The sequence below is a fragment of the Budorcas taxicolor genome, chromosome 18 (genome assembly GCF_023091745.1).
Source record: "Budorcas taxicolor isolate Tak-1 chromosome 18, Takin1.1, whole genome shotgun sequence".
Taxonomy (NCBI): domain Eukaryota; kingdom Metazoa; phylum Chordata; class Mammalia; order Artiodactyla; family Bovidae; genus Budorcas; species Budorcas taxicolor.
This window is the reverse complement of record NC_068927.1, coordinates 53,080,578-53,201,240: the sequence shown is the minus strand read 5'-3', so window position 1 is coordinate 53,201,240 and position 120,663 is coordinate 53,080,578. Positions and strand designations below refer to the sequence as shown.

Below are 120,663 nucleotides of genomic sequence, written 5' to 3'. Positions count from 1 at the left end.
TGTGGATGTGTGCCAATGGGATTTTCTGCATCCCGGTGTCAGGTGGTGTGAGTGCGTCTGTGTGCATCTGTGTGAGCTCGCGCCTGCGCACATACAAGTAATTGCAATTTCTGGGAGCTTGATGGTAGGGAGAGGGGATACTTGGGAACACATAAGATCAGGAAGGGTATTAGGGACCCAGAGAGGGCAAAGAGGGTAGAGTCTCAGGAAGTCAGTGTTCAAAGCACCTGGCTGGGTGGTAGGAGTCACACGGCCGCATTCAGGCTTGGTGATGAGATGAAATCCAGATGCTTCCGGGCCCAGAGTGGTGTTCGCTTGCAGGTGGCAGATCTCTGGTGTAGCACAGCCTTTCAGGGTTTGGGGGGTCCCTGTAGAAACAAGGTAAACTGGCAGGGGAGGCTCAGAGCTTGAGTCTTCTCAACTTGATGTCTGTCTTTCTCTGTGTGAAAGTTTCCAGCTCTCTTGATTGTTCTGTATGATTCATTATCAAATCTATCTGGTCATTTCTTACAACCTCTTGTTGCCCACTCATTTGAAGGATTCTAACTTTATTCCTTCATATGTGTCACGTATAACTACACCATGTTCTGTGGCTGCTAATTATAATAGCTGAGTTCCTTGTGGACCTATATCCGCTATTCGTTGCCACTGCTATCATTTATGGTGGCTTGTTTCCTTGTGCGTTTCATGGGCTCTGGATTGGGAGTTCACATGGGGTTGATGTCATCTGTGGGAGTCCTGGGGGCTTTTCCCTGGAGAGGATTTGTCTTTGCTTATACTGAGATCAACTGGCCTATGCTTTGTCAGATAAGTCAGATCAGCTGACTCACTGGAAAAGACCCTGATGCTAGGAAAGATCGAGGGCAAGAGGAGAAGAGGAAGATGTGATGAGATGGTTGGATGGCATCATCAACTCAATGGTCATGAGTCTGTGCAAACTCTGGGAAACAGTGAAGGACAGGGAAGCCGGGCGTGCTGCAGTCCATGGGGTCACAAAGAGTCAGATAGGACTTAGCAACTGAACAACAAAATACTGAGAGCCAGGGGTTCTACCAACCTGGGATCATTTCAGCTTCCTTCCAAGATCCCTGACTTACATAGGGGTTAAACAGTCAGTTCTCCAACCATGCTGTGGACCCAAGATCTAGTCACTTAAAGCAGGCTTTTTTTTTTTTTTTTGCCCACACTGAGAAGCATGTGGGATCTTAGTTCCCTGACCAGGGATCGAACCCACACCTCCTGCACTGGAAGGAGAGGTCTTAAACATAGGACCACCAAGGAAGTCCCTTAAAGCAGGTTGTTAGAAGTATTTGCTCTCAGGACCACTGTGCATTACACGTTCACTCACCGATCTTCTGATTTCTGCTCACATTTTAGTTTTCTTTGGGGACCCTTGGAAATCTCCCTCAAGCTCCCAAAATCATGGCAAAACTTTTGTACAGCATCTAGTTCATCTGTGAACAGTGGAACCAAGGGGGATGGGTGGTGGGAGCAATCCATCCTGGAAGCAGGCTAAAAGATTAGAGTGTATTGCCTGCGGAGCAGTTAAAAACAATGAAACCAACCGAAAGTCAGTCTGCTTTTTATTATCATCATATACCAGCATTTCTAAACAGTGGTGGTGATAAATACCTCTCTCCACCGGAGCAGACCACTCCTACCTTTCTCGTTCCTCTCACGCCCACCCTCCGAGCATGCCACTGTTAACAGAAAGACCCTGCAGCGCATCCAGTCCACCAGACTGCTAGCAGCAGAAGCCCAGACCACTTCTCTCTCTGACTCTTCACAGGTAATCTAGTCTCTGATCACTGTGGTTGTGTTCCAAGCCTTTTGTTCAAAAAGCCTCTGCTCCAGCCCTGTGCAAACACGTGATGATTTAAAAATCCACCTGCAGGGATTTCCCTGGCGGTCCGGTGGTTAAGACTCCACCTTTCAACACAGAGGATGCCGTTTCAGTCTCCGATGGAGGAGCTAAGATTCCACATGCCTCATTGCCCAAAGACCAAAACATAAAACAGAAGAAATATTGTAACAAATTCAATAAAGACTTTTTAAAAAATGGTCCACATTAAAAAAAAAAAAATCTTCCCTGGGGTAGGAAATGGCAACCCACTCCAGTATTCATGCTTGGAGAAGCCCGTGGACAGAGGAGCCTGGCAGGCTACACAGTCCATAGGGTCGCAAAGAGTCAAACACAACTAAAGCGACTTAGCATGCATATCTAAGGCTTAATAATAATAAACTTATTTTTTGTACCTTAAAAAATAAAACGTGTGCAAATTCTTTAAGACCAATAGGTGAGGGTCTATACCTCCTCTCCAATGAAACCAGATGGACTTTTGTGATGATTTCAATCAAGAAAACACAGAAGCCACGACAGGGTGTGAATTCCAAGGCTAGGTCATAAAAGACCATGCAGCTGCCACTAGTTTGCTGGGATACTTGCTCTTGAACTCTTCGGCTGCCGTGTAAAGATGGCGGCGGCCATGATGTGAGGAAGCCCAGTGAAGAGAAACCACACAGAGAAGCTTTGAGATGACATGGAGAGAGAGGTGGGCCAACCAGCCCCAGCTGCTGCCTCGTTTGCTGCATTAGTCAATCTATGGGAGCTCCAGCCACTGTACAAAAAGCCCCAAGGCAGCCACGACATAAGGAACGCCAGTGTAACCAGTGTGGAGAGAACGCATGGAAAAGCCCAGATTCTGCTCGTACGAGATGCTCACTAAGCCCCTAGCTGCCCCTCGGTGTCAGCTCCAGCAGCCCTCTAGCCGTATCTATATGAGAGAACAGAACTTTCCAGATGAGCTTTCCCTGAATTCCCAACCTACAGAAACCGTAAGATGAAACCGTAACATAAAATGATTGTTTTAAGACACTACAGCTAAGAGACGTTTACGTAGCAATAAATAACCGGAACACATGTGCAAATGACCCTCCACACTGATTTGTGCAGATAGCATGGAGGCCGGCCAGGCAGCTGGCCTCCTGAGGGGAACCGTTACCTCCATGCCATGTCCCACTGAGGGTGAAGCACACCGTCTGGTTTCCAGTGCAGTTCATGACCGAAAGGGAGTCACACAGGGCCAGCTTATTCCTGGGACAGTAGTGGCACTGCACCCCGTTGGGCTGGGCTTTGGATCTTGCTTCTGGTGGGAGTGGTTATAATAAGAGTGAGATGGGGCTGAGGGAGACCCCCCCGTTCACCCCCCTTTCCCCACCTTCTGTTCTTGCTGCTTCCACCCACCACAATCTTCCTCCAAAGGGAGACCAGTCTGGTCTGAGACACCTCCTTCTGGTCCTTGAAGACTGATTCCAAGGAGCAGTGAACAGAATCAAAGGTGGAGTTGGCCCCATGCTTTCCATTTGTCCTAAGGGAACCTTCATGCTGAAGTCCAAGGGTTCTTTCATTCATCCCACAAACATTTCTTGAGCACCTACCCTGTGCCAGGCCCTGTTTTCAAGACATTGGCCACACAGACAAAAGCCCTCCCGCTAAGACCCCAAATTCCCAATGTGATGAAAAGGTGATGCTGTTATTTTAGATTTTAAAATATTGTGGTGTTTTACAAAAGAGTAGTTCACCACCATCTGGTTAATTCCAGGTTCTTCACCATCTGATTAGTGTTCAGAGCTTTCTTAGAGATCTGAAACATTGAAGAGGAAGCTATTTAAGCATATTTTTTTTCCTTAGTCAAAACAGCCACAGATTGTTTCAACATGGGTTTATAGTGAAACATTGGCAGATACAGAAAAGTAGAGGACTGTGCTGATTAATAGATGGCTTCTCTCTACACGTGGTTATTAAATACTTAAACTGTGGGTGGTTCCCTTTGGGATGTGCTCTGAGTATAAAACACACCCCCTAACCCTAGAGGGTGTGTTTTCAGAGGTTTCATTTGGGAAAAGAAAGTAAAAATATCTCATTAATAATTATATATTGATTATCACCATGTTGAAATAATAGCTTGGATATGGTACCTGAAGATCTATTCTTAAAATTAATTTCACCTGCTTCTTCCTACTTTTGAATGTGGCTACTAGAAAAGCTTTCATTCTCGGTATGGCTCACAGTTTATTTCTACAGACAGCTATGGGCATCTCGCATGTGTGTATGCTAAATCACTTCAAAGGCCAGTCGTATCTGGCCCTTTGAGACCCCATGGACTGTAGCCCACTTCTCTGTCCATGGAGATTCTCCAGGCAAGAATACTGGAGTGGGTATCCATGTCCTCCTCCAGGGGGTCTTCCCAACCCAGGAACTGAACCCAGATCTCCCGAATTGCAGGCGAATTCTTTACCATCTGAACCACCAGGGAAGCCCTACCAAGGACAATTACTCCAGTACACCTGAAACTAACACAACATTGTAAATTAACTATACTGCAATATAAAATGAAATATAAAAATATAAAAAAATCTTAAAGAGCAATAAAGTAAAAATACGGACTTCTCAGGTGGTCCGCTGGTTAAGACTCCATGCTACCAATGCAGAGGGCGTGGGTTCGATCCCTGGTCAGGGAATTAAGATTCCACGTGTCATGTAGCGTGGCCAAAAGATAAAAATTAAATGAAGATTACCAGTAGAAGAATCTGAAAAAGAACAGGTATATGTGTACGTATGACTGAATCACTTTGTTACTCATCTGAGATTAACACAACGTTGTAAATCCAACATAAAATTTAAACCTTTTAAAGGAACAAAAAAATAAGATAAAAATGATCAGTAGAAGAATCTGGAAAGGAATGGATATGTGTATACGCTTATTTTGAAATTTAAAAGAATGAAAAAAATGAGACAGATGCTCCAAGTATTCTAAAGTAGTCTCTGCAACCTTTCTTTACACATAGGAGTTTTGTCTGATGCAGTGATACTCCTAACTGACAATTTATATGCTGACTAGCACACCCCGCTCTCAGCTCAGACCTGGATGTTGTATTTGGCTGACGTGCACAGTTTAGGAGGAGGGAAGTCCCAGGGGTCTGGACGGATGGCTAGTAGCCCCAAGTGTGGAGCTGTCTAGAGTCTCCTCACTGATACGCCTGCCAAATTCAAAACTCCTTCTCTGGGAAAAACAGCCAAGCAACAAAAAGTGATCTTTATCACCGTTCAGAGCCAAGTTTGGAAAAAGCCAGTGAGGAGATGCTCACTGTCAAGGTTGAGCAGGTGCAAAGTCAGCACCAGAAAATGAGCATTTCCTCTTACCCTAGACCAGAGCCCATCACCAATCATGACATATCTTGTTCTGTTTGACTAGCCTTCAGGCAACCCCTCTCCCAAGGAGAAAGAAGAGTCTGGGGCTTCTGTTAGGCGCCAACCCCCGCCCCCCCCCCCCCCAATAACTCCATAAGTATAGCTACAATTTATAGAGTGTCTACTCTGTGTCAGCTTTGCACTGTCTGCCACTCTGGCACAAATTATTGCACACCCATTTTCCAGATGAGAAAACTGAGGTTCTTCTTGTCCCAATCAGCCAGGCAGAGCCAGAGACTAGGGCCAAGTTCCCATGACACCCCAGCAGGATGTGTGGCCCCCAGGGCCTGGCCAACAGACCTTGTGGGGTAACACTGCTGCAGGTGTCTTCACAACAGGCTGTGTGGATCCAGAGACTCAAGCCAGGACCGTAGGTCAAGGAGTAGACATCTTCTCGACAGTCCCCAGGGGCCACACAGGACCCATTCTTGATGATAGTCCCATTTGCTGGTGACAGAAATTGAGGATGGGAAGTTAGAGACCTCCCTGCCCCAAAGTCCTCCGGGACCTCTGCCCCCTCTGCAGCAATCCCCACAGATCAGTCTGGGGCTTCAGATGGTGTTGAGACCACCCCCCCAGCCCCCACCTCCCCACTGCCATCCCAGCAGCCCTGAGCTAGCTGAGCTACGAGGTATGACCAGAGGGGGCTGGTCCAGGCCCCTCTCCTCCAACCTCTGCCCACCCACTTTGTCCATCCTCCCTACCCACCCCCGACCCGGGCTGGCCCATCCCCCACCCAGCTGCAACTGGCTAAGCAAGCAGGAGTCCTGGGCCGGAGGACAGGTTTTCTCCATGCAGTTTCCCAGCAAAGGGCAGACTGGACACGTCTTGGCAGTCCCTGTGGGGAGAGAGGGGTGATTATACCCTGAGATTTGAGAAGGAGGAAGGAAGAACACACACACTTACTCACACGCAGACACCCAAGTCAAGAGTAGAGCTAAGAGGGACTTCCCTGGCGGTCCAGTGACTAAGATTCTGTGCTTCCAGTAGAGCTAATGGTGGTGGGAGGGCTGCTGGGAGAAGATCAACGAACATTATCCTGGTGGTGGGTGAATGGCATTCCAGGTAGGTGAAACATTGCAGGCAACAGTTGGGAGCTGAAATCAGCATCTCCAAGCTGGAGCTTAGGACAGTCTGCATGTAACCTACCAATTCTCACCACGGAACTCTTTCTCCAAACATCTCCCCCCTCCCCCACCAAGTCCAGAACTGAGCAGATAAGAGAGTCCTTTCCTGAACTTCCCGTGTGGTCCAGTGGTTAAGAATCCTCCTCCATCCATGGGATTCTCCAGGCAAGAGTACTAGAGTGGGGTGCCATTGCCTTCTCCAGGGAATCTTCCCAACCCAGGGATCAAACCCTGGTCTCCCACATTGCAGGCCGATTCTTTACCCTCTGAATCACCAGGGCAGATCTATCCTGAACCAAAGGTCGCAGAATCATAAGCAGAGGGAAGATAGTCAGGTGAGGTAAAGGAATAATAAATTATTATTAATAACTCACCTTCAGGCAAGGCCACTTATGGCCTGATATTGTTCTAAATTCTTAAAAATCTCTTCAAACAAAAATTTTTGTAAGTTTAGAATTATGTTTTATTTGGGGCATTTCTGAGGTCTTAAGCCCAAGATACAGTCTCTTAGATAGCTCTGAGGGACTGTTCCAAAAATGAGAGGGAGGAGTTTTCTGGAATATAGTACAGTATAGGAGGTTTTGCGAAAACAAAAAAAACAGATAGTTGAACACCAAAACGTTACTATTAAAGAAAACCCAGAAGTATCAAGTTATTTACTTTTGCACTTTTCTATCCCCTCTAACACATTAGTTCAGTGAATGCCCTGCCCCCAAGAGCCCCCCGAGACAGAGTCACTATCATCCTCATTTCACAGATAGGGAAACCAAGGCATAGAGAGGTTAAGTGGCTTGCTCAAGGTCACACAGCTAAGAAGTGGCAGTGCCAGGATTTGAGCCCAGGCAGCCTGGCTCCAGAACCACGCTCTCAAACACCCCATCCAGCTGCCTCTGCCGAACAAAAAGCCAAGATACAAGAAGCTGGCACTGGGACTCCCGTCACCCCCTCCCTCTCCGAGGAACCACACACAGTGCAACTTACCTTCTGGGACCGCCAGCGCTCCCAGGAGCACTAGAAGGGGGAGGAGCGAAAACATGATCCTGGCTGGAGAGGAGGAAGAAGGACCAAGGTGCCCTGGCCCTTTTATTCAAGGGCCTTGTCTAGGGTGTCAGCCCCGGAAGAGAGAGAGCAAATAGGCTGGGCAGATAGAGTCCCACCTGCCAAGCTGGCCAATGGGAGCCAGGGAGGGGCCTAGAGAGCTTGGAGATGGGGAAACTGAGTCCTGAGGGGCCTGGGGGACAAGCCAGAGGCTATTCAGTGAAGCCAAAGAAGGACAGTTGGCCTGTTTTTGTTGTTTTTTGTTTTCTTTCCTTTTTTGTCCTTTTTTTCTCCCCCGACCTTTTTTTGTTTGTTTTTTGGGCATGTTACTGCTATTAATATTATTACTAATAGGTTTGCTGGTCATTTTATGGGAGACGTTAACTCACTGGATCCTTCTAATAATCCTACAAGCCATTATCATTAACCCTAGGAGGCATATTTCAAAATATTTGACCAGGGACTTCCCTGGTAGTCCAGCAGTTAAGAATCTACCTGGCTGTGCAGGGGACACAGGTTCAATCCCTGGTCAGGGAACTAAGATCCCACGTGCTGAGGAGCCACTGAGCCCACATGCCTCAGCTAAGACCCAACACAGCCAAATAAAAAATAAATAAATATCTTTTTAAAATATTTGACTGTCAGTCCAGGGCAGGCTCTGCAGCAGTAACAATTCAGCCCCATTACTAGAGTGCTATCCTGGTCCCCTTCACCAACCTGGTGATTCCGTTTTAGTTAGTAGAACTTGGGGGTGTCTGGGAAGACCCAGACACGTCACGAGTTGGGGAGCAGTCAGGGTCTTGGAAGAGCAGATTTCTACCAACCAAATCTGGTTAAAGTCTCAATATTTTAACAGTTGGTACGGTTGCAATCAGCCCTGAGTTTCCCCATTTTACAGAGAAGGAAACTAAAGCTCAGAACAGTCCAGGCCCTTGTCCGAGGCCACAACGTGAGGATTCTGGCACAACCAGGATTTGAACCCAGGCCCCACTGACTTGACTGTTGGGCTCCACCAAGAGGGGAGAGGGAAGACAGCACGCCCCTCCTGACGAGGCCCACAATGCTCTCTTGCCCTCACCTCTGCAGAAAGGCTTGATTTGCATATCTGCTCAATGGAGATAAGATCCATCTCAACCACCCACAAAGGGCCTTTCAGTCCCAATGCTTGGAATGTCTCTTCACCAGCTTTGAGTCCCACCTGCCTCTCCTTTGAGAAGTAACTCTGGGGCTGCCCCGTCCCTCTCGTTTGGGGCCTCGGTGTGTTGAACCCTGAGGTCCATTTCTTTCACCTCTGAAATCCTTATGATTTGAAATCAGAATTGATCATCTTCAACGGGCAGTTCCATCGTCCTGCAAGCTCTGGCTCTGACCCCTGCCCTACCCCCAGGATCTATATCAGGTGTTAGGAGACCACAGCTTGGCTGACACTTCCCAGGAAGGATTAGACCCTCAGGGCTCCACCAGTCCCTAAGCAGATAAGAAGAGAGATATATCACTGCCCTGGTGACACTAAACTGGGATCAACCCAGGGCCCTCAGGAAAGGCTCTGTTGGCTACATTCCTGTACAGGTGATGTACACTAGTGATGCTCAGGCTTCAAGGAAACCACATGCCAAGGGGGGTGAGCACTGAGGAATCAGAAGGCCAGGATTCAGGTTCCAGTTCTGCCTCCTCAAGTGGGGTAATCTTGGACATTTCACACCCCTGAGTCTCAGTATCCTCATTTGTCAAAGAGCGCACGTAGGAGGGCTTATGTCATAGGGCTGCCGTGAGGATAAAACGAGCTGATGCATCAGAGAAGAACGCTGAGAGCAACAGATGCTCGACGGCATCATCACCTCATCATCTTCTCCCCGTTGTAATCGTCATCTTCTGGCAGTGGGCCTGGCAAGGCTGGCGTTGGGCTCCCCTCTTGGCTCAGAGCAGAGATCCCAGCAGAGAGAAAGGACCAGTCCAAGGTCACTCCACAGGCCTTGCTGGGCTTTCCAGACTCCAGGGCGGGGCCCTCAATCAGGGTGTAGAGTCAAGGAGCCCATTTGGGAAGGTACCAGTCCTAAAGAGAAAGGCAGGAGGCTGGGGTGGGGTGGTGTCTCTTCTCTCCATGGGATGGGATGCTGTGGCAGAGACGAGTCTAGGGAGGAGGCCACTTCCTTCCCAGGTGGATCCCCAGCCTCTTGGTTCAGGAGAGGTGGGAAGAAGGGAGAACAGTCCCCAGGGAGCCTGGGGTTCTTGGAGGAGGGAGCAGCTCCTGGAGCTTTGTGAGTAGCAGCCAGTCTCCTCAAAGGTGAGCTGATAACTGAGGCTGAGTAAACAGGTCAAGGTTTTCTGAGTAAAGATTGTGAAGGGCAGGGAAATGTCCCTTCCATGCCTCCCTGCCCTTAATTTAAAACCTGGAGGTGGGGGACCCCAGGGCAATTCTCTAATGCATGTCCAAGCAAATATTCCCAGGGAGCTGAGTGATAAATAATCCTCCTGCCAAAGCAGGAGATGCAGGTTCAATCCCCGGGTTGGGAAGATGCCCTGGAGGAGGAAATGGCAACCCATTCCAGTATTCTTGCCTGGAAAGCACCACAGAGAAGCCTGGCAGGCTATAGTCCAGGGGGTCATAAAGAATTGGACACAAATGAGCGCACACCCACCCCCCCTTTTATAGACAAACAACAGTATATGATACACACAATTCTGCCCCTAGATTTTTCCACCTGACAATCAGGTAACCTGAATTACATAATTTCCTCTTTTCTTTTTCCTATTGGATAAGCATACCTCTTGTACTGCTGCTGCTGCTGCTGCTAAGTCGCTTCAGTCGTGTCCGACTCTGTGCGACCCCATAGACGGCAGCCCACCAGGCTCCCCCGTCCCTGGGACTCTCCAGGCAAGAACACTGGAGTGGGTTGCCCTTTCCTTCTCCATACCTCTTGTACAGTTTGGTACAAACCTCTTGTACAGTTCCCTGTAATTACAAACGGCTGCGGTGAAGAACGTAGGTACAGAGTTCCACGTTCCCAGAAGCGGTGAAGTGGTTTTGCAACATCAGGAGCGTTTTCTACATTGTAAATTTGAGAGCGATTGCCAAACGCCCGTCTGTTTACACTCCTGTCAGTAGTGTGGGGAGTGCCCATTTCCCCATAGACTCCCTAGCTTTGTGCATCATCCAGGTGTTTTATTTTTGCTGACCTTAGGAGAAAGGGGTGTGGCAGGACACCATCCTGTGTGTGCTCAGCTGCATCCGACTCTTTTGCAGCCCCATGGACTGTATGCAGCCCGCCAGGCCCCTCTGTCCGTGCGACTCTCCAGGCAAGAATACTGGAGTGGGTGACCATTTCCTCCTCCAGAGGATCTTCCCTACCTGGGGATTGAACCTGCATCTCCTGCATTGGCAGGCAGATTCTTAACCACTGGATTACCAGAGGAGTTTTGCCATTGTGTGTCTTCTTCCATCCTTTCCTAATTTTTTGTCAATTCACAGGAGCTATATCCATGTCCTGTGGCTGCCACAGCAAAGTACCACAAACTGTGTGACTCGAAAGAGCAGAAATGTATTATCTTGCCATCTAGAGGCTGGAAGTCCAGAACGGAGGTGTTGACAGGACAGTGCTCTCTCCGCAACCAGTCAAGGAATCCTTTCTTGCCTCTTGGCAGCTTCTAGTGATTTGCTAGAAGTCTTTGGCTGGCAATTTATAACTCCAATCTCTGCTTTCAGCATCACATGGGTCTTCTCCCTGAGTCTCTGTTGTCACATGACCACCTTCTTATAAAGACATCATTCACATTGGACTGGGGGACCACCCTACTCTACTACGGGTCTTCTCTGGTGGCTCAGACAGTAAGGAATCTGCCTACAATGCCGGAGACCCAGGTTCAACACCTGAGTCAAGAAGATCCCATGGAGAAGGGAATGGCTACCCACTCCAGTATCTCTTGCCTGGAGAAATCCATGCCTGGACAGAAGAGCCTGGTGGGCGACAGTCCATGAGGTCGAAAGGAGTCGGACACGACCGAGTGACTGACACTTTTGTTTTTCCTCTCCACTCTGACCTCATCTTAACTCATTACGTCAGCAACAACATCCTTGTTTCCAAATAAGGTCACATTCTGAGTACAGGGAGTTAGGACTTCAGCATATCTTTTTCCTTGTTTGCTTCTTCTTTTTTCTTTAAATAGGCACACCCTTCAGGCCCTGATTGGAGCTTTTAATCTATTAGCAATATTAACTCTCAGATCACAATGATTATTTCTGCTGCTGTTACCTAAGTGGGGAAACATAAGCTGCTAAGAGCTAGAGGAAACTAGCTAAAGGAAAATCTTTCATTGCACAAACGCAGCAAATGTTTTTCCTCTGGCTCCCATCCTCTCTCCAGGCCACTGTAATGTCATGAAATCAGGGGGAGGCGTGGCAAAGAGGACTAATGGAGGATGGTCTGGAAAGAGGCTGGGGGCTCCCCGCCCCTGGTTCTTTCCCACCAGGACAGCACAGTAGTTACCCAAACCCAGTATGGTAGTTATAAGGGTGAGCCGCAGAGCCTTGGGTCCAAATCCTGACTCTGTACTTACAGGTCATCACAGGCAGGTAACTTAACCTCTCACATGTGCCCAGTCCCTAAGCCGTGCCCCACTCTTTGCAACCCCGCAGACTGTAGCTCACCAGGCGCCTTTGTCCATGGGATTCTCCAGGCAAGAATACTGGAGTGGGTTGCTATTTCCTCTTCCAGGGGATCTTCTAGACCTCCAGGAGCTCTAATCCACGTCTCTGTCTCCTGCATTGCGGGTGGATTTTTTTTACCACTGAGCCACCTGGGAAGTCCAATAACCTCTGGTATTCATTTGCTATTGTTGCCATAATAAATTACCACCAACTTACTGCTTTAAAGCAAAAGGAATATATTCTCTTACAGCACAGGAGGTTGAAAGTCTGAAATGAGTTTTTTTACATGTAATTACACATTTATATATTCATTTATATTCATTTATACTTTATATCTTTTATTTATGGACTGCGCTGGGTCTTAGTTGCAGCATGCAGGATCTTTAGTTGCAGCATACAGGATCTAGTTCCCTGACCAGGGTTGGAAACAGTAGCCACTGGACCACAAGAGAAACCCTTGAAATGAGTCCTAAGGGGTCCAGACCAAGGGGTTAGCAGGATGGCACTCCCTCCAGAAACTGTAGGGGCTCAGTGATCTCTTTGCCTTTTTTTTAGTAGTGAGAGCTGCCCCTCTTCGATTCCTTGGTTTGTGGCCCCTTCCTCCATCTTCAAAGCCAGAAGCAAAACGTCTTCTTTCTCTGACCCCAGTTTCCTTCACTCTGTAGTCGCCTGCCTCCCCTGCCTCCCCTCTATATTGACACTTGTGGTTACACGTAGGGCCCACTCAGATCTTCAGGATAAGGGATGTCCCCACCTTAAGCTCCCTGACTTAGTCGCATCTGCAGAGACTCTTTGTTCACATGAGGTAACATCACAGGTTACAGAGCTTAGGACCTGTATCTCTTGGGAGGTCATTGCTCAGCCTAAGGCAAGAGATAGATGCGTGCCTCCCTCCTGCCCAGGGTAAAGTGATTGAAGATTCATCCCCTGTGGGCTGAAACTCCAAGAGGAGAATAGCAGGACAATTAAGAGAGGAGGTCAGGCCCTGCCTAGACCACACATTTCTTTTTCTCAAAGTCAGGAGATTGCTCCTTGGAGGCCAAAGGGGAGTTACGACAACAGATATTCTCTACTCATACACATTTTTGGTAGAATTCATCTTGGCTAAGAGATGCGTGTGCACACATGGGAAGATCCTAAGACGCATCACCTACGGACTGTGAACCAGTCCAGTCAAAATGATCGGCCAAAGGAAACCCAGAAGAAGTGCCCCATGAAAGTAATTCAACCTGCACGAAGGTGCAACTCAAGAACTCTCTCTTTGAGTCCCCCCGCGTGTCTCTCCACACATACTGTACTCTTTTTCCTCTTAATAAATACTTGATCTGCGACACGACTTTCTGTCTTGGTGGAAATAATTTTCTGCAGAGCCAAAGGGCCAGGACCCTTGTCACTGACCACCGGTCTAGTGGCTAGGATCTGGTGCTCTCACCGCCGCGACCTGGCCTCAGTGTCTGGCTGGGAACCCAAGCCCCGCTCCAGGCCGTCTTGGCCCAAGGCCACCTGATCAAGGCTACTACACCTCTCGGAACCTCAGTTTCCTCAACTGTGAAACAGGGGATTGTGAGGATTCACCAGGTTATATAGATAAAGCACTCAGACCACTCCCCTGCATGGCTACAGAGCCTCATCAAACCGAGAGGCGGAGGTCCTCATTCACAGTGTCCCGCTTTGGGCCTCAGTTTGTCTATCTGGAAAAGGGGGGAAAAGGGGTGTGGACTTCAGGGTCTCCCAGCTCTGCCACTGCCGAGGATAGGTCCTCTTTTGTCCCTCATTTTTGGAGAGGGAAAGGCGAGGGCCTGAGAGATGTCCCCCATCTGGGAGGTAGCCAGGCCAGGATGGGAAAGCCCAAGAGTATTGCCTGTCAGGCCTCCTGGAGTTGGGAAGGTAATAGCTACAGCCCCACCTCCACCATCAGCCCAGGCCAGAGGGGGTCACTTCCTCAGTCAGATGGCAAGAGGCGGAGGGGATTACACACAGGCAGTGTCTGTCAATCTGCCTCCACTTTTCTCTCTTTGAAGGCAGCAGAGGGTCCTTCTAGCAAACTCTGTTAATCTCTCTCTGCCTCTGTCCTGGGCTCTCAGCTTCGGTCTTCTTTTGCAATGAAAAAATGTTTAATTTTGATAAAATGCATATAACATAAAATTTGTCATGTTAAGGGTGCTATTTAGTAGCCTTAAATACATTCACATTGTTGTGCAGCCAATCTTCAGAATCTGGGCGTTTAAAAAAAATTTTATTTTATATTGGACTATAGTTGATTTATAATGTTGTACTAATTTTAGTGGTACAGCAACGTGATTCACTTATACCTATACACACATCTGGTCCCATCACGTCATGGTAAATAGATGGGGAAACAGTGACAGACTTTATTTGGGGGGGCTCCAAAATCACTGCAGATGGTGACTGCAGCTATGAAATTAAAAGACGCTTACTCCTTGGAAGGAAAGTTATGACCAACCTAGACAGCATATTAAAAAGCAGAGACATTACTTTGCCAACAAAGGTCCGTCTAGTCAAGGCTATGGTTTTTCCAGTTGTCATGTATGGATGTGAGAGTTGGACTGTGAAGAAAGCTGAGTGCCGAAGAATTGATGCTTTTGACCTGTGGTGTTGGAGAAGACTCTTGAGAGTCCCTTGGACTGCAAGGGCATACAACCAGTCCATCATAAAGGAAATCAGTCCTGAATATTCTTTGGAAGGACTGATGTTGAAGCTGAAGCTTCAATACTCTGGCCGCCTGATGCGAAGAGCTGACTCATTTGAAAAGACCTTGATGCTAGGAATGACAGAAGGCAGGAGGAAAAGGGGACAACAGAGGATGAGTTGGTTGGATGGCATCACCCACTCAATGGACATGAGTTTGAGTAAACTCCGGGAGTTGGTGATGGACAGGGAGGTCTGGTGTGCTGCAGTCCATGGGGTCGCAAAGAGTTGGACATGACTGAGCGACTGAACTGAACTGCACTGAACTGATACCTACATCTCTTCTTTTTCAGTTTCTTTTCCCATTCAGATTATTACAGAGTACTGAACAGAGTTCCCTGTGCTATCAGTAAGTCCTGGCTGGTTATCTATTTTAAATATTGTTGTTGTTTAGTCACTAAGTTGTGTCTGACTCCTTTGAGAGCCCATGGACTGTATAGCCCGCCAGGCACCTCTGTCCATGGAATTTCTCAGGCAAGAATACTGGGAGTGGGTTGCTATTTCCTTCTCCAGGGGATCTTCCCGACCCAGGGACTGAACCGACATCTCCTGCATTGGCAGGAGGATTCTTTACCACTGAGCCACCAGAGAAGCCGTATTTTAAAGTGTGTGTTGAGTCTCTGCGTCCCTCTCCGATTTCCCCTGAGTCTGGCTGTGTTTGGCCCCTGGCGCTCTCACTGTCTCTCCTTTTCCGTCTGCCTCTATCTCTCGATCCCTCTCCCTCTGTATTTCTGCAGGAGATTTTCCTCTCCCCAGCCCTGGGGAACCCCCGAAACCCTCTGGACCTCACCCAGGACCCCACAGGCAGGTAGGAGCTGGGTGAGGCCCACGTGAGTCAGAGGAGGAAGGAGCTGGCATTCCTGCTTTTTTTTTTTTTCCTGGAACTGTCCAGGTTCCAGCCTCCTGCCCTTCTCCTCCCATAACACGTCACTCGACCTCACAGTGTGTGTCACTTAGAACAAGTCAGAGACAGAGACAGCGAGGGAGAAAGAGCCAGAGACACAGAAGTGGATGACAGAGTCGGAGAGACAGGGAGAGACAGAGAAAAGGAGTGGGACTTCCCCGGTGATCCAGTGGCTAAGACTCCATGCTCCTAACACAGGGGGCCCGGGTTCAGTCCATGATCGGGAACTGGATCCCACATGCTACAATTAAGAGTTCTCCTGCTGCAACTAAGACCTGGTGTAGCCAGATAAATAAATATTTAAAAGAAAGAAAGAAAGAAAGGAGCAAAACGGACATATTGAAAAAGACAAAGAGGGACTTGCCCCTGGCCATCCAGTGGTTAAGACTGTGCTTCCACTGTGGGGGTGAGGTCCAGGAACTGTGGTACCATATGCTTCACAGCCAAACAAAAAAAAGACAAAGACACAGAAAGGGAGAGACAGATGGACAGCTTTCAGAACACTAGAGCAGTCTGGGGTGGGAGGATGGGAGGGCTCCGAGTTATTTCTCTGTCTTCAAATAAAAGAGGAACTCATAGTCCACAGTGATGAGGTCATCCGGCCAGGAAGTGGTAGCGCCAGAACACACAGCTCCCTGAACTGACAAACCTGAAGCTACTCTTCACCGAGAGATGCTTCCACCCGCCCCAGACCCATTTCACAGCTGGGAAAAGCAAGGATCCATGGAGTGAAGCCACCTGCCCAGGGTCCCCCAGGAGCAAGGGGCTGAACTGGGTCTCAAGGCCACCTGGGCCAACACCCCGACTTTCTCTCTCCGCACCTCATCTGCATCAGTATCTCATTCAGTCTTCAAGCCAACCCCCAGAGGGCCTGAATTTTCCACATGAGGAGACTGACGCTTGGCGATGAGGGTATCGGTTGAGCTGTACTATCCTGCTGTCGTCAGCACGACGACTGCTGTCCTCGTGAGTCAACATGAAAGTCCTACTTCCTGCCCTATCCTACCCACAGAGAGGAAACGCAGGACCAGAGTCTAGAATCTGGATCCAACAGGGATAACAATGGCAGTGACTTTCTTATTGAGCACTTGCTATTATTATTATTACTGAGCACTAGCACAGCGCCAGGCACTGTGCAAGAATGTACACTTTTCTGTCTCCAGCTCACCAGCTGTGGGAGGGAGGCAATTAGCTTCCCTTTCCAGACGGGGGACTTGAGGCCCAGAGAGGTTAAGTAACCTGCCCACGGCCACACAGCTAGTGAGTAGCTGAAACTGGACCCCCCCGCAGCCTGATCTCAGCCCCGACACTCTGAATCACTAGGTATACTGCCTCTTAGAAAAGAGAATTTCTTTGAGATTTTTCTTACCTTATCTTTTTTATTAATTCATTCATCTATTTTTGTCTGAACTGGGTGTTCGCGGCTGCACGTGGGCTTTCTCCAGTTGCAGAGATCCAGGGCTACTGTCTAGTTGCAGCCCTCGAGCTCAGTAGTTGCAGGGCTTGGGCTTAGTTGCCCCAAAGCATGTGGAATCTTCCTGGACCAGGGAATGAAGTCATGTTCCCTCCATTAGCAATCAGATTCTTAACCACTGGACCACAAGGGAAGTCCTTTTCTTATATTAAAATGATTACCTTAAGGCTTTGATACATTAGTAAGAATAACAATAGTTTAATCATTATTGCAGTGGTAAAGATAGCTACTGCTTACTTACAGCCTACTACTGTGTCCCTCTTGATTCTGTTCCAGTTACACTGGCCTCTCTGCTGTTCCTAGGTCTCATCAGGTCCGCTCCCACCCCAGGGCCTTTGTACTAACTGTTTCCTTGCCCTGGAACTCTTCCTGGACCATCTGTCTGAACATCTATTCTCACTACATTCAGCCTCTGTTCAAATGTCACCTCCTCAGGAAAGCCCTCCAGGATTACCTGGCCTAAAACCAACCTCACCTCACTTGTACCCTGGCACCTCCTTCAGCCCGATTTGTTTTTCTGCATTTTACTTATCACAGTCTGACAGCGATAGACCAGGTAATACATAGTTACTCCCTGCTGTCACAAGGGCAGGGACATTTCTGCTGGGTCCACAGCTTCTGGACCAGTGCCTGGCAGAGAGCAGGTCCTTGGTAAATGTTGACAGAGGTTGTTGAGGCACTCCATGTGGGCCAGTGACCATTTCAGGCATTTAATTCTACCGCATTAAATTGCTCTGACTGGGAGGGAGAGGCTATTTCATGTTTTGCATTTTATTCTTCTCTTTTAAACGCTTATTATGGGGACTTCCCTGGTGTTCCAGTGGCTAAAACTCCAGGCTCCCAAATTCAGGGAGCCTGGGTTAAATCCTTGGTCAGGGAATTAGATCCCACATGCTACAACTCAAAATCTCAGAGGTTTAGTGATATACACAAGGGCGCACAGCTAATGACTGGCTGAAACTGGAACCCCCACAGTCTGGTCTCAGAGAAGACTGGAGATCCTGCATGCCAGAACTAAGACCCAGTGCAGCCAAATAAACATTAAAATGAAGAAATAACTGTGACTCAGTGGTAAAGAATCTGCCTTCCAGTGCAGAGATTCGGGTTCAATCCCTGGGTTGGGAAGATCCCCTGGAGGAGGAAATGGCACCCCACTCCAGTATTCTTCCCTGGGAAATCCCATGGATAGAGGAGCCTGGTGGGCTACAGTCTGTGGGACTGCAGCAAGTCAGACACGACTCAGCAACTAAACAATGATATTTTGCCTTTCTTTTTTTCCTAAAGTATTTTAAGGCAAATGCAACAATGACATTCAGCCTCTAAATATTTCAGCATCTGTAGAATACAAGAACAAGTTTTCTGCATAACCACAAAACCATTGTCATAACAGCAATATCTGCTTCTTGGCTGAAATGTTTTAAAGTAAATTGGAGACACTGTATTATTTCACCCCCAAATATGTCAGCCGGCAGCTCTAAATGAGAAAGACACTTTCCCATATAACCACGATCCTTCCTAACAAGACGAAGGAAAGCCCTGTAATATCTAATAGTCACAAAATTCCCGAAGGGATAAGTTTTCATTTAAAGAGTGAGGTCCCTTCCTCTCCGTGATGTGGCATTGAGAGAAAAGTGGAATTCACACCCAGGCAATCCGGGGATAGCTGTGACTACCGCCAACGTGAGTCAGAGCAGGGTCAGCCCCCGTACCCCCAGCTAGCCACACCCTGGTAAAGGAAGTTTTTGAGGAAGGTCCGGGAGGGGTGGGGAGGGGAGGCGGGGGACGCATCTGGGGCTGACTCGCTCTTTCGCAAACTTCTGGGAGGAGCCCCCAGGGCCACAAAACTGTCTCCTTCCGGGGGCCAGACTGAGAGGTGCAGGGAGATCGCGAGCAGGAGCCACCGTCGGACATGGACCAAAAATCGCTGCTGCTACTGCTGTTGGTTCACACCTACATTCCAGGTAGGGGCAAGGTGCCCGGACCTCTAAGCTGGGGACTGGGGTCTGACGGCGGGAAAGGGAGAGGGGAAGAGAGCTCAGAATCTGATGACTTGGAGAAGGAGGGCTCAATCCCCAGCCCCCACCCCACAATCAAATAATTCTCCGGTTCTCGGCGCCCCGCCCCCCGCGGTACAGAACCGGGCACACAGTAGCCGCTCAGGAAATCTTTCTTGAGCAAAGGAGCTTAACGACAGCCATCATCTGGTGAATACGCTCTTTATGCCAGACTCTCTTCTAAGATTCTTCCTTGCAACTTCCGACTGGGTGGGCAGAACTATTTTAACCCCTTTTTACGGAGAAACAGGCAAAGAGAGGTTAACTAACCGGTCCGAGGTCCCATAGCCCGCCTTTGTAGGTGGGATTCTGAGTCGCAGTGGCTCCCACAGCCCCCTGCTCTCTATCAGATCCCTCGCCTCCGACCCCCGCCCCGCCGCACACACGCTCATAAGACGGGGAGGACAGCGCCTCATTGTACACAAGGTCTAAGGAGAGTCAGGCTGAGTCGGGCAGAGCCAGGGGCTAGGGAAGCAGGGCTTGTACCGAGGCTCCTCCCCTTTCACTATACCCTAGCCGACGGGACCTCTTACCTCCTTTCTTTGGAAAATGGAAAACGGGTCGAAAAATGAAAGGAAGTTGAGTTGGAACTGTGAGGGCGGGGGGGGGGGGGGGGGGGTAGGAGTTGAGAGTTGGTTAGGTAATGAATAACTCAGAAAGTTTTCTGGACCGCGGGAGAATGAGTAATAACTCGGTAGGGGACTCCGAATTTGGAGCGGGCAAGGATCCTGGCGCAGAGCAATAACACCTCTTCTTTCGTCCCCTCCCTCTGCCCCCCAGCCTCTTGGGGCCTGCGATGCGTCCAGTGTAAGAACGCAACGAGCTGCAGTGTTGAAGAGTGTGCTCCTGGTCAGGACCTCTGCAGGACCACGGTCCTGAGTGTGTGGGAAGGTGAGCCGGGGAAGGGAAAGCGAGGGACCGAGAAACCTTATCTCACGAGTTATCAGGGAAATACGCAAGAAAAAAAAAACAAAAACACGTGTTACTGAGACCCGTAACACGCCCACCAGATGGACAGCGTTTAAGAATCTGACAGTACTGAGATCGATGAGGTTGTGGAACTGCGGGCTCTGCTGTTAGGGAGGTAAATTTGTTCATCCACGGAACAGAGCCACGTGGCAATATCTGATACAAATAAAGATTAACATAACCTACCAGCAGCAGTTAAACTTCAAGGAATGTAGAGACCCCAAAGAACCTTAGCCACACTTGCCTTGAGACACATGTAAAAGGATGTTCCTAGTCCTCATATTTGTGACCCAGAAAACTGGAGACTGAACTTACGGTCAGCAGAGGAGAAACCTGTAAGTATAATCACACATTATACCCCACAGCAGCTGAAATGAAGGAACTGGGGCTGTCGGGGACTTCCCTGGTGGCTCAGATGATAAGGAATCTGCCTGACATGTGGAAGACCCAGGTTCATTCCCTGGGTTGGGAAGATCCCCTGGAGAAGGGAATGGCAACCCACTCCAGTATTCTTGCCCGGAGAATTCCATGGACAGAGGAGCCTGGAGGGCTACAGTCCATGGGGGTCACAGAGTCGGGCACGACTGAGCGACTAACACACACACACACACACACACACACACACAAGGCTGTAAGTATTAACCTGGATACATCTCAAAAATGTAAGATTGAAAGAGGAAAAAAAAAGGCATGTTGCAGAGTTGGACACTTTACTAGAAATAGTATTTAACAGTAAAAATAAGCAATAACATATATTCTGCATACACAGCGGTGAGAATTACTTATATCAGTGGTTGCCTTCAGACAGGGAATAAGAGAAATGGGATTTGGAGGAGGGCAGTAAGCAGGAGGCTTTAACTATCTTTTAAACTCGGTTTCTCTTTTTTTAAAAAAAAAAATCTGAAACAAATATAACAAAATACTAATATTTTATAAAGTTTTGTGACTAGTGCACAGTATTTATTATATCATTCTCTTGTACTTTTTGGTAAGCTCAAAGCATTTTCCTTTAATGATTCCTACTAGAGGCCTCTCTCTGTTAAGATCTCCAAGCTGGGAGGGAGGAGTTGATGGATCCAGAATGGTACAGTGTTGTCATTAAGAGAGAGTAGGCTTCTGGTATAGAGGTTGATGGGGAGGATGGGTAAGTCTAGAAAAGACAGAGTTGGACTCAATTAAGAGAAGAGGCCTGGCAGGGGTCGGTGCTGGGAGCAGGTGACTTTATAACCAGGAGTGTCAGAGGGTGGTTGGGTCCAGGGGAGTTTCTGGGGGTGACAAAGAGACATTCCTCATAGGCAGCAACAAGATGAATGTGATGAGAAAAGGCTGTACCCATCCGGACAAGACCAACAGGTCCATGAGCTATCGGGCTGGAAATCAGATCATCACCCTTTCAGAGGCCGTGTGCAGGTCAGACTTGTGCAACAAGCCCAACCCTGGTGAGTAGGGCAGCCTTTGCCATCCCCAACCCGAAAACATCCCCATCCCAGTCTTAACATCACCCTGGTCTTATCCCCAATCTGGGGCCACCCCAACCCCAGCTCCATGCCTTACCCCAGGACTGATTCCCCCAGCTAAAACCTTTCCTTATCCTAAACAAATCTCCAACCTGACTCCATTTCCATCCCCAACCCCAATCCCTTCCCCAACTTTATTTTATCCCCAACACTCTCCAACTCAAACCCATCCTCCTCCTGAACACATCTCTAATCCCATCCCCCAATCAATCTCAGCTCATCTCAGACTGTCACTGGCCCCACTCCCAACTACAAACTCATCTCATCCTATCCCATCCCGCACTGCTTGTGTGTCTCTGTGTGTGTGGTTGTCATTTATAAGATATATCACCGGCCTTTAAGAAGCTGTGTATACATACACCCATTTCAGTGGTGGGTGAGTTATCTCACTGACATTTTGCCATCTCATTTTTCTCTTGGGACAGGAGATGGTTCAGGCAACAGATGCTTCGTATCTTAGCAAGGGACCAAGATACAAAGACCAGTGATGCCAGTGACTCAAAGTCCTTAAAGGAAGTCAAAAGAGGAGGGAGCCAGACAGGCTGCCATGGGCTGGTAAAGTTCCCTAGACTCAATTCTTGAGTTGGGCGATGAAAAAAGAATGTGAAGAAACTTTTGCAAGGCTTTTTGTAGAGTTTCATGACTTTAGGCGCTGGTCCGTCAGTGTAAGAAAAAGACTTAGAAAGGCTCAAATTCCTCCGAATACTCACAGGAGAGGAAGGATAGGAAGGAGGAGCCCACGGTGCAGGGTCGAGCAGAGATTCCTCTTTCTGGCCCTGGGGAGAAAGGAAATGTGTTAAGACCAGTCCAGTCACAGTGATATCAGTCAACAGAGCGCCTGCGTCTGCACTCAGTTTTGCCCTTGTTTTTCATCTGCCCTGATTCTGCTAGCTTTTCACTGATCCCGACCTCAAACTTTCATCCCTTGGTGGGAATTGAATCAGATGTTTATTTTCAAGGAAGTGACAAGAGAGAGGATGTTGGCTTCCTTTCTGTTAGATGTGCCAAAGGACAGCAGTAACAGTTGAGTCTCAGGAACACTTGTAATCAGTGATAACAACCAAAATAGTTAACAGCACTGGTCAGTGCAGAGGACATTGACCAGTCGGGACCTATTTCCCTCAAGGCCTCCTACTGGGCCTGGTGTTTCCTCTTTAGGGGATCTTGGGGACATAGGGATTTTAATGGGCTTCCCAGGTGGCGATAGTGGTAAAGAACCCACCTGTCAATGAGGAGATGTAACAGACGTGGGTTCAATCCCTGGATCGGGATGATTCCCCAGAGGAGGAAATGGCAACCCATTTTTCTTGCCTGAAGAATCCCATGGACACAGGAGCCTGGTGGGTTACAGTCCATGGGGTCACAAAGAATCAGACACAACTGTTCTTCTGTGATGCTGGGGACATAGCAATGGCCAAGGCAGCCTTGAGCCCTGCCCCGCTGGGGCTCATAGTCCTGTAATGTGTGTATATATGGCAGGGGTGGGAGGCGGGGAGGGGGCAGGATAGACCATCACCAAACAGTGACTGCCCTGCCCCCAGTCAGAGCTGGGATCAGGGAAGCACAGAGAAAGGTGTCAGGACCCTGACAGAGGAAACAGACCAGAGAGGTCAGAGCTGTAATAGGGAAGCACAGTCCAGAATCATCAGGGCTGAGATGGGGCAAACAGAGACCAGGGAGTGATCAGAGCTGGGATAACTATGAGGAGGGGCTGTAGGACCCTAGAGGAGATAAATGACTCAGGCCAGAGGAGGTTTCCTCTAGGAAGTGACAGCTAAGCTGGGTCTTGAGGGAGGAGGGGTCAGGCTGTTAAAAAGACGGTGGAAAGGGTTTTTCCAGACAGAAGGGGCAACAGATACAAAAGCAACAGAGGACAGTGAAACTAGCATGGCTGGAGGAAGGACAAGATGGGGCAAGAGGAACTGATGAAATTGGCAAGGTCACATTATACAAGGCCTTCTAGACTGTAGTGGGGAATATGGACTTCATCTGAGGAGCACTGGGAGGTCCTGAAAGGCTGCAGGGTCACCATCAGATCTGTGTTTATGCACAAGTTGTTCTGACCTCCGGCTTCCCAGGTGGCACTATTGGTAAAGAGCCCAGCTGCCAGTGCAGGACATGTAAGAGATGTGGGTTCAATCCCCGGGTCGGGAAGATCCCTTGAAGGAGAGTGTGGCAGCCCACTCCAGTATTCTTGTCTGGAGAATCCCACGGACAGAGGAGCCTGGCGGGCTACAGTCCATTAGGTCTCAGAGAGTCGGACAAGAGTGAAGCAACTTAGCAGGCATGCATTCTGACCTCAGAGTGGAAAACAGATTGGCAGGAAGAAATGATAGAGGGAAGGTAGATTGCTGCTGCTGCTAAGTCGCTTCAGTCGTGTCCGACTCTGTGCAACCCCATAGACGGCAGCCCACCAGGCTCCCCCGTCCCTGAGATTAGGGGAGACCAACCTGGAGGTGTGTGAGGTTGTCCAGATAAAGAAGGGAGTGTACGACTTCCTTGGCAATCCAGTGGTTAAGACCTCATGCTTCCACTGCTGGGGATATGGGCTCAGTCCTTGGTCAAGGAACTAAGATTCCACATGCCACGTGGCGTGTCTAAAAACAAAAAAAGAAGAAGACAGTGTCTGTCTGATCAGCAGATGGAGAAAAGTGGATGGATTTAAGAGCTATTTAGCAGGCAGATAAGCATAACTTAATGATGGGTTAGATGGTGAGGGCAGGTATGCAGTTCTGGTCATGTGGAGTTACTTGTCTCAGACCAACTCCACCCACCCCCCCCACCCCGACTATCTACCACCAATGATAGTTACAAAAGCTGGATAAATTATAAACAATCATTGAAGTCACTCAAGAGCAGCAAATGGAGAGAGGAAGTAGAGGTGCTCCAATCCTTAAAATAAGGGAAGCACAGAAGTTGAATTCCAGAGACAAGCTGGCTTTTACCTTGAGTGCACCTGCCAATTCACTGCTCTGGAAGGGAAGTGGAACGCAGATAGAAAGAGATTGTCGCTAGACTGAGAAGGCAGAGGTTGAAACCCGGGGCTGCCAGAGTGTCTGGAAAACGAGAAGTAAAATCGTGGAATGCATGGAACCACAGGAAAGGGAGTCCCCAAATCTGCACATTTCCTTCAAGTCATTGGCGAGCCGTATGTGCATAGCGTTAGGCTCCAAGAAACTCTACAGAAATTAGTATCTGGGAAACTACAGAACTGAGCAGGAATTCCAGCGAGCATGTGATGCTGGGAGACTGAAGCTGCCAAATTGGAAAGAGAAGTCTCAGGCTTTCCTCTGAGACCACACCCCAAGAATAAGGGCAAAACCAGAAATTGACCAGCCCTGGTCAGTAAAGAATCTGCCTGCAATGCAGGAGACCTGGGTTCGATCCCTGGGTTGGGAAGACCCCCTGGAAGAGGACATGGCCCTCCAGCCTGAAGAATCCCTGTGGACAGAGGAGCCTGGTGGGCTGCAGTACGTGGGATTCGCAAAGAGTCGGACATGACTGAATGACCTAAGCACCGCACGAAAATGCCTACATCCAGTTCCTACGGGAAGAAAATCTAATCTCTCTTTGGCAGAAGATAAAATCATTTAAAGCTTTACAACTTGTTATCTATGTCTGGCATCTAATCAAAACATACAAGGTATCCTGAAGAAAATAAACAGGACAAATCGACTGGGGAAACCAAGAGAAAAATCCCACAACAGAAACAGACTTGTCGTGAATCCGATATTGGAGTTATTAGACAGGGGAGGTCTAAAATAGCTATGATCAATATCTTCAAGAAAATAGAGGAAAGGATAATTTTTAGCAGAAATCTGGAATCCATTTTAAAATGAGTCCAACAGGAAATAGAGAACAGGGTCTAACATTAAGAACTCAATAGAATATGCTTAATGGAGATCAGAAGCAATATGGCAAAAGGATTACAGAAGATAGGGAAGTTGGGGTGTTTAGATTGATGCCTAGATATGGAAGAGCAAGGAGTCTGCCAAGTGTCTACCCTGGGAGACCAGATGGGTCCACCTCAGAGACATGGAATTCAGGAGAAGCAGCAGTTTGGAGAAAAATGGAGAGTCGTGTTGGGGCCAGGCAGAGATTCAGGTGTTTGACAGATAGCCAGGGGACCGCCAGGAGACCCGTGGGCGTACAGGTGTGGAGTGCAGAGGAAAGTCTTGCCTGGAGAGAGGTTCGTGATTTCTCCGCAGATAGGTGGAGATGAAGCAATGTCAATGATCACATCCAATGGGAGAGAGTATATACCATGAGAAATGAAAAAAGGACCTCAGACAGAGCCTGGGTATCATCCACATTCAGAAGAGCAACATAAGAAGGAGAGCTCACGAAGGAGACCCATGGGTGACGTGAGACAGCTATGTTGGCAATGATGGCAATTTGTATTTTCATTTTCATGGTGGTTCATATGAGAAGACGTGGGCTGTTGGAGAAGATGTGGGTTGTTGGCCTTTTAAGTTATTTTTCTTTGGGGAGGGGGTGGGGAAGGTTTGGCGTTGAAGGTAAGTGCTTCACCTAATTACAGCTGCTGGCCTGCCAGTTAAGTGTCTTGGCTGAGAGAGCCCTCTAATTTCTCTAAGACTTGGCTCAAACTCAAACTTGGATATCTGGGGTCAGCAAGGAGAGGGCATGCCAGGCTTGGGGATGGTGTGAGCCAAGGTCTGGGCAGAGGAATGACTCTGGTGTTTCCAGGAAAAACTAATTGATCCACTTGGCCTGGACGGGAAGGTCCATGCGAGAGGCAAAGTGATCGCAGATCAGTCAAGTGAGACTTCGACCTATGACACGAGTGGGGAGCCCTGTTGCTGCAGGACCTCCTTGACGGTTCAGTGGTTAAGACTCCGTGCTTGCAGTGCTCAGAGGGTGGGTTTCATCTTTGTTCAGGGAACTAAGATCTCCTATGCTGATAGCACAGCCAAAAAATAATAGTAATAATTAATTAATATTTATTGACTATTTTATCTGGCCCTGGCCCTGTGCTGGGTCATGTTGGCACACAAGATAGCCCAGGCTCTACCTGGAACTTAGTACAAACAGAGATGATCCAAAATAGACAGAGCTGGGACTGGAGAGCCCAGAGGGGCACCTAATCCAGCCTGGGAGGTCAAGGAGGGCTTCTTGGAGGAGGTAAAAATTAGGGAAGACGACTCCTGAAGAACGAGTAGGAGATAGGGAAATTAGGGAGCAGGGTAAAGTGTTGTGCAGAAGCAAAGGCTGGGTGGGAGTCAGCACTTACACTTGGGGACTGAGGGAAGCTGCTATAGGGTCTGAGCAGATGGGGGAGAGAAAGGAGGCAGGAAGGGTGGCCAGGAGCCAGTCTTTGATGGGCCTTGAATGCCACCCTGAGTTTCTTGGATTTTATTCTGAGGGCACTGGAGACCCATGCAAGAGTTGAGCAGAGGAGAGACTGGGTTCAATTTGAGTATTAGAAGCATCGTTCTAGGGCCATGTGGGAGGCACTGGAGTGGAAAGGGCAAGAATGGAAACCAGGAGGCCAGGGAGGAAGCTGGTATTGAAGGAGGTCTGACCTGGTCATGGAGCTGGAAAGGAAGGGATGGATCCTAAGAAGATTTAGGAGATAGGATGGGCAGAACTTGTTGACTGGCTGAAGAGTGGGATAAGGAAGAACTGATGTGCAGGTGAGTCCTCTAGCAAGACAGGTCTCTAGGACTCCTCCCGTGGGGGTCTCACCCTCCTGCTCCTCCCCAAACAGGTCCAGATGCTACTGTTTCCAGAAACCGCTACCTTGAATGTGCTTCCTGTGCCTCGACAGACCTCACCTGTGAGAGGGGCTGGGACCAGAGCATGCAATGCCTCAAATCTAGAGATCAGTGCGTGGATGTGATAACCCACCGGAGCCTGAAAGGTGAGCCCCAACATGCCAGCAACTCCCCTTCCCAGCTTTGTTCTTCCCAAAGGCTGCACTTAACAACAACCCCCTAAATAACAGGGAGATAAGCAAGGTATAAAGTTAGTACTCACACAGGAAGCCCAGTGATGGGAAGTCTAGGGCCACTGAGACAGTTCTACAGTCACCAGATGCCTTCTCGTGTCTTACATGTTGCTTCCGTTTGCAAGACTGCCTCATGGTCCAAGATGGTTGCCTGAGCACCAGACCTCGTGCCCCAAAGAAGGGGCCAAAGGGGGGTGGCCCTGCTTTAGTAAAGCTTCTCCTTTCTGCAAGTCCCATAAGCCTTTTTACTTAGATCATATTGACAAGAACTTAGCCACATGACTATGCCCATGTGTGCATGCTAAGTCACTTCAGTCATGTCTAACTCTTGGCTACCCTACGGACCGTAGCCCACCAGGCTCCTCTGTCCTTGGGAGTCTCTAGGCATGAATACTGGAGTGGGTTGCTGTGCCCTCCTTCAGGGGACTTTCCCAACCCAGGAATCGAACCCGCATCTCTTATGTCCCTTGCATTGCCAGGAGGGTTCTTTACCACTAGTGCCACTTGAGGAGCCCTGACTATACCCATGGAGGCTGGAATCTGTGTCTCTTGGATGTATGGCTGCCCCTCATACAGTGAGAGTCCTATAGTGAAGGATGAAGCAGAAGATGGGCAGGTGACCAATTCAGGCCCAGCTCCTCAGCAACAGTCTGACCTCCTCTGTCCCCACAGAGAATCCAGAGGATGAGCGCCACATGAAAGGCTGCGGCATCCTTCCTGGCTGCCCAGGCCCCACCGGCTTCCACAACAACCACACCTTCCACTTCCTGCGGTGCTGCAACACCACCAAATGCAATGCGGGCCCAGGTGAGGGGGCAGGGGACCTGGCACAAGACCTAGGACTGGGGGCAGAGAGGTGCATTCAGGCTGGTTGTTCACAGGCAAACCCCTCCACTCTGCTTTCTCCTCTGGAAAAAAAAAATGGACCTATTAAGCCCTTTCTCAAGAAAGATTTTGTGGGAATTCAAGGAGACCATCAAAGCCTCACCAAGACCTGTGCTTTATGCTTCTACATCTTCTTGAATCCTTCCACTGCTCACCACGCTGGTCCCAGCCATCATGGCCTCTCACCTAGATTGTTGCAATGACCTTGCTGCCCCTCCTGCTACCTTACAGCCTACATTCAACACAGCAGCAAGAGTGATTTTTTTTTAAATGTAAATCAAAGCATGTCCCTCTTCCTCAAACATTTCAGTGCCTTCCACTTGCTTTTAAAATGCTGTCCGAAGCTTCTATTATGCTGTCTGTAACCCAGCATGTGTCTGCCTCATTGCCTTTGCACATACAGTACCCTCCACCGGGAACACATCTCCCCTAGGAGTTTACCTGGCTGGCTATTTCTCCTTCATCAGGTCTCAGCTTTAAAGCATCATCCTCAGGAAAGATGTCCCTAACTCTGCCCTCCCAAGTATAATCTAGATCCTTTGTGTTACTCTGTCTCTGCAAACAATTATTGGCCAACAGGACTTTCGATGGTGATGGAAATTTCCGCATCAGTATTGCCCAATAGAGTAGCCTCTACTACGTATGGCTATTGAGCAGCTGAACTGAATTTTGGATTTCATTCCATATTCAGTTTAGTGTCAGTGGAAACAACCACAGGTGGCTAGTGCCTATCAAATGGGACAGTGTAGCTCTATTATTTATTTGTTATTTCTTTTTATGGCCGCACTGGATCTTTGTTGCTACCCATGGGCTCTCTCTAGCTGCAGAGAGAGGGCTACTTTCTAGTTGCAGTGTGTGGGCTTCACATTGCAGTGGCTTCTGTTGCAGGGCACGGGCCCTAGGGCACGCGGGGTTCAGTAGTCAGTGGTTCTCCAGCTCTAGAGCCCAGACTCCAAAGCTGTGGCCCCCACGCTTAGTTGCTCCGCCGCATGTGGGATCTTCCTGGACCAGGGATCGAACCCAGGTACCCTGCTTTGGCAGGTGGATTCTTAACCACTGGACCACTAGGGAAGTCCAGGGACAGTGTAGCTCTAAATCGTAAGTTCTCTGAAGGCAGGGACTGTTTCGCCTTATCCAGAGTCTAGGCAGGTGAGGGTTCGTGGGGAGATTTCTGTCACAAGCCTCAAAGAACCACCCCCGCAACCCTCACCCCCGCCCAAAGAGGGTGCTGTTCCAAGGTCTGACCACAAGGGAGCGCCATGACATCTCTGGCTGAGAGCGGGGAGTCCTGGAGACCTAACGGTGGGAAACCCTTCGGGCTAATTTCCTTGGTTTCTCTGTCACTGATCTTCTCCCAAGTCCTGGAGATTCAAAACCTGCCACCAAACGGCTTGCAGTGTTACAGCTGTGAGGGGAACAGCGCCCACAGGTGTTCCTCTGAAGAAACTTTCCTCATTGACTGCCGCGGCCCTATGAATCAATGTCTGGAAGCGACAGGCACTAAAGGTGAGGATACTTGGATGCTTGAGGGGGGTGGGGAGTTGTGTGTGTGTTGGGGGGGGGGGGTTCTGCAAGAGGTAACCTCCTATGAAACTGGACTTAATTGAGATGGATCGTCTTGTTGGAAAAGGTAGGACTTCCTTCAGGAGGGTGCAAAGTGTAGCAAGGACTTAGGACTCCTCCATTAGGAAGTGGGTATTTGCCCTACAGACAAGTGGATTTATTTGTGGGGGAGTGGAGCTTCCGTGGGTGGGTGGGACTTCTGTGGACCTCATGAGATTCCATCCTGAGGTGTCCAGGGCCGGGTTCCTCTATTCCAGAGCTTTTCAAACTTTGGGGTCTCAAAATTCCTTGATGCTCTTAAAACTTACTGTTTATGTCAGTTACGTCTGTAGCTATTTACTGCATTAGAAATGAAAACCAAGAGACTTGAAAATGTACTTATTCATTTTAAAAGAACAATTGAAAACTCATGACATGTGAACATATTTTTATGGGGGAAAAAAAAAGGAGATATTTTCCAAAAGGAAAAAAAAGTGAGCGAGAAGATGGACATTGTTCTTTGCAATCTCTTTAATGTCTGGCTTAATAGAAGACAGCTGGACCCTCATATTTGCCTCTGCATTCAGTCTGTTGCAAGATCACATGCCCTTGGGTTTCTAGGAAACCCCTTGTGAGAGAAAAAAAGAAAAAAGGCAAGTGAGGTTGTAGCATTATTATGAGAATAATTTTGACTTCACAGAGCCCCTGGAAGGGTCTGAGGGAAAGCCCAGGCATCCCTGCACCCGGCTTAGACCGGCTGCTTTTCCAGGTGGCACCCACCACGAGGTGGCGCGTCATGCAGTGAGAATTCCAGTTTCCAGTCCCCAGAACTCGGAGTCTCACGTGGTCCTTCTCTCTCTTCAGGACTGAGGAACCCAAGCTACACCATCAGAGGCTGCGCAGCCCCCTCGTGGTGCCAAAGCCTCCACGTGGCTGAAGCCTTTGACCTCACCCACGTCAACGTCTCTTGCTGTACTGGAAATGGCTGTAACCACCCAGCCAGGGACGCCCAGCCCCGCAAGGGGGGTGCCCCCCAGACCAGCCCTGCCCACCTCAGCTTCTTTGTCAGCCTGCTGTTGACTGCCAGACTTTGGGGAGCCACTCTCCTCTGCACTTGAACCCCACATTCCCACCACACTGGCTGGATCCAGGGGACCCCTTTGCCCTTCCCTCAGTTCCCAGCCCTACCAACTTACTGTGTGACCTCAGGCCAGTGGACTGCCCTCTCTGGGCTTCAGTTTTCCCAGCTGCCCAGAGAGAGAGCTGTGAGAACCAGAGGAAAAAAGCTAGCAAAAGGCTGCCGGCCAGCAGGAGAGAGCTCATGTGATTATTGATAGTGTTGTGGCTATTGTTATTATTAATTAATATTTGTTTTATTTAATATTTTATACCGAAATATAAGTTCAGTATTAAAGTATGAAAAATAAGATTTTTGAACCAGTGAACAAGGCCGCATCTGCCCTTCTCCAGAGAGGATGAATGAGGGGGCGCGCCACCTTTTCACAGGCCCCTGAAATTAGGGGGTCATATTGTAGGACCCAGGCATTAGAGACCCTGGCCTTGGGAGCTGTCCCACGCAGCCTTCCACCCAAAGCCACCTCCACATCTATTTCTGGCCTCCAAATGCAACTTTCCAACTCACTGACCCAAGCATTAACCTTCCAGTCTCTTCTCCCACATCCAAAGGTCAAGACTATTTTGTTGCTCTAAAGGGACATGTCTGCGTTTCCTAGGGGGCTCTGAGACAGGAGATGAATAGGAGATGACTCCTGGGAGCCCTGCCATGAGGACTAAGGACAGGACTTCATACCCCTGCTGCTCTGTGGGCAGGAGATAAAGGCTGGGCTATATTTCCTAGGATGCTCTCAGGCCAACTGAGAAAAGGCCAGAACTACCATTTCTTTTGTTTCTTTTTTAATTTATTTTTTGTGAGAACTACCATTTCAATGGTACTCTTTGACCACAACATAGCAGAATTCATGTTTTCCATGGTTTGCTGAGGCAAGCCTGCAGAGACAAAATTGTTTCCCTGGAATGCTATGAAGAAAAAGAACATTTTCCATGGTATCTGGGGGCAGGTGGAGGACAGGGTTTCTTTTCTCTTCTCAATTTTTATTTTATATTGGAATATACTTGATGAACAATGTTGTGTCAGTTTCAGGAGTACAGCAGTGTAATTCAGTTATACATATACATGAAAGTGAAAGTGTTAGCCGCGCAGTCATGTCTGAGTCTTTTGTGTCCCCATGAACTGTGGCCCACCAGGTTCCTCTGTCCGTGGGATTCTCCAGGCAAGAAAACTGGAATGGGGAGCCATTCTCCAGGGGATCTTCCTGACCAAGGGATCAAACCCAGGTCCCCAGCATCACAGGCAGATTCTTTACCACCTGAGCCACTAGAGAAGCCCCATTTTAAATCTAGTGGTGTTATATGTCAATCCCAAACTCCCAACCTGTCCCCTCCTGCCCACTCTCAGAGAAAGGATTTCTTTTTCAGATCTTCTCAAATCATATATCCAGGCTTCCCAGATGTCTCAGCAGTAAAGAAGCCACCTGCCAATACAAGAGATGCAAGAGACGAGGGTTCGATCCCTGCATCAGGAAGATCTCCTGCAGTAGGAAATGGCAGCCTTCTCCAGTATTCTTGCCTGGGAAATCCCATGGGCAGAGAAGCCTGGTGGGCTACAGTCCATGGGGTTGCAAAGAGTTGGACATGACTGAGCACATTCACACACAAATCATATATCACCAACTGTCATTGTGGTGGCCTAAAAGGATGGGGTCAGTATCACCTCTTGGACTTCCCTGGTGATCCAGTGGTTAAGACTACATGCTCCCAAAGCAGGGGACCCGGGTTCGATCCCAGCTCGGGTAACTAGATCTCACATGCTGCAACTAAGAGTTCGAATGTCACGACTAAGACCCAGCACGGTCAAATAATAATAAATTTTACAAACCTAGAATATGGTGGAAGTAGCACCGTGGGAGGCTGATTGCCATGTCAAAGTCCTCCTGCACCAAGACTGCCATGCTCTGAGGACACCCAAGCTACTCATGCATGGATGCCACATGTAGAGAGAGCCCCAGAGGTTCCAGCCATCTCAGCCAGGCACCAGGCAAGAGAACCAAGGAGCTACCCTGGAAGTGGCAACCCAGCAGATGCGAAGTGCAGGAGACCTGAGAGGCCCAGATGATTTCATTTCCCAGGACTGCCACGATAAGTGACGAAACTTACCAACGAGGTGGCTTCAAACAACAGACATTCTGGATGTTAGAAACAAAAAAATTAAGGTGCTAGCAGAATCGTACTCCTTCTAAAGCTCTGGGGAAGAATCCTTCGTGGCCTCTTCCTTGCTTCTGGGTTGTTATTGTTCAGTCGCTCAATCGTGTCTGACTCTTTGAAACCCCATGGACTGCAGCACACCAGGCTTCCCTGTCCTTCACTATCTCTGGAGTTTGCTCAAACTCGTGTCCATTGAGTCGATGATGCCATCCAACCATCTTATCTTCTGTCCCTCCCTTCTCCTCCTGCCCTCAATCTTTCCCAGCATCAGGGTCTTTTCCAATTTTGGCTGTATTAGGCAGCCAAAATGTTGGAGCTTCAGCTTTAGCATCAGTCTTTGGGGCTTTCCTGGTAGCTCAGACCGTAAATCTTCTGCCTACAATGCAGGAGACCTGGGTTCGATCCCTGGGTTGGGAAGATCCCCTGGAGAAGGAAATGGCAACCCACTCCAGTATTCTTGCCTGGAAAATCCCATGGACTGAGGAGCCTGGTAGGCTACAGTCCATGGGGTTGCAAAGAGTCGGACACAACTGAGCGACTTCACTTTCACTTTCCAATGAATAGTCAGGGTTGATTCCTTTAGGATTGACAGGTTTGATCTCCTTGCTGTCCAAAGGGCTCTCAAGAGTCTTCTCCAGCACCATAGTTCGAAAGCATCAATTTTTCGGCACTCAGCCTTCTTTGCCAGCAATCCTCAACAGTCCTTGGGTTGTGGCTGCATCCATCACTCCAGTCTCTGCCTGTTATCACATGACTTTCTTTCCTGTCAATATGGCGGTGAGTCTCCAAATCTCCCTCTTTGTATGAGGACACCCATCATTGGATTTAGGGGCCCACCCTAATCCAGTTTGACCTCATCTTAATATACCAATCTACCTTTCTTTCCTTTTTTTTTTTTTTTTTTTACTTTTTGGCTGTACCCCTCAGCATGTGGGATATTAGATCCCCAACCAGGGATCAAACATGCACCCTCTGCCTGGAAGCCCCCCTATTTCCATATAAGGTCACATTCATAGAACCTGGGAGTTAGGATTTCAACATATTTTGGGGGGACACAATTCAACCCACACAGAACCAAAGTTTCCAATATATGGCCCCAGATGAAGAAACTCATCCATCTCCAGCTGTTGGCTCCTGTCCATTGATGAGTCAATCCACACTGACCTCACTGTGCCTTGCTGAAATTCTTGACCCACAGAATCATAAAGAGGCTGTGGTTTTACATGGCTGAGTTTTGGGGTATTTTGTTATGCTGCAATGGTTGGCTAGAATAATCAATTGTTTGTCTGGTTTTTGCTAACTCTCCCCACAAGACTCTCCATAAAGAGTAAATCCTTTTATTTGCTCACTACTTTATTCCCAGTTTCTAGATTAGAGCCCAGGACATGAACAAAGGAGGAAGGGAGGGAAGGAAAGAGGACATCTTGGGTGGTATCTTACAACAAAACCTGGCCTAAGGCTATATTTCCCATGATACCCTTAAGCAGAGATGAGGCTAAGATGACATTTTCTGAGATGCTTCATAATTAAAATTGAGGCTACTTTCACCATTCTGCTGTGATTCTCTACAGCAGCAGAAACTTACTGAAAAGCAGCCCTCACTTCCCTCTCTGCCCCACCCTTCCGCGCCAGTGGGTCCAGAAGTTTGTTGCAAGGCAGATTTTTATTCAGTGGTCCAGGAATGGAGAAGGGATCAGTTCAGTTCAGTCGCTCAGTCATGTCCGACTCTTGGGGACCCAATGGACTGCAGCCCGCCAGGCTTCCCTGTCCATCACCAATTCCCAGAGCTTGCTTAAACTCATGTCCATCCAGTGATGCCATCCAACCATCTCATTCTCTGTCGTCCCCTTCTCCTCCTGCCTTCAATCTTTCCCAGTATCAGGGTCTTTTCTAATAAGTCAGTTCTTCACATCAGGTGGCCAAAGTGTTGGAGTTTCAGCTTCAACATCAGTCCTACCAATGAATATTCAGGACTGACTTCCTTTAGGATTGACGGGTTGGACCTCCCATGCTCTAAAGATACCTTCTTCCAGATTACAAGTGGGGGACAAGCTTTTTATAGAAAAGGGTGAAGAAGAGTTATTAGGGGCGGGGGTCTCATGTCACCCTGATTTGTGGAAATAGGTACTGATTTCCTGTAATGAACTCTTTTCTGCCCTTGAATGACCCTTTGGTGGCTGGACAGGAATTGGATTGTACCAATATGACGCCGGGAGCGGAGATCTTAATATTACAATAAGATGGTAATAAGCTGCAGAGCAACCCTTGTCCCAGTTTTGAAGTCCCGTCAGCTTATACCGGTGTCATGTGGTTAAGGCTCTCTTGTTCCTGTCCTGTAAAAAAGAAAAGAAAAAGCAGCTAGAAGGGATAGTCAATTGTTTTTTTTGTGTTTTTTTTTGCAAGTTTGCCCAGAGTGAGGTTTTTCTTAGAAATGAGGGGGAGGATGGCTTCCTTACCTTTTTGTCTAAGGGAAGTGTACTTGTTTTATTAAGACAGTTGAGGTGTGGGTTAGGGACCCTCAGGTTGCTCCCCTGGGTGATAACTGGAGACTAGGATTGCATTCATCATGATACCCCCATAGCAGAGACTGGAGGCTAGGAATACATTTCCCACAATGATTTACAGCTGAAATTGAGGCTAGGACTGCATTTCCCATGAGACCCTATGGCAGAGACTGGAGGGTAGGATTGCGTCTCCCATGATGCCCTACAGTGGGGATCAAAGGATGGAAATACATGTCCCGTGGTGCAGCTATGAGGCTAGAGATAAATTTCTCATAATGTTCTACACCAGACCTTGTGATCAGGACCTCATCATTAATGGCTCTCAAGTTTTTGTTCAGGGATCTCAGTTGCAAGAAAGAAAATCTGTTTGAGCTGACTCAAGCAAAAAACGACAGCATTATTGGAAGTTTAGAATCCAGGCAAGAGCTAGGTCTCTGGGCTGCACCAGGGACAAGAAACAGAATTGAAAAGCTGGGCAAAATCAGTATTGTCTCCCTTTTGCAAAATCTGCCTCTCTGTGTCACTCTCTCTTACTCTGAGTGTGTGGCTTCCTTCATGGACTGGGCTTTCACCTTATTTTTGTCTCCTCAGACTACCTCCAGCCTCAAACACAGTAGCCGAACATGCCCTTGAAATGTCAAGTACCAAGAACTACTTGTGTCTGGTTATAATATTTTAATGAACAGGCTCTTCTCACTCTTCTCTGGTGGAGTCCAGTTTGGGTCAGGACTCTGCCAACAACCTCCTCTGCTATGGGCAGGGAAGTTTATATCAGAGCCATGATACATTTGTGCACAGTGTAAACAAGCATCTGCCACTCAGGCAATTCTCCTGGTAGGCAACCCACTCAGGCGAAGCTGAGAAAACCACCTCTATGAGAGAGAGCTTATCACAAGGATGGGGGAGCAACTGACAAAGAAAACTACCACTTAAAATGTTTTAACCTGTAAGCAGGGATGCCTCCCTGGATTCTATCTGAATTGCAGGCAATATGGTGGTCAGGGCTGTATTTAAAAGGACACCCAACTCAAAATGGTTGAAACAAAGAGGAAATTAATGATCTCACAGAAGAGATCATGAGTTAGGGCAGTTCCTGGGTTGACTTATTCAATGTTTCCATTATGTCCCAAAGGATCCATTCAAGTATATCTGCCTCATGGCCTCAAGAAGGCCACTGCAGTTCCAGGCATCACACCCACATTCAGACGCAATAACAAAGGGCCATCTCTTCTCTTCTTTTTCAAAACAAAGAAAGCTTATCCCAAAACTTCCAGGGTGACTTGCCTTTCCCGCGTTTTATTTGCCTGATTTGTTTCATGCCTCGTCCCTTGCACTAGAAGGAGGCATGGAACTACAATATTTAACAAAGTATATTCAGACCCTGCTCCTAGGACTTCCCACACATCAGCTGACTATTAAAGAAAAGTTGATGCCTGAACAAAATCAGGATTCTCTTAGGAAAGAACAAAGGAGGAGGGAATGTGTATTGGGGGAAAATGCCCACCCAGTCTTCTTTCTGTAGAGGGAACAACTCAGTTTTTCCCTACTGTGTCTTTCTCCTGTGAGTCTCCTCTACTCTCACACTAGGATCACACTCACAACACTTCAGGTCATCAAATGTGGGGAGTGCTTCCCCACACCAGGCAATTTTCTGTGACCCTGGCTGGCTGTTCTGTGACTTAATTCTGACACTATCTACCCGGAAATAGCCTCAGATCCCACAGAGTAAGCACTCAGTCCCCTACTTTCCACATCCAATGACGACCAGAAGTCCAGATTGTGCTTCTGACCAATCGGCTACAAACCAGAGGTTCCCATGATCCCATCTTCAGGTCTGATTAACCCACTAGAGCGGCTCACAGAATTCAGGGAAACAGTGACTTCCTTTTACTTTAAAAGAATATGATAGAGAATACAGATGAACAGTCAGATGGAAGAGACACACAGGGCAAGGTCTGTGCCCAGGGGCACACAACTTCCATTCTCTTTTCAGGCATGTCACTCTCCCAGCCCCTGAGTGTGTTCATCAACCCACAAGCTCCCTGAACCCCATACTATCGGGATTTTTACAGAGGCTTCATCACAAAGGCATCATGGATCCTTCATTCCAATTTCAGCCCTTCTCCCTTCTCAAGAGAATGGGGAGTGGGGCTGAAAATCTCAAGTGTGTTATCATAGTTGGGTCTTTTGGGGGACCAGACCTCATCCAGGAGGCCACCATAAGTCACCTATTAGAACAAAAGACACTCTTATCACCCAAGAAGTGACAAGGATTTCCGGAGACCTGAGTTAGGAGCTAGGGTCAAAGACTAAATATTAGAACAAAGCTGTTCCTGGTGTTCTTATCACTTAGGTAATTACAAGGGTTTCAGGAGCTCTGTGTCAGGAACCAGGGGCAGAGACCAATATATTTTCTATTATCTTGCAGAACGATGCTGAGAAAACAAATAACAAACTCTGAACCATCCCAAGACCAAAAACCCAAGAATGGTTAAGCCCACAGTGCATAGCCCACCCTGCCACTCAAAATAGCAGGGACAGCAACTGTCTCCCTAATATCTACTTCTGTTTGTGAAATCTAATTTCACCTCTGACCTGGGGGTAGAGGGAGCTTGTGGCTCATATCTAATTTAATCAGTTTCATCTCATCTCCTGGCCATTGATGTTGGTTCAGTGATAGGCAGGTGGCATTATCTGGACCAAGGAGACCCAATGGAAGGTTTCAAGGAGGGTTCTAAGGAAAAAAAAATATTTCCTCATTGTGCTGAAGGAGCCTCTTCAAGTCTCTTATCTCTGCTCAGGCTCCCATAGCCTGGCTTTCCCAGCCTGTCTGTCTTTTTCTCTCTCTGTGCTGTGTGCTATGCTAAGTCGCTTCAGTCGTGTCCAACTCTTTGCGACCCTATGACCCATAGTCTGCCAGGCTCCTCTGTCCACGGGATTCTCCAGGCAAGAATACTGAAGAATACTGCCATTTCCTACTCCAGGGGATCTTCACAACCCAGGGATTGAACCCACATCGCTTGCTTCTCCTGCATTGGCAGGCAGATTATTTACCACCAGCGCCACCCGGGAAGCTCAGGTATATACCTATGTGAGTGTGTGCTAAGTGGTTTCATTTGTGTCTGACTATGTGACCCCATGGACTGTAGCCTGCCAGGCTCAGAGGTCCATGAGATTCTCCAGGCATAAATACTGCAGTGGGTTGCCATGCCCTCCTCCAGGGGATCTTCTTGGCCCAGGGATCAAACATGCATCTCTTGTACTGGCAGGCACTAGTGCCACCTGGGAAGCCCTTTTCTCTCTCTACCCCTCTGCAAAGATGAAGCCCCAAATATGTGGTCCCAGGGGTATTGACCAGTCACCCTACTACATAAGGGGACCATTTATCCTTAGGACAGATAATGCTGGAGTCAGTCATACCCAAGACTTTTTCATATGTGAAACAATCCTCTTTTTCTTAAGCCAGTTGGGTTGGATTTTCCGTCACTTGCATGAAAATCCCAATGGATACAATAACTTGGAGTAGGACTGGAACAGGAATCAACCTCATGTGGAGGAAAAGGTGGGGCCCAAAAAAGATAGATGAGAGCCAAACCAACATCCTCCAGGGTGCCCTGGAGCTGGAGTAGGGGACATTGGTTAAAGCCATGAGTGGGGGACCTATAGATTCTCGAAAGGAAAGACAACCCTTAGCTACTCCCTAACCCAGTGTTCCAAATCCAGGTTGGACACCTCTCTCCCATCTATCTCAACACATAGACTGTGAGCTCTGGGAGGACTGGAGATTATCCAACCCCACACCTTTCTCTAGTTTACAGAAAGGTAAACTGAGAATTGAAAAGGAAAGAAGTCACTTGGAGCTGTGGTCCTGGGTACATAGAGACTGATGAGAGCTTGGGTCCCAAGGACAGAGAGGATGCTGGGAACTGAGAACAGAAAGGGTACCAGGAGCTGAAGTCCGATGGAGGACCTGAATGGAGGAGTTTTGGGTAGTGATGAAGATAAAGGATTTTCATAGTTGGCATATCCCAGTTTCCCTGATTGTCAAATGATGGTAGAAGAGGTTGAAGTCTCCTGCCTTTCAGGGTTTCTTGCTCTTCCTGGCTCATAAGGGTGATAACCCTGCACCAGGTCTACAAAGTCCCACAGAAGGGGGCTCGGGGAGACTCACCTCCCAGGAGGGAAAAGGGACCCAAGTCTGGAGGAGTGAGTCAGCACCAACGATGGGAGAGAAGTGGGGAGAGCGCAAAGGCAGTCAGGGACGAAAAGAGAGGCTGGGGCCGGAAGAGTAGGGACGCAGGGTGGGGAGGGTAGACGCTTGGGTGTCCACCAGAGCCTCTCCCACCCCAGGAATGATGCAGAAACACGGAGTTTCCGGGTGAGGACCGGGGGAAGGGTGAGACCTGACCCCAGCCCAGCCTAGCCCTGCCCTGGGAGGTCCTGGACCTGCCCAGATACCAGGCTGTTGCCTTCCCTCTCAAAGTGGCTCAGGTCACAGCCTGTCACATGACACTCTCAACCTCACACTCACCTGTCCACAGACTACCTCTCACTGTCACCTTTCCTATTACCCACTCCATGCTCACACCTTCACCTTCACTCCCCGTCTAGAATACGTTCACTTCCCCTCTGGAATATGTGCACCCCGCTTCACCTTCACCCACGGAATACCTCCACCTGTCCGGGGAACACTTCTCCCACTCACTTTCCCCACCAAACTCCCTCTCCCTGGACGCTCACAGCCTCACACACATCCTGACTCCACTCCCTCCCCTCCGCACCCACCCGCACCTTGGCGCATCCTTGCAACAGCACGCTCGCCTTTCCTACGACACGCTGCCCCTCACAGCACCTGCCCGCGCTCCCCTCCGCATCATCGCCCACCACTTCTGCCCTCACCCAGCGCCCGCACTCTCTGGCCGCGGGACCCCCGGCACACGCCCCCTTCTTGCCCCCGCCCCCGGGCCCCCGAGCTCTCGGGCTCATCCCCTCTTCCGACTCCCCGCATCCTCTGGAGGTGCCCTCTCCCGCGTTGCCCGGGGCCTCTCCGCGTCTCCCCGCCCCCGCCCCCGCGCCGGCCCCGCCCCGGCCTCGGAGCCCCGCCCCCGGGCGGGCAGGGGGCGGGGCGCGGGGGGCGGGGCGGGCGGCGCGGGCGGTGCAGGTGCCGGGCCGGGAGCGAGCGGCGGCGGCGGCGGCGGCGGCACCATGGGCCGGGCCCGGCGCTTCCAGTGGCCGCTGCTGCTGCTGTGGGCGGCCGCGGCGGGGCCAGGTAGGGTCGGGGGCCGGGGTCGGCCGGCTGGCCGGGGCGGGGCGGGGGGCGCGCCGCGGTGACAGCCGGGCGGTCGCCGGGCCGCAGAGGCCGAACAATGCGCGCGGGGCCGGGCCGGGCCCCCCTCCCCGGGACAAAGCGCAGCGCGGGCCGGGAGCCGCGAGCCGGGAGCCGCGAGCGGGGGAGGGGGCGCAGGCCCGGCCACCGTGCCGCAGCCCCCCCAACCCCGCACAGGCCCTGATCGCGGCAGGGACAAAGGGCCCGAGACCCCCCTCCAGCCACGAGCCGGCCTTCTCGAGGCGGCCCCCCTGTCCTGTCCGGTCCCTGCGGCCCTCTGTCCGCCCGCCTCTGAGTCCCTCAGTCTCTCTCCTTGTTGCCCCTACCCTCGTCCTCTGTCCCTCTGTCTCCAAGACTGCCCGTCCCTCTGCCTGTCCCCCTTTCTCCTTGCCTCCCTGTCCCCCGGCTCTCTAGCCGGTCTTTGTCCCCCACCTCTGTCCCTTGGTCTCCGTCCCTTTTCACTGGGCCACTTTGCCCGCCCCCCAGCAGCCTTTCCATTCCCTCCTCTGTGCGCCTGTATTTCTGCCTCGTCTCTTGTCACCTCTGCTTCTCTGTCCCCCATCTGCCCCGTTCCCTTGTCCTTTCTCTTCTGTCATTCCTGGTTCTCTAGCCCTCCCTGTCATCTGTCTCCCCCCATTCCCCACTCTCTCCTGTCTGTCTGTCCCCCTGTGTCCCTGTCCCCTGTCCCTTTGCCTCCCCTATCTACTGTCACATCCTCCATCCTGGGCTTCCCCATCACCATCCTTCATTTCTGCATGTCTCTGTCCCTCTGTGCCCCTGGAGAGGAACTGAGTCAGGCAGGGCATCCTGAAGGGCCCTGGAGGGAAATGTGTGCGTGTGTGTGTGTGTGTGTGTGTGTGTGTGTGAAGTGTGTGGGGAACCTTGGCATGTGGGCACACACGTGGATCCAACAGATGCCTTCCAAACGCTGCCCCTCCCCACCCATTCACACACCCAGACCACTATCTACAGAGAAGCCCCCTCCAGGACATCCAGGGAGCCCTCCACGTACCCTTACCACACACTGTGAAAAGCTGGAGTCCTTCAAGACAGGGTGACCCTGAGACACAGGACAAGGTCAGGAAATGTCACCCCCACACTCAGACTTTCACATTGTGTGTGCCGGGTACCTGCTATCGGTCACCCCCTCCCCGGTGGGAAAAGCCACTTGGGGTCGGGGGGGGGGGGAACGGATAACAGGGAGGTAGCTGAGCCGGAGTGGGAGGGCTGGATGTCCTGTAGAAATTTGGGAGCTGTGACCAGATGGCACAGGGTTGGGAGCCTGCCTGGGTTTAAATTCTGGCTCGTGCCATTTGCCAGCGTAGCCAATGGCAAGCACCCTTCTCTCTCGGGGCCTCAGTTTCCCTTTCTGTAAAGTGAGGGCGTTGAACTCGGTGACCTGAAAGGAAAGGAACTCCAGCTTGGACACCCGAAGGGGTTTCTGGCAAGCTGGGTGCAGTGACATCTTCCCCACTCCAGAGCTGAGCCAAAGTGTGCTTGCCCTCTCCTCAGGGCAGAGTGATGGGCTGAGAGTGGGCCTGTCACCCTCCAGCTTGCTGTCTTCTGCAGGCTTCTGTCATTGCTTCAGAACTTTCACCATTACGTCCTTTCGTTGTGGCAGACAAGCCACAATTTCCCTGATGAGCACTTTAGTACTTAAGCTACGTCTCCATCCACTTTTGCTTCTCTTTCTTTCTTTGTTAAGCCAGCTCATGGACTCCTAGAACCAATAAATCCAGTGAACAGAAAACCTGAGGGTGTTTTAGAACCACTGGCTTCCAGAAGCTCAAAATCTTTAGACTCTTGACACCTTTAAAATTCTAGAACCTCGCTGGCGTTTGCATTCTAGCCTCCTGACACCTTCAAAATTCTGAAACCTTTACCTCTCTGAGATCCCGAATCTTGACACCTCTGAGGTCTAGAATCGTGGGAGTTTGGGTTCTCAGAATCAGAATACTGCCTAAGAGGACCAACTCCCCAGTTTGAGAATCTTTTCGCCAGCACTTCTGGGAAGGAGCTCTCCAGGCTTGTCCCTCCTGTGGTTTTAAAGTCTCTGCTTCCTGGTGCCTTAATCCCTTCTGTAAACTTTCTCTAGATGAAATGACGGGGGACTTTACCAGTTGGGAGAGAGCTAGGTGTCATGGGAAGCACTCTGGAACCGGGGCTCACAGGTGTAGTTCTGGGTCAGCCCCTTCCCCATCCCCCTCTGAGCCTCACTTCCCCTTCTGTAAAGTGTGGGCTAGGCAGCTGAAATATCTGATCCCAGGGGGCCCTCCCTGCTTTCCTTTTCATTGGCTATTTCTGAATGGCTTTGGCCACCGGATTCTTGGAGGTGTCCATGGTCCCCACCTTCCCCTCTTGGTCACTCCCCGTCCCCTCTCACCCTGCCCAGCCAGCAGAAGTGGGGACAGCAGCTGGGGTTCATTTACACGCTTTCAAAAATGTATTCTTTTCTCCCTGGCTCCCTCATCTACCGGGAATATCAGAAAACGATGATGAGATGTATGCCAACAGAAAGAAGGGTCCAGGGTGGGCGGGCGAGAGGGATTGAGAGAGGGATGGGTTGCCTGCCCAGAGATGCAGGAAGGCAGAAACAGACCCACAGGCCAGGCACTGGATGGCCCAGAAGGGAGCACGGGAAACAGACCTCCAGATCCAAAGAAAAGATGGAGAGGCTATTAAGAGTGGGGTGGGGGGTGGGGGGGTGCCTGATGGAGGGAGAGTTTGTTAATCCCGAATAATGTTTCCCTCCCCAGGGACTGACTCTTCCCTGCCTCCTAAAGTTTGGGCAGGCCACTCTGAGAAGCAGGGTTCTGCCTCTGGCCCCCACCCACTCATGAGCCAGATGCCTGCGTCCCCAGAGCAGGGGGTCAGGTTCCGCGAGGGATTCCAAGACCTTAGACGCAGCAGGGCTGGGGCCTGGGGTGGGTTAATGTCGTGCGAGCCTGGCCTGTCCCCATCTTGGGGAACACAAAGGCAGCTTTCTCTCTCTGGGTGGGGTGGGGGTGGGGGGCCCAGACTCGCCAGCGCCCAGTGGCCTGTGGCACCACGACCCGAGCACCCACTGGTTCCGGCCTGTGCGGACCCCAGGCCCCTAGGTCCTCTAGGAACCAGGCACGGAGGCGCCTCAGCAGACACCCAGTGGGGCAAGAGGGCGGCTGCAGAGGCCGGGTTCTTCTGGATGGGGGTGAATATAGAGGGCGCTGGGGGTGGAAGAGAAGACAGCGAGGGCTCAGTGCACCCTTCCCGGAGCAGGAATTCTTCCCCTGACCCCACACCCAGGGGGAACCTCCGGAGGACTCCCCCACCCCCTGACTGGGCTCAAGGCCCGGAATCCAGGGAGTTTTGAATATCCCAGGAACGTGGGGGCCACAGGGGGAACTTTGTATACGAGGCTGCTGACTCACCCCAACGCCCCCACCTGATGCTTGCCTCACAGACTGGAGGGGGACAAGAGGGCTGGGGAGACAGGGCTGTGGTTCTGGGGGGCTGATGGCTGTGGCCCTGGAGCCAAAAGTTCCCAGGAGATCCTGGAGCTGGGGGCCTAGAGTCCTGGGTCTGAGGGAACAGAAGTCTAGGGGGTTCCGTGTTAGGGTGAGGAGGGGCTGGGGTCTTGGACTCTGGGTCTGAGGGAGGAGGGGGCTGGGGGGCTTGAACTCCTGGGTCCAGAGGGAGAAGAGCACCGGGATCCCAGAGTCCTGGGTCTTGACGGAGGGTGGGGTGCAGGTGCAGACTCCTGAGTCCTGAGAGAGGAAGTCCTGGGCGGGGGTCCCACTCCAGGTTTCTGAGGGAGGAGGGGCTGGGACCCTGATGCCTAGGTCCTGCGAATACAGGCGCCTTCACAAGGCTGAGCTGAGGAAGAATTGATGCTTTGTGTGAGGATGTTCGGACTCCGCCATTGGTGGGGGGCTGAGGGGGGGTTCAGTCAGGACGCAGGGATGTACCACCTCCCTAGGGGAGGATGGGGGGAGAGGAGACAGGATGCATGAGCCCCCTGGGGAGAGGATATGAAGGGGGAGGCTGTGACCTTCCCGGAACTGTGACCTTGAGACTCCCTTGGGTATTCGCTGACTCAGGACCCAGGAAGTGCTCCCCCCACTCCCTTTAGTCTCCGTGGAAACATCCACCAGCTGTGTAGTCTGGACCCCTGGTTCCTGAAGGAAGAGGAGGGTGAGGGCCCAGAATCCTCAGGGAGAAGGCTGGGGGCTTGCGACTTCTGGATTTGGGAGATGCTGAGAACCCAGATTCCTGATCCTGATGGAGAAGTAAGCTAGGAACCGGGACTCCTGGATCCAGGGAGAGGAGGCAGTTGTGGGGCTGGATTCCTGGGTCTAAAGGAGGAGAGTGTTGGATTCTGGGTCTCTACACATCACCTGCTCAGCCACTCTTTCCCAAACCCTCCCTAGTCCCTTTTTTCCAGGCAGTTTAAAGGGCCAGTGCCCTAGTCACCAAAGCTCAACCCCTCGCTGACCAGAAAGTCCTGCCTCACCACCCCCCAACCCCGAAACAAAAGCTCCTGGGACATTAATATTCCAGGCACAGACACTGTTGGTTACTGACTCCTCAGGAGGGGGAGGGAATAAAACAAAAGCCCCCCACCCTTACCCCATGTGCTCCCTCAAGCAGAGAGCAGGGGATATGTTTGGGGGCGGTGCAGACCCAGAGGTCCTGAGGGCACCCAAGAGATGTTGAGTTTTTGCCACTGACTGGCCTGGGGCCCCTGAGCCTCATTCTCCGCATCTGTAAAATGGGGGGCTAGCCCTTGGGCTAGTCCTGAGGACCAGGATCCATGGATAGCCTTCAAGATGTTTTTTTTCAAAAAGTGCCCGGATGTGCAAACAGGCCAGTTCAGTTTTCACAGGAATAAGCATGTTTCTGGAGGTTGTAATAACAGCAGTGTAGAGGGCTCCCTGAGCCTCAGGTTCTGGGCTGATTCTTGTGAATCAGGCCCTGGCATCATCCCCACCTTACAGACGGGGCATCTGAGGCTCAGGAAGGTTAAGCCATTTGTCCCAGGTCACACAGATGGCAAGTGGTCCAGCTGGGATCAACCTAAGTGTTTAACATGAGAATAATGCCATGTCACAAAGTTGTCGTGAGGCTGAAATGCCTAGCACGAGCGATTCAGGCATCTGTCTCCCCAGATGTTTATCAAGGGCCAAGCACACATCCACGCACCAGGGTGCAGCAACAAACCCGAGAGATTACAATCCTGCCTTCATGGGGTGTATATTCGAGTAATGGGGGATGGACGACCAACAGTGGGGATAAAATAGAAAGAGTTCTGGGGACTTCCCTGGTGGTCCAGTGGCTAATGGTGGTCCATGCTCCCAATGCAGGTCTGGGTCTGATCCCTGGTCCAAGTGAAGGTCCCACATGCCTCGGGGCAACTAAGCCCATGAGCTGTGACTACTGAGCCTGTGCTCCACCACAGGGAAAGCCCACGCACTGCAACTATCCAGCTGATGTGTTAAGACTGGCCTTGCGGGGAGGCAGGTGTGGAAGTAGGGAGACTCACGAGTAGCTCTTGAAGGACCAGGTCAGAGATAGTGTCACTGGATGATGTGGCAAAGGAAAACAGGTTTGGGATGTATTTTACAAGAAGAATGGGTAGATCTTGCTGATGGAGTGGGTGTTAGAGGTGAGGGAAAGGGTGACAACGTGGATGATGTTTAGGTGTTTTGGCATGAGCAACCAGGTTGTGATATTTACTGAGACTGAGAAAACATGGGAAGGAGAATGTTTGGTGCCAGGATGGGACATATTAAGACTGCTATTCAGGAAAGTGCTAGATAAACCTGCAGTTCAGTTCAGTTCAGTCGCTCAGTCGTGTCCAACTCTTTGCGACCCCATGAATCGCAGCACGCCAGGCCTCCCTGTCCATCACCAACTCCCGGAGTTCACTCAAACTCATGTCCATTGAGTCGGTGATGCCATCCAGCCATCTCATCCTCTGTCATCCCCTTCTCAAGATAACTCTAAGAGGGGCTTAAATTGACCAAATATTGTATTCAAAGATAAAAGAAGCCGGAAGTTGGTATCCAAGGCTTTTATGACAATTCCACATCATCACCAGAGACCCAGGCATCTTCCAGGTCTCAGTTCCCGAACTCCATCACATCCTAGTTTCAGGCAGCACAAAGGTGACCAGGTGGAAAAAGGACTTGTCCCCTTTCTTTAAGAAGTCCCCTTCAACTTCCATGGTGATCCAGTGGCTGAGACTCCGTGCTCCTGATGCAGGGAACCTGGGTTTGATTCCTGGTCAGGGAGCTAGATCCCACGTGTCACAACTAAGAGTTGACATGCTACAACTAAGACTTGGCATAGCAAAATTTAAAAACAGAAGTCCCCTCAAACGATCACATGGCACTTTTCCTGATATCTAGTCAGACAAAACTTTATCACATTGCCTCACTTAGCTGCAAGGGAGTCTGGGAAATTTCTCTTTCTGCTGGATGTACGGTAACCGTAAGGGCTACCCGGGTGGCTAGGTGGTAAAGAATCTACCAGCCAATGCAGGAGACACAGGAGATGTGGGTTCGATCCCTGGGTCAGGAATATCACCTGGAGGAGGAAATGGCAACCCACCCCAGTATTTCTAGTCTGGAAAATTCCATGGACTGAGGAGCCTGGTGGGCTGGACAGTCCATGGTGTGGGGTCGCAAGGAGTCGAACATGACTTAGCTGATGAGCACAGCACAGGGCAACCATAAAATACAATCAGCATTCTTTTATTAAAGAGAAAGAGAAGAGTGTATACTGACTAGGAAGCTAACTGTCTCTGCTTTCCACCAACCCCCCTCCCTCCGGAATTAATCTTTTCCACCCTTCAGCCCCCAAATCCGGTTACCTGTCCCTCTTACAGGGACTGAAACACTTCTCATGGGATTTTACAGTGATTTATGTCTACCTCCCCATAAATCTTGAAGGTCTTCCAGGACAGGGAGCTCATCTGACTCATCGCTGGGCACCCAGCCCCTGAAAACCTCCCTGAAGCACAAATGAATGAATGAGACGGAATGTAAGAGATACGAAAAAATAGTTATCCAGAATTTAAAGGTGAATAACCAGGGACTTCCCTGGTGGTCTGGTGATTAAGACTCCCTGCTTCCAGTGCAGGGGGTATGAGTTTGATCCCTGGTCAAGGAACTAAGATCCCATGTGCTACATGGCATGGCCAAAAAAAAAGAAAAGTGAATAATAAAATCTGATCATGGCTCTTTCCTGCTTCAGTTCCTGGTCTTCAGGATAAAAGCTTGTCTTGTAGCTTGGCTGAGACCCTTCACAAGCACATGCCACAGTCCTCACCAATGCTGGACACCTTTCACCCAGACAACCAGGAGTGGATGTGGGTGCAGGATACAGAATTGGGAGACCTTGAGGCAGATCCTGCCTCTGCCACTCTCAGGCTGTGACCTTGGCCAAGTCATTTTCTTGCTCTGGAACAAATTTTCTCATCTGAAAAATGAGAACTGGAAAAAGAAAAAAAACACCTGGGGATTGATAATAGTGCCTCCCTTATTCAGGTATTGTGATGATTAAATGGAAATTATATAGGTAATGCCCTTAGCACAAAGCCTGGAACAGAAATTGCCTAATCAACAGTAGCTATGATGGTTATTGTTATTTTGAAGATGACAGTGACATTGATGATGCTGCTGATGATTAATCTCAGCTTTGAGCTTTACTCTGCACTGTTTACTTGGCTGGAAACACCCCCTTACTAATCCCTTACTTCATTCCTCTGATGGATTAATCGAGGTAAGTTAACTGCTGTAACAACAGCCCTGAAATCTCAATGGCTTAACCAAAAAAATGTATTTCTCGCTCCTGCTACAATCCTGTGCAAGCAGGTAACCCGGGGCAGAAAGTCAGGGCCCCAGACTCCTTCCAGCTCACAATCCTTTCTCCTCTGGGCTCCTAGGAGTCCTCTCCATTCCGCCAGCATGAAGGATTATGGGTGAGATGAACCAGGCTGGAGGAGGTGTTTCTCTCTTCTGCCTACAGCCTGTGGCCAGAAGTCAGTCATGGGCCCCCATGTAAGCACAAGGGATCCTCGGAAATGTAGCCTAATAGTGTGTTGTCCCTTGAGGGCTTCCCTGGAGGCTCAGCTGGTAAAGAATCTGCCTGCAATGTGGGAGACCTGGGTTTGATCCCTGGGTTGGGAGGATCCCCTGGAGTGAGTGGGTACCGCTACCCACTCCAGTATTCTGGCCTGGAGAATTCAATTCTATACAGGCCATGGGGTCCCAAAGAGTCGGACATGACTGACTGAGTGACTTGCACTTCAGTGTGTTGTACCAGCTAACTTTAGCCATGTTAAGACATCCTCCCAAACATTGTGGCTTTGAACAGCAATTATGTTCTTTGCTCATGACTCTGGGAGTCAGTTGGGTACTTCTTCTCTTGGTCTCAACTGGGGTCACTCATGTGGCTGCAGTCACCTGTTGGTGCCACAGGGGCTGGATAGTCCAGAATGGCCTGATTCCCGTGGCTGGCATTTGGTGCTGGCTTTTGGCTGGGCTTCTCTCTCTCCGTGTGGTCTCTCATCCTCAAGCAGGCTGGCCCAGGCATCTTCACCTAACAGTGTTAGAGCAGCAAAAGGGCATGTGTGGAAGCTGTGAGATCTCTTGAGATCTAGGCTCCAGAACTCATTCAATATCACTTCTAGCAAATTCTGTTGATCAAAGCAAGTTCCAAGCCCTTCCCAGATTCACAGGGTCAGAATGCTCCATTAACGGGAAGAGCAGCAGGAATTTCCCTGGTGGTTCAACGGCTGTGGTTAAGGCTCTGCACTTCCGCTGCAGGGGGTAGGGGTTCAGTCCCTGTTTGGGGAACTAAGACCCCACAAGCTGTGCTACACAGCCTTAAAAACCAACAACACCCGAAACAGGAAGAGCAGCAAGCTTAACATCTATAGGGATGAGAAGAATATCTCACCCATCTCTGCAGACAAGTTAAAACATGTGCTCAGGTGTGAAAGATGGGGTTTGGTGAACACACAACAGTTTCCCATACCCCGTGGATTGCTCACTCTTGAAAATGTGTATCCGATGGAGCTTTCTTCTAGAATCTTCTCTGACCACTCATCTCCCTGGGTGGTCTTAGTCTCCACTTCCTCTGAGCTCCCAGTGTGACCTGTGCTGCCCCACCCACCTACTCCTTAGATCCACTGGCTCTTGATTGCAGCTCTTCTAGAACAGGGGGCAGGTTTTATCCTTCTCCTGGATTCCAGCCCACAGGAAATGTTGGGTGTACTGAACTGCATGAGAGGGGAAGGAGAGGTATTGGAAGTTTGGATGGGTGAGGACCGGAGGGAGAGAGCAAAGACTGGATTGTACCCCTCAATGAGTCTCTTATCCTGTTTCTCTGTCTACTGGTCCAGGGGCAGGACAGGAAGTACAGACGGAGAATGTGACAGTGGCTGAGGGTGGGGTGGCCGAGATAACCTGCCGACTGCACCAGTATGATGGATCCATAGTTGTCATTCAGAACCCCGCCCGGCAGACCCTCTTCTTCAATGGTACCCGTGGTGCGTGCTGGGGGTCCAGAGCCTGAGTCTTGGAAGAGGAGAGGGCTGGGGACTGACTGAAGACAGAGCTGAGACTCTGGTCTCCTGGATCTGAGGGAGGAGGGGGCTGGGGCCTGGACTCCTGGTCGGGTGAGAGGGCCTGAAACATTCTGGGTACCCAGGAAAGTGACTAGGTGGGCACCTGAGACACCTGGGTGTGGTTGGAGAAAAGAGAGGGCCGAACTCTAAGCTCCTGGAAGAAAGGTGGGACTTCTGAGCTACGGAGTCCCCAAGTTCACTCCCGCCTCTTCACTCTTTAGCCCTGAAGGATGAGCGTTTCCAGCTTGAGGAGTTCTCCCCTCGCCGGGTACGGATCCGGCTCTCAGATGCTCGCCTGGAGGACGAGGGGGGCTACTTCTGCCAGCTCTACACAGAGGACACCCACCACCAGATTGCCACGCTCACTGTACTGGGTAACGGCCTCCCCTCCTCAGATCCATCCTGTCCCCTTTCTCCTTTGCTCATCCCTTATCCTGGGACTTGACCCTGGCTGTTTTAACCTCCTGGACATCTGCTCCCAGTAAATATGGCCGGTTTCCCTGACCTCTTGCCTCTGTGTTTGACCCTTTGTTCCTCCGGTTCACTGGAATCCTGCAGTTTCGTTACTCTGAGCCCACCTTGGTCCCTGTCTTGACCTCCCTCTTGTCCCCTTCTCCCTGTGGCAGTGGCCCCGGAGAATCCTATAGTGGAGGTCCGGGAACAGGCGGTGGAGGGCGGCGAGGTGGAGCTCAGCTGTCTTGTTCCACGGTCCCGCCCTGCTGCCATCCTGCGCTGGTACCGGGACCGAAAGGAACTGAAAGGTATAACCTGGGAGCGGGAATGGGAGTGGGCTGGAGAGGCGCCTGCGAAGGGCGGGACTTTAGGGAGGAGTTCCAGGAGGTGTGGCTTGGGAAAGGCTGGTTTATATATGGATGGAGCTTGAGGAAGAGTGCATGGGTTTGGCGGACACTGCTACTCAATATATTGGGCTTCCCTGGTGGCTCAGTCGGTAAAGAATTTGCCTGCAACGCAGGAGACAGCCTACAGCTCAGGAGACCCGGGTTCAATCCCTGGGTTGGGAAGATCTGGAGAAGGAAATGGCAACCTACTCCATTATTCTCGCCTGGAAAATTCCATGGACAGAGTCTGACGGGCTAACAGTCCATGGGGTCGCAAGAGTCGGACATGACTTAGCGAGTAAACCACCACTCAGTGTATACTTATTAAATGAATTGTTAGTTGAGAGGGCGTGGGGTGAAAGATCGAGATGTGGGGAAGAGACATGGGGCTGTGGGCCTGGTTTGGATAGGGGCGTGGTTTAGAGGACTAGAGGCGAGGCTGTGGGTAAGGGGTGGAGCTTGGTAAATAGCCTGCTTTGGGATTGGCCGGGTGGGAGGGTGTGCCTTCAGTGGGCGGAGCCATAGCCCTACCTTGACAGTTTCTGGGCGGGGCTTGGCAGGAGTGACCAGCGGCCAGGAAAATGGCAAGGTCTGGAGCGTGGCAAGCACAGTGCGGTTTCGTGTAGACCGCAAGGACGATGGCGGTATCGTCACCTGCGAGGCGCAGAACCAGGCGCTACCCTCCGGACACAGCAAGCAGACGCAGTACGTGCTGGACGTGCAGTGTAAGTGCCTGGCAGGCCAGTGCCCGGCGGGGAAGGAGGGTTCCGATGCGCCTGCCACCTGCCCCCAGGAGAACTCCTAGTGCTACATAACCCAGATAACCACTCTCCCATCTCACTCCTGCCCACAGACTCCCCCACGGCCCGGATCCATGCCTCCCAAGCTGTGGTGAGGGAGGGAGACACACTGGTGCTGACGTGTGCTGTGACGGGGAACCCCAGGTGAGCTTTGGGGTCCGAGACTCCTGGGTCCTGTGGAGAATAGGTGACCCGGACACCTGAAGCTGGAAGAACAGAGGGGGCTGAGACCCAGCCTTCTGAATCCTGAGAAAGAAGGGATCTGGGGCCAGATGATGAGGAAGGAGGCTGTGGGTCCCCAGTCTCCTGGATTCTCAGGGTGGAAGGGGCTGGGGGTGGGGGTGAGGGGCTAGGATTCCTGAGATCCTGCTGATGGGTGGAAGTTGGCCCCGGGACTCTTGGTTTTCAAGGAAGGAAAGGTCTAGTAAGGATTCTCTTATTTGGAGATGTCGCCTATCTGTATTTCTGAGACGTCAGAATTGGGTGCTGACACCTGCGTCCCTAACTGTCATTATATCCCCGCCCAGGCCAAACCAGATCCGCTGGAACCGCGGTAATGAGTCTTTGCCAGAGCGGGCGGAGGCAGTCGGGGAGACGCTTACGCTGCCCGGCCTGGTATCCGCGGATAATGGCACCTACACCTGCGAGGCGTCGAACAAGCACGGCCACGCGAGGGCGCTCTATGTGCTCGTGGTCTACGGTGAGGACCTGGGGTCAGGGCTCAGCGTAAGGACGAGGCCTCGGGGGGGTCTCCTCCCCGTCCTGGGTGGGACTGGGCCTTGGGAACAGGCAGGATGGATTGGAAGGTGTTTGAGGCGTCGACCTATGCAAAGAATGATTCCGGGGAGTCAAAAGCCCACAGAGTTCTTCTAGTTCTGGGACCAGACCGATTGTCTGGGTTCAGATTCAGTTCTGCAGCGTCCTGTTGCAGGTAACTTTGTGCCTCTGTTACCAAATGGCTCAGAGGTTAAAGCGTCTGCCCGCAATGCGGGAGACCTGGGTTTTGTCCCTGGGTCGGGAAGATACCCTGGAGAAGGAAATGGTAACCCACTCCAGTATTCTTGCTTGGAGAATCCCATGGACGGAGGAGCCTGGTGGGCTACAGTCCATGGGGTCGCAAAGAGTTGGACACGACTGAGCGACTTCACTTCATTTCCTCATCGGTAAAGTGGAAATAAACAACAGCACCTACCTCATAGGGTTGTTGTAAAAATTATGAGCTAAATATAGAAAGCAGTTGGAGGTCGCTAGCACAAAGAAATAACACGTGTTATGTGTTTAGCTCCTGTGACGGTGCGGCAGGAATTTTGGAGTGGCTGGGCCCTAGATCAGCGGTTTAAATACCTGGAGCGTTTTAAACAAGTTGGGAAGGGATTTAGGTCGGAAGTCAAAGAAAAACGATGTGCTATTTCTGTTCTCTGGGGAATGAAGTTGGGGGAGGAGGCAGGTAGGTATTAGCGAAAGGACTGGGGGCCAAGTCAGGCCAGTGTACAAACCAACACGCATTCCTTGAAGAAGTGGAACATCAAGAATGGCTCCAGGAGCTTTGCTCAGTGGCAGTGTCATAGCCAATGAGGTTTTTCCGAGGCGCAATTATTGCTAATTGGGGGGAGGGGGGGAAGCGCCAGGGGAAGGGCCCACCAGGTGGCGGTAATTTGCGAGGCGTGGCATGTAAGGGGGCGCGGTTGGACGTGGCTGCAGTATGGTTTAAGACATTGCCAGCTATGGGCCCGGGCTGGGACCGTCCTCTGATGACCTGGGCCTGCGCCCTGTCCCTCTGGCAGACCCTGGTGCGGTGGTAGAGGCTCAGACGTCGGTGCCCTACGCCATTGTGGGCGGCATCCTGGCGCTACTGGTGTTTCTGATCATCTGTGTGCTGGTGGGCATGGTCTGGTGCTCGGTACGGCAGAAGGGTGAGTGGGGGCGGGGTCAAATTCAGCGACGGGTGTGGTTGGTTGTGGCGTCCAGAAGAGGGTGTGGCCTAGAACCCGATTCGACAGAGGGAGGGCGTAGATCCAGGATTGGAAACTTGAGGCCCAGATCCCGAAAGGGGAGGGTCTTTCGGTCCAGTATCCTAAAAGGGGTGAAGGGTTGGAGCTGAATAAAGGACGTTTACGTTTGAATTCCTAATTGGCGAATTCGTGGGAGCGGCGCAAGGAGATACTACCTAGAGAACGGATGAGGGTTTCAGTGGACTTGTGAAGTACTCCTAATTCTGCTTTTCTCTCTTTCTCTGCCCCTGTTTTGCTCTTCCCTGGACTTGACTCTCCCTGTATGTTCCATCTCTCCCTCTTCATCTGATGTTTTGTCTGCCTCCCCGTCCAACTCCTGGGTCCACACGTATCTGTGGCCTCTGCCGGGGGGGGGTCTGTCACCCCTCAGGCTCCTATCTGACCCATGAGGCCAGTGGCTTGGATGAGCAGGGAGAAGCGAGAGAAGCCTTTCTCAATGGCAGCGATGGACACAAGAGGAAAGAAGAATTCTTCATCTGACCCCACCTCCATCCCAGGCCTGGGCCTGGGCTGGGGTCCACCCCACTGCCAGCTGCAAAGACATTTACCAGAGTCTGGGATGGTGGGCTTCTCCCCCCACCACTAACACCTCAGACGCTTGGACAGGGATAGGGGTGTTGGCTGCCTGGGTCTCTACAAGGGCCAGAAGCAAGGGCCCAGAGATCTGGGTCCCCCAATGGGGGGGGAAAGGGCCAAAGGCCCAGACCCCTAAGTCCAGGGAGGGCGGTAGGAATTGGGTTGGGGTAAGATAACTGGGGGAAGGCCAAGGCCCCTAGGCTGCAGTCCCAGGTCTTGTGGGGAGGGGTCAGATTCTGGGAAGGGTGGGGTGGGCAGGGAAGGGGAACAGAGATTTCTTTGGGGGTCCCAGACCCCATGCCAGCCATTGTAGGAGTTCCACAGAGCTCTGGGCACCTCTTTGCAAAGCCATGTTTGCACGGTGGGGGTAAGGGTGGGGGGAGGGCGTGGAAACAGGGATTCTGTGTCTTTGTGTCATAACTTTGATGGGGGCGGTGAGGGAGACAGCCCCAACTTTGCTCCAGTCCCCTTTCCCCAGCTCTTGGGCTCTCCTCCCCTTCCCCCCTCCCCCCACATCTGTCCCATCCATCTTTGTCTCTCTGTCCACCCACTCCTGGGGGGGCCTTCCCCATCTCTCCTCCAGGCCCCCCAGGGAGGGGGAAAGGAGTCTGGGGGGAGGGTGCATTGCTCTCTATGGTTTTATATATAATATATTAAAAAAATAAAAAATCTGTATGAAAATATCAGATTGCACCCCCTCCCCCCCATTCCTGGCTTTTGCCCCCTTTTTCTTGTTTAAAAAAAAAACAAAACACATTTTGTACGGGGCGGGGAGGGGACCGGGGAGGGGGTTTGGCAATCCCACTAACCACCATTAAACTGAGGAGAGAACAAGCTTTTGGGGTGGCTGTGTGTCTGTCCCTCTGCCCAGACCTGCACCATGTTGGGAGGGGTGCTGAACTAAGGGAGGGGGAGGGAGGGTGATGATTGCTGGTGGACTGTATAGGTCAGGAAAAGGTCCTTACATCTCCAAGGACACCTCCACCCTCCCAAGAAACCTGGGTTTTTTTCTGGTCAGTCTTTCAGCCAAAAAGTAGTCTTGTCCTTTCAGTACGCACTGAGCTACCCTGTCCCCACCCAATTGCCTGGACACCCCCTGCCTTATCCCCACCCCTGACATCAGTCTCCAGAGGACCTTTCAATTACTCACATTTTGCCCTGTCAAAACCTGTCCCTGCTAGCTCAAAAATCTTTCCCTAGCTCTCTGTTCACCTCTAGACCAAGTCAAAGCTCCTGAGCCTGGCATTCCTGGCCCCTCATTCATTCATCTAAATTTTAAACAAGTGATTTTTATTTTCAAGTAAAAAATATATTAACCTTACTTTGTACAAGGTGCTGCTCAAAGGGCTGGAGATGCCACGGTGAATAAAACAGGCAAAAGCTAGGTGTTCCAGACAGCTTAGTGCTGACCGCAGACTTGATCCTGTTCTAGGCACTGAGCATCCAAAGTGGAAAAGAGTGACTCCATTCTTGCCTTCTTTCCTTTTATGAGGAAAACATTACAGCAAGGAAGCAAAACAAACAAAACTCAATTTCAGAGTGCCATAAGTACTGTTGGGTTTCCTAGGTGGCGCAATGGTAAAGAATCTGCCTGCAGGAGACGCCCAGAGGTGAGGGTTAGATATCTGGGTCGGGAAGATCCCCTGGAGTAGGTAATGGCAACCCACTCTAGTAGTCTTGCCTGGAAACTTCCATGGACAGAGAAGCCTGGTGGGGTTACAGTCAAAGAGGGTGGCAAAGAGTTGAACATGACTGAGCGCGCGCGCACACACACACACACGCACACACGCACACACACACACACACACACAAGGGCTATTAAGATAAAAGGCAGAGTAAGGGGATATGGGGTACTATTTTCTTTTAACTTCTTACTATAGAAAACATCAAACATACAAAAGTGGAACAGGACAATAAAGCCCCGTGCATCTGTCAATCCCAGCTTCAACAATCATCTCACTGGCTCTGAGAGCCAATCCTGATTTATTCATAACCCCCTCCTCTAGAGTCAATCTGGAGGTGCTATCTCAGAAACATCAGAGAAAACCTCTCAGACTGACACCTCTGCCAGGATATGAATGATGAGCAAACAGTTATTCGAAGATCAGAAGAGAAAGCATTTTCAGGCAAAGGGAACAGCAACGTTAAGTGCCTAAGATGGTAAGGCTCAGGTAGACAGCACCCCAGTGGATAGAGGAGGGGATGGGGGTGAAGTCAGAGGTGAGTGGGGTTAGACCAGGTGTATAGCCCCTGAAAAGTGAAAGTTGCTCAGTCCTGTCAGACTCTTTGAGACCCCACTCCATGGACTTCTCCAGCCATTTCTACTCCAGGGATTCTTCCCAACCCACGGATCAAACCCAGGTCTCCCACATTGCAGGCAGATTCTTTACCAGCTGAGCCACCAGGGAAGCCCAAGAATACTGGAGTGGGTTGCCTATTCCTTCTCCAGGGAATCTTCCCGACCCAGGAATCGAACCGGGGTCTCCTGCATTGTAGGTGGATTCTTTACCAGCTGAGCTACCAGAGAAGTGAGTGTTAGTGGCTCAGTCCATCCGACTGTTTGCGATGCTATGGACTGAAGCCCACCAGGCTCCTCTGTCCCTGGAATTCTCTAGGCACCAATACTGGAGTGGGTTTTCATTCCCTTCTCCAGGGGATCTTCCTGACCTTGGGATCGAACCCAGGTCTCCTGCATTGCATGCAGATTCTTTACCGTCTGAGCCACTAGGGAAGCCCCAGGGACCTGATAAAGCCTTTGATTTTCTTTCCAGGTGTAATGGGATCTCATTGGAGAGTTTTCAATTGGAAAGTGAGTCATTTCCAGGCAGACTAAGAATGCTGCAATAGCTTCCTATACTCTCATCTAAGTTAAGTCTGAGCTCTTAACTTCACCTGGAGGAACTTCCCCTCCTAGTGTTCCAGGCATACTAAACTGCTTTCACTTCCTCAAACCATTCAACTTTTTAAAAAATTTGCCTCTAGGCCTTTGTCCTTGCTCTTCCCTGTGCCAAAGACTCCCTGGGGCATGCGCCTCCTGTGACTCCCACAGCTTCCTCTGCTCTACTCATCCCAAGTCTAAGCACTCAGTTGTGGTCCTGATTATATGTGAATCTCCTTCCTTTGATTGGGAGGCCAGCAGCATAGATGCTGGCTATGCTCGCTGCGGAAACCATAGTGCCCTCTAGCACAAGAGAACAATAAATGTTTATCCTGCTTGTGGGAAGGGAGGGTTGTGAGGATTGGTAAGGGTCCCGTCCCTTGTACCCAGACACCGAATACAAACAGATCCCAATTACACCGAGGATGCCCGCTTCGCGCTAGTCCGCAGTCCCTCTGCGCACGCGCTAGTCAGTAGCCACCCCGCCCCCCCATGCCCACCCGAGTACGCCCCGCATATGCTAATCTCTGCGCTCTGGAGTATGGCCCCTCAGGGGAATATGCAAATCAACCCCTCCAGCGCCCTAGGCCTCCCATTGTCCCGCGCTAAGATTATGCAAATGAGCAGGCCTCAGGTCCAGGATCCGGGCCGAGCTGGCACCCCCACCCCACTCTCGGAGCCTCCTATTATCCGTAGGCACGTTCATGCGAGCGCTCATGCACGCGCGAGCCTTGCCGTTTCTTGTTCGGTCCGGTTGCGGACTGTACCAAGTAAACTCGGACAGCTAGGGGCAAAGCCCGGAACCCCCTGCGCGAGCCTCATCGATGGCCCGACCCAGAGAGCCCCCTTTCCCACTCTGCGACAGGAATGGTCTATCTCGTCGCGCAAGCGCCCTAGGCTCTTCACGCCCCTCGCACTCCCTCCTACCCCACTTGCGGCGCAGGCGCAGAGCCTGGGCGTGCAGCCGCTGCCGCCGAGCCAGAACTGTGGCCGCCAGCGCCGGTGAGTGTCCGGGATGGAGGTGCGCGGGGCATGCTGGGAAGCGGGCACTACGGCAGCGCTGCATGATGGGAGTGACGGCTCCCGTCACCGAGGAGTCGGCAGCGGTCTTGGGCTGTGATGACTCAAAAGCGAGACCCAGGCTCCCTTTTCTCCCCCCACGCGGCTCTGTGCTGCTCTGGGGGCATCCTGGGAAAACCGGACGCCCTGCCCTAAAGCATTGTGGGAGTCTGGCTACTAGTCGTTAATGGGTCTGGAGCATTCTGGGATTATGCTAGCTTCTTGCGGGGAACCGTCTCTTTTGTCACACGCCTTACGCTGAGCGTCCTGGAAGCTTGGAGTGCTTTGACGAAGAGCGCCTTGGAAGGTGGTCGTTACAGGCCGAAGGCATCCTGGGAGAAATTGCAGTAGCAGGGCACTGTGGGCACTGGTCCTTATAGTCCTAAGGTTTTGCTCTTGCTTCCTCTCCCTAGCATTGTGGGAACGGGTGCCCATTATGTTCACGCTTGGCGTCTTGGAAGTTGGACATTGTGGGGTCTCCGGCACTGTGTTATGGTAGTGAGGGAGTCTCATTTATTCCTCTCTAAGATCGTGGTGATGGACAGGGAGGCCTGGCGTGCTGCGATTCATGGGGTCGCAAAGAGTCGGACACGACTGAGCGACTGAACTGAACTGAACTGAAGATCGTGGAAGCCAGTCTGGCCCCCATATTCATTGTAGGAATGGGACTTGGACACCAAGGAATGTTTCCATCTGACATCTGGAATACTCTGGAAGGGGCTTAGTGTGCTGTGGGCTTGGGGATGGGTAGGCAGGACTGCTGAGCAATGTCTCCTGGTAATCCCATAGGAAGTTCTGATTGTCCCTGGTGTATGGTTGCCAGTTAAAATATAGACCACCTGGTTAGATTTGAATTTCAGATAAACAAGAAAGAATTGATTAATATACCTGTGTTCCATGCAATATTTGAGATGTACATTTCTAAAAGACCATCGGTTTATCTGAAATTGAAATTTAACTGGGTGTTGTATATTTTTATTTACTAAATCTGGCAACCTATCCTGGCATGAAGTAGAATTCCCAAATTAAATGGGGCCCTATAGGCAATGGGCTTCCCTGGTGGCTCAGATGGTAAAAAAAAAAATCTGCCTGCAATGCAGGACATCCAGGTTCAATTCCTGGGTTGGGAAGATCCCCTGGAGAAGAAAATGGCAATCCACTCCAGTATTCTTGCCTGGAGAATTCCATGGACAGAGGAGTATAGTGGGCTATAGTCCACGGGGTAGCAAAGAGTTAGGACATGACTGAGTGGCTAACACTATAGGCAATGGAGTATTATAAGAACTCTTCTCTGCCATTTATGAATTCTTTCTGTCTGCAATGCAGGAGACGCGGGTTCAATCCCTGGGTTTGGGAAGATCCCGTGGAGAAGGAAATAGCAGCCCACTCCAGTATTTTTGCCTGGAAAATCCCATGGACTGCGGAGCCTGGTAGGCTACCATCCATGGGGTCACAAAGAGTCGGACACGACTGAGCGACTTCACTTTAACTTTTCTGTCCTTAAAGCCCAATCCAGGTGTCTTTAGAAAGCTCACCTGCCACTGATGCCAGCTTTACCATGCCTCAGCCTCCTCCAGGCTTCAATCCTAATCTTTTTCTCTTTAGTCCCCAGCATTAAACATGTCCCCTTAGGCTTTGAAGGGATCATGTATTTTCCACCATATTACCCAATACCCAGCACGGGTCTTGGCATGTAAGAGGTGCAGCTGAGGCTGCCAGCCCCTTCATAATTTGCTCAGCCTGGCACTCTGCTGTCAAGAAGCACAGTGAGAGACAAAAGAAGTGCCATGTGTATGTGTGTAGTATTGAAGAAGAGGGAGAGAAAGTGGAGGAGTCAGAAGGCGTTTTCAAAGAGGCAGAGGTGGTGTTTGGCTGGGGAGAAGTACAGAGGTTCTTGTATTTGAGGTGGGTTCAGAGAGAGATTAAGAGTTCTCCAGGCAGAGAGTCGGGAAGGAGCCCATACTAGACAGCAATTGCAGGATTACTAAGCCCCACAGTTGTGAAGAAGGGGCTTCCCTGGTAGCTCAGCTGGTAAAGAATCTGCCCGCAATGCGGGAGACCTGGGTTCGATCCCTGGGTTGGGAAGATCCCCTGAAGGAGGATATGGCAACCCACTCCAGTATTCTTGCCAGGAGAATCCCCATGGACAGAGGAGCCTGGCGTGCTACAGTCCATGGGTCATAAAGAGCTGGACATAACTGAGTGACTAAGCACACAGTTGTAAAAAATCTTGGTGTTCACAGGGAGAGGTGAGAGTCTGAAATGACTGGGGTTCATAGAGGGTTGGGGGTGGGGATAGTAATAGCCACCATTAATGGAGTACCTGCCACATACCAGCATTTGATACGAATGAATCTAGTAAATTTTCAAAAAATCTTTTCAGCTGAAGGATCATTTTTTCAGAGGTAGGATGACATGGCTTTAAATCCTAGTTCACCCACCCACGATTTGGTATGACTTTGGGCCACTTGTTAATCCTCTTTGTGCTTCAGTTTCCTCATCTGTACAAAAGAGATAATTATCTGTCTCAGTATGGATACAAATACATAAATTAAGCTCTGGAAGACTTTTTTGTACCTAGGAGGAAATAGACTAGAGAAAGTAGGCCCTTTGCTAGAAGCTGTGCAATTAGAATGTGGCAGATTTAGGATTCAGACCTAGATATCCCCTTGCCAGGGTATAAACTGATAAAGAATTAGGGCTGACAGTCACAAATTAAGTGCAGCCATACTAGTTGTTCAAATACAGAATGACGTCTAGACTGGTTGGTGTATCACCAGTATACCAAGTAATCCCTACCCCTGCTTGCCAATTTGGAGTCTTCTCCCAACTCCGGGCTTACCCAGAGCCCAGCAAGTAAAGGATTAATGCCTGGCAAGAGGCCTGGGTTCCACTCTCAGTCCTGATTGGTGCTCATGTTAGTACTCCTTAGTTAAATAATTTGGAATATTATCCTTTCACACCCCATTGAATGAGAACCAGATGGGGAAATTAAAGCCTACAAGAGGGACAGAGCCTGCAGTCAAGGCCCTTTAGACAGTCTAGGACAGAGCTGGGATCATCTCTGCCTTACCTACACTGAGCACACTGAGTCCTGGGGAGGCAGATGCTATGTAAAAATTTATTGTCTCCACAGGTCTTTCCTTCCCCTGTCCAGCATCCCTCTCTACGAGCCGACATCTGCATTAGAGGACCTGTGGCCAAGGTGTGGCTGTGGAAAGCTGGCCAGGGAGGGACACTGCCCAGCTTCTGCTCTGCTCCTGTCTCCTGTCCCCTCCCCCCGCCATGACAGAGACCCGTGAGCCAGCTGAGACTGGGGGCTACGCCAGCTTGGAAGAAGATGATGAGGACCTTTCTCCAGGTGAGACGGCCTTAGAGGCGGTAGTGTCGGCTTGTGTATCATCCTGGTTTGGGACTGGGGCTCTGCTAAGAAATCTTGACTGTGAGTGGTTCCTTGTCTCACTAGGTGTTCTCTTCCCATTAGGACTCTGTGCTCTGCTAGGGGATCCCTTCCTGCTGAGACTGGTGGGGGTTGTAGATTGGCTGGAATTGCTCTCCTTGTTGGGGTCACTTTCTTGGTTGGACGTTCTGGTTTGGCTGTGGTCTCTCTTCTTTCCGGGAGTTCTAGATCGGCCATGATCTCTCCCCTTGCTGGAGGTTCGAGATCGTCTGTGATCTCTCTCTTTTCTGGAGGTTCTAGTTTGGCTGTGATCTCTCTCCTTGCTGGGGGTTCTAGTTTGGCTGTGATCTCTCTCTTTATTGGAGGTTCTAGGTTGGCTGTGATCTCTCCCCTTGCTGGAGGTTCGAGATCGTCTGTGATCTCTCTCTTTTCTGGAGGTTCTAGTTTGGCTGTGATCTCTCTCCTTGCTGGAGGTTCGAGATCGTCTGTGATCTCGCTCTTTATTGGAGGTTCTAGTTTGGCTGTGATCTCTCTCCTTGCTGGAGGGTCTAGGTTGGCTGTGATCTCTCCCCCTGCTGGAGGTTCGAGATCGTCTGTGATCTCTCTCTCTTCTGGGTGTTCTAGATCGGCTGTAATATCTCTCCTTGCTGGGGGTTCTGGATCGACTGTGGTCTCTCTCTTTACTGGGGGTCCTAGATCGGCTGTGGTCTCTTTCTTTGCTGGGGGTTCTAGACCATATGCGACCTCTCTCCTTGCTGTGGGTTCTAGCTCGCCTGTAACCGCTCTCCTTGCTGTGACTTCTAGACTGGCTGTGACTTCTTTCCTTTCTGGGGGTTCTAGATTGGCTATAATTTTTCCCCTTGCTGTGGATTCTTGACTGACTTTGTCTTCCCATCTGACTGGGAGTTCCCTTCCGGGTACGACTTCTTGCCCTGCTGTGATTTCTCTTCCAACTGTGACTTCTCACCCTGCTGTGGGCCCTCTCCCGACTGTGACTTCTTGCCCTTCTGGGCGTTCTAGACCGGCTGTGACTTTGGGGTCGGCTGGGGCTGCTAGACCCGCTGTGACTTTGGGGCCGGCTGGGCATACTACCCTGGTTGTAACTCTCGACCCTGCTGAACGCTTCAGTCGGGCTGAAACTCCATTCCCTGCTGGGGGTAATCATCTGACTGTAACTCTTCACCCTCCGCGACGATGATGGAGACTGGCTGTAACCTGTCTCCTCTAAGGGAGTTCGAGTGGGGCTGTAACTCTTTGCCCTGCTGGAGGTTGCAGCCGGGCTGGAACTCTTACCCATATCAGAGGCTCCTGGGGGGCTGTAGCTCTTCTTTCGGCTCACACTTCCAGGGTGGCTCTCACTCCTTTCCTGGTTGCTGGTTCTAGGGCGGCTGTAACTCTTCCCCCTACCCTGTTTTTGCTGGGAAGTAGGCGTTCTCACCTTGCTGGGCATGCTTGGTCTGGCACCGTGAGTTCTTATCCTGCTTGGCGTGCTGGCCCTGTTGGCTGACCGCTTGGAGCTGCGGCTTCCCTTTCTGCCGGGAGTTCTGCCCCGGCTGCGGGTGCCTCGGTGCTGGGGGCGTCTTACCCCGCTGGCCTTGCTGGTCTTGCTGACCCTGGTGTCAGTGCTGGCCCGGGTGTCGGTGCTGGCTTTGCTGGGCGTGCGTGCCTGGCTGTGGACTCGCGACTTGTGGCTGGGCTGGTTAGAAGGGGCTGTCTTGGTCTTCGCCCATTTGGGAGATTTGGAACTGCTTGGGCTTGTGACCGAGTTGGGGGCTGTGGACGGTTTGGTGGATGCCGAGGGGTTGTTGGGCGCTGCCGATTTGGGGGTCTTCAAGGAGGCGGGAGGCTTGGGAGACGCTGCAGGCATCGGGGGTCCAGTGGGTGCCGGAGACGTGCTGGGCTTTGGGGCTCTCGTAGGTGGAGAAGGCATGGTGGCCGTGGAAGGGCTTGTGGGCTGGAAGTCACGGTGGACACAAAAGACCTGGTAGCCGCAGGTAGCCACTACCTGATTGCCTTGCTCAAGCCAACTTCGTGAAGTCACAGTGGGCAGTGAAGACCCTGGAGGGGTGGTGTGAAGTCAGAGGTGGGAGGAGAAAGAGGGGTGGGGCCCTAGCCCAAAGCTGGAGGTGTGCTTCACAGCTCTTCAGCATATGCCTCCTCAGGCTGCCTTTTGCTCAGGATAAGGAGAGGATGCAGAGAGGGGTAAGACCCAGGTCCTGCCTTCCAGGAGTTTCCAGTCTCCACACCCAGACAGTCACTGCCCAGGCCAGGCGGTCAGGGTATGTTGTGGGTAGGGGGAACCCAGACGAGAGAGGCACTGACCACCTGGGCAGTCCAGGAAGACCTCACAGAGGAGGTGACGTGGAGCTGGGGCCTTAAAGAGGAGCAGGAGTTTGCTAGTCAAGAAGGAAAGGGTTGTCCCAGGCAGGAGGGGAGCAGAGGCAAAGGCCTGGAGGGGAGAGAGCGGGGCGGCCCTGCTCACCCCACCCACGTGGCCTGTGAGGGCCCCAGATGAGTCAGCCCTGCCCCGAGGGCTTCCTAGCCTGATGGGGGAGACATTCTGGGGCCCAGATGGCTGCAGCCCTTAGGACAGTAATGGGGAAATGAAGCCAGGGTGGAGGGAAGGGGGCAGAGACCCCCATCTGAAGTCATCAGGGTGGTAACTTCATAGAGGACGGAGCCTGTGCTGGGACCTGAAGGATGAGTAGGAGGTCGCCAGGCAGACAGAGTGGGGAACAGCGTTCCAGGCCGAGGGACCAGCCCACGCCAAGGCCCTTTACGTGACAGACAGAGAGCAGGACAGAGGCAGGAACAAGTGAGAGAGAGGGAGCCGCAGAGAGGCCCAGACGTTTATAACCTGGGCTTCCAAGCCGGGTGATGCTGGGGACCCAGCAGTGAGTCGGCCCAGGCCTGTCCGCTGGTCAGTGGGGAAGAACTTCAGATGGGCACCTCCCCGAGGGTTCAGGACTAGGACAGCCAGAGAGCAGAAGTGACTGGCTGCCTGGGGTCAGGAGATCTGGGGTGCCCTCAGCAGAGAGGAAGGTCCTAAAGGCTAACAGGAGACATTCCCAGCACATGGGAAAGCCACAGAAAAGGCTGTCAAATTGAATGCCAGGCACAAGGAAAGTGTTCTAGATGCTAGGGCACAGCCGTGAATGAGACAAAGCCCCTGCTCTCAGGGACAGGCAGAAACCACATAGCAGGAGTTGCATACGGTAAATTGAGGAGGCGGATAAAGCCGCGTGGAGGGCGTCGGGGGTGCTCGGGAGGGACTGCCAGTCAGACTCACTGACCAGGTGTTCACCAAGGTGACACCTGAGCAGAGCTGTGACGGAAGGGAGGGATCAAGCCTTAGTCCATCTGCAGAAAGGGAGGCGAAGGCCCTGAGGTGGGGTCTGGCCTGGGTGTCGAGGGATGTGAGGAATGTGGCTGGCCCAGTTTTAACGGGGTCCCCGTATGCTGCTGGGGGAAACTAAGGTGGAGGGCCATGGATGAAGGGCTGAGCTGTCGCAGTCTTAGGAGATGTTCTTGGCAGGCTCAGGCCACCACTCCTAAAGCAGCCGGTATTTCCCACACTGCCACTGCTGCCACAGTAGGGGCTCCCTCTGACTGGGGCTGGGGCCCACACCCCCCATAACAGCTGTTGGCGTCGCCCTTCCCTGTATATCCACTTTACACTTTTTACTTTATTTAAACGTAAATTTGTCCTAGGTCTGTCCTTCATACCCATGAAATCACAGGAATACACCTATTCTTACAAATATTTTAACTCACTTTACTAGATGTTTTTTGTATACATACATACATATATATATGTATGTGTATATAAAGGGCTTTTATATATATTTATATTTATAAAGGGCTTCCCGGTGGCTCAGCGGTAAAGAGTCTGCCTGCAGTGCAGGAGACGTGGGTTCGATCCCTGGGTAGGGAAGATCCCCTGGAAACGGGATAGGCTGCCTACTCCAGTATTCTCGGGCTTCCCAGTAGCTCAGCAGTAAGGAATCTGCCTACAGTGCAGGAGATGTGATTCGATCCCTGGGTCAGGAAGATGCCCTGGAGAGGGCATGGCCGCCTTCTCCAGTATTCTTGCCTAGAGAGCCCCATGGACAGAGGAGCCTGGCGGGCTGCAGTCCACGGGTCACAAAGAGACAGACACAACTTAAGCGCCTGAGCATGCACTCATGCGTATATATTAATATAAAACCATGTATTTCAAAGTATGTATATATACGTGTCTTAATGTGATGAAATATCTGCTCAAGTGTTCGCATCCCTAAAATGAGCCGTGCTAGGCCATCGCCCACATTTAGCTTCCCCTTTTCGCTGTGTGACTGGAGGCCAGTGATGCGGCGTGGAGCGCCGCATCTCCGTGCCTCGGTTCCCCATTTGTCACTTAGGGATAATAACAGTAGCTCTCTCAGGGTTGTTGTAAAGATTAGTTGAGTTAGTATTTATAAAAAGTAAGGTTCTTGGGAATACCCTGGTAGTATAGTGGTTAAGACTCAGTGCTTCCATTGCAGGTTTGATCCCTGCTTGAGGAACTAAGATCCAGCCAAAAAAATCCCCACAGTTCTTAAAGTAGCAGTGGACACTGTCACTGTTGTCTTTATTATTCCTATATCTCCTACTTTGTTCTTTTTAACCCCCTAAGATGCAGTTCTTAAAAGATGTGCGTTTGCTTAACGCACAGATTCCTAGCACCTCCTGCGTTCCGGGCTGTTCTGTGCGATGGGGGTTCATCAGTGCGGAGAGCAGGGTTGGGCCCAGTACTGCGGTGAGTCTGCATGGGTCTTCTGGAGGGGACAGCCAGGCATAGCCCTCTGTCCTGTGACGCACTGTCTCCTTACCCACCACCCCCTGCAGGCCCCGAGCATTCCTCTGACTCCGAATACACTCTCTCAGAGCCAGACTCCGAAGAGGAAGACGAGGAAGAAGAGGAGGAGGAGGAGACCACTGACGATCCTGAATATGACCCTGGCTACAAGGTGAAGCAGCGCCTGGGCGGGGGCCGTGGGGGCCCGTCCCGCCGGGCGCCCCGTGCGGCCCAGCCTCCCGGCCCCCCAGCCCAGCCCTGCCAGCTCTGTGGCCGCTCACCCCTTGGGGAGGCCCCTCCGGGCACCCCACCTTGCCGGCTCTGCTGCCCTGCGGTAGCCCCCCAAGAAGCTCCAGCCCCTGAAACCCGGGCCCTCGGGGAGGAAGAGGGGGCCGCACCTCGGGCTGGGGAGGGCCGACCCACTGGGAGGGACGAGGAGGAGGAGGAGGAGGAGGAGGAGGGCACCTACCACTGCACCGAGTGCGAGGATTCCTTCGACAGCCTCGGCGAGCTGCACGGGCACTTCATGCTGCACGCCCGCGGGGAGGTGTAGGCAGAGCCCCACTCGGGCGCCTGGTGGAGGGTGGGGCGGGGCGGGGCGGGTGGGGGGTCGATGAGGACACTGGGGTGGTCAAGGGGGTGGGGTCCCTCCAATCTGTGTCGTCTTTGCAGTAGACATGTGAAGGCCAGAATAAAAGCCAAATTCTGTGTGCTGGTCCAGTGTGCCTTTGGGGGGTGTGTGTGTGTAAGCTTAAGTGTGTAAGGCATGCGCTTGTGTGTGTGTGTGTGTAAGCTCAAGTGTGTGAGGCATGCATCTGGGCATTTACCTCACCATCCCCGAGCTCCTTCTTGGGGAAACCTTAGGATCATCGTTTCCACGATAATTAATGTTTACTAAATGCATAGTTCAGTGTGGTTTCCGTGCATTTAATCATAGACCCTATGATGTGCAGCGTCAGACGCAAGAGGATTCTGTTCCTCACTCACGTGGTAGTCCAGGGTTGGCAAGTAATCTGCACACGGTGATTTGGGAAGGCCCAGGCCATCCTTTCGTCCTCCACGTGGTCGTGGCTGGATGTCCCTGGCTGGGGCTCTGTGGGCGGAAGAGGAGAGGCACACCTGCTTGCGGAGAAGCCCCAGCCTCCCCAGCCTGGAAGGGGCACGTACTGCTGCCACCTAACGTTCTGTGGCTGAGAGATGAGCCACATGACCGCAGCTCGCTGCAAGGGAGTGTGGGAAAGGCGGTCTCGCCAAGTGCCCAGAAAGCAGAAAACGTTTGTGGAAGACAGCGAGCACGCTCTGCCACTTCATCCCAGAACCTTCACAAAGAGGACTTTAATTATAATCATAGCTCTGCTTCCTGAGCGCTTCCCGAGTGCCAAACGCCAGTGCAAGAGCCTTATGTACTCGGTGTATTGACTCAGAAAAGTTGTGCATCTAGGAACTCACAGAAATAGAACCTGAATTATAATCACAGCTGCCGTTTCCCCTACACTTAGCAGGGCGCTGCATTTTATTTGCATGAGATCATCAGGCCCTTAGAATAGTTCTGCAAGGCAGGGACTGTGAGCCATTGATTGATTTAACGAATACCTTTTCAATCCTGGGCTGTGTGCTAAGCATTGAGAACACACCAGTGAATAAGATACAGTCCTTGTGTTCATGGAGCTTACCTGGAAGTGAGAAGGGGCCCCTGGTGGGCACAGATAGTAAACCAGAAAGAGACGAGAAGGGCGTAACATGCTTGATGGTGCTAAGCACTGTGGAGGAGACTAGAGCAGAGAAGAGAACAGTTCTGAAAGAGGGTGCAGTTTTAAATAGTGATGTCACCTCCGTGAGGTGAAGAGAGACCGGGGGGGGGGGGGGGGGGGAGCCGTCTAGGTGAGGGCGTGGGGCATCAAGGAGGCCAGAGTGGCTGGAGGGATGAGGTCAGAGTTGGGAGTAGAGGGCCAGCTCGTGACAGCCGTGTGGAAACACCAGCTCTCACTCTAAGACGGGAAATACTAATTCCCAGAAGCTTGGCATCGAAGCTTCTTTGAAAATAGAAGCTTAATTATAATAATAGCTACCATTTACTGTGTGCCAAGCTCTGTTCTAAGGCGCTTTACATGTGTTAACTCACAGAAGCTTGGCAACTAAGAACCCTCAAGAATAGAACCTGAATTACCATAATGGCTCACGGCTGACCAGGCCCTGGGCTAAGCACTCTATAGGGATGGTCACATCGGATCCTTAATGAGGTAGGGACCGTTATTTATTCCCATTCATTCAACACTGATTTATTGAGCACGTAGGTGATACAGGTACTATTTGGGGAGCGGGGAACAGAGTGGTAAACACAATGAATAAAAGTTTCTGCCTTTGTGGTGGTTATAACAGTGGAAACAGATACTTGAAGATTTAAGCAAAATGTATAGAATGGGCATTTCCCTGATGGTCGAGTGGCTAAGACTGCACTCCCAACGCAGGGGGCCCAGGCTGAATCCCTGGTCGGGGGACTAGATCCCGAAAGCCACAACTAAGACAGAGTATGGCCAAAACAAACAATGAGAAAAGGTATAGGACGTTAGCAGGTTGTAAGTGCTGTGGAGGAAAAGAGAAGAGGAATGGGAGGCTTTTGTGCGTGTGAAGCAGTTTCAAATGAGGTGGCCAGGGAAGGCTTCGCTGAGAAGGTGACGTCTGAGGAGACTAGAGGGGGAGGAGCGGGCCGTGTGGCTGTGGGGACAGCAGGTGCAAAGGCCCTGCTTGGGATGCTCACGGCAGCGCGCCTGGGGCGAGAGGCTGCTGCTGAGGAAGCAGCGGGGAGACGGGGGAGCGCAGGGGCGGAGGGCCACGTCACACAGGGCATAATACCGGCTTTGACTTTCTCTCCAAGTCTGTCTTCGTAATCCTTAGAGCTACAGGGGCCGTGATCATGACATTTTGCAGCTGGGGCACAGAGAGGTTGAGTAATCTCCTAGAGGTCACACAGCTAGAAAGAAGAAGCTAGGTTTGAATCCAGACAGCTGGGTGCAGGGCACACATTCTTAGCCACTAAGCCACACACCAGAAATGGCTGTCCACAGCCATCATCTGACTTGCAGGAGTGCATTTGGTCTCCAGAGTTACTGAAGTTTTTAAAATCATGTTGGTCAACAACACTGAAAAACTGGGCAGATCTGGAACAGAAATGGAAGTTTCCAGCATCCCTGTGAGATTGATGGCTGCACTCAAAATCCCACGGGATGACAGTTTGCTAGAGCTGAGTGGGGGTCACCTCCTATTAACGGGGCATTCCATCCTGCATGCCCAGACCCCACCATCTGGCATCTGGACCCCTCATACCCTGCTTGTGTCACCAATTTGTGGTACTTTGGCTTGGCGCCAAAAGAGAATTGATGTCTGTTACAGGATTATGACCAAAGCATCTTTCAAAACCCCATACTGTTATCCTGGAAGCTCCAAATCTGACATTTATCCACTCTTTGAGACTTTCATAACCACTCTAGCTTAACATCAATGAGTCTCAGAATCATCAAAGCATTGGGTTGGCCAAAGAGTTCATTCAGGTTTTTCCATAAGATGTTATGAGGGCTTCCCTGGTGGCTCAGTGATAAAGAATCTGCTTGCTGTGCAGGAGATAAGTTCGATCCCTGGGTCAGGAAGATCCTCTGGAGAAGGAAATGGCAACCCACTCCAGTATTCTTGCCTGGAGAATCTCACAGACAGAGGAGCCTGATGGGCTACTGTCTGTGGGGTCCGCAAAGAGTTGAACACAACTTGGCGACTAAACCACCACCACAGAACCACCTCAGAATCTCAGTAGCTGAGCCAAGATGTTATGGGAAAATCCTAATGACCTTTTTGGCCAACTCAGTAGAAACTCGCAGCTCATTAAAACAACAGATGGATTTTATTTCCTGGGGCAGCTTGCCTAAGCCCTATTCTGCCTTAAGACGGGGCTTTCCAAACACAGAAGTAGAGAATTACCCCTTCGTCGGCAAAAGTTCCTAAGGATCGTGAGAGACTGGGAATCAGGAGACCAGGTCTGCTGCCAGTGGAGTCCTTCAGTTCTTCAGAGCCTAGAGGAAATAGAGGCCAAGTGAGGAATTCTGGAGGATTCTGTACTGGGAGTTGGTCACACAGGTACTAGAAAGCTAAGAGCACAAACTTATGCTCAAAATATGGTAACTGAGAAATTAGTGTCTGCAGGAAGCTCCCACCTCTAGGACTGTGATGCAGAAAGAGTACAATGGCCAGAACCCAGTGGGAGCCACATGTGTGGCTGGTACAGGGATCAATGACCCCATAGCTCCTGCTTAAACCCTAAGTGGGGCACAATGCTCTGGCTGAGTGTGTGAGGAGATACTGGAGCTTGAACTGCTGCTGGAGGGGCTCCAGCAGGACCCCTGCTTCCCTCTTTGACCTTCTTTCTGCCCTTAGGTCTTATGGGATGAAGTTAAGGAAGCCAGCTCTCCAGGGAGTCTGGGAAGTACAGCTGCCAAAAGCCCAGGCTGACAGAACAGTGTGGAAGGGTGGGCTGAGGCTGACAGCGAAGTAAGCCAGTAGACAGTCAAGGAGTTCTTTTTTGAGCCGCCGTGGTAAGCGCTATCCTAGGTGCTGAGGATGAAGCCGTGAGGAAGACGCAACACTCACCCTCAGGAGCTCGGATTCCAGAGGAAGAACACAGGTGATGATATAAACACAGGGGTGACAGTTCCAAGTGGTGAAGTGCACTGGGAAGAAACTGAATCAGGGTAAGGGTTGGAGGTGCTGTTGTAGCCAAGGAGGACCTCTCTGAGGTGGCAGGCATTGAGACCTGAGTAACAAGGAGGCAGCCTGGCAAAGTTCTGGGTAAGACGAACCAGAGAGTGCAGAGGCTCCAAGGCAGATGTCAGCCTGGCCAGTGTGGCTAGAGTGTAGGGAAGAAGACAGCTCCATCCCTGGAGCTGAGACTGCTTTGGGGGCTGGGGCCTTGGCACTGTTGGGTTTTGTGGTCCTGGTTAAGGTCTTTCAATGTTACTTACTTAGTCTTTTTTTTTCCCCTAAACTACTACTCTTAGACCTGAGCATGCAGGCATTTTGCCCCAGGTCTGCATCTCAGAAAGTCGTCTTTTTTTTTCTTTTAATATTTATTTATTTGGCTGTGCTGGGTCTTAGCTGCAGCATGTGGGATCTAGTTCCACAATCAGGGATCAAACCCAGGCTCCCTGCATTGGGAGCATAGTCTTAGCCACTGGATCACCAGGGAAGTCCCCCTTTGGAGGGTTTTGAATGAGTGATGTAAGCTGATTTCCATATACACAAGGGGTAGTTTGTTGGAAAGAGACTGGGAGGTTGCGGGGGTGGGGAGCAGTAATAACAGAAGAACCTGCCCCCTACTGTCTTCTTGCCCTGCCACCATGGGGTCCCCTCTCCTGGTCCAAGATGGCTGGAGACCATGTCCACATTCCAGGTGGGAAGGTGGAGGAAAAGTAGGTTCCTTTCTGAAGCTTGAAGACTCTACCCAGGAATTTAGTCAGAACTGTATCATATGGCCACATCTAGCTGCAGGGAAATGTGGAAGATGCTGTCTTTGTAGCCAGCATCTGCCTAGCTAAAAACTGGGAGATGGCTCAGTCTTTGTGGGCTTTCAAAATACCCCTCAGTTCAAACAGAGTCTGTGATTATTTTGTGCAAAGCATTGACCATTGTCTCTGGGGCAGAGCAGGTAATGTGAGGGAGTAACACTGGCCCAGTGGAACTCAGCCCAGAATAGGGCCTTTTCAGAGCTGCAAACAGGATCTTAATGGAATATCTCCCAGTGCTGGCTAAATACAACAGGAAACAGAAGGTATCTCTGTTTGACTCCAAACCAGTTCCCCTACAAGGCCAGCTCAGCTCTGAGCACCCCACCGAACCACCCCCCATCCATCCCCCCCCCCCCCGCCCCCGCCCCCGCCCCTGGGAATTCCTGCTCAAAAGCAGAGTTCTGTTTAGACAGTTTAATGTGGACCTTTTGTTTTTTTAATCTTCAGTTGCATTGTGAGGCATGTGGGATCTTGGTTCCCCAACCAGGGACTGAAAACCCATGTCCCCTGCATTGAAAGTGCAGAGTCTTAACCCCTGGGCTGCCAGGGAAGTCCCACGGATCTTTTGTGTTCAGATACTATTTCTGTTAGTTTATTCATGCCATGTCACCTACACATAATAGAAAATAATCCATGACCAGAATGGTACATAAAATTATTTAAATAAACAGTAAGTCATCCGGAGAAGGCAATGGCACCCCACTTCAGTATTCTCGCCTGGAAAATCCCATGGATGGAGGAGCTTGGTAGGCTGCAGTCCATGGGGTCACTAAGAGTTAAACACGACTGAGCGACTTCATTTTCACTTTTCACTTTCATCCACTGGAGAAGGAAATGGCGACCCACTCCAGTGTTCTTGCCTAGAGAATCCCAAAAACTGGGGCACCTGGTGGGCTGCCGTCTACGAGGTCGCACAGAGTCGGACATGACTGAAGTGACTTAGCAGCAGCAGCATCTAGGGAGAAGAGGGGCAGAGCTGTCCAATGCCGTGGCCCCTCCTTGAGTGGGAAAGACCGGCGGGGGGTGGGAAGAGACACTAGCTCAGATTGCAACCCCCACACGACTCAGTACAGACTCTGACTTTGCTGTCCCATCCCCAAAGGCCCAAGTTGCTCCCTGTGTGGGACTGTGCTGTGGTGGCCTTGCAGGTGGGCAACGCCTCACTTTCCCTGCCCCCAGTCAGGCCCAAATCCAGTCATTCGGCTCCTATAGCCCCACAGCATCCATCTGGGATGAATTAAGGTGGTTACACAATCTGCAGCTAGTTGCAGTTTCAAACTATTTAATTGGGGATGAGGGAGATACAAATAACAGTTTTCCCTCTTTCCTGTTAATTTTTTTTAAAAACAATAGATCTCATTATTGTCTGATTTGACTGTTGCCCTGAAGGCTTTTGTGTCCTCCAAAGACTGAAGCTCCAAATGAGTATCTTCTGGGTCCTGTTTCTCAGGAGTCCTTTGCCTTTCCAGGGAGGAAAGTCCAGGGCTCCCATCCCGTATCAGACATGCATCCCACCAGCCACAGAGCTCCCACGGCCCTGGGGCGGGCGTAAGCTACTCTCAGAGCTCCCCCCGCGCATGCCGGATGTAGTGTTGGTGCAGCCCTGCTTCCTGGGCAAAGTCCTGACCACACTCGGTGCAGGCAAAGGGGCCAGGAAGGGGGTGGGCCTCGTGTGCCTGGCGATGCCGCCTCAGAGAAGCAGCCTGCCCGAAGGTCTTGCCACAGTCGGGACAGGGGAAGGTGGGTGGTGTGGTGATGGGTGCAGCCGGCTGGGAGGGCCTGGCCACTGGACCGTGGCCGCGCTGGTGGGTGATCAGGGCCTTGGAGGAGGGGAAGGATCGGGCGCAGGTGAAGCAGATGAAGAGGACCCCCTGCAGCTTCTGGGCCACGAAGTCCGCTGGGTGCTCCCGCTTCATGTGGCGCTCCTGGAACTTGGAATCGGCGAAGGTGATGAGGCAGCGGGTGCACTCCAGGGCCCCCAGGTGGCCTGAGGACATGGGGGAGAGGTTGGGAGAGGCCAGCAGTTGTGGCGAGGGCCTCTCCCAGCCCCAGAATCATGCCAACAACCAGCATGCAGGACTTAACTTGCTCTGTGCCAGGTGCTATGCCAGGCCTGGACGGGAGACTTACTGGACCTATTTTGTGAATGAGCAGACCAGGGCTGCAAAAGCTGAGGCAACTTGCTGACTGTCATGAGGCTGGGAAGTGAAATGGTGGAGTTAGAACTGGAACCCAGGCAGTCTGCACTTCTGACAGAGCTGTATGATTAGGGCACAGCCTCTGGAGCCAGACTGCCTGGAACTGATTTCCCCTGGCAAGGGAAAACAGTGTTTTCATCTGGAAAATGGGGTAATCATTATATTAGTATCCACCTCATATGGTTGTTGGAAGGAATAAATGAATGAACTTACAAATAGTGTTTAGAACGGTGCTACACAATGGTTTGCAATAATTATTGTTGAGAAAGAAGAAACCCCACAGCCAGGGGCTGGCCTGGCACAGCTAGGCCTTGGCATTCTCCTGGTGAGCATAAACAATTCCACAGAACACTGTCAAACAAGGCTGTGCTGTGACTGGGGCGAATCAAGACCACGCCATGGTGCTGTTCTGAACACAGACAAAACGTGAACATTGTCTGGGCCACGAGAAATGGCCAGACAGCCCCCTGTCCTGGCTTACGTGAGTGCCTGCTGCTGCTTGGCCAGTCAGAGCTGGAGCGTTCCCTTGTTCCTCCCTCCTCCTAGGTCAGATTTATTAAGTGAGCAGCCATCTAAGAGCCCTTGCTTCCTGGCAGCCTCTATCCAGAGCAAAACCCCTTTCTTGAACCCTTCCCCAGTGGTAGGGAAGTCCTTTCTTATGAGATGCCCCACAGTGTGTGTACTTCCTCAGCACAATGAGCAATAAGCCTGATTTGCTCAACTCCACGTGTGTTCCTGGTGGTCTCCGGCTAGAAAGCACTAACACTAGCTTTCACTGTTACACTTAACCTCTCTTTGCCTCAGTTCCCTCACTTCATATGACAGTGATAATTATCAATTTCATAGAGTCTGTTAGGAGGACAGACTGAGACAACAAGTGTTAAAATCTTAGAATGCATCTAACACGTAATTAGCATTCAGTAGAAGCTGTTGCTGTTCTGTATCAAATTGGCTATCTATCTTCATTAATATTAAGCTTTCTCCTTTTCTGCAGCTAATCCTCATACCAGCCAGCCCTGTGAGGTGAGGAGTGGCCACCCCTTTTGACGGGGAAACTGAGGTCCAAGGCGCACTGTAAGTCCAGGGCAGGGTTGGGACTGGGGCTCACTGCTCTTCCCAGTCATTTCTCCCACCCCAAGCCTCTCTGGATGCCACTCTTTGCCTCTGAAGTGCATCCCTTTCACATTTATGTGGACAGAGCAGGGAGCTCTGCTCCTTGTTACCTCTGAGGGTAACAAGGGTCAGGGTCCTGAGAGGGCAGCTCATGGACCATTGCTCCTTCCTAACGAGTAAGTCCCCACAATGCTTTGAACACTGAGATGCTATAGAAGTCCTTTTAGCATCACAGCTCCTGCAACCCACCCTCCTCTGGTCAGCAGTACTCACAGAGGTCACCTCTCGGACTTCGGGAACTTCTCTCCTCGGACGAATCCTGCTGCTCCATGGTCTGTTTGGAGTGCCGGTCCTCCATGGTGACTGGGACCCCTCTGGTCAAGAGAGGAGCACGCATGGCAGAATAGTAAATCAAGTGAAGTCGCTTATCTATAGCCAAATTTAGAGGGCCCGCTAATCCTGTGATCTTTGACAAGCTTACTTTGCCCGTCTTTGACTTCCATGAGATAACATCTCTTTGAATTCTAACCTAACAGCTCTCACTAGAGAATTCAACCTTCCAAAAGATTCAACTCCTTCGCTCTGTGACTTCTCTTAGCGCCTTCTCACTTGCGTGAGACCTCTGACCTATGCCTGCTACATCAGACCAATTCCCTGAACACAGAGCTAGGGACCCCTGATCTTTGGACACCAGCCTCATCCCCTTCTCTTCCACCTGTCTTGAGGCAGGTAGTGGTACCCACGCTTTAGCCCGCCTCCTCCCGAGAGACATCTTTCTCTGACAGACATCCCGAAACTCATTCCATTCTGAGACCCCGCTTCCCACGCGCGCTTTCAGCCGTTGTGACCCGCTGCCCCCAAGGACTGCCCTCGGCTCCCTCCCGAGGCCAGTAGCCTAGGTTTCTGCTTTTCTCCAAGACAGCAGAGGGGCTGCCTTTCGTTGCGCCTGTCAGTTGCTCGTCACAGCGCCGTCACCCGAAGGGAAACGGGGTAGGGCCCACCGAGTCTCAAAGTCCCGAGGCTTTCCACGGCCTTTCGCCTGATGAGCCTTTCGAAGCCCGGATCTTGGATTGCAATCCGACTGCAACGATGCAGTCCCACCAAGTCGGTCCTCAATATAACGCGAGAGGTCCTTCCCTGCACTGGGGTGCGTAATGATGACGTTGCACCAACGCTCGCCTGACCGGCCGGTGCTTACTGCGCAAGCGTGTTAGCTGCTTCTGGCGCGCACGCGCTTTGGCTCCCTCATTGTTCTAGGACCTGCGACCGCTGAGAGCGAGCGAGCGCCCATCCGTCGTTCTGCGCAAGCGCCGCACAGGGCTGTCTTCCCGAGGTTACGCTTTCAAGACACACCTCCTCCTAAAGGGAATGACGTCAGGTTAGAACCCCTGGAAAGCGTCTGGACGTCCCCGAATCCCGGCGCTTTAACTTCTTAGGCCTCGGTCCCCGGACCCCAGAGCGGGGGCTTCTCAGGGGCAGACCACCTGCTACCAACTGCGCCGTCCCTTGTGCTGGCTGTTTGCTCGGTTGGTGACTTGGAAGGGAGGAGTGAGGGGTTAAAAACATCTGTATCCCAGAGGGTGTTGGGAGCTGGAGGCCAATTTCTGAGTTTTTGAAGCAGAAAAGGAAAGCCATCCAGAAGGAGGGCGGACGGGACTCCCGGGTCCCTGGGGAATAGAGGCTGGGCGCCAGATTTCTGGCTGCCTGGGAGTGGTACCCGAGAACGAAAGAAAGGGACAGAATAATTGGCTGAAATGTGAGACCAGAGTAGGGAAGCTAGAAAAGAATAAGGTTGGGTGCTCCGTGACCCAGGTCTTCCTCTCTCCTTGCTTCCCAGCTATGCCTCCGCCGCGAGGTGACGTGACCGTCTTATTCCTGGGGCCTCCGGGCTCCGGAAAATCTGCGCTGATTGCAGCGCTGTGCGACAGAGATGTGGAGACGGTCGAGATCCCCGACGGACGGCCGGATTCCGGGCTCCCCAGCCTGCGAGCTGCAGGCCCAGGCCTTTTCCTGGGCGAGCTGAGCTGCCCACCCGCAGAGCCGGGACCCTGGGCGGCGGAGGCCAATGTGCTGGTACTGGTGCTGCCAGGCCCCAAGGGCAATGAGGAGCCCTTGGCCCCGGCCCTGGGGGAGGCAGCACGGGCCGCCCTGGCCCGAGGGACCCCGCTGCTGGCTGTGTTGAATCTCCGACCCGAGGAGTCACAGAATGAAGCCCAGGCCCGGGATCAGACCGCGGCCCTGCTGGACAGCGCCGGGTTGGGCGCCGCGGCTCTCTTCGTGCCACGGACCGACTGCCTCAGCACCGACGGCTGCGAGGAGCTGGAGCGCCTGCGAGCGGCGCTGCGGAGCCAGGCCGAGGCACTGCAGAGGTAAGCGCGGAGCTTCTGGGTGGGTGGAAGAGGCCTGGAGCTTTATTTACTCTATACCTCCACCCTAAGGTGCTCTTTGAAGTCAGCCCGCAGCAAGTTTGTGACCAACCTTAAAGAGATATCTGCTGAAAGCCCTGCTCCAGATCCTGCCCTTGAGTGCAGGTCGTGAGGTCCACGAGGCCCCACCTCAAGCTAGCACTCTGTGCTTTTGTCATCTAGGCCCCATCCAAGGGTCGGTCAGCTGGAAGTCCCAGCCTGTCATCCAGCCTGCTCCTGCTAGCACTCTGAGGTCAAAAGTCCCGATACCCTGCCAGAATTCTAGAAGGGGCCTGGACCTAAAGCCCAAACACTGCCCCCAAGCCAAGGTGTGAAGGAGGGCTTGCTCTCTGCATCCAAACTGGTGATCCCCATGAAATCTGTACCCGAAGACTCCACTCTCCAGTCTTTCCTCCTGACCATCTGCTTGGTTCTCAAGGGATTGCAGTTTCCAGAGAGCCCACCCTCAGTGAGCTTTGTCGTTTAGGGGGCCCTCCCCCATTTCGTTTCTCTAATCCCCTCCCTCTTCTTTCTGTACCCACCTGCTGGCTATCTCCTGTCTCCCCCCCACCCACCCCCAAGCGGCCTTGCCTCCTTTGGTAGAGGTTGAAAGAGCCTCAGGGAGGGGCAGCAGCTCCAAGCCCACCACCCTTCTTTTTTCCTTAGCCCCACGCCCTTGCTAAGAACCATTAAATGAGGCTTCTCCCCTCATTGGACTTTACACTCCTGCTAAGGCCTGTGTTGACCCTGCCCACCTAGAGCATTAAGTGCACGGTTTTCATTTAGTCCCTCAATTCATTCGGGATTCTTTTGCCCTAAGGCTCACTGTGAGTTTTGCCCCACCCAGCATGGCCTTTTCTTAATCCTGCAGGTCCTTTGGAAAGCCCAGCTCCCAGAGTGTAACCCCCAGGGAGACTTAGCCAGTTCCCCATTTTCAACTGTGTTGGAAGCCAGATTTCAATCCAGCAGTCCCTCCCTTGCTTTAGGCAATGATGGAGACCTGGGTTCGGTCCTGGAGTCGGAAAATCCCCTGGAGAAGGAAATGGCAACCCACTCCAGTATTCTTGCCTGGAAAATTTCATGGACGAAGGAGCCTGGTAGGCTACAGTTCATGGGGTCGCAAAGAGTCAGACACGACTGAGCCCCTTTCTTTCCTTTCTAGCCTTGGTGCCGTTAATCTGGCCCCTCCCTTTCTTGCTTCAAACTCCACCTTGTCATTTTAGCCTAATCCGACCCCCTAGGCTAGCTCTCCAGCCTCCAGCCCCTATTCTGCCCTTGACCCTATCCCTCCCTATCCCCGCAGGCTCCTTCCACCAGCTCAGGATGGCTTCGAGGTGTTGGGCGCTGCGGAGTTGGAGGCTGTGCGGGAGGCCTTTGAGACTGGGGGCCTGGAGGCGGCCCTGTCGTGGGTTCGGGCTGGCCTGGAGCGACTGGGCAGCGCACGCCTGGACCTGGCCGTGGCCGGTAGGGCTGACGTGGGCCTTGTGTTGGACGTGCTCCTCGGGTTAGATCCTGAAGATCCGGGTGCAGTGCCTGCTGCAGCGCCTGCAGGGCCCACGCCCTACCCGGCCCCAGAGCGCCCCAACGTGGTGCTCTGGAGCGTGCCTCTGGGCTCCGCGGACACCACCGTCGCCCAGTGCCCGACCACCCACTACGACGCTCTCATCCTCGTCACCCCTGGGGCCCCCACTGAGAAGGACTGGGCCCAGGTCCGGCCCTTGGTGCTCCCGGATACACCGCTGGTCTGCGTGCGAACAGACGGCGAGGGCGAGGACCCAGAGTCTCTGGAAGAAGAGGAAAAGGCAGAGAAGTCTGGCAGCGAGAGCTTAGAGAACCCAGACGGAGAGGGGTTTGAGACTGCCCACAGTGATGGAAAGGAGAACCGCGGCCCCAGATTGCAAAAGGGAGGCAGTGGGGAAGGTTCAGAGGAAGCAGGCACGGAGAGTTTGCAGCCAGTGGGCGTCAGCGCGAAGAAATCCGGCAGCGGGGACTCCGAGCGCGCGGCTGCCCTGAGCCCCGAGGACGAAACGTGGGAGGTGCTAGAGGAGGCGCCGCCGCCCGTGTTCCCGCTGCGGCCGGGCGGGCTCCCGCGGCTATGCGAGTGGCTGCGGCGCGCGCTCCCCGCGGCCCAGGCGGGGGCGCTGCTGCTCGCGCTGCCGCCCGCGTCTCCCCGCGCGGCCCGGACCAAGGCTGCTGCGCTGCGGGCCGGGGCGTGGCGGCCGGCCCTGCTGGCTAGCCTGGCGGCAGCGGCGGCCCCAGTCCCAGGGCTGGGCTGGGCGTGCGACGTGGCGCTCCTGCGGGGTCAGCTAGCGGAGTGGCGACGGGCGCTGGGGCTCGAACCCGCGGCACTGGCCCGACGCGAGCGCGCGCTGGGCCTGGCGCCCGGGGAGCTGGCCAAGCGGACGCGCTTCCCGGGCCCGGTGACGCGAGCCGAAGTGGAAGCGAGGCTGGGCTCGTGGGCGGGCGAGGGCACCGCCGGGGGCGCGGCGCTGGGCGCGCTCTCCTTCCTGTGGCCGGCGGGCGGCGCTGCGGCCACTGGGGGCCTGGGCTACCGAGCGGCGCACGGCGTCCTGCTGCAGGCGCTGGACGAGATGCGCGCGGACGCCGAGGCAGTGCTGGCGCCGCAGGTGCCCGCGCAGTGAGAGCTGGGCTGAGGGCCGGGGCTTCCGGGTGAGCCCAGGGTCCCAGCTGCCTGGCTCTGCCAGGGCCGGAGGACTCAAGACCCGGTGAGAGGGAGAGGGCTCGGGGTCCAGACTCTAGCATGGGATGTCTGGGCCTGAGAGATCACAGAGCAAGGGGTCCGCCAGTCAGAATCCTGGGTGCTTGAAGGGAATGAGGGCTCTGACTAGGGCCTGGAGTGGGTGACGTCTGGTCACCAGGATTCCTGGGTCCTGAAGGGAAATAGAGTTCTGGGGACGGGACTCCTGATTTCTCTGGGTACCGTCAGACTATGGAACTCCTCAAGGGAGTTGAGGGTTTGGACTCCTCGAAGGCGGCTATCTTGGTCTCTCAAGAGTAGAAACTGGATCCAATAGGTGACTAGTGCCCCTGCGGAGGAGGAGGTGGAGGCCCTGATTGCTGATGAAGGCGGTCTCCTTCACACTAGGGATTCTGACATGGAGGAGGGGTGGTCTGGGTTCCCCAGGGAGCTGAACTCCTTGGGCTTCTGAGCCACAAAGGGATATAAGATCTAGGTTTCCGGGGGTGAGGGAAGGACGGTTCTCTGGACTCTCAGAACGCCTGGCTCCCCAGAGGGCTAAGGTCTTTGCTTTCTAATTCATGGGTGGTGGAAGGTATCCATGTAGAGGAGGGAACCGGGTGCTGTGTGAGAGAGCTGGAGACCCTGTGGTCCCTCTTCGGAAACTGAGGGGTGTGATATTTGCCCCTCCAGAAGCCTGGGGGCACAGATTTCTTTCCCCGCGGTTGTGGGCAGGGTGGTACCACAAAACACGAGAGGAAGCAAGAGTGTTCTGGGCATGGTTGGGCTGGGGAGTAGCCAGAGACCAGGAATGAGGCTTTCTGACTGTGGAAGGGCAGGAACCCATCCCTCAGAGGGAACTCCCCAGAATCCCTAATAGATTTGGATCCTGGTGGCTGCCCTCCTCTGAGTCTGACTGGAAGGGGATGTGACTGACCCCATTTTCTAGGTGCTGGGCAGTTATGGGGCTCTCTGGGGACTCTGTCCCTCTCTCCCTTAGGGATTTCTATCGTTCTTGGGTCTTGGTGTCTTCTGTCATGAAACCTGAACCGTTTCTGGCCTTGCTTTTTTGTATACCCGCCTTTTGGGAAATGCAGCTGTACTGCTGGACTAATCCAAACACTTCGTGTGGCTACCTCAGGTGTCCCCAAGAGAGACACAGAGAAGGCCACAGTGAGCCAGGCGCCCACAGAACAGCCGGGCAAGTGTTCCAGCCCATGGGAATGTGTCGCAGGGAGGCAAAGGCAGAAACCACAGTGCCTGGGATGTTCTAGGCTGCCAGCTACCAGTAGAGGAGAAGTAACAGGTCACAGAACTCTTTAACGCCAAAAAGAGAGAGAATGGGGCGGTGAGGGGGGCGATCTGCAGCTGAGAGGCCATCCAGCAGAATCTCTGTTATGTTAAATGGGGAAAGCAAAGCACAGAGGGGGCAGGCTCTAGGCCCAACAGCGCACAGCAAGTTTCCTCTGTGCCTCTTTTCATTTCCTGCCCCCTCTCATCCTCATCTTCCTTCTGATGCTTGAGTGGGCCACCTGGGGTCATGCCTCAGGACCTTTATAGTTTCCGTTATTTCTGCCCAGAATGCTCTGCTCCCAGATCTACTTGCCAATCAGATCTCAGCACAAATGTCCCCTCACGAGGGACCTTTCCTGACCATTGTAACTGAAGTAGCTCATACCTCACTGTTATTATTCATCTTCACTGAGTTGTTGTTGTTTTTCTTTTCCTTGTGGCAATTATGATTTTAGAAAATTACTTACTTACCTGTATATTGGCTGTTAACCCCATGCGGTACCCTCAGCCCCTCAAATAGTGCCTGACATACAGAAGGTGCTTAGTAGATATTTAATTCATTAATCAGTGGCAGAACTGGGGCTGGAATTTAGGTCGTCAGCCTCTTGCCCTGAGACAGGGAAAAGGTGGGAGATGGAGGAGAAACAAGCATCTCCTAGGAGAGGAGACACCTGTCGGGGGTCAGGAGGGCAGCACGGCTTTGCCACATCCCTCTGGGTGACTTGAGCCAGTGCCTTGTGTTCTCACCGTGACATGAAAGGGCCGGAGAACAAGCATAAACACTTTCGAGACCCTGTTTCCTTTGACAGCTGAAGACAAGGGTAACCGGTCTGAGGGGCAGGTAGCTAAGGGGTGGTACCCCCAGGTCTAACTAGAATTCCCACCACTGGCACAGTTTGTCCCATCGAAGTTGAGATAGCCCAGATAGGGGAAAGCACTTCACACTATACTGGATGGCTCCAGGCATTGTCCTCAAAGCTCTTTCGGCCTTAGGAAAATGTTCCTCATCCATCTCCATGATACCCAGCACAACACTGTCTCCCCACCTCAACTGTGGTTCAAGCCTCTGCATCAAGCCTGCCTGCCACGGGCAGAAACAGGAACACAGAGCAGCTAGTCCAGTAGAAACAGAACATCAGCCACATGTTTCGTCACCCAGTTGTGTCTGACTCTGCAACCCCAGGGACTGCGGGCAACCAGGCCCCTCTGTCCATGGAATTTTCCAGACAAGAATACTGGAGTGGGTCGCCATTTCCTTCTCCAGGGGATCTTCCTGACCCAGGGATTGAACCTGCGTCTCATGCATTGGCAGGTAGGTTCTTGGCCCCTAAGCCACCCGGGAAGCTCATGAGCCACACAGGTAGCTTCATATATTCTAGTAGCCACGATGAAAAAGGAAGAGGGAACAGATACAGATGACACCAATTCTAACGTCTCACGTCAATATATCCAAAATATTATTTCAACGTGATCAATATAGGAAAGGCCTTTTTTACGCTCCGTCTTTGAAATCTGGTGTGTATTTCTGTAGCGCATCTCAATTCAGATGATGAATTTTCATCAGAAATACTCAACCTCTATTTAGATTTCATGAAACTCAACATTTGAAGAAGTCGATTCCTATACCCACGCTGTCCCAGTGATGTTGAATAGTTTTCCAATAATGAAGATGAGAAGCATTTTCTAAATTAATGAGAAGTAAGTTGCAGGTAAACTTTTTCCCCGTTGCACCACAAACATGGTGAGTAGACACAGCACTGGAGAAAAACAACAACAACCTTAGTATCACCAGGAATTCTGTCTGCATTGCCCTAGGGCCAGACAGCCCTTTGCATAAGGGTGGCCTTTTGCAAGTGAGTCACCAAGTGGAATGTACTGTAGGGTTGTCCTGAGCATTCCGCGTGGACACGTTTGTACCCCGTTCTCTCTTGTATACAGTGATAGGCTCCTGGAAGCCCTCAAGCATTCATCTCACCCCCGTGCCTTTGCTCGGGGTGCCCACCTCTCTGACACTATCTCTAACTTGGCCCTGTCTGACATCTCTATGCTATGCTGCTCTGCCCTCCTGCCAAGGGGACTCCTGCCTGAGATCAACTCAGAAAGCAACACCCAGTTTTGTTTCCTTGTGGAGTGTGCTGATTGTGTTTAAGTAGTTGTGTTTCGGCACCCTTGGGGTCAACGACTGTCTTTTGGGAGTGGTTGCCTTTTAAGTCATGACTTTTAAAGGGATTGAACTTTAGGCTCTGGAAGCAGGAAGCTGCCAGCGAGGCATCGGTCTCTGGGCACATCCAAACAGAAAAGACTGAAGACTCACTTGTGGAGCAACAACTGGCTGCCTTCAGGGTGAGTCTACATGGCACCTGCAGGCTGGCAGGTCCTTGAAGGCAGAAATTCTAGGAAACCTATGATGAATCTTGGTGTTGCCATCGCCAGAAGCAGAGGAGGAACAGAGCCTCATCAACTTAGATGAATTTCCTACTTGTCTGGATAATGATAGACTTGTGTCCATTGAGATGAGGAACCATGAAGCCTGGAGACTCAAGGGTGGGTTGACCTGTGTGCTTTTGGAGGAGTGAATAAAAAAGTAGAAATTCCATTGTGTGTGTGTTCATTGTGGGTTTAAGAGGAGGGGGAAGATGCTTGGGATTCTGACTGTCAACTGGAAGCCTAGACCCCTGTGTCTGATGGAGGAGGAGCCCAAGGGTGAGGCCTCCTGGGTCCCTGGAGAGGAGGGATGGTGGGGGGGTGTGCAGGGTAGAATTCCCTGGGCTGCAGTCCAGTGACTTTAATAAGAGTTTTGCTACCCTGGAGGAGGTGGGGTGGCCTAATAATTGTTTAACCTTGGGGGCTGTGATAGTAAACTTCTTAGCTCTAGAACTAGCATGGCCCATTAATGCCCCCAGTCTGTTCAGCATGTCTGCAGCCGTGGCCTTGGGTAGACCCTTCTCATCCTGACTTAGGACCTGGTCTTTGGATCTGCTTGACTACTGGACTCACAGCAAACGTGATGCAAGCAGAGGCTTGACAAGTGCTCATGGACTGGGATGATCTCTCTTGCTGCCCTGGGGACCCCTGCCACCATGACCACATGGGGAAGTCTGGGCTAACCTGCAGGGTGATAGATAACGTGTGGCCCAGCCAGCCAGGACACCCCAATTAGTGTCAGCCCTCTAAAAGAGAGCTGCCTGGCTGACGAGCAGCTGAACCATCCTCCAGCTGATCCTAGACCAAATTGCCAACCCATGGAATGTGGTAAATACAGGACAATTATTCTAGAGGCTTCTCCGGTGGTCCAGTGCTTAAGAGTCTGCCTTGCAATGCAGAGGATTGAAATTCAACACCTGGGGGGTAACCAAGTTCCCAGATGCCACCGATCGTCTGAGCCTGGGAGCTACAACTAGAGTGTCCATGTGCCACTAAAGGGATCCTGCATGACTCTGCTGCCAATGCAGGGGGCCCAGATTTGATCCCTGGTCAAGGAACTAGATCCTACATACCGCAACTAAGAGTTCACATGCTACAGCTAAAGGTCTCAAATACCATCACTAAAGACTCCACATGCCAGAACTAAGACCTGGTACACCCAAACAAATTTTCTTTAAAAAGTAAATTTACGTAAATAACCAAATAAGTTTTCTTTAAAAAAAAAAGAAAAGAATCTGCCTTGCAATGCAGAGAATTCAAGTTCAATCCCTAGCGGGGGAACTAAGATCCCACATGGCTCAGAGCAACTGAGCCTGTGAGCTGCAGCTACAGAGTCCGTGCTCTGCAATGAAGATCCTGCAAGAGTCGATGGAGGCCTTGTGAGCTGCAACTAAGACCCAATACAACCAAGTAAATAAAACTATATAAATATGTTTATATAGGCAATTACTCTAAGTAACTGAGGTTTGGAGGGGCTTGTTACGTAGCAAAGGACGGATAACTGATAGAGGCGTATCCCCTCTCTCCGGAATGTGGTCTCTTTCTCCCTCTCAACAGGACCTAGTGATGAAAATCTTAACCTCTGTCACTTTTTAGCTGCATGGTGATGTCCAATGTGATGTTCCTTCTCTGAAGCTCAGGTGCTTCTGAAAACAGGGTTGAGAATAATAGTGCCTATCACAGGGAGTGGTTGTGAAGATAAAGTGGATCATTTTCAGTTCGTGACCCTAAGAGGTCATGTTGGTTACGAAACTTGTCTGGCAGGGGTGGGGGTGGGGCCAAAGGGGGCCAGACTGCTCTTCATCCGCCTCTCCCCCTGGGGTTCGCTAGGGCCATGGAAGGGGGAGCATCCTTCCCTACTCTACTGAGGTTGGCTCTAAACCCTATGATTTACTTTACTCCATGGATGTTAGCATCCCCAACCTCCTCAGGGACCTTTGGTGCACTTGGGTTTTCAGCTCCAGTCATCTGCCATGAGAAAGACATGAGCCGGGGAGCCACAGATCCCGCAAGACTGAAACCCCACGGAGAAGAACTAGTCCGTCTCCCAAACGAGCGAAACCCACCAGTGCATAACCTGCAACAGAGCCGCCCCACATACCTACAAACCATAGGAAGCAGAATGCATTTTGTTACAAGTCTCAGTTTGGGGATGGTTTGTTATACAACATTATCATAGCATTAACTGACTGATGTTCTTGTTCAGTCGCTCAGTTGTGTCCAACTCTTTGCATCATCGTGGACTGCAGCACTCCAGACATCCCTGCCCTTCACCATCTCCAGGAGCTTGCTCAACTCATGTCCGTTGAGTCATTGATGCCATCAAACCATCTCATCCGCTGTTGTCCCTTTCTCATCGTGCCTTCAATCTTTCCCAGCATCAGGGTCTTTTCTAGTGAGTCAGTTCTTCGCATCAGGTGACCAGTGTATTAGAACTTCAGCATCAGTCCTTCCATTGAATATTCAGGGTTGATTACCTTTAGGATTGACCGGTCTGATCTCCTTGCAGTCAAGAGACTCTGAAGAGATTTTTCTAATACCACACTCCAAAAGGATCAGTTCTTTGGCACTCAGCCCTCTTTGTGGTCCAACTCTCACATCCGTACATGGCTACTGGAAAAACCATAGCTTTGACTATATAGACCTTTGTCAGTAATACAACATTGTTGTTTTAAACCACTGAGTTTAGGGACTTCTTTGTTACCTTAGCATAATTCAGTCTATCCTGATAGATGCCAAGGTCTAGCACGTGCCAACTAATGCCTACTCAGCTATTAAGTAAGTAAGTGGCAGCTATTAGGACAGTAGCTATTTGGCCAGACACACTGTCTCTAGAACCAACACTGTCTTAAAGGTGCTAGTGCCTCTGCTCAGTCACTCAGTTGTGTTCAACTGTTTCTGACTCCATGGACTGTAGCCTGCCAGGCTCCTCTGTCCATGGGATTCTCCAGGCAAGAATGCTGGGGTTGCCATGCCCTCCTCCAGGGGATCATCCCAACCCAGGGATTGAACCTGCCTCTCCTGCATTATTAGGCAGATTCTTTCCCATCTGAGCAACCAGGGGAGCCCCCTTTAAGGTGCTAGGCACTGCACTAAGTCCTTTTTTAGTTTTCTTTCATTTGATCCTTCAAATAGCTCTGTGAGGTTATAAATATTAATATCCACCGCTTACAAACATGAAACGGAGGCAAAAAGAGGTTAACCAGGAGAGGTGATCATGCACTCTGGAGTCTGACCCTCCCAACTGTTTGACCAAAGGCAAGTGACACCACAATCCATGCCTCAGTTTGTTCCTCTGTAAAATGGGGACAGTACTTTCAACCTCACAGAGTTGTGATTATGAAATGAGCTCTCTCATGGAAAACACTTAGCACAGGGACCCAGCAGGAAGTAATCCCGTAACAAAAGGTAGCATCTTCCCTCTCCTCATTCCAAAGAGGGGGTTCAACAGGGTTGAGACCCTTGCTTTTTGCATCCCATCTCCCTGAAATGCATCACATCACAAAGACTCAGGCTTGTTCTGTTGATTTGTTTAATTTATAGACACGTGGGAAGCTAGAGCTGAGAAGGAATGGAGACCAAACACCACATGGGCCTCAGTTCTTCACTCAGCTTTGCCAGAAGCCTGGGGGCTTGGAAGACAGCTGATCTTCTTGATGGTCAACAAATGAGAGCCTGAGGGCACCAGGGTCCCAGGCTTGATGTGGCAGGCGTTCTCCGTAGCACATCCCCGGGAAGCAAATTTGACACCTGCTGGAGGGGATTTCAGGCTAGAATCAGGATCTCCAATGCCTCCCGCTCCCAATCCAGGGGTCATGCCCCAGCCACCTTCCTCCATTTCTCTGCAGCCACTTTCTCCCTAAGAATCTGGAATAATGAGGCTCCAGTTCTGGGGCCCTCTGGGAACCCTGTGCCCTCCTCCTGAAATCCAGGTGCCCCTCACCAGGGTGCACGAGGCCAGTCACGGTGACACAGCGGGTTTCTTCACCAAAACAGAGCGTTTCGTCAGTCGGGGTGCATGTTTCCTTGAGGAAGGTGGAGCAGGAAGGACACCGAAGGCCATTCTTTGTCAGATTTCTCCTGAACGCTGGGGAGGAGGGTGGAGGGTAAGGTGCATGGGGACATTAAGTCCTTTCCAACTTCACAACCAGCATGGGGACACCGGTCGCTAACCGGCACTGCATTAAAAAAAAAAAATTATTTGGTTGTGTTGGATCTTAATTGCAGCCTGTGGAATCTAGTTCCCTGACCAGGGATCCAACCCCTGCATAGGGAGCGTGGAGGCTTAGTCAGTGGACCACCAGGGACGTCCCTGGACACCGCAGTTTATAGGAGAAGAAACCAAGGCTCAGCGCCAGGAAGACGCTTGCCCCATGACAGCACAGGTCAGTGACAGGTGCTCACAGCTGGCTCTGGGGGGGAGGGGTGGGCAGGGCGGGACTCCAGCCGTGGGGCTCAGCTGGGGCTTACCGGGCAGGGGGTCCTTGTTGCAGCCATTGCTCTGGCAGCAGCGCGTGGTAGACCCTATGTTGCTTTCGGGGCCATCATTGAAGGAGAGGAATCCTGAGTCACAATCGCTGGATGTCGTACACCCCTTCTTGGAGCTCACTAAAACGTCGCCAACTGCAGGATGGAGGCAGGGGGAGGGCTCAGGGGCTCTGGTCTGGACCCTGGCCTCGGGGTATCTCCCTACCTTACAGCTTCCCCAGTCCACTGTGATCTAGAGAGGTCTCTTCCAGCTCCCAAAGGTCAGACCCCCTTATCTGCCTGGGGCGTCGTCTGCACGGTTTATTAGGTAGCAACCCTTCCTCCCTCCGCCCCCGGCTGTGTTGGTCTCTCCTGAGTGGTCCCTTCAGCCCCACGTCACCCACTGCCATCCTCTAAGGATCATACCCGGAGAGGTCTTTTCCAGGCCACCTATGACTACCCCCAGGCCTGTGTGAAATGGTCTCTTCCAGCCTTTGGCCCTCCCCTGACCCCTGAAATTCCCTGCGCCAAATCCTAGGATGCAGCCCCCAGCCACCGCCCTGTAACACCCGTCCCCTTCTTCCAGGGTCACTGCCTAGACCTCCTACGGATGGTCCCTTGCTGCCCTCCCTGGCTACTCTCAGGTCTTGCCTGCAGTGGCCTCCTCCAGCTTCCCTGGCCTCCCCATCCCCACCACAGGGTGGTCTCTCCCAGCACTAGGGTTTCTGCTCTTCACCCAACCTGCGTGGGTCTGTGGGTCCTCAGGGGTGTCTGATTCTACAAACTCATGGACTGAGTCCAGGAATTATCTGTCCCTACATATATCTCTCTCTATCCCAATATTGAGGCTTCCCAGGTAGTGCAGTGGTAAAGAAACAGACTGCCAATTCAGGAGACACAAGAAATGCTGGATCCATCCCTGGGTGGGAAGGATCCCTTGAGGAGGAAATGGTAAGTGACTGCAGTATTCCTGCCTGGAAAATCCTATGAACAGAGGGGCCTGGGGGTCTGCAGTACATGGGGTCACAAAGAGTCGGACACGATTGAGCTCACACCCAACTCAGTCAACCCAAATATCTCCCTCTTTCTCCTGTCTGGAGACCTTTGGTCCAGCCCGTATCCCTAGAGGATTCCTGGTGCCCCCAGAGAGTCAACCTGATCACTTTCCTTGCAACTCACCCCAGTCTTCTCTACACCCAGCACTACACCTTGCATATTAGATGCCCCCTCTCTGGATTTCCGGCTTCCCCCACCCCCAGCATGTCCTTTCCTTCCCTAATCCCCTCTCGCCTAAGAAAGTCCCTATATCTGCCCCTCCCCCATCCTCTCTTTAGCGTCTCATTTTCAGAAATGTTTGGCAACAGTGGTTTCTATCATTCCACCAGATTCTCTTTCCTCCACTCACCTTAAGATTGTCCTTACCTCTTTCCTGCCCCCTCATCACTCAAATGTTCCTCCCAGCAGCGCCTGGTGGTATCTGCCATCCTGAAGGCACTCCCCACCTCCCCAGGATCTGACGCTATCCCCTGCCCTCTTACCTCTGTGGGTCTCATACACGGCGGCCATACAGGTGTCCTCTTCAGGGGCGCAAGGTTGCATTGTTCCATGGCAAAAGGGACCGGGGCTTATACACACCCAGCAGTCTAGTGGGTGCCCTGCAGAAGAGAGAGGGGCTCTAGTCAAAGCTCGTGTGGTCTGTGGGTCACAACTTCCGAGTCCAGAGGGGCATGGGGTGGGGGGTCTGAAGGAAGAGGGACGCATGTCTCCCTAGTTATTAAGGGTGGGCTGCTGAACAGAAAATTTTCCGAAGCTCCTCCAGGGACACCAGGGTGCTGCCAGCAAAGCTGCTTCCAGGGGTAAACAGCAACCCCACCAGCGAGCAAGTTTACCTACTTACAAGGCTGGAGACTTTGAACACTGGGGTCTTCTGAGAAAGCTTGAGGACAGTGAAGGGTCCTGCTGAAGGTTCCCATGGAGTTTTTTTTTTTTTTATCTTTCTTTTCTTTTTTTTCTATTTTTTGGCTATGCTGAATCTTCCTTGCTTCCCGGGGCTTTTCTCTAGTTGTAGTGAGTATGGTCTACTCTCTTGTTGCGGTGCCTGGGCTTCTTGTTTGGGGTGGCTCCTCCTGTTGCAGAGGACAGGCTCTAGAGCACGGGCTCAGTAGCTGTGGCACAAGGGCTTAATTTGCCCAAGGCATGTGGAATTGTCCCGGACCAAGGATCGAACCCTGGACCAGGGATGGCACCCATGTCCACTGCTTTGGCAGGAAGATTCGCAGCCACTGGACCACTGAGGAAGTCCTTCATGGACTTTCGTGAACCTTCAGGTCCAGAGGGTCCTTGGAGCGGGACCCTCTCCCTTGTGGGTACCACACTTAAATCTGATAGACAGTGGGCACTCAGGCAGGGGTACCTGAGGCTGGGATCTGCATCCCAGGTCAAGAAGGAAGATCAAGGACCAAGAGGGTAAGTGCATGGACTCCTTGGTCCTGAGAGAGGAGGCAGCTGGGGCCCAGACACAAGGAAAGTGGGTCCTGAGGAAGGTGCAGCTGCCTGAACTCCTGAATGTAAGGGAGGAGGACACCAGGGACCTGAACTGCTTAGAGTCCTGGGAGAAAGGAAATCTCTCGCCTTCGCCTCACATTTTTTCATATTAATGAAAAATAGTAATCATACTGATCATCTGATTTTCTAGAATTCAGGTGTCTTATTTTGAGACCCTGCCTGGGATACAGGGAACAGAGCCCATCCAAACCCCTCATTTCTCAGAGATTTAAACCCACACGTTTTTTAGCTCTTCCTCCCTTGGGGACCCAGGCTTTCTCTCCTTTACCCTCTGCCTTCTCCATTAACTTCAATTCCCAGGACACCTCCTCTTTCCCTTCTCCCTCGAGGACTTGGCTGAATACTCGCTCATAGTCCTTGTTTTGAGGGTCCCAGGAGTCCAGAGCCCTAGTCACTTACCCAGACCCAGGAGGGTGCAGAGCAGCACGGAAGCCAGCAGGAAGGTCTCAGGTTTCATGGAAGGCTTCATGATGGCTGGATGAGTGACCCTGAAGTTCCAAGTCCCCAGCTCTTCTTATAGGAAGCTGAGAAGGGGCAAGTCTGGACCTACCTTAACCTTACCCCCAGGCTAAGAAATGATGTAAGACCTGGGGGTAGGTCTCTGCAGCTCTGAGTTGGGGAGGCAGAATCCGAATCCAAAAAGAACATGGGCATCTTCTAAACAACCCCTCCCCCAGGAGTCTCTGCTTCCAATCCTCTCTTCCATCAGGTCCCACCGCCCCTGCCCTCACCCCCTTTTTTTCTGACATGAAGCCCAAGACCAGAATCAGGTCATTTTGTTTCCTGGAGGGGAGAGCAGCTGCTAGGACTCAGGTACCCTCTCCCCTCTCTCTCCTCCCAAGGAGGTGCCTAGTGTGGGTGAGACCCTACCTGGGAGCGCCCAGCAAGTCCAGGCTTGTTATGCGGGCATACTTGGTTCTTACTCCCTTTTCTGTGTTTGAGCTATCTCCAGCTCTGACACTACCCCAAGATGCACTTCTGGGTTACTGGGGGACTGAACAGAGGGGGCTTGTCATCAGACAGGAATGGGCATGATAGGAGAGAGATGCCCACAGGTCCCACTGGAAAACTGAGGCAAGGTTGGAAGCACTCAAGGCTGGGTGTGTGTCTAGTTTGGGCACATATTTTGTGTTTTACTGAGGTCCTTTATACTCTCTCTCTGCCTTAGGCATGATCTTCAGAGATCAGTGATTTCCCCCCCACCCCACCCCCGTGTGTGTGTGTGTGTATGTGTGGGGTGTGTGTGTGGGGTGTGTGTGTGTGTGGTGTGTGTGTGGTGTGTGTGTGTGTGTGGTGTGTGTGTATGTGTGGTGGGCGTGGGGAGGGTACCCAGCCATGGAGGGGATCCTGTTGTGGTAGGCTCCCGGCTTCTTGCAAAAATCCACTCAAGTTTGCTGGCCTCTTGTTTTCCAGGCTTCAGTTGGGCCGGTGAGCACAGCGAATTTCTTCTGGGGACCAATCCTGCAGGCCACGCGGGTTGCTAGGATAGCCTAGCAGGTTACCAGGAGGATGGTTACCAGGAGGATGGGCTAGCGAGCAGCTTCGCCAGAGGGAAAAGCTCCTTGCTAGGGAAGTCAGGGCCTCACGCCTCTCAGTGGTGACGGAACCGGAACCGCAGGCGCGCCTGGGTTTGCAAGGGTCAAGCCTTGTGCGCTTGCGCAGTGAAGCCTGCGTGGGGCATACCCGCTATCTGTTCCCTTAACGGAGACCTTATTGCATCTTCTTGGTCAGGCGAAGCCACACGACGTTGACGAGCCGGAGATCATCCTCCGCCATGTGGTGTCCTGCAGTCACCAGAACTCAGTGAGAGACTGGCGTTGGGAAGGGTGGAAGAAGTGAAGAAATTCGTGAGAGGACTCTCCGAGGACCTCGGAGCCTCAAAGGTGTTGAAAAATAATCCATATCCGGGCTGCCAAGAAAAAAGAGTTTCACTGGGGGGTTTTAAGAACTGCAATTAGAGAGACACATATTCCCGTAAAACTGAGAGAGTTGGCAGAATGAGTCAGGGCTTTTGAGGACAGAGGTCAGCAGGTTCTCGAAGTTGTGTGGTGGTGGTTTTTCAGTCGCTCAGTCGTGTCCGACTCTTTGAGACCCCATGGACTGCAGCATGCTAGGCTTCCCCGTCTTTCACCGTCTCCTGGAGCTTGCTCAAACTCATGTCCATTGAGTCAGTGGTGTCATTAACCATCTCGTCCTCTGTCTTCCCCTTCTCCTGCCTTCAATCTTTCCGAGCATTGGTGTCTTTTCTAATGAGTTGGGTCTTCGCATCAGGTGGCCAAAGTATTGGAGCGTCAGCATCAGTCCTTCCAATGAATATTCAGATTTGATTTCCTTGAGGATTGATTGGTTTGATCTCCTTGCAGTCCAAGGGACTCTGAAGAGTCTAACACCACAGTTCAAAACCATCAATTCTTTGGTGTTCAGTTTTCTTTATGATCCAACTCTCACATCCATACCTAACTACTGGGAAAACCATAGCTTTCACTATACAGACCTTCATTGGGAAAGTAATGTCTCTACTTTTTAATACACTGTAGGTTTCTCATAGCTTTTCTTCCAAGGAGCAAGTGTGTTTTAATTTCATGACTGCAGTCACCCCAGGAAAATAAAGTCTGTCACTGTTTCCATTGTTTCCCCATCTATTTCCCATGAAGTGATGGGACCAAATGCCATGATCTTCATTTTTTGAATGTTAAGTTTAAGCCAGCTTTTTCACTCTCCTTTCTAATTTTCATTGAGAGGCTCTTTAGTTCCTCTTCACTTTCTGCCATAAGGATGATGTCATCAGCATATCTGAGGTTATTGATATTTTTCTCCACAATCTTGATTCCAGCTTGTGCTTCATCTAGCCCACCATTTTGCATGATGTACTCTGCATGTAAGTTAAATAAGCAGGATGACAATATAAGCCTTGACGTACTCCTTTCCCAATTTGAAACCAGTCTGTTGTTCCATGTCCAGTTCTAACTGTTGCTTCTTGACCTGCATACAGATTTTTCAAGAGGCAGGTCAGGTGGTCTGATATTCCCATCTCTTTAAGAATTTTCACAGTTTGTTGTGATCCACACAGTCAAAAGCTTTAGCATAGTCAGTAAAGCAGAAGTAGATGTTTTTCTGGCATTCTCTCACTTTTTCTATGATCCAGCAGATGTTGGCAAATTGATCTCTGGTTCCTCTGCCTTTTCTAAATCCATCTTGAACATCTGAAAGTTCATGGTTCATGTACTGTTGAAGCCTTCCTTGGAGAATTTGGAGCATTACTTTGTTACGGGGTGAAATGAGTTCAATTGTGTGGTAGCTTGAACAGTGTTTGGCATTGCTTTTCTTTCAGATAGAATGAAAACTGACCTTTTGCAGCCCTGTGGCCACTGCTAAGTTTTCCAAATTTGCTGGCATATTGAGTGCAGCCCTTTCACAGCATCATCTTTTAGGATTTGAAACAGCTCAGTTGGAATTCCATCACCTCCACTAACTTCGTTTGTACTTAGGCCCACTAAGGCCACTAAGGCCACTAAGTCCCACTTGACTTCACACTCCAGGGTGTCTGGCTCTAAGTGAGTGACCACCATCGTGGTTATCTGGGTCATTAAGAGCTTTTTTTTTTAATATAAATATTTTTATTTTCTTAGCATTTATTTATTTGACTGCACTGTATCTTACTTTTGGCACATGGGATCTTTAGTTGAGGCATGAAAACTCTTAGTTGCAGCATGTGGTATCTAGATCCCTGACCAGGAATCCAACCCAGGCTCCCTGCATTGGTACTGCAGAGTCTTAGCCACTGGACTACCAGGGAAGTCTCAAAAGCTTTTTTGTATAGTTCTGTGTATTGTTGCCACCTCTTCTTAATATCTTCTGCTTCTGTTAGGTCCATACCATTTCTGTCCTTTGTTGTGCCCATCTGTGCATGAAATGTTCCCTTGGTATCTCTAATTTTCTTGAAGGGATCTCTAGTCTTTCCCATTCGGTTCTTTTTCTTCATTTCTTTGCATTGATCACTGAGGAAGGCTTTCTTATCTCTCCTTGCTATTCTTTGGAACTCTGTGTTCAGATCGATATATCTTTCCTTTTCTCCTTTGCCTTTCACTTTTTTTCTCAGCTCTTTGTAAGGCCTCCTCAGACAACCATTTTGCTGTTTTGCATTCTTTTTCTTGAGGATGATTTTGATCATTGCCTCCTGTACAATGTCATGAACCTCCATCCATAGTTCTTCAGGCACTCTGTCTATCAGATCTACTCCCTTGAATCTGTTTATCACTTCCACTGTATAAAGGTAAGGGATTTGATTTAGGTCAGACCTGAATGGCCTTTCTTCAGTTTGACCCTAAATTTTACAATAAGGAGCTGGTGATCTGAGCCACAGTCATCTTCAGGTCTTGTTTTTGCTGATGGTATTCAGCTTCTCCATCTTAGGCTGCAAAGAATATAATCAGTCTGATTTCAGTATTGACCATCTGGTGATGTCCATGTGTAGAGTCTTCTCTTGTGTTTTTAGAAGAGGGTGTTTGCTATGACCAAAGCATTCTCTTGGAAAACTCTGTTAGCCTTTACCCTGCTTCATTGATTTTTAAAATGTTGACATTCACTCTTGCCATCTCCTGTTTGACCACTTCCAATTTACCTTGATTCATGGACCTGGAAAGAATTATAACTGACTCTGATACATGTAAAGAAATATTTGGCTTTAAAGAAGAAGCCATCGTGAGTTACTGTAGGGTAAGTGTTCGGTAAGTATCTTGAGTTTCTAGCATATTCTGGATACTTGTGTGAATGCGATAAGTCATCAAAATGTCAGATTCCATTCTGGCTGATGGTCAGAATTCCTCAGTGGTCCCCCCCCCCCCCAGTGGCTCCATCTTAGAGAACATTTTTAGCAATATTGACTTCATTTTGATTTTACTTTCACAAAGGAGACTTTTTGGAATTCTAAGGAGGGTCATTAGAATTTCTGGGAGGCCATAAGGAAATTCTGGAGAGATGTGTAATAGAGGAATTTTCCGAGAGAAAAAGAGGGATGGATCACTTCCTGGGAAGGATCAGAGGTCAATTTCCAGGGAAAGATTTTGTAAGGGACTCCGGGCAGAGTCTGGAGGGATTTATTATTATTATTATTTTTTTTAACACCAAAAACATTTTGTACTGGGCTATTGCCAATTAACAATGTTGTGATCATTTCAGGTGAATAGCGAAGGGACTCAACCATACATATAAATGTATCCATTCTGTCCCCAAACCCCAGAGTGTGGGGAGATTAATAGGGAAACTTAAATCTGAGGGATAGAAGTCTTGAGAGAACTCTCAGAATAATCAGAGAGCTGGGGACCTAGCTCTCAGCTCTGAACCCTCACTTTCCCTTTTCCACTCTTTTCTCCAGATATACTGTGCAAAAAAAACCTTCTCAAGGCAGACATTGTAAATGGCAGGCAGCCAGGGTGGGTGAGAAGACCATCTCTGTAGGACTCCACGTGATTCTTCCAGCCCCCTATCTGTTTTTTCTTTTTCTTTTTTCTTTTGGCCTTGCTGCTGTGTGGCATACAGGATCTTAGTTCTCTGACCAGCATGGAATCCGTACACCCTGCAGTGGATGCTTGAAGTCTTAATCAGTGGATCCCCAGTGAAGTCTCCCTCCCATTGTCTCCTTAATAGGAGTCTGAAGGTCCAGAGTCCAGACTCTCTTCTGCATTCAACTGGCAGTGAGTTGAGGCACATTGCCTTTGGGTCTCAGCTTCCTCACCTGAACAGTCAGCAGTGTGGTCCCTGTACCCTTAGCAGAGGAGAAAGGTGATCCAGGGACTAGGCCAGGAATGAACCTGTGTGTGGCCCAGTTAGGTTGCTGCTCCTTTCAGGGCCTTAGAATCCTCATTTGGAACAGAGAACATCATTGCCTTGCATTCTGCCTTCTAAAGGCCCTGGGCTTAGGACTGGAAGGTGTCTCATATCATCTAAGCCAATCAACCTCATTTTAAAGATGGCAAAACTGAGGCCTAGGAAGGGCCGAAGTGAAGTGGCCAGTCTAAGGTACCATTGTCTGGAATGCAGAGTGCTATGGTACATGCTTGGTGAAGTTGGAGGGAGCAAAGGGGAAAGGGGAGTTTGATCCAGGATGGTGACAGAATTCTCAACAGGCTGTTCCCATCAGGCACAAGGAACTGGTGGGAGAAGCGAGCTAGTGTGTTCCCAGGAGTGCCTGGGTGTTACCCTGTGTGATCTGGCTCTCCAGGGAGTCGGATGGTGGTGGGGCTGTTATCACCCCTCATACATGGCAGTGCTGAGAGCTGAACCCAGTATGGGTACTCTAGCTACCTTTTTCTTGCTTCTTTGACTTCATGTGTTGGCTTTCTTTCTTATTTATATTTGGCTGCATTGGATCTTAGTAGTGGCATTGGGATCTAGTTTCCTCGCCAGGGATGGAAATTCAGGCCCCCTGTATTGGGAGCATGGAGTCTTAGCAACTGGACCACCAGGGAAGTCTGTCTCTTTAAAATAAATTTTTTAAAAAAATTTTCAGCTCTGCCACATGACATGTTGGGACCTTAATTCCTCGACCAGGGATTGAACCTTGGCCTCTGTTTTGGAAGCATGGATCTTAATCATTGGACCTCCAGGGAGGTCCTGAATCTCTTGATTTTGGCCACATTCCTCCCTTCTGAATGTAGCCGATATTGGGGAGGGATGCTGGGGGCAAGGCTTACAGAATTGTGTTAAATATATTATTGTTTGTCTTACCCAGTGGTTCTGAAAAACTTTTGGTTCATAGAACCTTTTGAGAATTAGAAGGAAGCTGAGAATTCTCCTCCCAGGGAAAATACACAAACCCACAAGATTTTCTGAATGATTTTAGGCATTTAAATATCTCATAGTTCCTTGACATAGTACAGTAAGAATAATGAGAGCTAACAGTTTATTCAGCACTACAAATGCCTGGGAATTCCCTGGTGGTGCAGTGGTTAGGATTGCACAGTCCGAGGGCCCGGCTTCTATACCTGGTTGGGGAGCTTGCCACCGAAACAAAAAACCCTGCCTTTCGCCATTCTAAGCACCTCATATGGGTTAATTCATTGAATCCTCAGAAAAAACCCCATGACCTTTATCTACTATTATCCCCTTTTATAATGTAGGTGCAGCAGACATCACAAGACAAACATATGTCAAACCTGTGGGGGATTTGATATTGGCAAGGAAAGACGGACAGATCAGTAAGTCAAATGTATGTCAGATGACGAGTGCTGGGGAGGAAAGTACATAGCTAGGAAGAATGAGGAATGCCTCCAGTGGGAGAGGAGACGGTGGAGAGGGGTTTCTTGACTTAAAAAAAAAAATGTATTGATTTATTTGACTGAGTTGGGTCTTAGCAGTGGCATGCAGTATCCTTTAGTTGTGGGATGTGGGATCTAGTTCCCTGACCAGGGATGGAACTTGGGTCCCCTGTGTTGGCAGTGTGGGGTCTCAGCCCCTGGACCATCAGGAAAATCCCAAGAGGTTTTTGGTTTGTTTTTTTTTTAACCTAAATAGGGAGTCATAGGATGCCTCCTGAGAAGCTGACATTCAAGGAGAGCGAGCTTTGCCAATGTCTGGGACGGAAACAGACTCCAAGGCAGGCTGGTGCCTGGCGGGCTGGCGTCTTGCGTGGTGGGTGGGTGCCTGCTGGGCTGGAGGGATGGCACGGAGGCCATTGTGGGTGAGCGGAGTTGACAGGGGAGGGGCAGGAGCTGACAGCGTTGGGGTAGTGGGCCCTGAAAGCCACTGTAAGGATTTAAGCTTTTACTCTGCATGAGGTGGGAGCCGGGGCAGGCTTTGGAGCAGAGGAGCCCAGACTCGGAGTTAGGTTCTGGCATCATCCTCTGTAGGGTTCCCGGCTGAGAATAAACCGCAGCGGGGACGTGCGTGGAGAGGCAGCACTGCAGCCTCGGTTGTCAGTTTATTTCGGGTTTGAGACCCTTCAGACAGGCCGATGGCATTTGGCAGCTGCCAGTACGCAGGGTGACTCCAAACTCATCGAGTGCTAATTTTGGCTCTTCTCAAGCAAGTGATGAACAGAAGCTTTGGGACACCTGGACATGTAGACGGATATGTAGAGGTTTTCCTACTACTCTTTTTTTTGCCCCCCAAATGCTATCTGGCAACATCTGTCTATTACCATCTGGGGTTCAGCTCGTAACAGCCCCCACCTGCCTTTTTTGTGTGCAGTGGCCAAGAGAGGCTCTGTGGCCCACCCATCACCTGCTCCCAGGCTGGCAGTTCCGGCCTCTTGGCTAACCACCCCTGTGCCAGAGGCGTGGCTCCAGTCTCCTGCTGGAGGTACATTCTTAGAAGAAATGTTCAGTAGCCAAGTGAAGATGTTTCATTTCTGTATTTCAGTGTTTTCTCATCACCTATTTTGCCACTGTGGTGTTTTATATTTGTTACCTACTTCTCACATGACACGTGTGTACAGCAGGCACAGGCCAGTGAACCAACACATGCACAGCCCACGTCCTCTGCACCAGATCAAGGAACAGAACACGCCTCCCCCACCCACGTCTCCTTGGGCTCCTTCCTGCCACTGCCCCCCACAAGGGTAACCATGATGCCGATTTTTAACAGCTTTGATTGCCTGGCTTTGAACTGTATATAAGTGAAGTCACACGGTATATGATCATTTCAGTACATAGTACTTCTGCCTCCAGCAGGTCTGATCTTTGCCAGCTTTGTGTGTTAGTTTCATTCTGTCAGTTTCATCCTTCTTGCTGGTGTGCCTCTAGAGGGTTCATTCTCATTTCTGCATGGTATTCCATTGTTGGAGGTAGCCGCTGTGCTTTTATTAACTTTGCTTTTCAAATGGGTGTGATTTGCATATGGTGCCTGACTCAAAAGGCCCCAAAGGGAGAGTGCACACTGAAAAGGAAGTCCTCATCACAGGCCGCCTGCTTCAGTCCCCTGCAGCCCTACCTCCCCATCCCTGCTGCTTAGGTCTTCCTTCCTGTGGCAGTCATTGTGAGCAGCTTCTCATGTGGTTCCCCAGGTCACTCTGTCCATATACAAGCATATGTGTTCACCCGCCCCCCCCCTTTTAAAAGTACATAGTATGTACATATTCCTCTCTCTTGCTTTTTTCCAAGAAGCTGTATCTTAGAGGTCTCTTATCATGGTGTCAAATTCTACCTTACTCTTTCAAATGAGGAATGACATAGCTTTTCATGGATGCGGAACCTTTCTTTAAAATTTTTAATTTAACTTTGAAAAATGTTGGCTGCACTGGGTGGCATGGGGATCTTAGTTCCCCAACCAAGAACTGAACCTGTTCCTCCGCAGTGGAAGCTCTGAGTCTTAACCACTGGACCACCAGGGTGTCCCTTTTATTTTTATTTTATATTGAGATAGAGTTGATTAACAGTGTTGTGTTAATTTCAAGTGTACAGCAGTGTGATTCCGTTATACATATATGTGTATCCTTTTTCAGATTCTTTTCCCACTCAGGTTCTTACAGAGTACTGAGTAGAGTTCCCTGTGTTGTAGAGTAGGTTCCTGTTGGTTGTCTGTTCCTAAACTCCTAATCTGCCGCTCCGCCTCCACTACATTCGCCCTGGTAACCATAAATTTGTTCTCTAAGTCTGTGTGTCTGTTTCTGTCTTCTAGATAAGTTCATTGTAACCTTTTTTTTTTTTAGATTCCGCATAGAAACAATATCAAGTGATATTTATCTTGAAACAGTTGTTTTAACAAGATGTCTCAGGGACTTTGAAAATCTTTCATGTCCCATTTATTCCACTGTCATGAATCCTGTCTTCCTGAGACAGGTGCACACAGACCTGGGCCCCAGATGAGTCAGCTTGTGCTTAAGCCTTTTTCCTAACCGCTGATACTTACCCAACACCGAACACTCTCTTCTTTCTTCATGAGATAAAATTCACATAATATACAGTGAATAATTTTTACCATTGAAAGTATATAATTCAGGGGGTTTAGTATACTCACAGTCTTCAGCATTCATTGCAGTGTCTAATCCAGAACACTTTCATCACCCCCAAAAACCCCAGAACCATTAAGCGTTCACTCCCTAGTCCACTATCCCCACATTGCTCCCTGGCAACTGTTGTTGTTGTTTTTTTTAAAAAATAGGGAATTCAATTGTTTATTTATTTATTTATTACTCAATTGAACTTAATCAATCTGCATTAAATGCTGCTGATGTACTTTTAAATCAACACGATTTTTTAAAAATTAATTAATTTAATTGGAGGCTAACTACTTTACAATATTGTAGTTGTTTTTGCCATACATTGACATGAATCAGTCATGGGTGTACATGTGTTCCCCATCCTAAACCCCCTTCCCACCTCCCTCCCCATCCCATCCCTCAGGATCATCCCAGTGCCCCAGCCCTGAGCACCCTGTCTCATGCATTGAACCTGGACTGGCAATCTATTTCACATAAGTTAATATAGATGTTTCAATGCTATTCTCTCAAATCATCCCACCCTCGCCTTCTCCCAGAGTCCAAAAGTCTGTTCTTTACATCTGTGTCTCTTTTGCTGTCTCACATATAGGGTCATTGTTACCATCTTTCTAAATTCCATATCTATGCGTTAATATACTGTATTGGTGTTTTTCTTTCTGACTTACTTCACTCTGTATAATAGGCTCCAGTTCAGTTTCATCCACCACATTAGAACTGATTCAAATACATTCTTTTTAATAGCTGAGTAATATTTCACTGTGTATATGTACCACAGCTTTCTTATCCATTCATCTGCTGATGGACATCTAGGTTGCTTCCATATCCTGGCTATTATAAACAGTGCTGTGATGAACATTTGGGGTACATGTGTCTCTTTCAGTTCCTGTTTCCTTGGTCTGTATGCCCAGCAGTGGGATTGCTGGGTCATATGGCAGTTCTATTTCCAGTTTTTTAAGGACTCTCCACACTGTTCTCCATAGTGGCTGTACTAGTTTGCATTCCCAACAACAGTGTAAGAGGATTCCCTTTTCTCCACACCCTCTCCAGCACTTATTGTTTGTAGATTTTTGGATAGCAGCTATTCTGACTGGCATGAGATGGTACCTCATTGTGGTTTGGATTTTCATTTCTCTGATAATGAGTGATGTTGAGCATCTTTTCATGTGCTTGTTAGCCATCTGTATGTCTTCTTTGGAGAAATGTCTGTTTAGTTCTTTGGCCCATTTTTTGATTGGGTCGTTTATTTTTCTGGAATTGAGCTGCAGGAGCTGCTTCTATATTTTTGAGATTAATTCTTTGTCAGTTGCTTTGTTTGCTATTATTTTCTTCCATTCTGAGGGCTGTCTTTTCACCTTACTTATAGTTCCCTTCATTGTGCGAAAGCTTTTAAGTTTAATTAGGTCCCATTTGTTTATTTTTGCTTTTATTTTCATTACTCTGGGAGGTGGGTCATAGAAGATCCTGCTGTGATTTATGTCAGAGAGTGTTTTGCCTATGTTTTCCTTTAGAAGCTTTATAGTTTCTGGTCTTACATTTAGATCTTTAATCCATTTTGAGTTTATTTTTGTGTATGGTGTTGGAAGTGTTCTAGTTTCATTCTTTTGCAAGTGGTTGACCAGTTTTCTCAGGACCACTTGTTAAAGAGATTGTCTTTTCTCCATTGTATATTCTTGCCTCCTTTGTCAAAGATAAGGTGTCCATAGGTGCGTGGATTTATCTCTGGGCTTTCTATTTTGTTCCATTGATCTATATTTCTGTCTTTGTGCCAGTACCATACTGTCTTGATGACTGTAGCTTTGTAGTATAGTCTGAAGTCCGGCAGGTTGATTCCTGCAGTTCCATTCTTCTTTCTCAAGATTGCTTTGGCTATTCAAGGTTTTTTGTATTTCCACACAAATTGTGAAATTATTTGTTCTAGTTCTCTGAAAATTACCATTGGTAGCTTGATAGGGGTTGAATTGAACCTATAGATTGCTTTGGGTAGTATACTCATTTTCACTATATTGATTCTTCCAATCCATGAACATGGTATATTTTTCCATCTATTTGTGTCATCTTTGATTTCTTTCATCATTGTTTTATAGTTTTATATATATAGGTCTTTTGTTTCTTTAGGTAGATTTATCCCTAAATATTTTATTCTTTTCATTGCAACAGTGAATGGAATTGTTTCCTTAATTTCTCTTTCTGTTTTCTCATTGTTAGTGTATAGGAATGCAAGGGATTTCTGTGTGTAATTTTATATCCTGCAACTTTACTATATTCCTAATTAGCTCTAGTGATTTTCTGGTGGAATCTTTAGGGTTTTCTATGTAGAGGATCATGTCATCTGTAAATCAACATGATACTAACTTTTTAAATTTTTAAATCCTCAAGATAAAAACTGTATTATTATTTTAGTTTAAACTCATCTTTTCCAATTTTTTAAAATATTGAAGTAAAGTTGATTTACAATGTCTTATTAGTTTCAGGTGTACAATATAGTGATTCAGTTATATGTACATGTACATGTATATATATTTTCAGATTCTCTTCCTTAATAGGTTATTATAAAATATTAACTGTAGTTCTCTGTGCTATACAGTAGGTCCTTTTGATTGTCTAGTTTATACTAGTATGTATATGTACCACTGATGTACTTTCTGTTTCTATGAATTTGTCTATCCTGGACATTTCATATAAATATGTATGTATGTGTTAGTAGCTCAGTTGTGTCTGACTCTTTGCAACCCCATAGACTGTAGCCTGCCAGGCTTCTCTGACTGTGGAATTCTCCAGGCAAGAATACTGGAGTGGGTTGCAATCTCCTTCTCCAGGGGATCTTCCCAACCCAGTGACTGAACCTGCCTCTCCTGCTTTGGCAGGTCAGTTCTTTACCACTGAACCTTCTGAGGAGCCCATAGGCCACACAGATAGTTAATGGCACCCCACTCCAGTACTTTTGCCTGGAAAATCCCATGGATGGAGGAGCCTGGTAGGCTGCAGTCCATGCTAAGGGTCAGACATGACTGAGCGACTTCCCTTTCACTTTTCACTTTCATGCATTGGAGAAGGGAATGGCAACCCACTCCAGTGTTCTTGCCTGGAGAATCCCAGGGACGGGGGAGCCTGGTGGGCTGCCGTCTATGGGGTCGCACAGAGTTGGACATGAATGAAGTGACTTAGCAGCAGTACTCACTTAAAAAAGGAAAAGGAAATAGGTGACACCAATTCTAATATGTCTCATGTCAATGTATTCAAAATACTGTTATTTTAACAAGTAATCAGTATAGGAAAGCACTAATGAGATATCTCACATTCTTTTTTATGCTAAGTCTTTGAAATCTGGTGCATGTTTATCCTAGCACATCTCAATTCAGATGATAAATTTTCATTGAAATACTTGGCCTCTGTTTAGATTTCATGAAACTTCTCTCACATTTGGAGAAGTTGATTCTTATACCCAGGTCGTCCCAGTGATGTTGAATAGTTTACTAGTCAGGATGATGAAGAGCAATTTTTAAATCAATCAGAAGTAATTCACAGGTAAACTTCAGTTTCCCAGTTGCAGCAGCCACAGGTGCTGAATAGTGACAGTATTGGATAACCCACCCCTAGTATCATGGGGAATCCCGTGTGCCTTGCCCTAGGGCCAGACAGCCCTTTGACCATAGGGGTGGCCTTTTGCAAGTGAGTCAGCAAATGGCATCTACCTGCAGGGCTATTGTGAGCATTCCTTGTAGGCACATTTGTTCTCTCTGGTCCACAGTAATAGACTTGCAGCCCTTCCTGGAAGCTTGGAACACAGGGAATGCAAGCATTAGTCTCACCCCCGTGCCTTTGCTCAGGGTGCCCTCCTCTCTGACACCATCTCTAACTTGGCCCTGTCGGACATCTCTACACTATGCTTCTCTGTTCCAAATTCCCTCTGTCCTCCCACCAAGGGGACTCCTGCCTGAGATTGACTCTGAGAAAGCAAGACCCAGTTTTGTTTCCTTGTGTCACTGGCCCTCATGGAGTGTGCTAATTGTGTTTAAGTAGTTACCATTGGGTGTCACGACTATCTTTTGGAGTGGTTGCCTTTTAAATCATGACTCTTATATAGATTGAATTTTAAGTTCTGGAGGCAGCAAGTTGCTAGTGAGGCATCGGTCTCTGGGAACATCCAAACAGAAAAGACTGAAGACTCCCTTGTGGAGGGACAACTGGCTGCCTTCAGGGTGAGTCTACATGGCACCTGCAGGCTGGAAGGCCCTTGAAGGCAGAAATTATAGAAAATGTCTGATAAATCCTAATGTTGTTCTTGCCAGAAGCAGAGGAGGAACAGAGCCTCAACAACTTAGATGAATTTCCTACTTGTCTGGACTATGATAGACTTGTGTCCATTGAGATGAGGAACCATGAAGCCGGGAGACTCAAGGGTGGGTTGACCTGTGTGCTTTTGGAGGAGTGAATAAAAAGTAGAAATTCCATTGTGCTTGTGTGTTCATTGCAGGTTTAAAAGGAGGGGGAAGATGCTTGGGATTCTGACTGTCAGCTGGAAGCCTAGACCCCTGTGTCTGATGGAGGAGGGGTCCAAGGGTGAGGCCTCCTGGGTCCCTGGAGAGGAGGGATGGTGGGGGTGTGTGCAGGATAGAATTCCCTGGGCTGCAGTCCAGTGACTTTAAGAGTTTTGCCACCCTGGAGGAGTTGAGGTGGCCTAATAATTGTTTAACCTTGGGGGCTGTGATAGTAAACTTCTTAGCTCTAGAACTAGCGTGGCCCATTAATGCCCCCAGTCTGTTCAGCATGTCTGCAGCCATGGCCTTGGGTAGACCCTTCTCATCCTGACTTTAGACCTGGTCTTTGGATCTGCTTGACTACTGGACTCACAGCAAACGTGATGCAAGCAGAGGCTTGACAAGTGCTCATGGACTGGGATGATCTCTCTTGCTGCCCTGGGGACCCCTGCCACCATGACCACATGGGGAAGTCCAGGCTAACCTGCACGGTGATAGATAACATGTGGCCCAGCCAGCCAGGACAATCCTCTTCAATGCAGAGGACTGAAGTTCAATCCCTGGCGGGAATCGAAGATCCCAGATGCCACCGAGCATCTAAGCCTGGGAGCTGCAACTAGAGTGTCCATGTGCCACGAAAGGGATCCTGCATGACTTATTAAAGATATTGTGTGCCACAACTAACACCCAATGCAGCCAAATAAATATATATAAGGATGTTTATATAGGCAATTATTCTAAGCAACTGCGGTTTGGAGGGGCTTGTTATGTAGCCAAGTATTGATACTGATACAGCCGTGTCCCCTCTCTCAGGAATGCAGTCTCTTTCTCCCTCTCAATGTGACTCAATGATTAAAATCTGAAGATCTGCCACCTTTTAGCTGCACGATCACCAATGTGATATTCCTTCTTGAACCTCAGATTCTTCTGAAAACAGGATGGTGCCTATCACAAGTAGTGGTGAAGATTAAATCTGTCAATTTCATTTCATGACCCTCAGAGGTCATGTTGGTAATGAAGCCTGTCTGGCAGGGGTTGGGGCAGGGGGCATAGGGGGCCAGACTGCTCTTCTTGTGCCCCTCCCCCTGGGGTTTGCTAGGGCCATTGAGGTGTACTATAGTTCCTTGCTCCAGTGAGGTTGGCTTTAACTGTATGATTTCTTTACTCCATGGAATGTTAGCACCATCGCAGGGACCTTTGGTGCACGTGGTTTGTTTGCGCATGTCATCTGCCATTAGACAGACATTCGCCAGGGAGCCACAGATCTCAGAAGACTGTAACCCCATGGAGTGGAGGAGAACTAGAGTCCCTCTCCCAAGCTGCAGCCAAACCCACCAGCGCACAGCCAGAAACAGAGGTGCCCTTAGGAATGGCTACCGATTAGGAAAAAGAATGCTTCTTGTCATGTCTCGATTTGGGCATGGTTTGTTACACATTACTACAGCATCAACTGACTAATACAACTTTGTTGTTTTAAGCTATTGAGATTGGAGACTTATTTGTTACTGTAGCATAATCCAGTCTATCCTGATAGATGCCAAAGTCTAGTGCCTTCTAACTAATGGCTACTCAGTAAGTGGCCGCTGTTAGGATGGTAACTATTTGCTCAGACACACTGTCTCCAGAACCAACAAAGTTTTAAAGTTGATCGTGTGTGTACTCAGTCACTCAGTTGTGTCCGACTCTGATCTCATGGACTATAGCCCACCAGGCTCCTCTGTCCATGGAATTCTCGAGGCAAGAATACTGAAGTGGGATGCCATGCCCTCCTCCAGGGGATCTTCCCGACCCAGGGATTGAACCCACATCTTCTGAATTGGCAGGCAGATTCTTTCCCATCTGAGCCACCGGGGAAGCCCCCTTAAAGGTGCTAGGCACTGAACTAAGTCCTTTTTTCATTTTCCTTCATTTGACTCTTAAGACAGCCCTTTGAGGCTATAGCTGTTAATATCCACAGTTTACAAACATGGAAACTGATGTTGGTAACCGAAAAGAGGTTAATAAGGAGAGCTGTGCATGGACTCCAGAGTCTGACCCTCCCAACTGTTTGACCAAAGGCAAGTGACACCACAATCTGTGCCTCAGTTTGTTCCTCTGTAAAATGGGTACCATACTTTGAACTTCACAGAGTTGTTGTGATTACGAAATGAGCTCTCCCGTGGAAAACACTTAGCACGGGGACCCAGCAGGAAGTAATCCCTTAACAAAAGGTAGCATCTTCCTTCTCCTCATTCCAAAGAGGGGGTTCAACAGGGTTGAGACCCCTGCTTTTTGCATCCCGTCTCCCTGAAATGCATCACATCACAAAGACTCAGAATTGTTCTGTTGATTCGTTTAATTTATAGACACGTGGGAAGCTAGAGCTGAGAAGGAATGGAGACCAAACACCACATGGGCCTCAGTTCTTCACTCAGCTTTGCCAGAAGCCTGGGGGCTTGGAAGACAGCTGATCTTCTTGATGGTCAACAAATGAGAGCCTGAGGGCACCAGGGTCCCAGGCTTGATGTGGCAGGCGTTCTCCGTAGCACATCCCCGGGAAGCAAATTTGACACCTGCTGGAGGGGATTTCAGGCTAGAATCAGGATCTCCAATGCCTCCCACTCCCAATCCAGGGGTCATGCCCCAGCCACCTTCCTCCATTTCTCTGCAGCCACTTTCTCCCTAAGAATCTGGAATAATGAGGCTCCAGTTCTGGGGCCCTCTGGGAACCCTGTGCCCTCCTCCCGAAATCCAGGTGCCCCTCACCAGGGTGCATGAGGCCAGTCACGGTGACACAGCGGGTTTCTTCACCAAAACAGAGCGTTTCGTCAGTCGGGGTGCATGTTTCCTTGAGGAAGGTGAAGCAGGAAGGACACCGAAGGCCATTCTTTGTCAGATTTCTCCTGAACGCTGGGGAGGAGGGTGGAGGGTAAGGTGCACGGGGACATTAGTCCCTTTCGCAACCTTACAACCAGCACGGGGACACTGGTCGCTAACCTACACTGCATTTTTAGAAAATAATATTTATTTGACTGGATCTTAGTTGTGCCCTGTGGAATCTAGTTCCCTGACCAGGGATCCAACCCCTGCAGAGGGAGCATGGAGGCTTAGTCACTGGACCACCAGGGACTTCCCTGGACACTGCAGTTTACAGGAGAAGAACCCAAGGCTCAGCGCCAGGAAGACGCTTGCCCCGTGACAGCGCAGGTCAGTGACAGGTGCTCACAGCTGGCTCTGGCGGAGGAGGGGTGGGCAGGGCGGGACTCCAGCCGTGGGGCTCAGCTGGGGCTTACCGGGCAGGGGGTCCTTGTTGCAGCCATTGCTCTGGCAGCAGTGCGTGTCGGACCCCATGTAGTTCTCTGGAGCCACGGTGATGGAGAGGAACGCCGGGTCACACTTGCTGGATTTCGAGCACCCCTTGTAGCTGGTCACGTCCACGGAGCCCTCTGCATCATGAGGGTGGACAGAGGACTCAGGAGCCCTGGTCTGGACCCTGTTCCCGGGGTATTTCCATCACCTTACAGCTTCCCCGGCCCACTGCTGTCTAGAGAGGCCTCTTCCATCTCCCCAAAGTCATACACCCTTATCTGTCTGGGGCAAGGCCTGGAGGGTTGAGTATTGTACCCAACCCTTCCTCCCTCTGCCCCCAGCTGTGTTGGTCTCTCCTGAGGGTCCCTTCAGCTCCACAGCCACCTCGCCGCCATTCTGTAAGGGTCACACCTGGAGAGGTCTTTTCCAGGCCACCTACGACTACCCCCAGACCTGTGTGAAATGGTCTCTTCCAGCCTTCAGCCCTGCCCTGCCCCCTGGAATTCCCTGCACCAAATCCTAGGATGCAGCCCTCAGCCACCGCCCTGTAACACCCGTCTCCTTCTTCGTCTAAGATTTCCCGGGTCACTCCCCAGACTTCCTACCTACGGTCTCTTGCTGCCCTCCTTGGCTATTCTCAGGTCTTGCCTGAAGCGGCCTCTTCCAGTCTCCCTGGCCTTCCCCCTCCCACCAAGGTTGGTCTCCTCCAGCCCTAGGGTTTCTGCTCTGTACCCCAAGTGCTTGGGTGAGTGGGTGCTCAGTCCTGTCTGTCTCTTTGCAAACTCATGGACTGAGTCCTTGGATTATCTGTCCTTATCTCTCTCTCTGTTCTAATACTGCAGCTTCCCAGGTGGTGCAGTGGTAAAAACCCCCACTGCCAATGTAGGAGACACAAAATACTGGTTCAATCCCTGGGTTGGAAAGATCCCCTGGAGGAGGAAATGGCAAGCCACTCCAGTATTCCTGCCTGGAAAATCCCACGGACAGAGGAGCCTGGTGGGCTATACCTGATTACAGAGTCAACCTAATCATACTCTTTGCAACTCACCCCAGTCTTCTCTACATCCACCCCTACACCTTTTGCATATTAGATTCCTGCCCCCCACCGTGGATTTCACTCTTTCCCTGTGTCCTTTCCTAATCCCTTCTTGCCTAAGAAATTCTCTATATCTGCCCCTCCCCCATCACGTCTTTGGAGTCTCATTTTCAGAAATCCTTGGCAACAGTGGTTTCTGTCATTCCACTGGATTGTCTTTCCTCCTTTCCCTCTTTCCTGCCCCTTCTTCACTCAAAGGTTCCTCCCAGTGCGTGGTAGTATCTGCTACCCTGAAAGCACCCCCACCTCCCCAGGATCTGACGCTATTCTCTACCCTCTTACTATTGTTAGTCTCAGTCATGATGACGACGCAGGTGTCCTCGTCTAGGGCGCAAGCCTTCATTTCTCCAATGCATATGGCTCCATTCCTGATACACATCTCACAGCTTAGTGGGTACCCTGAGGTATAGAGAGAGAGGCTTTAGTCCAAGTGGTGTGGTCTCTGGGCCATGACTTCTGAGTCCAGAAGGGGATGGGGACGGGGGTCTGAAGGAAGAGGGAAAGGTGTCTCCCTGGTTATTCATAAGAGGGACATTGCCCACTGAACAGGGAACTGTCTGAAGCTCCATCAAATATGCTATGGGTGCCGCCAGCAAGGCTGCTTCCAGGGGTAGACAGCAACTCCATCAAGGAGCAAGTTTACCTAATTACAGGGTTGGGGAATTTGGACACTAGGGCCCTCTGAGAAAGCTGGAGGATAGTAAGGAGTCCTGCTGAAGGTTTCCATGCTTTTTTTTTTTTTTTTTAAATTTATCCTTTGGTTTTCTTTTTTTCTATTTCAGGTCATGCTGGGTTGTCCCTGCTTCCTGTGGGTGTTCTCCAGTTGTAGTGAGCGGGGGCGACTCTCTCGTTGAGGTGCCTGGGCTTCTCGTTTGGGGTGGCTCCTCCCGTTGCAGAGCACAGGCTCTAGAGCACGGGCTCAGCAGCTGTGGCGCAAGGGCTTCGTTTGCCCAAGGCATGTGGGATATTCCTGGACCAGGGATCGAACCCATGTCCCCTGCAGTGGCAGGCAGATTCTCAACTGCTGGACCACTGGGGAAGTCCTTCATGGACTTCTGTGAACCTTCAGGTCCAGCTGATTCTCGGAAGCGGGACCCTCTGCCTTGTGGGTACATTTAAGTCTGGTAGACAGCACAGTTGCTCAGGCAGGGGTACCTGAGGCTGGGATCTGCAACCCAGGTCAAGAAGGAAGACTGAGCACTAGGAGGACAAGGGCCTGGCTCCTTGGTCCTGAGAGAGGAGGCAAGTGGGGCCCAGACACAGGGGAACTGGGTCCTGGGGAAAGTGGAGTTGCCTGAATTGCATCTAAGGAAAGAAGACACCAGGGACCTGAACTCCTTAGAGTCCTGGGAGAAAGGAAATCTCTCCCCCTCACCTCACTTTTCTTTTTTCTAATCATACTCTCATCTGAATTCCAAGAATTCAGGTGTTTTATTCTGAGACACTGTCGGAGGGGAGGGGAGCAGAACCCATCCAAACCCTTCCTTTTTTCAGAGATTTAAACCCACATGTTTTTGAACTCTTCTTCCCTTGGGGACCCAGGCTTTCTCTCTTTTACCCTCTGCCTTTTCCATGAATCTGAATTCCCAGGACACCTCCTCTTTCCCCCTGACCCTCAAGGACCTGGCTAAATGTTCTCCCATAGTCTTCATTTCAGGACTCCAGGAGTCCAGACCCCTAGTCACTTACCCAGACCCAGGAGGGTGCAGAGCAGCGTGGAAGCTAGCAGGAAAGGCTCAGGTTTTGTGGAAGGCTTCATGATGGTTGGATGAGTGAAGATGCAGCCCCAGGTCCCGAGCTCATCTTATAGGAAGGTGAGAAGGGGCGGGTCTGGATCTACCTTGCCCCTTAGCTATGAAAGATGATGTAAGATCTGAGGGTAGGTCTCTGTAGCTCTGAGTGGGGGAGGTGGAACAAGAATCCAAAAGGAACGTGGGCATCTTGTGCTCAGCCCCCTTCTCCATGGGGACCCCAGGAGTCTGGGCTTCCAACCCTCTCTCCATCTGGTCTCACCCCCTTCATCTCCCCATGCCCCCGCCCCCTTTTTTTTTCTTACCTGAAGCCCAAGATCAGAATCAGGTAGGTCATTTTGTTTCCTGCAGGATAGAACAGTGCTAGGACTCAGATTCCCGCTCCCTTGTCTCTCTTCCCAAGGAGGTGCCCAGTGTGGTTGAGGCCCTACCAGGGAGTGCCCAGCAAGTCCAGGCTTGTTCTGGCGGGGCATGCTCAGCTTAATACCCGCTTTTCTGTTTTTGGTCTGTCTCCAGCTCCAACCCCACCCCAAGATGCATTTCTGGGTCTCTCGGAAGCTGAACAGAGGGGTGCTTGTCATTGGGCCAGGATGGGCACGGTACCAGATGCCCAGAAACCGCATTGGAAAGCTGAGGCACGGTTGGAAGCACTCCAGGTTGGGTGTGTGTCTGGTTTGGAAACATACTTTGTATTTTATTGAGATCCTTTACCTCAGGCACATGATCTTGAGAGATCAGAGATTTTGTGTCTGTGTGTGTATTTTTCACGTGTTTATGTATATATTTTCATGTGTCTGTGTGTGTATTTTGGGGGGTGTAATTTTACGTGTGTGTGTGGGGGTTGGTGGAGGTGGCTGTGGGGAGGGTATCCAGCCATAGGCGGAGGGGCTCCTGTTGCGGTAGGCCCCTGGCTCCTTGCAAAAATCCACTCAAGTTTTCTGTCCTCTTGCTTCCCAGGCTTCAGTCGGGGGGCTGAGGTTGGTGAATTTCTTCCGGGGACCAATTTTGAAGGCCGCATGGGTTGCTAGGATACCCTGGTGTGAAAGTTATCAGGAGGAAGGGGTAGAGAGCTGTTTGGAGAGAGGGAGGCGGGAAAAGATCGTTGCTAGGGAACTCAGCGCCTCTCGCAGCTCTCCGGCGAGACGCACTAGGCGTGTGCAGTGGGGACGTGGCCCCTTGGGCGCAGTGTGCAGTGGGGACGTGGCCCCTTGGGCGCAGTGTGCAGTGGGGACGTGGCCCCTTGGGCGCAGTGTGCAGTGGGGACGTGGCCCCTTGGGCGCAGTGTGCAGTGGGGACGTGGCCCCTTGGGCGCAGTGTGCAGTGGGGACGTGGCCCCTTGGGCGCAGTGTGCAGTGGGGACGTGGCCCCTTGGGCGCAGTGTGCAGTGGGGACGTGGCCCCTTGGGCGCAGTGTGCAGTGGGGACGTGGCCCCTTGGGCGCAGTGTGCAGTGGGGACGTGGCCCCTTGGGCGCAGTGTGCAGTGAGGACGTGGCCCCTTGGGCGCAGCAGTTCGAAAGGCCAGAGCCTCGTGCGCTTGCGCAGTGAAGGCCTCCCAGGGCGCAGCCGCTGTGAGCGCCCTAAACTGAGCCCTTCCTGCGCTTGGTCAGGCGAAGGCCACACGAGGGTAACATGCCCGAGATCGGCCTCTGCTATGTGGTGTCCGGCAGTAGCCAGGACTTGGTGAGAGACTGGCGTGGAGGAGGCTGGAAGAAGTGAAGGAAGTCGTGAAGGGGCTCTGGGAGAACTTTTGGAATCTCAAAGGTGTTGAAAAATCCGTTATCTGGGCTGCCAAGAAAAAAAGTTTATTGGGGTTCTTAGGAATTAGAATTTTGGAGACACAGATTCTCCTAAAATTTAATAGTGTTGGCAGACGGAGTCAAGGGCTTATGAGTACTGTGGTCAGCAGGGTGTTAAAATTGTGTGGAGAGAATTATAATTGACTGTGATATTTGATACAAAGAAATGTCTGACTTTAAAGAAGCTGTCATGAGTTACTGGAGGGTAAGGGTCTGATAGGCATCTTGAGTTTCTGGCATATAGTCTGGATGCCTGTGTGAATACAGTAAGTAGTCAAAAGGTCAGATTCCTTTGTGGCGGAGACCTGATTGGTCAGAAATGGCTACTCAGAAAGTGTCAGCTATTACAAATGTAAATATTTGGCCAAACACATTCTCTCTGGAGCCACCACTGTCTTAATAGTGCGTTGGCTCAGTCACTCAGTTGGGTTTGATTCTTTGTGACCCCATGGACTGTAGCCCACCAGGCTCCTCTGTCCATGGGATTCTCCAGGCAAAAATAGAGTGCGTTGCCATGACCTACTCCAGGGGCTCTTCCCCAGCCCAGGGACTGAACCCCCATCTCCCTCATTGGCAGGCAGATTCTTTCCCATCTGAGCCACCAGGGAAGCCCCTTCAAAATGCAAGTTATACCACAATCTGGGGCTCAGTGTGTTCCTCTGTAAAATGGGGGCAATACTTTCAGTGTCACTGAGTTGTGATTATGAAATGAGGTACCGCATGGAAAACACTTAGCATGGGGACCAGGCAGGAAGTAAGCCCTTAAGAAAAGGTAGCATCTTCCCTTTCTTTCTTCCAAAGAGACGGTTCCCAAGGGTTCAGAGGCCTGCTTCTTGCATCCCATCTCCCCGAGATACACCACATCACAGACTCAGGATTGTCCTGTTAACTTGTTTAATTTATAGACACATGGGAACCGTAGCAATTTCTAGAACCGTAGCTGAGAAGGAATGGACACCAAACACCACATGCACCTCAGTTCTTCACTCAGCCTTGCCAGAAGCCTGGGGGCTTCAAAGACAGCTGGTCTTCTTGATGGTGAACAAACGAGCGCCTGAGGGCACCAGGGTCCCAGGCTTGGTGTGGCAGGTGGTCTCCATACCACAGCCCCGGGCAGCAAATGTGACACCTGCTGCAAGGGATTTTAGACTACAGTCAGGATCGCCAGCCTCCCTCCTCCTAGTCCAGGGTCATAGGCCCCAGCCACCTTCTCCCCCAGATCTTTGGAGCCACTCTCTCCCTTAGAATCTGGAAGCATGAGGCTCCAGTTCTGGGCCTGTCTGGAACCCCTGTCCCTCCTCCCGAATTCCAGGTGCCCCTTACCAGGCTGCACGAGGCCAGACACGGCGACACAGCGGGTTTCCTCGCCAACGCAGAGCGCTTCCTCACTGGCAGTGCATGTTTCCGTAAAGGCAGCGATGCAGGAAGGACAGCGAAGGCCATTCTCTGTATGGTTTCTCATGAACGCTGAAGTGGAGGGTGGAGGGTCAGGTAATCAGAGACGTGAGTCCCTTTCCCAACCTCCCAACCCCTCAGCGGACAGCTGTTGGTAACAGACACTGCATTTTCAGAAAACAATGTCTATTTGGCTGTGTTGGATCTTAGTTGCGGCCTGTGGAATTGAGTTCCCTGACCAGGGATCCAACCCCTGCAGAGGGAGCATGGAGGCTTAGTCAGTGGACCACCAGGGACGTCCCTGGACACTGCAGTTTACAGGAGAAGAGACCAAGGCTCAGCGCCAGGAAGACGCTTGCCCCGTGACAGCGCAGGTCAGAGACAGGCGCTCACAGCTGGCTCAGGGTGGGAGGGGTGGGCAGGGCGGGACTCCAGCCATCGGGCTTAGCTGGGGCTTACCGGGCAGGGGGTCCTGGTTGCAGCCATCCTTCTGGCAGCAGCGCCTCTTGGAGCCCATGTAGTTCTCAGGGTTCACGGTGATGCCGAAGAATCCGGAATCACACTCGCTGGATTTCGCACATCCCTTGTAGCTGGTCACTGCCAAGGAGGCCTCTGCAGGATGGCCGTGGGCAGGGGGCTCAGTGGCCCCTGGTCTGGACCCTTGCCCTGGGGTGTCTCCCCCACCTTAGAGTTGCCCCAGCCCACTGCTGTCTAGAGAGGTCTCTTCCAGCTCCCCAGGGTTAGACTCCCTTATTTACCTGGGGTGTTGTCTGAATGGTTTATTAAGTACGGAATCCCTCTTCACACTGCCCCAGACTCTGCTGGTCTCTCCTGAGTGGCCCCTTTCAGCCCCACGGTCACCCCACTGCCATCCTGCAGGGGTTGCAGCTGCAGTGGTCTTTTCCAGACCACCTATGATTAACCCCATGCCTGTGCAAAATGGTCTCTTCCAGCTTTCAGCCCTCCCCTGACCCCTGGAATTCCTGCCACCAAATGCTGGGATGCGGCTGCCATCCCCGCCCCCTGTAACACCCATTTCCTTCTGCATCTAAAGTGGGCTCTTCCAGGTTTCCCAGGGTCACTGCCCAGGCCTCCTGCAAACGGTCTCTTGCTGCCCTCCTTTGCTGCTCTCAGGTCTTGCCTGAAGTGCTCTCCTGGTCTCGCTGGACGTCCCCCTCCCCAGCACAGAGTGGTCTCTTCCAGCCCTAGGGTTTCCACTCTTCACCCCACACTCGTGTGGGTGCAAGTGTGCTCAGTCGTGTCTGACTCTCTGGGACCTCATAGACTGAGTCCAGGGATCATCTGTCCTTATATACTCTGTATGCCAGTACTGGGGCTTCCCAGGTGGTGCAGTGGTAAAGAACCCCCCTGCCAATGCAGGAGATGCAAGAGACGTGGGTCCATCCCTGGGTGGGAAGATGCCCTGGAGGAGGAAATTGTAAGCCAGTCCAGTATTCTTGCCTGGAAAATCCCATGGACAGAGGAGCCTGGCGGGCTACAGTCCATGGGGTCGCAAAGAGTCAGACACGACTGAGCTCTCACCCAACTCAACCAGCCGCTGTATCTCCCTCTTTCTCCTGTCAGGAAAGGTCTCTTGCAGCCTGCATCCCTGGGAGATCACTTGCGCCCCCAGAGAATCAAATTGATCACCTTCCTTGCAACTCACCCTAGCCTCTTCTTGACACCTACCCCTCCACCTTTTGGATATTAGATTTACCCCCCTCTGGATTTCTTTCTTCTCCTGTGTCCTTTCCTAATTCCTTCTTTTGTAAGAAAGTCTCTATATCTGCCCCTCCCCTGTCCTCTCGGCGTTTCATCTTCAGAAATCCCTGGTAACAGTGGTTTCTGTCATTCCATGGGATTCTCTGTCCACCACCTTTCCCTCTCCTGACATCATCATCACTCAAAGGTTCCTCCCAGTGCATGGTGGTATCTGCCACCGTGAAGGCACCCCCCGCCTCCCCAGCATGTGATACCAGCCCGTGCCCTCTTACTTCTGTTGGTCTCAGTCACAACAGCAACGCAGGAGTCCTCATCCGGGGCGCAAGTCTGCAGTTTCCCACTGCAACTGGGACCGTCACCGACACACACCTCACAGCTCAGTGAGTATCCTGTGGTATAGAGAGCAGGGGTCTAGTGAATGCTGGAATAGTCTTTGGGCCACAGCTTCTGGGTCCAGAGGGGAATGGGGCAGAGGGGGGATGTGAAGGAAGAGGGACAGTTGTCTCCCTGGCTATTCATGGGCAGGACATTGGTTGCTGAGCAGGGGTCTGTCTGAAGCTTGGCAGGGATGCCATGGTGCTGTGAGCAAAGCTGCTTTTGGGTTTGGGGTGGAAGCAGTTCCGACCAGGGAGCAAATTTACCTAATTACAAGGCTGGGGACTTTGGATGCTAGACCCCCTGAGCAAGCCTGGGGACAGTGCGGGGTCCTGCTGAAGATTACCATGGACTTAAAACATTTTTCTTATCTTTTAATATTTTTTTGTCCTATTTTTGATTTGCTGGGTCTTCTTGCTTCCTGTGGGTTTTTCTCTAATTGTAGCGATTATGGTCTAGTGTCTAGTTGCTGAGCTTTGGGTTCTCATTGGTGGTGGCTTCTGCTGCAGAGCATGGGCTCAGCAGTTGTGGTAAAATGTCTTATTTGCCCCAGGGCATGGGGAATCTTCCTGGACCAGGGATCGAACTCATGTCCCCCATTTTGGCAGGCAGATTCTCAACCACTGGACCACTGGGGAAGTCCTTCATGGAATTTTGTCAACCTTTAGGTCCAGCTGGTTCTCAGAAGCGGAACCCACTTCCTCGTGGCTACCATGCTTAAGCCTTGTAGACAGTGGAAATTCAGGCAGGAGTACCTGAGGCTGAGATCTGCATCCCAGATGAAAAAAGATCAATGACTAAGAGGAGAAGGGCCTGGCTCCTTAGTCCTGAGAGAGGAGGAAACTGGGGACACAGACACAAGGCAACTGGGTCCTGCGGAAAATGGAGTTGCCTGAAATGCATCTAAGGGAGGAGGACACTGGGAAGCTGAACTGCTTAGAGCTCTGGAAGCAAGGAAATTTCTGCCTCTCGCCTCACTTTTCTTTTTTCTAATCATACTCCCATCTGATATTCTAGAATAAAAGTGTCTAATTTTGAGATACTGCTGGAGAGGAGAGGAGCAGAGCCCATCCAAACCCCTCCTGTTTCAAAGATTCAAAACCACACATTTTTTAGCTCTTCCTCCCTTGTGGACTCAGGCTTTGTCTCCTCCTTTACCCTCTGCCTTTCTCCAAGAATCTAAATTCATGGGACACCTCCTCTTTCCCTTCTTCCTCGAGGATCTGGCACAGTGCTCTATCAGTTCAGTTCAGTTCAGTTCAGTCGCTCAGTCGTGTCCGATTCTTTGCGACCCCATGAATTGCAGCATGCCAGGCCTCCCTGTCCATCACCAACTCCCGGAGTTCACTCAAACTCACGTCCATCGAGTCAGTGATGCCATCCAGCCATCTCATCCTCGGTCGTCCCCTTCTCCTCCTGCCCCTAATCCCTCCCAGCATCAGAGTCTTTTCCAATGAGTCAACTCTTCGCATGAGGTGGCCAAAGTACTGGAGTTTCAGCTTTAGCATCATTCCTTCCAATGAACACCCAGGACTGATCTCCTTTAGAATAGACTGGTTGGATCTCCTTGCAGTCCAAGGGACTCTCCAGAGTCTTCTCCAACACCGCAGTTCAAAAGCATCAATTCTTCGGTGCCCAGATTTCTTCACAGTCCAACTCTCACACCCATACATGACCACTGGAAAAACCAGTAGTCTCTAACAGTGTCAAAAAACAGTGCTCTATAATAGTCCTCATATCGAGTGCCGCAGGAGTCCAGACCCCTCGTCACTTACCCAGACCCAGGAGGGTGCAGAGCAGCGCCGTGGCCAGCAGGAAGGTCTCACGTTTTGCAGATGGCTTCATGATGGATTGGTGAGTGACCCTGCAGTTCCAGGTCTCCAGCACTTATAGGAAACTGAGAAGGGGCGGGTCTGGACCCACCTTACCCCTAGGCTAAGAAATTGTGTTTGAAGACCTAGGGGCTGGTCTCTATGGTTCTGAGAGGGAGAGGCAGAACCAGAATCCAAAGGGAACATGGGCATCTTGTGCCCAGCCCCCTCCTTCATGGGGACCCCAGGAGTCTGGGCTTCGAACCCTGTCTCTGTCAGGTCTCACCCACTGTGTCTCTTTTTCTGATCTAAAGCCCAGGATCAGAATCAAGTCGTTTTGTTTCCTGTAGGTAGAGCAGCTGCTGGGACTCAGAAATGGCCTCGCTTCTCTCCCTTCCCAAGGAGATGCCCAGTGTGATTGAGGCCCTACCCCTATAGGAGCGCCCAGAAAGTCCAGGCTTGTTCTGCGGGGGCATGCTTGGCTTATACTCCCTTTTCTGTCTACAGCTTCGCCTCCACTCCAGGATGCACGTGGGTCTTTCGGAGACTGAACAGAGAGATTCTTGTCATTAGACCGGGATGGGCATGGTAGGAGAAAGATGCCCAGATATTTCACTGGGAAAGTGAGACATAGTTGAAAACAGTCGAGGCTGGGTGTGTGTCTGGTTCAGGCACATACTTTTGTGTTTTATTGAGGTCCTTTATACACTGTCTACCTCAGGCATGATCTCCAGAGGTCAGAGAGTTTTTTCATGTGTTTGTGTGTGTTTATGTCTGCGTGTGTGGTGGGCGTTATGAAAGTAGCCAGCCATCGGTGGAGGGGATCCTACTGCGATAGGCTCCCGGCTTCCTGAAAAAATCCACTCAAGTTTGCTGGCCTCTTGCTTTCCAGGCTTCAGCTGGGGCGCTGAGGATGGTGAATTTCTGCTGGGGACCAATCCTGCAGGCCAAGCCCGGTGCTAGGAAAGCCTGGTGTGAAAGTGACCGGGAGGAGGGCCTAGAGAGCGGTTTGGCCAGAGCAACGCGGGAGAAGCTCGTTGCTAGGGAATTCAGCGCCTCTAGCTGCTCTCGGGAGAGACGCACTAGGCATGCGCAGTGGTGACGTAACCGCAGGCGC

General features: G+C 50.8%; 9 protein-coding genes and 1 long non-coding RNA gene across 21 annotated transcripts; 4 read left to right on the top strand and 6 right to left on the bottom strand.

Annotated features, from left to right (window-relative positions):
* Positions 1-19,018: 19,018 nt before the first annotated feature.
* On the top strand, positions 19,019-31,423 carry PLAUR (plasminogen activator, urokinase receptor). 2 transcript variants are annotated; one of them, XM_052656383.1, is made up of 7 exons: positions 19,019-19,109; positions 19,983-20,093; positions 21,467-21,610; positions 27,417-27,569; positions 28,329-28,463; positions 29,901-30,047; positions 30,948-31,423. In XM_052656383.1, the coding sequence occupies exons 1-7, from the start codon at positions 19,058-19,060 to the stop codon at positions 31,199-31,201; spliced, it is 996 nt and encodes a 331-aa protein (XP_052512343.1). In that variant the 5' UTR covers positions 19,019-19,057; the 3' UTR covers positions 31,202-31,423. The 2 variants fall into 2 exon arrangements, with proteins under 2 accessions (XP_052512343.1, XP_052512344.1); XM_052656384.1 differs by lacking the exon at positions 19,019-19,109 and having other exon boundaries at positions 20,028-20,093; positions 21,471-21,610.
* Positions 31,424-41,043: 9,620 nt separating this feature from the next.
* CADM4 (cell adhesion molecule 4) lies at positions 41,044-55,238 on the top strand. Its single transcript, XM_052655742.1, has 9 exons — positions 41,044-41,138; positions 50,581-50,727; positions 51,027-51,179; positions 51,432-51,566; positions 52,205-52,369; positions 52,498-52,588; positions 52,972-53,144; positions 54,229-54,357; positions 54,827-55,238. Exons 1-9 carry the CDS (start codon positions 41,075-41,077, stop codon positions 54,934-54,936), a joined length of 1,167 nt encoding a protein of 388 aa, XP_052511702.1. The 5' UTR covers positions 41,044-41,074; the 3' UTR covers positions 54,937-55,238.
* LOC128063145 (uncharacterized) lies at positions 53,650-58,918 on the bottom strand. Its single transcript, XR_008200885.1, has 3 exons — positions 58,838-58,918; positions 56,355-56,514; positions 53,650-54,518 (listed from the first exon to the last, which is right to left on the bottom strand). It is a non-coding gene; the product is annotated as an uncharacterized LOC128063145 (long non-coding RNA).
* ZNF428 (zinc finger protein 428) lies at positions 58,775-67,738 on the top strand. Of its 7 annotated transcripts, none has more exons than XM_052655744.1 (4): positions 58,879-58,912; positions 60,296-60,399; positions 62,106-62,330; positions 67,236-67,738. In XM_052655744.1, exons 3-4 carry the CDS (start codon positions 62,255-62,257, stop codon positions 67,736-67,738), a joined length of 579 nt encoding a protein of 192 aa, XP_052511704.1. In that variant the 5' UTR covers positions 58,879-58,912; positions 60,296-60,399; positions 62,106-62,254. The 7 variants fall into 7 exon arrangements, with proteins under 7 accessions (XP_052511703.1, XP_052511704.1, XP_052511706.1 ...); XM_052655745.1 differs by lacking the exon at positions 58,879-58,912 and adding an exon at positions 59,498-59,625; XM_052655743.1 differs by lacking the exon at positions 60,296-60,399 and having other exon boundaries at positions 58,775-58,912.
* SRRM5 (serine/arginine repetitive matrix 5) lies at positions 62,290-64,299 on the bottom strand. Its single transcript, XM_052655740.1, has one exon. The coding sequence runs from the start codon at positions 64,297-64,299 to the stop codon at positions 62,290-62,292; it is 2,010 nt and encodes a 669-aa protein (XP_052511700.1).
* Positions 67,739-73,174: 5,436 nt separating the features above from the next.
* ZNF576 (zinc finger protein 576) lies at positions 73,175-77,281 on the bottom strand. Of its 4 annotated transcripts, XM_052655986.1 has the most exons (4): positions 77,047-77,199; positions 76,319-76,419; positions 74,865-74,932; positions 73,175-74,721 (listed from the first exon to the last, which is right to left on the bottom strand). In XM_052655986.1, exons 3-4 carry the CDS (start codon positions 74,926-74,928, stop codon positions 74,294-74,296), a joined length of 492 nt encoding a protein of 163 aa, XP_052511946.1. In that variant the 5' UTR covers positions 74,929-74,932; positions 76,319-76,419; positions 77,047-77,199; the 3' UTR covers positions 73,175-74,293. The 4 variants fall into 4 exon arrangements, with proteins under 4 accessions (XP_052511946.1, XP_052511945.1, XP_052511943.1 ...); XM_052655985.1 differs by lacking the exons at positions 74,865-74,932; positions 77,047-77,199 and adding an exon at positions 77,244-77,281; XM_052655983.1 differs by lacking the exon at positions 74,865-74,932 and having other exon boundaries at positions 76,789-77,199.
* Positions 77,282-77,363: 82 nt separating this feature from the next.
* IRGQ (immunity related GTPase Q) lies at positions 77,364-85,010 on the top strand. 2 transcript variants are annotated; one of them, XM_052655874.1, is made up of 3 exons: positions 77,364-77,423; positions 77,883-78,414; positions 79,754-85,010. In XM_052655874.1, exons 1-3 carry the CDS (start codon positions 77,414-77,416, stop codon positions 81,090-81,092), a joined length of 1,881 nt encoding a protein of 626 aa, XP_052511834.1. In that variant the 5' UTR covers positions 77,364-77,413; the 3' UTR covers positions 81,093-85,010. The 2 variants fall into 2 exon arrangements, with proteins under 2 accessions (XP_052511834.1, XP_052511835.1); XM_052655875.1 differs by having other exon boundaries at positions 77,400-77,571.
* Positions 85,011-88,469: 3,459 nt separating this feature from the next.
* Positions 88,470-92,366, bottom strand: LOC128063226 (phospholipase A2 inhibitor and Ly6/PLAUR domain-containing protein-like). The gene is made up of 5 exons (XM_052655877.1): positions 92,297-92,366; positions 90,871-90,987; positions 89,336-89,488; positions 88,809-88,952; positions 88,470-88,618 (listed from the first exon to the last, which is right to left on the bottom strand). Exons 1-5 carry the CDS (start codon positions 92,364-92,366, stop codon positions 88,470-88,472), a joined length of 633 nt encoding a protein of 210 aa, XP_052511837.1.
* A 16,352-nt stretch (positions 92,367-108,718) lies between these two features.
* On the bottom strand, positions 108,719-112,455 carry LOC128063224 (phospholipase A2 inhibitor and Ly6/PLAUR domain-containing protein-like). The gene is made up of 5 exons (XM_052655876.1): positions 112,386-112,455; positions 110,979-111,095; positions 109,585-109,737; positions 109,058-109,201; positions 108,719-108,867 (listed from the first exon to the last, which is right to left on the bottom strand). The coding sequence occupies exons 1-5, from the start codon at positions 112,453-112,455 to the stop codon at positions 108,719-108,721; spliced, it is 633 nt and encodes a 210-aa protein (XP_052511836.1).
* Positions 112,456-115,256: 2,801 nt separating this feature from the next.
* LOC128063774 (phospholipase A2 inhibitor and Ly6/PLAUR domain-containing protein-like) lies at positions 115,257-119,580 on the bottom strand. Its single transcript, XM_052656588.1, has 5 exons — positions 119,511-119,580; positions 117,633-117,749; positions 116,098-116,250; positions 115,567-115,710; positions 115,257-115,375 (listed from the first exon to the last, which is right to left on the bottom strand). The coding sequence occupies exons 1-5, from the start codon at positions 119,578-119,580 to the stop codon at positions 115,257-115,259; spliced, it is 603 nt and encodes a 200-aa protein (XP_052512548.1).
* Positions 119,581-120,663: the final 1,083 nt, after the last annotated feature.

Bases quoted from the DNA above. Each gene is read 5' to 3' on its own strand.
- LOC128063774 (XM_052656588.1), bottom strand. From the start codon at position 119,580: ATGAAGCCATCTGCAAAACGTGAGACCTTCCTGCTGGCCACGGCGCTG. The intron at 117,750-119,510 runs GTAAGTGACGAG...TCTATACCACAG, and splicing joins CTGCACCCTCCTGGGTCTGG to GATACTCACTGAGCTGTGAG. The intron at 116,251-117,632 runs GTAAGAGGGCAC...GCCATCCTGCAG, and splicing joins TGTGACTGAGACCAACAGAA to AGGCCTCCTTGGCAGTGACC.
- IRGQ (XM_052655874.1), top strand. The intron at 78,415-79,753 runs GTAAGCGCGGAG...CTATCCCCGCAG, and splicing joins CAGGCCGAGGCACTGCAGAG to GCTCCTTCCACCAGCTCAGG.
- ZNF428 (XM_052655743.1), top strand. From the start codon at position 62,255: ATGACAGAGACCCGTGAGCCAGCTGAGACTGGGGGCTACGCCAGCTTG. The intron at 62,331-67,235 runs GTGAGACGGCCT...CACCCCCTGCAG, and splicing joins TGATGAGGACCTTTCTCCAG to GCCCCGAGCATTCCTCTGAC.
- ZNF576 (XM_052655983.1), bottom strand. From the start codon at position 76,817: ATGTCTCTCGGGAGGAGGCGGGCTAAAGC. The intron at 76,420-76,788 runs GTGGGTACCACT...TCTCTTGACCAG, and splicing joins GGGAGGAGGCGGGCTAAAGC to AGGGGTCCCAGTCACCATGG. The intron at 74,722-76,318 runs GTGAGTACTGCT...CCATGTCCTCAG, and splicing joins AAGTCCGAGAGGTGACCTCT to GCCACCTGGGGGCCCTGGAG.
- PLAUR (XM_052656383.1), top strand. From the start codon at position 19,058: ATGGACCAAAAATCGCTGCTGCTACTGCTGTTGGTTCACACCTACATT. The intron at 20,094-21,466 runs GTGAGCCGGGGA...CATTCCTCATAG, and splicing joins GGTCCTGAGTGTGTGGGAAG to GCAGCAACAAGATGAATGTG. The intron at 21,611-27,416 runs GTGAGTAGGGCA...CTCCCCAAACAG, and splicing joins GTGCAACAAGCCCAACCCTG to GTCCAGATGCTACTGTTTCC.
- SRRM5 (XM_052655740.1), bottom strand. From the start codon at position 64,299: ATGCCTTCTCCACCTACGAGAGCCCCAAAGCCCAGCACGTCTCCGGCA.
- LOC128063224 (XM_052655876.1), bottom strand. From the start codon at position 112,455: ATGAAGCCTTCCACAAAACCTGAGCCTTTCCTGCTAGCTTCCACGCTG. The intron at 109,202-109,584 runs GTAAGCCCCAGC...CCTCCTCCCCAG, and splicing joins CAACAAGGACCCCCTGCCCG to CGTTCAGGAGAAATCTGACA. The intron at 108,868-109,057 runs GTGAGGGGCACC...AATCCCCTCCAG, and splicing joins GACTGGCCTCATGCACCCTG to CAGGTGTCAAATTTGCTTCC.
- CADM4 (XM_052655742.1), top strand. From the start codon at position 41,075: ATGGGCCGGGCCCGGCGCTTCCAGTGGCCGCTGCTGCTGCTGTGGGCG. The intron at 51,180-51,431 runs GTAACGGCCTCC...TCCCTGTGGCAG, and splicing joins TGCCACGCTCACTGTACTGG to TGGCCCCGGAGAATCCTATA. The intron at 52,370-52,497 runs GTAAGTGCCTGG...TCCTGCCCACAG, and splicing joins GTACGTGCTGGACGTGCAGT to ACTCCCCCACGGCCCGGATC.
- LOC128063226 (XM_052655877.1), bottom strand. From the start codon at position 92,366: ATGAAGCCTTCCATGAAACCTGAGACCTTCCTGCTGGCTTCCGTGCTG. The intron at 89,489-90,870 runs GTAAGAGGGCAG...TCCATCCTGCAG, and splicing joins CGTGTATGAGACCCACAGAG to TTGGCGACGTTTTAGTGAGC. The intron at 88,619-88,808 runs GTGAGGGGCACC...AATCCCCTCCAG, and splicing joins GACTGGCCTCGTGCACCCTG to CAGGTGTCAAATTTGCTTCC.